General features: G+C 33.0%; 1 protein-coding gene across 1 annotated transcript; it reads right to left on the bottom strand.

Moving 5' to 3' along the window:
* Positions 1 to 66,824: 66,824 nt before the first annotated feature.
* On the bottom strand, positions 66,825 to 125,287 carry LOC116422413 (thrombospondin type-1 domain-containing protein 7B-like). The gene is made up of 3 exons (XM_031960025.1): positions 125,097 to 125,287; positions 119,778 to 120,041; positions 66,825 to 67,039 (listed from the first exon to the last, which is right to left on the bottom strand). The coding sequence occupies exons 1-3, from the start codon at positions 125,251 to 125,253 to the stop codon at positions 66,843 to 66,845; spliced, it is 618 nt and encodes a 205-aa protein (XP_031815885.1). The 5' UTR covers positions 125,254 to 125,287; the 3' UTR covers positions 66,825 to 66,842.
* Between the last annotated feature and the right edge of the window lie 18,892 nt (positions 125,288 to 144,179).

Here is a 144,179-nt window from a genome sequence, read left to right as displayed (position 1 = left end):
TTCAAAGTACTTTAAAATAATACTTCAAATCAAATTTTGACTCATCAGAGCCAAGAAAAAGCCAGAGTGAGGCATTTTATCAACCTACAATTTTGTTGGTTGATTTAGGAGGCTGAAGAAAGTTATGACAACAGTTTGGGGACCAGCTCATAGTATATACAGCAGAAGCACCATTGGTGGGCCTTATAGATGACTGGTAAAGTGTGAGCAGCAGCAGATTCAGAAACTCTCAGCCCAGAGATGCTAAGGAGGTTGGAATACTGATCAAAAATAGATTCCCTTGGTGGAGCTAGGTGAAGTTGGTGCTGACTGGAAACTCAATTGGTCATGATACAGTTCTGGGTAATTCAGAATGAAGAGAAGTGCTTATGATCAATCACAAGGGAGCAGGGATCCTAGTCAAATCCCAAGGCAGAGAGGAGTACTAATGCTTATACCTGAAGAGCATTAGGAGACTTTCCTGGAGGAATACCAGAGTACAGACAAGATCTCTACCCATATCACTTCACTTTGAAAACACTAAATTCTTCCAAACTCTGAGAACTAACCCTGAAACCAGCAGCACAAAAAAAATCATGAAGTGTGGGACAGTATCTTCCTAGCCCCAGGTGAGCAGAGACTAGCTTTAAAATAAAGTTAAAAGTCAAGAAAAAATATAGCAAACAACAAAAAATAGCATAAAAAGCTATCAAAATGATAGGGAAGACCAAGATATACAGACAACAGCAATGTGAAAACAACTTCAAGCAAATTCTTAAAATAGAGGCCTTGTCCAAAGTGAGTTGGACAAGAGCACAACAAGAATTCATGGAAAACTTAAAGAAAGAGATGAGTGGTAGAGGAAAAATTGAGAAAAAAATGAAATTAATGAAAGAAAATTATGAAAAGACAATGAATAATTTAGTAAAATAAGTTCAGAAATATAAAAAAACAGAATTGATCTAAGGGTAAATACACACACACAAACACAAATTCATTGAATTTTGCATTCACTCTCTTTAAAAAGCAGAATTGTATAAGTAGAAAAAGAGGTACAAAAACTCAAAATATAATTACTTAAAAATTGTAATTGGGCAAATGGCAGCTAATGCATCCATAATATATCAAGAAACAACTGATCTAGAAAAAAAGATGCAGGGAAGATAATTTTTAAATTATTGGACTATGTGAAAGCCATAGTCAACAAAAGAGCCTAGAAATTATCTTTCAAGAAAATATCCAAAAAAACCTTGCCCTGATATCTTGGATACAAAGAGCAAAATGATGTTTGAAAGAGATCCCAAAATGAATACTCCCAGGAATATTATAGTAAAATTCCAGAGCTCCCAGATACCCCCAGAGAATATGGGAGAAAGTCAATTATATTGGGATGATTTTTTTAAAAAATTGGATGAAAAAGAGGGATATATTGAAAGAAGGGGGAAGAGAGAGGTAGAATGGAAAATTTTCTCACATAAAAGGATGCACAAGGAAAAGCTTTTTAAGTAAAGAGGAAAATATAGGAGAGCAGCAGACAAAGCTTGAAACTCATCCTTATCTAAAAAAGTTTAAAGAGGGAAGAAGATACATATATAGTCAGGTCTAGAAACAAGATTTTTCCAACAGGAAAGCAGGAGGAAAGGGGATTAAAAAATAAAGTGGGGAGAATGATAAAAAGGAAGACAGATTAAAGAAAGAGAAGTGTAACATTCTCTCATAGCATTTACTATTACCATAGCATTTACAGAATACTAGGAATCTCTCCTGATTCCTAGGCCCTCAGAGTACCTCTGGCTACTGACCTTTACAGTGTCAACTAATTCTACCAACTCGCCTCCTCTGAGGCATTCAGAGGCCTCTAGCCATGATTTCTTGAATCATAGTATAATAACTGATAACGTGCTGAAGAACAGTCAGCCACGTGCAAACTTAACGCCTTCATTATACCTACTCACATAATGCCCTGACTTGTTAACTCCCTAGTGAACATCTTGTCCGAAGACCCCTGTGTTCACTATCAACCTCCTTACCTCTCTTGGCTATCCATCCACTCAGCTTGGCTACCCCAGAATAAAGAGAGCAACCTGCTGCCCACAGTGGGCTTATAGAGGGTCTGTGAGGTCACACACACAGTCAGAGAGAGAGCTTTCTCCCATTAAGAAGCTATCTCGACATGGACAGGATCCCACCCAAGGGGCAGTCCTATACCCACAGAGATTACTTCCAGGCCACCCATTTAAAGGACCCTTACAGAGAAGGATAAAGAAAAGATAATGGGATGGCAGGAAATGCAGAGCTAATCATAACAGTAAATGGGATGAGTTCTCTCATAAAAAAGGGAATGAATTAGAAAACTAGAATCCACCAATACATTATAAAAGATCCACTGGAAACAGAAAGACATTCATAGAATTAAAACAAGAGCCTGGAACAGAATATGTTATATTTCTGCTGAAGTAAAAAAAAAAAAAAAAAAAAAAAAAAAAGCAAGGGAAACAAAAATAATAAAAGTAAAAAAGATAATCAGAATAACTATAATTTGCTTCATCTGAGTAATACAGTAGATAGAATGCTAGACCTAGAGTCAGGAAGACATCCTTCTGAATACAAATCTGGTCTCAGACATTTACCAGCTGTGTGACCCTGAGCAAGTCACTTAACCTTATTTGCCTCAGTTTCCTCATCTGTAAAATCATCTGTAGAAAGAAATGGCAAATAACTCCCATATTCTTGCCAAGAAAACCCCACATGGGGTCACATTGAGTTAATCATGACTGAAAAGACAGAATATATGTGTGCGTAATATATATATATATGTATATATATACATATATATATATATATATATATATATATTACGCACACACACACAATATTGCTGTTATTATTCTGTATAATATTCTGGTCCTATTTACTTCACTAGACACCAGTACACCCAATTCTTTCCAGGCTTTTCTGAAAGCATCCTGCTAGTCGTTTCTCATAACACATTAATATTCGATTACAATCACATACCACTGTTTGTTTAGTCATTCCACAATTGATGTTTATCCATTTGATTTTCAATTTCTAGCTACAAAACAAAACAAAACAAAAAAACAAACAGCTGCTATAAATATTTTTATACAAGTAAGTCCTTTCCCCCTTTTTTTTGGATGTTTTGGGGATATATAACTAGCATTTATTTTTTTGCTGGATCAAACGATATGGACAGAAACTCAGATTTTCTACATTCCTACTCTAGAACACAATCACCCATTCTACTAATTTCCTTTAAGAAATAAAAGTATAAATCATCAGTCAATTTCTTATAACAGTGAGAAAGTTCTGGTTAGTAGAACAAAATAGAAAGAAATTTCTCCACTGAAATGCAGAGTATAGAATTTGGAGTCAGAAGTTCTTGGTTTGAATCTGGACTCTACAATTTAGTGCCTAGTAAGAACAAAAACTATATTCTACATAATAACAAGAACCAATATTTACAAAGTCTTTTGAAGTTTGCAGAGTACCATATAAACATTCTTGTCTTTGGTCTTCATGACTATCTTGGGAAAGGGTTATTAGTCCCAGTTTATAAATAAGGAAACTCATTTATTTAGATCCAGGATCACAAAGTTAGTAAATATGTAAAGTTAGATTTTAAGTTCTATCTTACTCTAAATCCAGTGTTCTATACATTGAATCATTTAGCTTCCTTTACCTTTCTATGCCTCTTTTGTAAATTAAGAAAATTAGACTGTCATGTCTATGATTACTTCAAGCTCTATATCTATGATACGATTTATTGATATGCTTGTCCAAGTCAATGGGTCCTCAGCACATAATAATTTATATATGTTTATATATATGTATATATATATGTAACATATATATGTTTATATATATTATATATATGTATATATGTATATATAACATATATATGTATATATAACACATATATATATATATATATGCCCTTAAAGCAGAAATTTATATATTTTTAGAAATTTGTAGCATCCTCCTTCAAGCAAATAAAAAAGTGAGGTTTATTCATGGGGGAAAAGGAAAACAGATATTCATTATGTATGGGAGGAGTTTCAGTCTGTTGGTTATTTAATATATTAAATGATAAATATTTAGAATATACTTTTTATTAGTACAGAATTATGCAAGGTGTTATGGAGAAGAAAATACAATCAAAAGCTTCAAGCAGATTATTATCTATGAAGGTTGTTAAAGCAAGTGAGCAAACAAACCTAAAATGTATGAAATAGAACAATTAAGTGTTGAAGTATGCAATACTAAACACATAAGACCAGGAAGATTTCAGAAACTAAAGCTATGACTGCGTGCTTCTTTATGGAATATGTCAATATCTCTGGAGGTTCTCTATTGTTTATTTATAGCTAACAAATAGTTTCTATCATCTGTATTTTACAGAAATATGCTTTTTTAAGTGATTATTTTTGTTAGTTTTAGTTTACCAATCACTTAGTGTGTGAATCCCTTAAGAACAGCTACAATTGTAAATTTCTTAATACCCAAGCTAACTTCCAGTATGGAAATCTGAACCCCAAAACATTGAATAAAAAGCTGAAATTCTAGAACAATTTATCTTATCTTAAACAAGCAATAATTTACTGTTGTTTTGGAGACTGCTATTTACTATGCAGCCATTAATGCCACAGCTAAGGGCACAAGGCATTCTAAAATTACAGGGACCCAAAACTGAAGTAAGACTGAAAGCAAAAGAAAAATGAACAGCTAATACTGACAAACAAGAAGACCACACACTTAGTTAGCCAAGCAGCTCCTTCCAGCAGCCTGTGGCAACGAGGGTCAAGAGGTAGTTCCACATGAGAAATTTTCTTATGAAATGGAAAATCTCTCCAAGACTCACTTCTACCCCTTCAAAAGTCTGACTGGATTTTTTTTTTTCAATGGCTTACTGAATACCTTAACAGTATCTCAGGGAATTTTTCTTTAAAAAAACAAAACAAAACAAAACAGGTTTTAATAAAGATTCTTTTGACATTTTGACAGACAAAAAACCCTCAAAACCTCAAAGCAGAATATTTTTTTCAGTGCAGTAAGCACACCCACAGTGCCACTGAATACTTTGTAAACAGAGTTAGACATTTAGAAATTGACTGCAGGTTTCCATTTTCTAATGGAACAAAACAGCTCATCAAAATGTTTTTTTCTTTTCTTTTTGCTGCATAGAACATATTGAATCTTTAATATATTGTTTGTTACTTAAGAACCATTTATTGAACATTTATGTAATGTTTTGTGAAGTGATTTCATTATAAGCATTTTGTGAAGTAGATAATGAAATATTGCTACCTTCATTTTGTAGAAGGAATATTCTAAATAATTTGCTCCTTTTTACAAAGCAAGCAAATGATGGTGCTATGTTTCAAATTCGGGTCTCCTAACTTAAAATTTCCAGGATGCTATCCATGCCTATTATATCATGATGTCTCTTTATCAATTTATTACTGTGGGACTGTGGAAAAATGCAAATAAAAAAAAAGTTCCTGACCTCTAGGAGCTTACAATATTTTCAGAACAACCACCATGAAATAACATGAAAACATTTACAAAACAATTTATCAAAAATGCAGATCAACTGGGGAACAAGACAGCTGAGTTCTTGTCTTCAGATTAAAGTTTTTAAGTATTGAGGGAATGTGACAGAATGAGGTAATGAACAGAATAGTAGCATCAACAACTACTCAGGATACCTTGCAAGTTGAAAGTGCATTTCTTCTTATGTGACTGAAATAGCAAATATTAGCAGAGAGGTTCATTAATAGTTTATAGTGGAAAGTGACATGAGAGAAGTAATGATACTCTTGGGTTTTAGGTTGTGCATTTATAACTTTGAAACTCCAGTCCTAACTGCAGACATTTTGAATACACATTGTAACAGAGTTTAAGTGGTTGTGAATGGACACAACAAAAATGACGGTCTAAATTATTTAGTGGGTGAGTTTTGTATTAACACATGCTATGAAATAGTTTGTTCTCTTGGGTTAAGGACAAATCTGGCCAAAAGGTTGCTTTCCTCTTATGCAGACTGCATAAATGTATGTTATACAACTTATCTCCATATCAAGCCAATTCCAGAATGACTTTGCAATGTCATTCATTCATTCATTCAGTGTCATGCACATATTAAATCCTTACTGTCTGTAGAACAACCAATCTATTGCCAAATTAAATGAATTATAGCTCTGACATTCAGAATTTAAACATATGAGCATTCATCATATAATGCAAAATATTATATTTGTCATTAAATTCTTGCTTACCATCATAATTTTCTGTGCTCTCGATCATCTTATCTCTATATTCCTCTTCACAACCATTACCTCAAGCATTCTCTTTTCAAAACAGATTAAAATGGACTAAAAAAATCCAATCCATATTAATGAAAAAATAATAAAAGAGAATGAGAAGGTATAGTTAGAAAGAATAGTTAGAAAAATGGAAAAACTAAAAGAGTAATGTCTTTGAAGCTAAGGGAAAAGAGAGCATTCAATAACAGAGTGTGGTGAATAGTATAAATATATTCTGAAAGTTCATATTAAAACTTGAATAAAAGACTACTGGGTACGATGTGTTGGAATTCACTGGTTATCTTACTTACATTGATTACCTCTTTCTTTACATTTTTTTAAAATAAAAATTATCTCTTTTTTTCTCTCTCCTCTCTTATCCTTTCCTACTGAGGTCATCACCTAACTCAGATATCCACATTTTAAAGGATATTTAGCAGTGAAGGGAAGAAGGTGATAGGAAGATAGCAAGAAGGACTAAAATGCATTTGGGGTGACCGGATTATGTCTGAAAAAATATGCAGAGGAGGCATTATTTAGTGTGAAATTGAATATACAGGGAATGTTGAAGCAATTTTCCAGAGGAGTAAACATAAAATGGAATTTAGGGCATATCAGAAAGAGATATCTTAATGAGAAATAGTATTGTATCTTCTGTGACAAAAAGGAAATAAGATGAAGTGGATAATAATGCTGAGAAATTTTAAGGGATAAAGTAATGGTAGGAAAAAAATTCATGACAGATGGGCTCCACCTTAATGAATTAGGAACCCATTTGCTCTAAGCATGGATATGGGTGTAGGGGCTAGACTGAAGCTGATAAAGAATTGAGAAGAGAATATTGGGTAAGTTTTGAAGGTTCTGGGAGAAATATAGAGAATCAACAAGGAAAGAACTAAAGGATTTTTGAACAATAATTAATTCAAAGGTATACAAGGTGCAATTCAATTCAAAAGGAATTTATAAAACACCTATTATATGTAGAGATTTATGATAATATGATGAATCACAGACTTTGACCTTATGTCAACCCCACCTTGAATTCAGGAAGCTTTTGAACAATTAGGTTAATTACAGCTCTTTTCCAAATAAGAGCATTGAAGTTTTGGTGTCCAGATTGGCTTTCTAGGCTTCCCTAAAAAAAGTGTTAAGTGGTCCCAAAGAATATGGGACTAACCTTAGAATAGATTTTCACTTTATCGAAGGATGTCAAGTGACTTGTATGTGACTTATAAGCACCAAACAAGTTATCAGATATGTTGACATATGGTACAGTGATTGTATTTCATCAGAGGTAGATATATCCCAGGGAGTGCCAAATTGTCAAGGAAGTCTTGAATGACAGTCAAGTGCCAGCATGTATATACCTGTGTCAAGCCTTATCTAAAAGCTCTAATAGTGCCAACTGGCATTCTCATCTCTGCCAACAGGACCCAAATTCTGACAGCTTTATTTCCTTGTATCAGTTCATGTCTGTCAGAGACAGATAAGATCGAAAGAAGAACAGAGGAAAGAATGAAAAAAAGGAAAAGAAAGAAAAAAATGGTAAATGATGTCTAGATCAAGGTACAGGAGGACAGGTGATAAACAGGATAAGAATATTCCACAAAAAAGATCAGGTAAAGTCCTTGTAGCTCTCCTTAAACATAAGCTACTAGGAACAGTATGCAAGGATAGTATTATATTGCATTCTTTTATTCAACTTAAAGCAACAAGTTGCTCCATATAACAAATTACTCTCCAGAATATCTGACCCTCAAGCAATGTAAGGTCACAAGGTCAAGAGAGAATGCTTCACTTTCAAAACAGGAGCAGGAAATTGGAATAGCCAACAATTTTCTCCTCTCAGACTACAGAGTGTCATAAATTCAGTGGTACCCATGGGTACAAGTATACATATTAGAAGCATTTTTAATGCAACTTTATGTCACAACGTTAAAATTTCCAAGTGTCACCAATTTAACGGTACTAATCATGATTCATCTTACATATTAAACCATCTCATACTCTTCTGGAGAAATTTTATTACCCTCTATCATTATGGAAGCAGTAATATTTAATTGATATTTAAAATAAAGCATTACCAGATTTATTAGTTTCCTCGTTTATATGCTGTTCCTCCATACTATATGCTACTCACTGAGATGAGAATTAGTGTGGAAAGAGAAGCTAGTTTTTCTTTTTTCTTTTGCCTAGTAAGATGCTTTGCCCAAGTAACTCCAGACTTTTGAAAAAGAAGCACTTAAAAGTTTGTTAGCCTAGTGAGCTGAGCACAAAGTTCAGAGCTGCCATTATGCTCCCCCTTTAGGTGCCCTAGGATAAGCAAAGTGACTGTAGCAAGTTATTTCTGTTAAGTGTTTGCCACAATAAAAATTACATCTAATAGATTAATTACTCTTTTGAAAAATTAGTCAACCTGGATTCAATGTCCATGGTGGTCATGGGAAAGTCCTTTTGCTATTTCCTCATCTGTAAAATAGTGATAATAATATACACTAATATATTAATAAATTCACCTAGATCATTTTATCTTTCTAAGAAAAGCATTTTGAAAACCTTAAAACATGTAAAGATGAATGTGTATTGTGATTATTAATAATAGAATCATCAATTCAGCAAGTCTTAGGTATCATTGTGTGTAACCTCTTTATTTTACAGATAGGGAAACTAAGGAGCAGAAAGATTAAATGATTAGATCAAGTCACAGCTGATTAATGACACATTAGACATTTAACCCAAGTCTCCTTCTCCAGAACACTGCCAGTTTTTAATATGGGGCATCTTATGCTTAAGAGGGGTGCTTAATGGCAGAGTGGATCTATGTTACTAACTTTTTCAGGCCAATAGAATAAAGTGAAATTTCATATATGGGCAGTCTTCATTTTTAACTGTTCTTTATATTATTTAGTCCCACTCCTTTGTCTTAGTCTCAATATCCAAGGTAGCAAAAAGGTTTGTTTTGGTTTGGTTTTGGCTCTGTCTGTTTCTGTTCTCTGTATCCCTTTTTTTCTGTATATTTCTGTCTCTCTCTTTTTCCTTATCTCTCTCTGTCTCTCTCTCTCTCTTTTTCTCTGTCTCTGTCTTTCTGTCTCTTTCTTTCTCCCTCCCTCTTTTCCTCTGTCTCTCTGTCTCTGTCTTTCTCTCTCTTCCTCCCTCCCTCCCTTTCTCTATCTCTTTCTCTCTTTGGCTTAACATCTCTCAGTGTCTATCTTTTCTCATTTCTACATCTTACTCCATCTGACTCTCCCTCTCCTTCTTTGACTCGGAACCTCTCCGTTCCTATCTCTATGTCTCCATTTGCCTCTGTCTCCTCTCTCTAATCTTTCAGTGAACATAAACAAAGCAGAAAAGGCATAATAAAAGAAAACCTCAGAAACAATGAGCAATCAAGAAGACACTTTATTTGCAATTGAATGAGATATGTTCTGGTACTTCTTTCTAAATGTCTCTATCATTAGAAAAAATGAAAATAACTTTGGATTGGGAGCCTTGAAGTCTTAGTTCAAGTCCAAGTTCTGGAAGTTATTACCATTCATGTGACCTTAGGCAACTTTAGGAATTGCCTCAGTTCTCTCTTCTATAAAACGAGAAGATTGGATGGGAAAGTCAAGTTTTGACTTTCTTTGATATAGCAAATGATTTCATGGCTTTCTGATGAAATGAGAAATTCTTTGATATCTTACTTGCTGTTCCCTGGTGAACTTTATTTGACCTGATAGTATACAAAGCTCAGAACAAATTGAAAGAGTGAAGAGAAGAAATTTGGGGTTAGCCTTTTAAAAAAAAAATCTTTTTTTTTTTTTTGAGAAAAATACCAACGCCATTATCAACAAGCATGTATTTTGCATTTCATATAATTGTCTGAAACTGATCATTGATGCCTTGGATGGTAATACAATGAATTCAGGTTAGATGCCAATATGATCATGCTCTAGGATCTTAAAATTTTTCAATAACTTTGACATAAATTATCTCATTTGACCTTCACAATAATCTAGTAGGTATTTTTTACAGATATGTTAACAAATATAGCAACATTTGCCTTATATTTTAATTAACAGTAGAGTTCAGTTAGAATACAGGCCACCTGCTACAATTGTCCATGCTCCATTGAAGTTATTTCTTATAACTAGGCTTCCTTCAAGACTTAATTCAAATCTTACCATTTACAAGAGGCTTTTCCCAGTCTCTTACTCTATTTCTTCCCCGATGCTCAATGCACACTATTACAGTATGAGATAGTTTTATTTTCATTGTACATATTTTGTAAATTTGTAGTTCTTTGCAATTTGTTTCCTCCATAAGAATGTGAACTCCTTGTTATCAGGGATAATGTTTTTGCTTTCCTTTGTATCCCCAATGCTTAGCCCAGTTCCTAGCACAGATAGTGTTTAATAAGTGCTTGTTGGTAGACTAGGTTTCAGAGATATGGAGATATATTATCTAGTCAGATAGAAGAATGTATTCTTCTTTGTCTCCTCCTTTTGAGGGAGGAGGAAGAGGGTGATGTGGCACCCAGATAGAGTGATTTCATCAATGTGGAAAAATTCTGGTAGGAAAACTCCTTCCTTTGAAGTGAATAAGCAATTGGTCTGTAATTTATGGATTCTGTTAGCTAGGGCCTTGACCAGACTTGGACATGGTCACATTGTATTTATCGGAAACAGGTTTTCTGCTGTTTCTGAATCCAAGGCAGATTCTGTCCATTATGCCATGCTACCTTCAAAACTTCTCAAGGGAGGCTTTTAACAAAGGAAAAGAATTCAGACAACAGCAATTTAAGGATGAGCAAGCCTAAGATTAAAAAGCTAGGTTACTCATAGACAGGCCCAGGTCCCTTGTTAAAATATAATTCTTTGGCTTATTGACATGGCTCTGTTTTCAACAGTCTATGCCTTGTTTTTAGGAACAGACCCATGAGGATAGGTTTTTAACAAAGGAGCAAGGCCCTTTTGCAATTTTACTCCCATTGCTAGATTTCATTGTGATTTAAAGGTTGACAGAGTTCCCAGAAGTATTACTATAGGCAATAGATTGCCAGATATTATGTATGAATAAGAATCCTCTAGTCCTAGGAGAGATTATATATTTTCCTTTCAAGGATATAATTATGTGCTGTGTTGCTCTCCCAAATATCTTGGAGCTCTCAGTATTTGCCAGCCAAGCTTGTATTGTGATACAAAAGTAAATACTATTTTGCTCAGAAAACACCAATTATATGACTGCTATTTTTTGCAAGCCATGGGAAATGAGTTCTATGGGTTACTCAAAGTTTACAGTGAAGGAAACCCTGTTGATTCGAGGTTTCTGGTTTGGAATATTAATTGCCTCCTGTTTTCTGGGGGCAGTCTAAGAATGCCTCAGACTGTACTTTGGGGTAAATGCTCCTGATCTGAAGAAGGATTACTAAGTATCAATCAATCAATCAATCAACTCTTTAATTATACTCTCTCAATCCTTCAACTCTTGCTCTATCTCACCACATTGAAACCTACTTTTCATTACTATTAATATGGTTCTGTTTTCAACAGTCTATGACATCATGAGCCACTTCATCCTTGTTCTCCTCCCTGAACTTGTCTTATCACCACTATTCTAGCTTCTCTTCCCCTTGTATCCCTTCCATCATTTCTATTCTTGGTTCCATTTTAAAAAGGCACTAGATTCTATTATTTAATTCATTGTCCTTGTCATTCTGCTGTATCTGTCATGATAGTCTTCAATTCTCTCATGTCTATTTTTTATTTGTTTTTTTGACATCTACTCATAAATTATTGGGTATTGATGGGGAAAATTATATAATTGCTAACTACCTCCATGATAATTTCATGGTATCTAACATCAACTGATTGCTTACTACTCCACAGTAAACCTTTCATTCATTTTTCATTAACTACAATTATACTTCCTGAAGTAGTTGTTTCAAGCTTTCTTGATTTCCCCATTTTTCCCTTTCTCTATAGATGACTCTAATACCCTTTTATTAATAAGATTTAATAATAATATTTAAGAAATCCTTAAAAATTTCCCTTTCTCCTTAAAAATTTTAGGGTCCTTAAAGGCAAATATTATCTCCTGTTAGCCTTGTAGGTCTAGGACCTTGTACAATAAATAAATTTTGAGTTGAATTTTCAATCCTCACCTAACATATACCACTGGTTCTACTTCCAGTGCAGTCCTCACAACCATTATCCAGGGTGGAAATACTTGTGGAGAAGGAATCAGTTGTCCCTACTAATCTTAACCATCTTAGACAGAATAGGCAGCCAGTCTAGCAGTAGCAATAAAACACTCTGAGGGGGAGATTGCACAGGTTAGGCAGAGCAGGGCACTACCACCCTGACGTCAACTCCTTTATGATTTTGATGAAAATATCTTAAATTTTTCACTTCAAACTACAAGATCCGATTCCAGCACAGTCTTCACAACCATATGAGGAAGCATTTCCCATAGAAAAGGGGACATTCATCCCCACCAACTGTATATCGCAGTGTAGGTAAGCCAGACTAATTGAAATAGCAAGGTGCCATGAGAAAGACATGAAATAGCAAGTGTCAGACAAATCAAATTATCACTACCACCATCCCTCCGTCTCTGCCTCTACTTTTTATTTGTTTTTGTCTCTTCTCTCCCTCTCCTTGTCCTTCTCTCCCTCCTTCCCTCTTACTCTCTCACTCTCTCTCTTTCCCTCCTTCCCTCTCTCTCTTTCCCTCCCCTCCCCATCTTTTCCCTTCTTCTTCTCTCTCTCCTCTCTCACTCTCTCTCTCTCTTTCTCTTCTTCTTCTTTTTCTTCTTCTTCTTCTCTCTCTCTCTTTCTCTCTCACCTTCTTTCGCTCTGTCTCTCTCCTATTTTAAGTATATATTTTGAGGTCAAGGGATATTGTTTTTACATCTTCATGTTCTTCAAATATAGCTCTGTTAATCACATATATACATAGGTATACACACATATATTATTAGGTAAGTAATGTAATATATCAATATTTGTTAAATCGGACCAAAAGTATGAGAGCTGTGTTAAAGACTATTGAATCTAATTAAGGCTTTAAGGCATTCTTGCTATCATAATCAGAAAATTAGAAAGAGATTTAAAAATATGGAAAGCTTTTGGAAAGAAAATGGGCTTCTGATTGAAACATCTGTCTTACCTCTACACAAGATCTCTCTCATCCTATTCCCTTACATACTGAATTGGAATAATATTTTAAATATACAAATGTGTAAATAAATATTTAAATAAAATATAAATTCACAGACCCAAATGAAAAACCTCTTTCTTAAACTCAGACTCCTTTAATTACAATACCCTTTATATATCATCATTTTCTCAAGTAATCAAAAGATAAGGCTTTTTAAAAAATAAAATGATGTTATCTTTTGTACAAATTTGAAAGTAATAACTGAAGCTCAAACATTGAATATGTCCATCTTAATAACTGGTAAACACATGATGATTATGTTCCAGATTGATATTCTGGGATTTTAGAAAAGGTAAATTCATCAAGTATTTTTATGATATGTTTGAACCTGGAGCCAGATGTTTGCCCAAGGATATCCAGGAATAGAGAAATCAAAAGCCTTTTCTCATCTTTCTGAACTTCTTTACCAAAATGCTAAGAAGCAGGAAAACATGGCTCTTTAAGCAACACCTATTTAGATGTGTCTTTTGTCTTCTCAAGTCACAGAATGGCAGCTGCATTCTGAGATATTCACTTAAATTCAAGGTTAAAAATTGGAAAGGTTGTATTCACCACATCTTTGAAGAAGTGGATGCTTAATTATTAAAAAACAACCCCACTTTTTAAATATTAGAATTTCTTTTGTTTTTCTTTCTTTCCTTTGAAACAGCATATATAAATATTAACATTTGAATATATATTCATGTTAATTAAGGATTTATGCTACACAGTCAACTATTAATATGACTTACTAAGATATAAGCTTAAATCCAAAATCATTATGAAGAAAGAACATTAATGTTGGAAGAATAATAAATCCAAAGCTCCAATCTACAAAGCACAGAAAAATTCTTGCTCTTAATCTTGCTTAATCTTTATTATATCATATCTTTTTAGACTTTGCTAAAAATTATTTTACTATAGATGATTTGTTGGCTTATGGATTTTTTGTAGTGAATGTTAGGGAGAACAGCCATGAAATCCAACACATTTAGCCTAAGGAGTGTTCATAAATAACTACGTAATCAATTTAGCTTAAATTACTCAATTCATTTGCAAAATTAGTCAAGGTAAGGCATCCTCTGTGTTATTCATGTATTGTCCATCATCGTTGGTCATTGGAGGAAGAGTTCTTATTAAATTTCCAAATCTAACCACACAATTCATTGCTACAAATGAATACTTGAAAGGACTGAACATACTTACTCTCTCTTGTGACTATGGAGATATTAATTTCCTCACTAAGTCACAATTAGATGTGTGAATCACAGGCAATTTTCTTGATGAAATTTTAAATTAAATACAAATTAACAGTGATTCCTATAGGTGCAATCTTTGATGGATAAGGTTTAATGATCTATTTGGAGGGGGTTGTGCACCCAGCAGTCATATGCTGCTATATGGTATATTTCCCACATCTGAATTCAACCAAATAGGTTTAAACTAAAATGAGTAATGAAAAATGGATAAGGCAATTTATCCATTTTCATAATTTTTTCATACAATAAGCCCTAATCAGAGGGGGAAAGGTTACATCTTTTGTCTTTATAAAAGCAAATCTTTTTTTTTTTTTCTCCAGCAGAAGCACTATTTATGAAGGTAGATAGTGATTCCCCAAGACGAATAAGCCTATTGTGATTCGGAAATTAAGTAGGAATGAATTGGTATTTTGAGGAAGAAGAAATATGAATGCAATATTAAGCAGTCATTTACAAAAGTCAGTCTTTTGTAAATTAGTGGTATTATTTAGATATATTTATATAACTTGTGAAGTTTTCATAGGATGCTAGATAATAGAGATGGAAGAGATTCAAAGATCATCTAGTCCAAAAATAGAAACCTAAGAAGTTGTGAAACTGACTTGCCCACATTCATATAAATAATAGCATAAGAGAGAGGATTTTAATTTAGACTTTCTCACTTCAAGATCAGAATTCTGTGTCAATTCTCAATCTTCATAACATATTTCAAGGCAGAAAATGGCATAAGGCAAGCTGTTAGACTCTGATTCCATGGAAATATCATCTAGGTGGGATAGTGAATAGAGGGCCAGGACTAGAGTTAGAAAGATCTTCAAATCTGGCCTAAGGTACTTATTAACTCTGTGACCCAAAGTCACTTAACTTTGTTTACCTCAGTTTCCTTATCTGTAAATTAAGCTGGACAAGGAAATGGCAAACCACTTCAGTGTTTTTGCCAAGAAAAACCCGAATGAAGTTGCAAAGAGTAAGACAGGACTGAAAAATGATTGAACAGCAACAACAAATCTGTTAGGTACCAGAGCAGACACTAGAGAGTCAGGAAAACCTCAGTTCAAATCAGGGCTCATTTACAACTTGTATAACCCTGGGCAAGTAATATAAGTCTATTTGCCTCAGTTTTCTCATGTAGAAAATGAGCTTAAGAAGGAAATGGCAAACCACTTCAGTATCTTTGTCGAGAAAACTCTAAATGGAGTCACAAAGAGTTGTACATAACTGAAACAACTCAAAAATAATAACAAAACATATATTAAATATTTTATTCTTTAATCATTTTTACTTCTGAATATATCTCTTTGCCCTGCTCATCCTGTGAATTATCACCTATAAGTGATAGGAAGAAAGAAAGAAAGAAAGAACATAAGAGAGAAAAGGGCCAAAAGAAAAAAAAAAATTCAATAAAACCAGCCAGTACTTCAATGGGGTATATGCAATGTTTCAGACCCACGGTCACCTGGAGGGACTGAAAAATTTTAAAGTACTTTTTTTCCATCTCAAAGTTAAATCTATGAGATAACTATCCAGGAAATTATGGTCACAAATAATTCTATCTATTAAAATAGCTACATTTGAAGATCATAGTAATACAATTTTCAAGCTAAAAGGAACCTGAAAAATATTTCCATCCAAAAGAGGCTTTTCTTAAACATATAGCTGACTGTTTTACGTGTTAATTTTATGTTATATGTTAACATGTAACATTACATTAATGTTATCTAATAATCAAAATCAAGATTTCTTAACTCACCAAAAGGAAAAGGAAAACCATTAATTTTGGGAAGACTTAAATTAGCATTACTTTTTCAGCTCTTAATTTAGATATTGTAAGTGTGGCTTTACAGTAGTTTTTAAATATTCAATTTTAAATTCTTAGCTGGTTGGCCAATATTCCTAAATTTCATAGAAGTCAGATACTTCTCCAAATAATCAGTAAAACTGATGTGTTTTTTGGCTGCTGGAATTCTAAAGTAAATCTGAAACTTAGAAATCAAGGAAATTATTATAGAAAAAAAAAATCAAAGTCAGCAACACCATTAGCCCAAATTTTCCTTATTAATCTGATAGAATTCAATGCTTTCTTTTGAGTTTCAGAGTTTCAATTCTCCCACCTCTCCTACCACAAACTTCTTACATATTTCTCCACACATAATAGATACTTAATATTTTTCAGCAAATAAAAGAATACCAGAAATTGAAGTGCTAGTTGGAAAATTGGGCTAAATGCTGACTGGGCTTAAAATAATGTTTACTTATTATCAAATCCAGTTTCAGGCACTTATTAGTTGTATGATCTTAGTTAAGTCATTTCATGAGTCCATTGACTTATGGACAAAATAAGAGTGCTGGATCTAATGACTATTAAATCTCCTTTCAACTTTAATTCAATAATTATGATTTGTATACTGATTTGCATATCCTCTCAAGGGTACCTGGCAAGGGATAAATTTAAAGAACCAGATGAGTGGTAATGTATGAAAAAAAAGTCATAAATGAATTAAGGAAAGATAAATTTGAAAAATGAATGAGAGAAAGTAAGTAGGATAAAATGGAATATATTTAGTGGAGATAAAGGAAATCTCCAAAACACTCCTACCAAAATGGAAATTATAGATGACTAACTTTGCCACACTAAACTTGTTCAATACAACAAAAACATAAACTTTTGTTGCTATAAAAACAAGAACAAAAAAGAGTTATTTAAAAAAGAAAAGAAAACAGACAAGCCAGGAATAAAAGGGAAGAATAAAGATTGTCTTAAAATAAAGGTGATTCAAAACATAAATTAGACTCAAATCAATTCCTATACCTACCCACTTAAAGATACCACTCTCCCTTTATAGTGTTTGCACAAAATGAATCAAGATGATTAAATGATAAGAGGGAATAATTCACTAGCATAATTACAAATCATTAAATTAAAATATCTGAAAAGATACAAGAAATTATTTTTGTTCCCTTATTAATAAAACACATTACTAGGAGAGTTTGTTTTCCTCAGATAATTCCAGTTTGGCTCATGCTGAAGTTTGTCCACTTGTGACACAATGAAATGATTTAGGCCTTTTAGTCTTTGCCATTGCAAGAGAGATACAATAATCTTGCATATGAACCTTCCATATTCCTGCCCTCCAAAATTTTTATGCAACCTTTGCCACTGGTGGGAAAATTTTTTTCTTTTAATCATTTGAGTTTAAAATTGCATTTTAGGAGGATATTGAATCACTATAGAAATCGAAATCATTCTAATGTTTTAAACATGTATTTATGAGATCATGAAAATAGAAATTTATAGAAAGAACTTTTGAAAACTGACTCATATTTTATGTGCCAGTTGGCACCAACCAGTTAGGATCTGCCAGTTAGAACCAAGCTGCATCCCTTTAGGGAGGTTAATAAATCAAACTTTGTTCCTGGCCTGTCAGTGGAAATCCTCCCATACTAGCACATCAAGGCAAAATACTTTTTTTTGCCATATTCCACCACTGCACATGTATGAAAAGTGGTGTATTTGTGATTGGATCTAGTCATGCTACAATACTTCGGAATTTGGCTGCCATTAGTGGCAAGGGAGAAGTCAATATGTGAATTCTGCAAGCATTTTGCTAAAAAGGAACCCCTTTGCTCTCCATAATCATAGAACAATTGAGTATCTAAAGAACACAATAGGTTACAGTTCTTCATTTGCTTCTGCTTATACATTCTATTGAATCCATAGTCCCAGGAGCTAACCAAATTGGTATAAGAATTAATCCAGATGTTTACTGGCATTAGCCCTATTATTGTTCAGAGTTCTGCAGCTCAAAAAATCCAGCCTTAGCCTTTCCATTTTACCTCACCATGGACAAAAAGGAAACATTTATATATGTATATATATATATATATATATATATATAATATATGTTAATAATCTCACTACTTTATATTGCTTTTTATTTCCACTAGAATGGGAAATATTTTTTAGTCAGAACAAAAAAATAAATTAAGGGAATTCAATGTGACCATCAATAGAGCTATAGATTTTTCTCTTGTGTTTATAGACATTTTCCCTGTGTATATATGCTCTAAAGAACCCTCAGTATATGATACGGTAAATTCCTAAAATGAGAAAAGTTTATCTTGGAAAATGACTTCTACACTATCTGATGGGAGAAGGATAGAATAATTCAACCTAAAGTTATGTTAATATAATTTTGTATAGTTTTAACAATTCTCTATCATTGAATGTTGCTGATCAAACAGGCACATTTTAATGATGAGTTTTGACCTTGATCCAAATTTACAAATCAAATATTCATGAAGAAAATACAATTAGATCTAAATCCTTCCTATCTTTTTGTATCTAAAAATGCTGCTGCTTACTGTGTATCACATTCAAAAAGGAATGTGGCATGAATACAATTCATTTTTTAAAAAGTAAATGTATGCTACTGACCCTCTTACCAATAATTCATGAATTTTGAATTACTGCTTCAAGAGTATACAGATGAAGTCAGTCAAATTTACCTATTGCTTGTGACCAACAAACCAACACAAACATTTCTAGAAAACACAGTTAAAAAAAAAAAAAAGTTCAGAGGAGAGCCATACAGATATAAAAGAAGAGGATCAAGGATTATTGTACAGGAAAAGATGACTACTGTAGTTGATTTCTAACTCCTTTAGGCAGAAAGAAATATCTTCATTTCCCTGTATCAGTGTCTTTGCACACATTACTTAGAATACCTTCAATATCTAGAAGGCAATCTATTCTTGTCTCTTCTTTATATGATGGTGAACTTTTTATAGGCTCAATTTATGGTACTTCTTATATGCCACTTATTATGAATCTTTCCACACAGCCCTGGATATTTGGATTTACTTCTCATATATGTAAACAACATACATATATGAAAAACAACATGGTACCATGGAGTGAGAACACTTTTGGAATTTGGAAAACCTGAGTTCAAATCCAGCCTCTAACAAACACTGGCTTTGTTATTGGCCCTAAGATGGTCACTTAACCACTTAGTAGTTCTCAGATTAGGCTACCTTTTAAGACTATGTTATTGGGAGGAGATCACCAATATTAGTAGACGGCATTTTCTCACATGGGAGTATGCTATACCAGTTAAATCATAAGTCTGATATCCATACCTCTATTTCATATTTGCTCATCTAATTTTGGTTTTGTTATTTTTGTTGTTTTCCCCCACTTTTAATAAAAGGTAGTAGAATTTAAGCTCCTTTGGGCAGCAGATATTTTGACTTTGTTTTTCTCTCCTAGATTCCCCTCATAGTACTTTTATGCTGAACAAAAAAAAAAAATAAGTGCCTATCAAATGAAAAATGCATTTGAGTTGAAATATGAACAATTTCACTTTTTCTAAGTTTTAGGTTTATAAGTCACGGAAAAAAGATGCAAGATATCATTTATTTAGAGAACTCTAATACCTCCAAAAATTACATATATGGAACAAATTAGATTTAGATTTAGAAGATCTGGATTTAAATCTAGAAAGGAGGAAAAATTAGTTTCTACACATGAGACAGTCAATTAAAAAGCAAAAAGTTGGAAGATGAAGAGAAGTTGTGTGTGAGGAACAGTCAGGAGGACAGTGGCAAAGATCAAAGTATATGGAGGAGAATGATGTATAAGAAAAGTAAAGAGTTAGGATGGATTCTGATTGTGAAGGGGTTTAGAAACAAAGGGGATTGTTTTGTATATAATAGTGGAGATAAAGGGTAACCCCTTTTGAATTATGGAGAAATTTGGTCAAAACTTTACTTTAGAAAGACCGCTTTGACAACTGAATGGAGTCTGGAGTGGGGAAAGAATAAAGGCAGGGAAACAATCAGGCATCTATTGCTCAGATGTGAGGTAAAGAGGGCCTGCAGCAGGGTAGAGGCTCTGTGATAGAAATAAAGGGATGTATCTGAGAGATATTATGAAATAAAGATGATAAGAATTAGCAACAGAATTGAGATGGTGAGTGGACATGACCCGGATGTTTTTCAAGGGTAAGACACTAAGAGGATGGTGATTCTGTGGGAAGTAATAGAAAGTCTGAGAGATGGGGAGATTTGGGGAAAAGATAAAATCTCTTTTGGATCCATTTAGTTCCAGATGCCTAAAAGACATCCATTTAGAGAAAAGACATCTGGTTTTGTGGGATTGGAACTCCTGGACAGTACTCAGCCTGAACATATAGGTTTGAGAATCTTCTGTATAGAATGATAACTGAACATATGGAAGCTTGACAAAATCGCCAAATGAAATTACGTAGAGGGAAAAGAAAAGAAGGCCTGGAACAAATTCTTTGGAGGCACTCAGATTTAGTGAATGTGACGTATATGAATATTCAACAAAGGAAAATGAAAAACAGGCTCACAGGAGAAAACAGCATTACAAATGTTAGTAAAACAAAATGTATCAGGTGATCAAAATTTCCAAAACTGCAGAGAGATCAAGCAGGAGGGGCAAGGGAAAAACAGATTTTTTTTGGTTTTTCTTCTGAGAGGCAATTGGGGTTAAGTGACTTGCCCAGGGTCACACAGCTAGGCCAGGTTAAGTGTTAAGTGTTTGAGGCCAAATTTGAACTCAATCCTCCTGCTCCATTCACTGCACCATCTAACTGCCCCATATTTGGCAATTAAGAGATCACTGGTCACTTTAGAGAGGACAATTTCAGTTAAATGATCAGGTTGAAACCCAAATGACAGTGGGTTAATAAGAAAGTAAAATGAGAGGAAGGAGATGCATCTAGCATAGACAGATTTCTCAAGGAATTTATCCAAACAGAAGAGGAGAAATATTGCATGATAGCTAGGGTGGATAGTAGGATCAAGTGTGGTACTTCCTGTTATTGTTTTCTTTTGAGGTAGAGGAGATAATATGTATATTTACAAGTAATTTGGAAGAACTGGGCTCAATGTCTTCTTTGATATCTCTATTCCTAGATCTAAGTAATCACATATAGCTTCATGTGCTAAATATTCATCTAGCTTTTGTTTAATGACTTCCCATGCCTTGGAATCTACTATAAGAGGTAATGCATCCTACATGCCTAATCCACTATATGAATTCATTCTTCATATTCCTTGTGTCAAGTCTAAGATCTCTTCTTTTCATTTTCTATTCATTATATATAATTCTATCCTCTTGTGTCAAATAGAACATGTCTAATTGCTATACTAGGTGATAAAGCTTTACATACTTGAAGATAGCTATCATGACTTTCCCAATTCATTATCTAAGCCTTTTCTTTATCAAGCTAAATATTCTCAGTTTTTAAAAATTGGTATCATATAATATATCATGTTTTCTTTTACTGTAGACACAGTGCATTGTACCTAGTAGGTGCTAAATGAATGCTTAATAAGTGTAATTAAATGAATATTCTCTTCAGAATCCAGACCCACATTTTGCTGTCTTGAATGAAAATAGTACAAAGGATCAAATGTTTCTTTTTAGGTTTTAAATTAGGCATTTGGGGAATAGAATCCAAGGTAAAAGTGATCATTATTTTTATCGACAAAACTCATGTACAAGAGGTGTTTCTACTAGTTTAAATGAAGAGATGGAATTTATACCTAAAAATCATTAGATTTCACTCCTGGAGGTTTCAGCTTTATCATTTGTAAAAGGGAGTTGTATTTGATAAAGACAGCACTGGATGAGAAATTAAGAAACTTAGGTCCTAGCCTCAGCTCAGTCTATCACTAGTCATGTGATTTTAGAACTAACATTTAAACTATTCAGGATGTTACATTTACAATATATAAAATGAGGAGTCAATTCAAGGAGAAAGCAACTGCCCCAATACACATGAGGAAATATTTGAAAAAGGAAATAGTACTGTAGCTTTTCTTCTCTACTATCTGTTCTCCATACAACTGCCAAAATTTATTGTCCTAAAGGACATATCTAAGTCACTTCACTAAAAGGCTTCCTTTTACTCTTGTTCTAGACTCAAATATAAGCCTCTCAGCATTTAAAGTCCTTACACATTTGGATCCAGCCTGCCTTTCCAGCCTTATTATACACAGCTTCATGTATTCCACATTCTAGTCAAATTGACCATACTTTTCTGCGCACAGACTTTTCCTCCACTTCCACACTTTTGCAGAGGGTTGCTCCTATACTTCTCCCTCTACTCTGTAGAATTCTTAACTAGCCCCAATTATCAACTCAAAGCAGTACCTTCATACACTCATGATTCCCCCAGCTTCTAGTGCCTTGCCACTTCCCATAGAAATTATCTTCCAATTATGTATTATTTTTCGTACTTGCAAAAGCATATGTTGTCTCCCATGATAGAGGCAACTTTTGTTATAATGGATAGAGTGCTGTATGTGGTCTCAGTTCAAATTCAGTCTCAGCTACTTTTCAATTATTGGCACATAATAGGTACCTAATAAATGTTTACTGAATTAATGAATGAATCTCATCATTCTGTGAAGCAATAACAATATTTTCCACATTTTACAGGTGAAGGATTAGGCTCAGAGAGATATAGTTACTAGCCAAATGCACATGGGTAATAAGTAGTGGATCTGAGATTAAATCTAAATCCAACACCACATTAGGTTTCCTTTCCATTGGCAAAATACCATGCAAACTAGACTTGTTACCTTACTCAGGGTCATTGCCTATCTTATCAAAATGACAGAATAGATTGCAATTCAATGGCAGGTGAGTTCACACTGATTTTCAGCATCCTTCCAATTAAACCACATATTGCTGATGGTGAGCAGATAGATGTTAGAAAACAAAACACAAAGCTTTTATCACTTTGTTCACCTTCTTTCTCATGATTAGAGGGTTATAGGGCATAGAAACTTCTCACTGTCTTGATTCACAGCTATGTGACTTTTTGCTTATTGCATCTCAGACTAATGCACCAAAGGGAACTCAGAAAGATGTGGTGACCTTTTGCACTAGCTGATTCTTCATTTGAAGATGAAAATGGAATTTCCTTTTTGTGGAAGTTGACAATCCTGAGTGCCCTCACTTGTCTTACTGCTCAAGTGTGTGAAGTGACTCTGGCAGCTGGGGATCAAAAAAACAGCAGCTTTTAGGGAAAGAGAAAGACCCAGTAGTATCAAGAGTTTATCAGCTTCAGAATGTTCTCCAATGGCATATAACAAAATTAAGATTTCCCCGACATTTATCCTAGCAAGGACATCTTGTTTAATGCTAAAAATAATGTGGTCGATTCTCTAACACATGACATAGAGAATAAGATCATGCAAATCAATGGAGTATAAAGTTTTGATCGCTGACTCTAACTATATATCATCTTCCTAGGCACCACGGAAAGGTATGGCTTAGAATGAAAGGTAAACAATGGGGATAAAGGTCTTTTCTATATAGGCAGATTTATATATGAGGGGAAACAATGAAGACCTTCAAGATTATCTCCCATGGGAAGCACTATAGTGTTATTCTACCATTAGATATTTAGTTCTTTAGATTAAGAAATGTCATCTTTTTATGTAAAAATACCACCTGGAAGATGAATAGCTGGACAAGGGACATTCATACCTTATAATTTCTTGAGATAAGCAGTTGTCTTTCTTGTAATAGCTAGTGAGATGAGAATACTGTGGAAGTTTTTATTTGGAAGGTTGAGGAGGGATAACTCTGGAAGATGGAATATTTCCTTGTGAGGATCTTTGTAAGTCTGTGGTCTATTTAAAATCAGGAGATATTTAAAGGGAAGATGAAAAAAAGAGTAAGAAAATGGGTGGAAAGAAAGTTCTAAAGATAATTTTTCCTTTACTTTTTCCCCTCTATGGGCCAACCCTATTATATTCAAATTAGACAACCTCAAGAAAAATCTGGGAGAAAAAAGGAGAAAATAGTATTAGGGTTAAACTGTATAAAGAATGTATAATCAGAAATTATATAAATTATATAAGATCCTTTATATTATCTCATATTTATTTAAAGATGTTAACTCAGATGAAACTTGAAAGAAAGAAATCCAAAACTTTTTTAGATTTATGGATGTAAAACCAATCACTGATTACTGAGTACAATCAGGTTAAAACTGATTTGTAAAATTCTGAGTAATACTTAATAGAGCAGTAGACTAATCTGACAGAAGCAGTTGAAATCAGACCCCTGCTTATGAAATGTGTCTAAATTGTCATCTTCAAAAATGTTTACCAGTCCATGAAGATCCTGTTTGTACTTTCTTTGCTTGCACAGAAAATAGTAAAAGAAGATATTTTAAAGCATTGTATTCCATATTAAAATATTATAATTGCATTTTGTGATAAGAATAGTAACAGAAAACAAACCATGTACCCATTGACTAAGGTATGACTAAAGAAACTGGATTATATAAATGAAAAGAACCATAAGAAAAAATGAATGTGAGGGATACAGAAAAAAAAAATAAAAAACATGAGAACACTAACATGAACTGATACAAAATGAAGAAAATATCAGCCAAAAAATCACCCAGTTTTTGTTTATAAATAATCAAATTTATAAATTTGTATTTATATTTATATAGTTCTATAAATTTATAACTAAAACCCCATTAAAATAGAAATAAAGAATTACTTCACTCCTTTCAATAGAAATATTGGGACATTCTAACTATTAAGCACTATATATTCTCCCAGATGCAATCACTTTGTTGATAGTTTTGTACAACTTCCCTTCCCCCATTATTTTGCCCCCCATCATCATTGGGGGAGGCAGAGAATGGATTTGATAGCAGAAAAGAGCATAATATTCCCAAAATGAATAAATTTATTAAAATATTAATTAAAATAATAAAATACTAATACAAAATTTAAATCATATGCAAAGGTTTTAATCAACAAATTATGAAAAAGGGTCTCTGTGGCAGTATAGAACAGCTTGGTTTAGCATAAAGAAGGATGAAAGCCTTTTGGCCCACCCTCACCTAAGGTCCAGTTCAAAATGGGGTTTAAGAAATGTACTTTGTATTGAGAAGACAATCTCCAATTTAGTAGTCAGAGGAGTTGTTAAGTCATATTTACAAAAAAATTACTTTCTAATGGGCAAACATAATTTTTGTCATTTTGAAATGAAGACACCTGCAAATGTGAAAGAAGTAGAAGAAGCCTTAAATAGTGATTATCTCCATAATAGGAAAAGTATTCTCTGTGGTTCTTTATGAGACAGCTTTTGCTTTCTGGGTCAAAGCAAACAAGCCCCTAAAAAAGATGTAAGAACATTATTTAAATATTTTAAAGAGCATGTATTTATTGCTGGGAGGAGGCATCAGAGTGGGGGAAGAATATATATAAATTTTTAAATTCTTAATCTAAGCTTTATGTTAGAAAACCAATATCCCTCAAAACCTAGATTTGGAAACATCTCTGATGAAATAATGTAGATTTCCTTAAAGTAATAAATAGCTGGTTTTTTTTTTTTTTAATCCTTTGAAGGCAATTTTAAATTTAAAAAATCATGAATGTGTTAAATATTTTACCTATTGCAAGCATTAACCAGAATTCATTTTTTCAACTGTATTCTTTGAAATGAAATTATAAAGGATTGAGGCTGATTTCCATAAGATATATAAGAAAATCAGTCTCATTATTGCAGTTACATTTTGTATCTTACATTGTTAATATATGGAATGCCAATTAGAGCCAATTAGAACTAATTGAAATGTCAACATTTTTAAAGAAGGTTATTGAACCAAATAGAGTTAAAGCTTCCCTTGATTTAAAAAAAAATAATGCAGATCCAAAACAATTGAAACCTTTATAGCAGTTTCCCAACCACCAACTTACAGCTTAATACCAGTTTTCATGGTAGATTTTTACCATTCACAAATTTTAATTTATATATTGACATTATATTTCAAAAGCTATGCTTGAAAAGCTTAATTAAGTACATCTCTATTATCCTTTTTTTTCCCTTTGCCTACATGCCTCTTTACCCACCAACCCTGCAAGTTCTTCCTACTCATTGACTTTCACTCTTCTTTTTGTCAGCTACCATGTTAAAATATTACTGCTTGGAAGTGTCCACAGTAGACATTTTAGATAATGTGAAAAATCTAAACTAGTATTAGTGTTTGTAAACATTTTTCTGAGAGTGCTTTTGAGAAATTCAGACTTTGAGATTGGGAATTTGAAGACTTTAAATCTCCTAAGTAAGACAAAAGGATTATTCATGCTTAGTTAGAGAATTATTAAATTTAGCACAAGCAAAAGCTAATAAAAGAATTTTCCCCTTCATGCTAAAAAAAAAGTTATTTAGAATTAGGCAGAGATCATTTTCATTTTGTCACATTTTCATATTGTCATATTATAAAAACATAAATGCTTACCAACATCATTTCAAATTAGTAGATAGACAGAATCATGATTTTTTCATAATATTATGAAAAAAATCATGATTCTGCCTATCTACTAATATATGGATATGATATAATATATAAATATTTGGTTTAATATTATTTTACTGTATCCCCAGTTCTTGCTAAAATAAACATTGTGTTGCAAAGTAATAAAAAATTTAATATAAATGATTAAATACTCTTGTATAGACTAACATCATTCTTGACATTATCTTCTTCAGGGTAGAGATCTTGTATTAATCTTGTAAATTTACCCCAAAATTCATGGGAAGGAATCACACCTACATATCAGAAATTCAGACTAGGATGTTTCAGAAAGTTCTAATCACAACAGAGTACTTGTACTATAAAAATTACATTCAAGAAATTGGGGGAGGCACTTAGTCTAGACACAAAATGCAAGACATCTTGGGGAAGTAAAATACCAAAATCATACAATATCTCACTATGCCAAATTGAAAAGATCAACATATCAGGAGAGACACATAAAGATTTATGCTTGTCAAAACTCTTGGTACTCCAAGCGATGTAACTCCATTCCTCCTGAACCCTGGAAATTTTCTACACGCAACTGAATCTTACACAATGCTTCATAGCAGGAACCAGATTTTTCTCCCTGGTAGCATTCTTCTTTCTTAAATCTTCCTGATGAATTTAGATATCATACCATCCAAATGGTGGACTAATGTAACTCTCCCTTATGAGTGTTATCACTATTCAAAAGAATCCTTTATTGTTTATTGTTTCATTGCTAGCTTTGGTCAAGGTACTGCTATTTGTTTTGTTCCTCTCTTTAAATCTCAAAGAACCTAGTATTCAATATACCAAATATCAAATATGTATTAAACAACAAAGAAGTAGTATAATCAAAGTCTAATAGGTATAGAGTAAAATTATTTTAGCTCCACAGAATTTAAAAAAGTATTCATAGTGTCATTTTTCCTTGCCTACCTGGTGAATACTCTGATCTGTAAAGAAAATTCTCATCTCTACTTTGTGAATCAAACCCAAATTACCATTGATTTCTCTGATGGATTTTTCTAATAAATATATATCACTCTACTAGTTCAAGTGTTTTCTCTATGAAAATGAAATCCAGACAATAAAATCCACAAGCTTCCCCTAACTTGACAATTAGTGATTAGTTACCAGTGAAAGCGAATTAGAGGAGGATAAATGGAATTTTAGGAATAACAGCAGAGAAAAAATACATAATAAGCTATACTGAGAGAAATCTTAAGATCTGAGCTTAATGGTTGTTGATTTTAATTTGGGTTAAGTCTAAAAAGATTTCATATTCACATTGCCATCAGCTTTAAAAAGAAGCATCATCTGATAATGGGCACTTGGATAGAAAGCTACAAAAGAAGGGACATCCAAAAGAATTATTTATTTTTTTACCACTATTCCTTTACTAGGTTTTATAAAAACTTTTTTTTTTTAATAAAAAAGATAAACTTAGCATTTTTCCCTTAGCACTCAACTTCTACAATTCAGGTCAAATCATTGATTAATTACTCTGACAGGTAAAAATATGTGGAAAGGACTTAGATGAGAAGATTTTTGTGTTTGCTGAAATAGCCTTGACAGTGTGAAAAAAATGAGTCATCAATAGTAGCATAGAACACACATTTCAAACTCAGCGTTATTGTTTGTAGATAGCAGACTTACTCCTTCTTAAAGTGAGCATAGGTTTCCCAGTAAGTTCATTCATTGAAATTTAGATAAAGGTCATGTGGTATGAAAGTAAGCATTCCTTGATTTTCCTTAGTCAATCTTTAGGTAGTGCACTTGGCTTTGGACTCCATAACATCTCACATATTCCAAAATGTTGAGAGAGAGAGAGGAAGGCAGACAGATTTTTTTCTTTGTGTGCTGAGATAATTGGGGTTAAGTTACTTGTCTAGGGTCACACAGGTAGAAAATATTAAAGTGTCTGAGACCAAATTTGAACTCAGGTTCTCCTAACTTCAGGGTTGGTGCTCTATCCATTGCATGACCTAGCTGCCCCAGGAGTCAATTTTGAATTCTAATTTGAACAGACTTGGAACAACAATCTTCTTTAGAATTCTGAATAATAACTCTTATTCTGAATAAACTAAGTTCCTTAACATTAGCAGGAGCTCAAAAGTTACATCTATCATTAGTTTTCATTATTTGTCTAAGACAGTTTATTACTAGAGGGCAGAAACCTGTCAATATTAGTAAAGTTGAAAGTAGCCATCAGAGGCATATATAGTAGAGCATTTCTTATGGTTTTTATTGACCATTATGACTCCTCATTGTTTATATATTTCTGCTGACAAGCTCTACTTTTGTGGGAGGGCTGAAGCTATTACAAGATTTCATTATTTTTTCACAGTCTTCATAATTATCAATATACTTCCCATTTCCAATTCTTAAAAATCTTTTCATCCCCTGAATAAGTCACTTGTAATGTTACTTTTTAAGTTATTTTGTGATAGCAATCTGAAAAATCTTTAATGGATCAGTTTTTTTTTTCATAACTAAATCTTCTTATCAAGTTCAATGCCCAGACAATTTAAGATTTGCTTTCTAATATTGGGATAGAAAATAAGCACAGATTGTCAACACAGAAATATCACCTCTAGTAGTCTATGTGAGTTTTAGTGATATGGCAATTAGATGGTATAGTGGACAGAACACCAAGACACTTATTAGATGTATGAACCTGGACAAGTCACTCTGGCTGCTTCTATTTCTTCATATGTAAAATGAGAATAAAATCCCTTTAGGATTATTTTAAGAATTAAAAGAGATTATATTGGCAAAGTCTTTTGAAAACTTTTAAATACTGGTATAAATGTTAATTAAATCAGCATCACATCAGCATCAAGATCTTCAAACAACCACCACATGAAGAAAATTCTTTTACTGTAATCAGGATAAATAAAAGTCATTTATAAATAATTTTGGGAATCAACAAATTAATGACTTCTGAAATGATTTTAACATTTCACAAACTTTAGTATCTTTCCTTAAAAAAACATACTAACCTCCTGATAAAATCCCTCATATGGTTTAAATTTCAATCTAGTTCATTTATTAATAAACTTAAATTTAGACTCTTCACAACACTAATGAAAATCCCTATTTGAATTATAATTAATTGGCGAGGTTTTGAAACATACAATTTTGTCTAATCAAAGTGAAAATTCTCATCTTTTCTCAATAAAGATAGAACTTCAACATAATTGCTTAGAATGTAGAGCACTCTACATTTAAATCTAATAACATCATCTCATAATTTTAGTTGACATTTTTGTTGGACTGAAGTGTAAATTCTGATAAGAGACCTACATGGGTACTGTAATGAATGATTTATGTTGATATACAAAAATAGTAAATCATAATGAATATTTATATTTCTGCAAAATTATTCAAATCAGAACCATGATTTTTAAATGATGGTACAACACATACATTCCAAACGCTCTTATTAATTGCAAGGGGCCAGTCTATTCTAATTCTGTTCTGAAAGTAAAACTGCATTTGAAAATGTGTTTTAAATGACTCATACCTGATAATGGATAAAATTATGACATCGTATGCATGAACATGAACAAGTCACTTAACCCTCTGATTTTTTTCTTTGTGTGGCAAGATAATATGACAATTGTCTAGACTTAGAATTGGTTGAATAGTCTTACTCCAAAAAGAGTTATTTGTGGTTCAAAAAATACTTCAAATGAGATCTACAGTGAAAATTATCAGTGAACTCTGTTTACATTGTACTGGTTAATTTTTTCTTAATTACTTGGATAAATTTTCGAATTACCTACCTCTCAAATTTTTAGAACACAAATCTAAACAGAACATCTAAACAGAATACTTTCAAAGACAAAAATAAAGGTGTTTTTATTTTATTCATTCATTCATTTAAGTTTTTGTTGTTGTTATTTATTTAATTTATTTGGATTTTCACTAGTCCAAAATGTTGGACTAATCTAAGAAGATGAAATGCAATGGGTATAAATAGATAATTTTATAATTCACTTCAAAAACTCAACTTAGATGATCAAAGTAGATGATCAAAAATTGGAGAAATATGGCTAGATAATAGTTAGTATGGGAAAGAATTAAGTTTTAGGTTTGGATTTTCTAGTTTCAAAATTGAATTATTCCTTGAAGATTCAGCATCATTAAAAAGTCAGACTTAGCATAGAGTTTGGAATGCAGAATGAGTACTGTTATCTCCAACACTGAATAGAATAAATGATCAGGATGAGTTGACTTGGACAAGTATGAAAATATTTGCATATGACTTTACTCAACTAGAAGTAGTGAGAAGGACTCAAAAATCCAATAAGAATTTTCAGGCAATTAGTGAAAAAACCAGCATAAATGTTCTTGTATTTATGGCAAATGCATCTAGCCAAGAATGTGTGTGTGTGTGTGTGTGTGTGTGTGTGTACACACACACACACACACATATATATATAGTTTTATTGATTGTTATTTATAACAGAGTTATGTCATATGAGAGTACATATGACTCTCCAGGATGATGTTTAGCATGCATGTGATCACTCTCTTTCACACACACACACATATACAAATTAAGCAAAATTGACAACCTAACAACATTGTCTACCTACAACCCCTTGCCTCTCCACAGATATGGAGCATATTCTATAAGGTTTTGTTATTTTACAAATATTTTTGGAGATGATTTGGAAGAAATTAATACATATAATACATTATTTTATCAATAGAACAATATTTCCTTTCCAAGGTGTTTTTCTATCTTTTATGGAAGTGTGTAAGGGAAATTATAATAAGAGATGATAAGGAATTGTGGATTTCTTGGTGGGGAAGAAGACAAAACAACTTAAGACATGATGCAAGATGCTGGAAGAGAAAGAGGCCCAGATTTTGAAAATTAAAGCTGAGGAAAAAGAAGAAGAGACCAAAATGGATGATCAAAAGATAAAGATTATAGACACATCATACTGATAGAGAGATATGAACAGGACCTCAAAGAGAAGGGAATATGTTTATGTTTTACCCCTGATCTTAGAAACATGATTGATTATATAATGACTATGCTGAGCAAAGGAGGCAGCCTTATAATAATGTTCAATATAAATAAGGCAAGCCTATTTTCTCAATACTACACAGCTCCCTTGCTTATTCTTTTCTTCCAGGACCTGTGTAGAGTGCTTAAAGACATTTAACAAAGTGTCCAATGTACAATTCATAAAACTAAGTGTCTTTTGCCTTCATATTTGATGCTCCATTCTCTATCTTTCTAGTGTTCATATTTCTGATTCTCACAGAACCTGGGGCAAAAGAACAAGCCCTTAACTGATTTGTCTTGTCTATGTTCCTAAGAGATCTCTGTTTTCTTACAGACCCCAGAAATACTTGCTAATCTCTTTAGATTGTCAAAGAAGACAGGCCAGTTAGTATATTAAGTTCAATGAGGCCAACTAAATCGGTGGATCAAAAGTAACATTTCTACTATATGTAACTTCTATCATCCAGAAAATTATTATGATTATATTTTATTCACATGAGCTGGGGAAACTGAGAAAAGCTCATAAACATTACTATATCTAATAAGTCTTAGTTTAGAGAAGAAAAAAAGACATCTTCTGTAAGTGCATTTCAGAGGTGACATAAAGCTTATACAGAGATAAAACAAGAAACAGTTGTCATCTTCCAGAGGCCAAACAGGGCATTAAGCATAATTGTGTTGTTTATGAATAGAGCATAGAGTGGTCGAGTTATTCAAAAGGGTTTCAACATGGGAGATGAGAATGTTGTGGAATGATCCAAAAACATGTGACAGAATGAGAATAGTACCTGAGAGTACTGTTAATACTTGAAACTTTGTATTATGGTGTCACTTGTGGTAGTAGTCCTATGATCCGGAACTTTAATCCCATTCAAATCTAATGGAGAAAAAAATGAAGTGTGCTTCCCAAATCCCCTTTTTATAAATAATTTATATACTGAAATCCTTCACTATGCAGATAAATGTAATTATCCACCCAAACTCTGTGTGTGGAGAGGGAAGCTGAAATGGATAAGATAGGACATAACAGTGAGAATAAGAAAAATCTGTTTTCTTTTAAAATTATGGCTTCAATCTGATGTCAAGAAATGGAGAGATTTCAGAGGAAATTATGATATGGGGTAGAAAAAGAAAACAGGTCAAGAGAAAAGCCTAAAAGAACTGAAAAGAGAAAGCTAAAAAGATAATTGGTAAAAACAAAAACAAAAATATAACAAAATCAAAACCCAACAATAAAAACAACAAACCACAAAAAAATTCCTTTATTAGGAAATGAATTATATAAATAGAAAAAAGCAACACTTACTTTAGAATTCTTTTTGATGAAGATTAGATAAAATAGAATAAGTTTAAGCTCCAAAAATAATGTATAGAATGCAGGAAAAATCTTTCAGAAAAATGTAGCATATCATTGAAAATCTTAACAAAGGAGATGGATGATTTTCCTCTTCTGAACATTTTGAAGAGCAGTTTAAATATAGTAGTAGATAGATATAGAAGGGATGCAAGGGATGAAAAGGGGAAGAAAGAAAATGAGGCAAGATGTTACTCCAGGATCAAAGAGACCTAAAATAATCTCTTTGTTTTTAATGAGGCTTATTTAAAAGAATTTTGCTTATAAAGAAATCATCCCAACTCCTTTGCTTCTCCAACTAAAATGAACTTTAATGATCTAAATTATTTTCTCAGTTCATGAGTTTGAAAATCAATCAGTCTTTGTTTTTTTAATTTTCTGATTATTTCCTCATCCTCTAAAAACTGTTTATTTAATTTCCTAATAGTCTGTATTTTCTAATAAAAATCTATGTTTGGGTGGGACCAAAGTGAATTTTGAGGCTACACTAACAGTCTTTGAGATAACAAACCTCTTTGAGATATATAGAAAAACCAGATTTAGGATTCACCATAGTGAATAGGATAGGGATAGACTAGACCTGTGATTTCATTATTATTGTGAACTGCCATAAGGAGGTTCCTTTACCAATAAACTTGTGCACCTTCTCCATAATTGTTAGAGTTACCTAAAATATCAGGATGTTAAATATTGCCTCCAGGCTCACAAAGTGAGTCTGTTTCAAATGTGAAAATCTGAAACTAGAGCTGTGCTTTACTTCTCTATCATTTTGAATATTCTCTTATAACAACACTACAACTTTTTAAATCAAAAAATCATTCTATGGATAAAAACATTATTTTTTACTCTCTGTATCTATTTTTGTAACTTTAGTTATTATCTTGATGTTAAAGAGTAACTAATTTATATCTCCAATCTTGTTTTCTTATAAAACTTCAAATCTTTAAGTGCCTACAGACCATTTCTGCTTGAATGTGCTTTAGAACTCAAAATAATGACAAACTCATTATCCTTCTGTAAAATTCTAATCTCCCTAACCCATTTTTATCCTTTTAATACTGCAAAATTTGTGTCAATGATGCCTCCATTCACTCAGTCAGAGGTGTGAAACTTTGGAATAATCTTATAACCATACCTCTTCTTCATTATTTTTAACCAACTAGTCATTAAGTCCGAATGCTTTTCTGTCTTCTCTGGTGATATACTTTCTCTCCAATGTTGTGAATTTCACTTCAGTTGGTGTATGAACACATGCTAAATGTTTCTACAATCTAAGAGTGTTTCAGACACAGACCATAGGTAAATGAGCATAAAGAAAAGCAATGTTTCACTCACTTATTTATGCTTTACAATACACCTAGGATGGTGTATTATACATGATAGGTGTTTTTAAAGTGTCTTTTAATGAATGAATAAGTGATTTAAGTCCCTTATAAATATACTCTAAGGTATCAGTATCAGTAGTTTCAGTCATGTCAGTTCTATATTAAAAAGTGATATCCTAACTTTCAATACTTTATCCATTCAAAAAATTCTATTGATCACAATTTGTGAATAGCACAAAGTATTCACAAAAGACTTTTGTGAATTGAATGCTACAAATATAAAAAATGCGAAAACATTAATGTATATAAATACAAAGAATGTAAGATCCTTGAGGGGAGAGATTATTTAGCGTTTGTGTTTTTAATTTAAATTAAATTAAATTTAATAAATGATTCTCATTCATTCATTTGACAACCATGTGATGGAGGTAGTACAAAGTACTATTATCCCAAATTTATAGCTGAGCAAAACTAAATTTCTAGTTGCAGGGACAATGATACATTATATTATTTTAAAAAACTATGATTGTTGTCGAAATCTAAACTTATATAAGATTTGTCAAATTATTGACTGGCCCATTAACTCTTCAGAATTATCAGAGATGGCTACGAGGAAAGTGCAATTTCCTCCAAGTGCTTTATTTCCTTAAAGTGTTCTTCTTTTCAGTCCTCATACCCAGGCCTTGTTTTGGGTTCAACTAAGATTTTGTTTTAGATTGCCTTTTGTTTTGGTCTCACCCAAATGTTATTGTATATTTACATTTATTCATATCCATCTCAATCTACCTTGATTTCAAGGCCCTCTTAAGAAAATTGCTTAAGTGTGTATGTATAATTTATATGAAGGCATACTTATTTAAATCCTATAAAATGTAAATTTTTCAGAACCTTAATGGGAAGACAACACACCATTTTTCCACTTAATATTCCTTTACCAAATGACCTAATAAATGTCTTTTTAAAACTAACTCTTATTTTGTGATTTTATCTCACAAATGTAAGACAATCATTAAATAACTTGGACAGTTTTGGTAATAGTATCTAACCCACAACTTCTGGATCTAAATGTAGTATAATTCCCACTATTTCAGTGAGTTATGCAATCAATTCAGCAATGTTATACATTGAAAGTGTGGGAGAAGAGAGGTATTAGACTGATTACCAAACTGAAGGTCTACTGAGCCACTGTGCTGATGTCATTGTTGTATGCCTTAAAACCTGGACAGTCTACTAGCACCATGCCAAGAAACTGAATCACTTCCATTTGAATTGTCTTAGGAAGATTCTGAAGATTACCTGTCAGAACACAATACTAGACATTGGAGTCCATTCTTGAACTAAACTACCAAGCATTCAAACTCTTACAGAGAGCACAGTTCTGTTGGGTTGGCCACATTGTTTGAATGCCAAATGTATACTTGCAAAAATATTATTTTATGAAGAACTCACATGGGGCAAGTCTCAAAGGGTGGTCAGAAAAAAGCAGTACAAGAACACTCTCAAGATCTCTCTTAACTATAAAATCGATTATATGACATGGGAGACACTGGCATAGGACCATCCAGCATGGCCTACCCCCTCTCTTCCCCCATAGAAAGTGCTATGTTCTATGAGCAAAGCAAAACAAAATTAGCTCACATTTAGCGACTGATAAAGTTGTGGGTATGGTTGATAGAGAAAGAATGAATTATTGATAGAATTGTTCCCTGGGACAGGGTACTAATGCAAATCAGTTTAACCTTCTGATCTCACGCTTTGTGGAGGTTGCCCATTCACAAATCCAAATTATGTCAAACCAATGAGATCTACCTTTGTGGAAGTCCTGGGCAGTTCTACCTTGCTGTGTCCAGCCAAAAAATCTCAGTCATGTCCCTAAGGTTAAATCCTCCCTACAAATCTGCTTATGGCCCATGCCATCTTTGTTAAGGGCAGCAGCTAAGGTATGTCCCAACCATGAGGTGTTTCCTGTATCCCAGATAATTGTAAGTTCCACTAAGGAACTTGCTGTGTGCTCACCCAACTTTATTTACCATTCCTGGTATCTATTGTATTTCTTCATTGTGTCTGTAACATCTTCTACTGCCACCTTTTGACAAAGAGAATGGCCATTGTGAATTCTTCACCTAATCAAACTCCAACATTTGCTGCCTATATCAACCATATCAGGGACTATTTGTTAACAACCTGTGGCAGAGCATTACAAGTTCATATTGGTCTGATCAGCTACAGTCAGACACACTGACTTGACTTTAACATACTTGATGTTATTTTGGTCCTCTTTGAGAATGAAGGACAACAATCACCACCATCATAAATAGACTTAATCACCAAATGTTCATTGCCTCAGACAAACTGAAAAGAACTTCCCTCAAATTTCCTTCATTGTAGTTGGGGCTATCTCAAGTCATCCTGATCTATATCATGCCACTGGATAGACCCAGATAGCTCTGGAAGAGAGAATGAGGCTAGTAACTTTGCACAGCCCTATCTCATTTAAACCCAATTTACTTGCAAGTCATGATATCACCTTCCTGATGTCCTTAGTCTTTTTCAAGAATGAAGGACATTTTAACACTTATTAACTGTGTGATCCTGGGCAAGTCACTTAACCCCAATTGCCTCTCAAAAAAAAAAAAAAAAGAATGAAAGACAAAGAATAACATTTATTAAGTGCAACTATGTGCTGTGTACAGTGTTAAGCTCTGCCACAATAGCTCATAGATATAACAAAACAGTACTGAAATGCTAGAAAAGACCTTAAAATGTTTTGAGACTGGTCTCTTCAGACAACAAGTAGCAGAATATTCAAGGACTTCTGGTCTTCTGTCTTCAATCCATTAATTCATTCTAGTAATCAACATGGAATAGAAAAAAAGGGGTGCAGCTACTTACAGCCTAATATCAATAAGGGATGGGTTTCAGTGTTTTTTACATTAGTGAAAATAGGTTGACTTTGATCTATCCATAATCTTTCACTCTGATTCTTTTGTTAAATCACCATAACACTTTTCTAATGTAACTAGATGTTTTTTCTAATGTAACTAATGTAATTCAATACAGTGAGTTGGCCTTGGTCTAACCAAATAAACAAATTACCACCATGTCTCTTTTAATGTTGCTTCCACATTCATGATTCCTCAAATGTATTCTGATCAATTGGGAATTTAAATTCACTTGGACAATATGGGTACTGAATATGTAGATACATTGCTTATTCTCCAATAAAATGCCATCTAATGATTATAATTTCTTTTATCATCATTCTAGAACCTTAACACTGTAATGTAAATTAGTTGTAATTCCCCTCCTAATCTAATAATAATCTACATGTGTGTATATATATATATATATAATATTCATACACATATATTTCACAATTTGATATATGTTTATATTTCTATCTATCTATGCTTCATCTACTCTAATGGCAACAATTTTAGTAAGTTGTTAAAATTGTTCTGCTGTTCTTTAACAGTTCAGTGGATTCAACTAATGTGTCAGCATCAGCACATCTATTCAACACTCATCAAAGAAGCAAATAAAAATTCTCTTTGGTTTATTATGAAATAAAGAAGAGTAAAATAAGTTCATTTGCCTGCTGCTAACTACACAGTGACACAGTTAACTCAGCTGGCTTTCCTCACAAGAGAAAGTTAGTCAATTTTTAGAATCAAGGATATTAACTACCATATAATGAATTTTCTCACTATGTTTTGCTCTTTTATATATTAACTTTCAACATCTGGGATGGTGTCTTCTATAGCAATTGCTGAAGGATAGAAAGGATTCAGAGATATTTTACTTTAATGCATCTATCCTCTTTTCTTTTTTTTTTTTGATAGTGAAAAACAACACAATCATGGGAAATGCCTAACTCAAACCTTATAAATAAAAAGAAGATTTTTTAAGCTTACAATTTATTTTTAATTAAGCAATAAGCCAAGAAATATATTTTACCTTGTTTTGGATAATATAGAATTCAGTTGAAAGATAATAAAAAGGAACATACATTAAACTGAAAATGTAAGTATTTTAATTTCGATTTTTAAAGTTACCTTTGTCTGATTTCTGTTTCATATTGAGTGCTAGGCACAGTGATTTGCACAAAGTAGAGGCACAATAAATATCTATTTAAATTGGCTTTAGAGGTATGTAAAATAAATATTTGGCATGATTTATTTTATACTATCAATTCCCAGCTCCACCATCCAGTTGAGTAATGTCATTAGATTGTCATTTGGTTTCCTTGTCACATACACCTGACCTTATCTTGTAATATGGTCTTTAAAGACAAGCCCGTATTTCAAGTTATGTTTTATGCCTATTTCATAGTATTTGTCTGCTTAAATATTACATAAGTTATTATGTAACTTAATGGAACAACCAGATTTTTGACAATTTCTCACTGAAATCTAGCAGTCATTGTGACTAAATAATTTTAGTCAATAGTAATTTAACTTTAATTGTCTATAACAACAGTTTACTTTGCCTTCAACAACATTCAGAATGGTTGCTGTAATAATAGCTAACCAATAATAGAAAATGTTTTCAAGTATAGGAATCCTTTATAGTGTCAAAAACACCCTTAGAAGCCTCCATGATTTAGAAATACCTCCATTCAAGCTTCATATGACAAACTTATAAACCATGGAGACTATTAACAAATTAACCACTCTGAGCCTCACTTTTCTTACCTGAAAAATGGAAGCAATAACATAATTTAAAATTTAAAAATGTTGGTATCAAAGGAGATAATGTATGTAAAACATTTTACAAATTTTAAAATGATATATAAAGGCTAGCTGTTATTTGTGACTTACTCAGTTAACAAGCATTTATTAATCACTTCCAATATGCCAGGCACTATGATGAATCTTGGAATATAAAGAAATGTTATCTCAGAGAAAAGGCCCTAAAATGAAAAGTTAGGAGAGGAGCTCTGGAGAAGGTAAACAAGCAGCAGTAGCAACAGTCCACATCCCGGAGGGACTGAATTGAGGCTTAAGGGCCCAAAGCAATCTACCAATTTGGAGATAAACCAATGGTTCCAGACTAGCAGCAGATCAAAGCCCCATCCTAAATGCAGGCCACCAGCATGATCTTGTTGCCACTGATGACAAATTAGTGAGGGCCTGATCCAGAGCCAGAAGCAAAAAGAAACTGTTCCCACAGCTGTTCAGCCATGATCTCCACTCTATTGAAAACCAGCATCTGCCCCTAGGGCAGATTAGCTATAAGATCCTCACCCCCAGCACAAGCCAGCAAGGGATATTCTTCCTTCTATGCAAGCTTGCAACTAAGCCCTGAGCTTTATCACAAAAAGCTTGTGACAATGCAAGAACACAACTGAACTTTCACATAAAAATGATAAGTCACAAAACAAATAGAGAAATGAACAAAACTAACCAAAAAAGTAATCTGACTATAGAAAGTTATGATAGTGACAGGATTGGGGCACAAGTTTAGAAGAGGACAACAGTATCAAAATGTCTTCATACAAAGCCTCAAAGAAAAATGTAAAGATATTAGACCTAAAAATAACTACTGGAAGAGATCATTTTAAAAAGCAAAAAAGAAAAGCAGAAGAAAAATGAAGAAAATAAATTAGAGGAATGCAAGAGAATCATGAAAGAAGAGTCAATAGGTTGATAAGAGAAAGCAAAAAAAAAAAAAAAAAAAATGGAGGGGAGATAGAAAAAAAAATCACCAAGAAAAATAACTCCTTAAAAATAGAAATGGCCAAATGGAAAAGAAGGTACAGAAACTCATTGAAGAAAATAATTCCTTAAAAATTAGAATTAGACAAATGAAAGCTAATGATTTTATATCAAGAAAACATTCAAAAAAAGTAAAGTAAAAAGTAAAATTTTTCACCAAAGATACAACTGACCTAGAAAATAGATCCAGGAGAGATAACTTAAGAATTGTTGGACCACCTAAATGTAATGATAAAAAAAAAGCGTAGACATCATAATTCAAGAAATTATCAAGAAAAATTACTTTGGTATCCTAAAACCAGAGCAAAATAGAGATTGAAAAAAATCCAATCTTCTCCACCTGAGAAATATCCCCAAATGAAAACTCCTGGGAATATCATGACCGAATTCCAGAGCTCCCAGGTCAAGGAGAAAATCATGAAAGCAACTAGAAAGAAATCATTCAACTGAACCCAGATTGTGAACCCTATTGATTCAAAGATTGTGCAATAATCAGCTATGACTGACTTGGTTCTTCTCAGCGGTTCAATGATTAAAGACAGTCCCAATAAACTATGGATGGAAAATGCTCTCTGCATTCAGAGAGAGAACTATGGAGACTAAATGTAAAACAACACATTTACTTTTTTTCCCCTTTTTATTCTGGTTTTTTTTCCACTGTCATATTTTTCCCTTCTGTTCTGATTTTTCTCTCCTAACAAGATTCATAAAGGAATATGTATTAAATTAATACATAAATATATATATATATATACATAACTAGAAAATAATAAAACAATAAAAAGGAGAGATCCAAAAGATAATTTGTGATATAAGGCTGAAACCTAAGATTTTAAGACTTGGGGTATAAAACATATACATACGTATACATATACATGCAAACACACATAGATCATCTGCATAGGAAACTAACGGAATTACCAAGTCATAATAGTATGAAAAGTGATCAAGACCCAGGACAAGCATTTGGAGGACACCAATAATTATTAGGGTAGACATGGAAGCATATCCATCAGAGGCACTAAAGATTGGTTAAATAAGTGTAAAGAATAATAGGAGGCAGTGGTATCATGAAAGTCTAGAAATAGTGCTAATTGTCAAACAGATAAGAAAAATAATAGCAAAGTAGCATCATAAAGATCTAGAGAGGAAAAAGGATGATTGACAGTGTCAACAATATTGAAGGAAGATCAAGTAGTATAAGGATTGAGAACAAGCTATTTTATTTAAAAAATAGGAGACTATTGGTAATTTTTATAAAGCAGTTTCAATTTAATGATAAGATCAAAACTCAGACATCAGAGAAGATGGGTAGTAAATGCAAAAGAGTTCCAATTTCTTTTTTGAAGAATAAGAGAAGAGAAGGAGAGATATGGAACAATTATTATCAGGGACAGCATGGTCCCATGAGATATTTGTTTCTAAGGTTTAAAAAGACATTGGCATGTTCACAGGTACCAAGGAAGAAGTCAGACAATTAGATAGCAGAGATGATAGAGAAGTAAATTTGCTAGAAAAGAAAAAATGAGATGTGATCAAAGATGCACACAAATGGGCTTACTTTGGTAAAAAGTACCCATTGCTTTATATGAGTCAGTAGAAAAGGAAAGAATAGTGAAAAGAGACAGATGACTGCTATGAGATGAGGAAGAGGGAAGTCTTTCTTGACTTCAATTTTTGAATAATCTCATTTTTTTTTTGGTGGCTCATGAAGATGAGGCTTTCTGATTCCAAGTCCAGTGCTCCATACTTATTACTGTTGTCTTTCTATAGTAAAGACTCAATTGAGATTGTGCAACAAATTTCTATTGAAATCAGTTGGGAGTAATTCAAAGTTGAATTTTGGGAAGGCATGATCAGTATTAGGACAAAGAACATGGGTTTCAAACATAGAAGATAGAGGGGAAAATGAGCTAATTTATGAGGGGCTGAACAGGGAAGTGAGGAAGGCATAGCCAGTGCAAGGATGACTACATGGGGAAATGATGTGCAGCACAGGAATTAGACCTTATAGTTCTAAGAAACAAGAATCTAATCAAGAACTCTACTGATTGGCTGGATGCCAACACAGGATTTTTATTAATGATCTTGTAAGACTGGGTTTCTGGAAGCAGAAACATCTTAAAATCATCAGAAAATGCCTTTTTATACTTGAGATATAAACTGTCCCTGAAACATAAGGCCCTCCCCTGAATCCCAACTGATTGGATACTAAAAAAGGTCACAGTCTATACACAATGCCTAATATGTGAGTATCCATCCCTGATTACACAATGTCATGTTTTCTTATTTTAATTCATGACTTCCCTCTATAAATTTTGTTTCCTTTATTCCACATCAGCTTAATCTTTAGGTTTTATTTCTCTGCATTTCTCTAATTTAAGTTTTATAACTGTATGGAAACTAAATCCTCATCCATTTCTCACAATAGTGAAGACAAAGACCAAGATTGTAGGTTTTAAGATAAGGGAAAAAATGAAATGATACAATATTTGGAATAGTTAAATGAATTTCAGAATTTGTAATTGTGGATATGAAATGTTTGTGTGTGATTGAAAGGGAAAAAATGTATGACTATCTCTATCTTTAGAGGAGGTTATATGGAGGAATAGATCCTGAGGAAAAAAGATTTTTTGATGGGGTGTTAAAAATGAATAATGAAATATTTCCACCTAAGGACAGTGATTATAGTTGAAAGAAATACTGTGAGAAGGCACTGAATTCACTGAAAGAAAATATCAGGAGTCAGTATTTGATAGTTACCAAATTTCAATTAGTTGACACATTTGGATTGGATTGTCCTTAAAAGAGAAGTTACTGAAGGAAGGTAGTGAGTGGAAGTGGAAATGGAAAGCAAGAAATAAATTAAGGTACTATAACCAAAGAGATAAAATAACTTTAATGCAAATCAGGATATGAAAAATGAAATGCAAATGTTGTAAAAACTGAGTAAATGGCTGAGTAAATATTATATAAATCTAAGTAGCCTATATCCTTTCTCTAGGCCCCACTATTTACTCAGAGCCCAGAGAAGTAGAACGTCCAAAAATATTTTCAATTTCAAAAATTCTATGTACAAAAATATTCATTCCCCTGAAAAGATGTTGTCTTATTCACACTGAATACATTAAAGGCAGAAATGTATATATATATATATATATATATATATATATATATATATGTAGTGTTATTAAAATTGGAATATCTAGTGTTATTAAGTACCTTGTGCAAAATACTATGAAATGATTAAATGAATAGATCCTATGGGATCCCTGTCTTTTAAGAACTGGTGATCAATGAAAGAAACAGGATAACTACATGCAAAAGATCATAAGGCCACTATCAAGGAAACATATCATTAAATACAAATTAAAATAGTGGCAAGTACTTGGCACTAAGTGCTTGTTGACTCATTGACCTGTATTTATAATTCCTCAGGCTCTTCTTCAGGACATTCTTCTATATTAGTTTTCTAAAGCTACAGCTACCACTGGGATTTCTATTTCATAAATATGAGCTTAGATTTCACTTGAATGGAGATGATATGCTGATCTACTTATTGCCACCATCTGGTATTGTTACTCACATTACCAAATGCTGCTATAAAGTTAACTAGTCTATTGGAGGCCCATTTCTAAAGCCAATCCAAAGAACACATTAAATTTGATTTGTAGCCTTAGGTCTTTTCAGTCCTTTGCAATATTTGTGCCATTTAAGTAACATCTAAATCCACACATGGGTTTATCTAGCTACAAATTGAATTTAACAAATATTTATTAAACAGTTACTAAGCCAAAGCACTCTACTAGCGACTGAGCATATTAAAGCAAAAATGAAAAATAAATAGTAGATGCTAGTGAGTACAAAGCAATTGTTTAAAAAAAAAAAGGAGTGTGTGCTAATAACAGAGAGGGAATCCAATACCTCAGAGAGGAAATGGAAACTGGGATATTATTTGAAAGAAGTTCCTTATTTTTTAAAGTGGAGGAAATACATTCCTGATGTGATAAAAGGCAAAACATGTTATGTCTAACAGTTAGAAGGCTAATGTGGAAGCACATTAAAAACTTTCTGAGTTATATAAGAAATATTAAGAAATAATTTTTTCTATTAAATATTCTGAGATTTCTTTAGACAAGTCAGCTTAGTTCAAGAACAAAAATGTTTTCTTTTGGAAATGATTGAATAGAAACAAAGTTCTGAACAAAGAATTGCTCTTATCTTGCAAAGTTTGGATTAACTATCTCCACTGCATCTCTCCTTCTGGATTAATTTATATATATATATATATTTAATAGCCTTTTATTTACAGGTTATATGTATGGGTAACTTTACCACATTGACAACTGCCAAACCTCTTGTTCCAATTTTTACCCTCCTTTCCCTCACCCCCTCCCCCAGATGGCAGGATGAACAGTAGATGTTAAATATATTAAAATATAAATTAGATACACAATAAGTATACATCGTCAAACCGTTATTTTGCTGTACAAAAAGAATTGGACTCTGAAATATTGTATAATTAGCCTGTGAAGGAAATCCAAAATTTAGGTGGACAAAAATATAGGGATTGGGAATTCAATGTAATGGTTTTTAGTCATCTCCCAGAGTTCTTTCGTTGGGCGTAGCTGGTTCAGTTCATTACTGCTCCATTGGAACTGATTTGGTTCATCTCATTGCTGAAGATGGCCAGGTCCATCAGAATTGGTCATCACACAGTGTTGTTGTTGAAGTATATAATGATCTCTTGGCCCTGCTCGTTTTACTCAGCATCAGTTCGTGTAAGTCTCTCCAGGCCTTTCTGAAATCATCCTGTTGGTCATTTCTTACAGAACAATATTATTCTATAATATTCATATACTGCAATTTATTCAGCCATTCTCCAATTGATGGACATCCACTCAGTTTCCAGTTTCTAGATACTACAAAGAGGGCTGCCACAAACATTTGTGCACATAGAGGTCCCTTGGAAAGGATAATATTAATATTAACTACAGAGAGAAGACCCTTTTCAATCCTTGTTGGGCTTCATCAAGGAAGGATCCAGATAATTACTATTGTTAGGCAATTATTCTAAAATGTTAACCTATCATTGTATTTCAACATAGCATAATTTTTATTTTTCAAGATTCCTGCTCTCCCAAATCTTTTCTAAGGAGAGAAGGATGTGTATGTCCCAGGGCATGCTGAGACTATGCAATTTGGACATTTCCATGTTAAAGTAGAAATATCTTGTGTATTATTTTGATATTAATAAAAATTTCTTCTAGCAAGGTGTCTAAAATGCATAATATAGTATTGCTATTTTCTTTTTCTTTGACTTCAGTTTGATTGCCAAGGAGGATATTCAAAAAGAAGTAATAGGAAATGATACTGAAAAGGCAGTTACAATCACACTATAAAAATCATACTATACAACAGAGGATTTGTTGACTCTAGACCTATCTGCCTCACTGTGCCACCTAGCAGGCACATAATAGGATCATCATTTTGGCAGTTATGAGAATTGAAAGGAGAAGGAAGAAACTATAAGAAGGGAGACCAAGTAGAAAGCTATTGCAATAGCTCAAGCTCCAAATGTGATTGGCAATTGAACTAATAAAAGACTAAGTGAATAAAGAGAAGGTTGGAATAGGAAATATGTGGAGAAAGAGTTATAAAGACTTACTGGTTGAATAGCAGCAGTAAAGAAAAGGGAAGAAATAAGGATGACTGTCAATTAGTCAATACAATATATTAAGTGGTTACTACTATGTGCCAGGATATGCCTAAGTACTGAGGGTAAAAAAGACAGGAGCCATATCATCTCTGCCCTCAAAAAGTTCATATTCTAATTGGAGATGGGGAGAAAAAATACAAAAAAGAAACTGAAAAGGCCAGGGATGATATCTAGATGGCATAATGGAACTACAGAATGAAGAAGTGAATCTGGATGGGAAATGATGAGATATATAATCAAACTTAGGTGATTATTAGAATGATAGTACTGTCAACAGAAGTGGAAAAGTTTGTAGGAAGGATAAATTTGGGGGCAGGAGAATAATGAATGTTGCTTTGAATATAACAAAAACTACTACCACAATATTATCTAGTATTTGCATAGCACCCATTATGTGACAGGCATTGTGCTAAGCACCTTAAAAATCTTATATCATTTTATCTTCACAATAAACCAGAAAGGCAGATGCTATTTTTTACAGTTGAGTAAACTGAGACAGAGATTAAGTAATTTGCTGAAGGTCACCAAGCTAGTGAATATCCTATAAGTTGATTCCATTTAAAGAAAACACTGGCACTGAAACTATTTTGATGCATTTTTAAACATATTATTTTTATGTTGTTAGTTATTTTGAAGATACCAGTTCCAATCAATCAAAAAAAAAGCATTTATTAAATGCTCAATATATATCAAGTACTATTCCATGTTGGGACTATATATTTAAAAAAGTCCCTAACCTTAAGTAGTTTCCAATGTAATGAATGAGACATCAGAAAAGATATTAACCTGCAGGGTAGTTAGAGAAAGATCTCCATTAAGGATAAGAAAGGTTACTTTGGCAAAAGAGGAAACATAACCTTTACAATAATTAGGATGAAAGCAACACTAGACCAGATGTCAAGAATCTAACATAAGTCCTTCCTAACCATGAAATGGCAGCTTGGTAGCACAATGGAGAGAGCAACTGGCCTGGAGTCAGGAAAACCAGAGTTCAAATGTGGCCTCAGACACTCACTAGCTGTGTGACCCATTTTATTATGTTTACCTTCTGTTAGTAAAATGAACCTAAAAAAGGAAATGGCAATTTTCTTTAATATTTTTTGCCAAGATAAGCCCATATAGGGTCACAAAGATGCAGACATTACTGAAACGACTGAACAACAACTGATCAAGAAATATCATGTTTAAGATGCTTTTGTGATTCCCCACAAAAAGTTCCTGGCACTCAAAACCTTCTATAACGTTGTCCCAACATGAATTTTCACACACTTTTATCCAACAAAAATCCTTTGCAGCAGTCAGGATGGTCTCTTTAGGTTGTGAATAGTAATATAGTTTAGGGAAAGGAGCACTATATTCAGAAGGCCTGGAATAAGTAACAATTCATTTCAAATCTAATGCTATTAAGAAATGACCAACAGGATGATTTCAGAAAGGCCTGGAGAGACTTACATGAACTGATGCTGAGTGAAATGAGCAGGACCAGGAGATCATTATATACTTCAACAACAATACTATATGATGACCAGTTCTGATGGACCAGGCCATCCTCAGCAACGAGATCAACCAAATCATTTTCAATGGAGCAGTAATGAACTGAACCAGCTATGCCCAGAAAAAGAACTCTGGGAGATGACTAAAAAACATTACATTGAATTCCCAATTCCTATATTTATGCACACCTGCATTTTTGATTTCCTTCACAAGCTAATTGTACAATATTTCAGAGTCTGATTCTTTTTGTACAGCAAAATAACATTTTGGTCATGTATACTTATTGTGTATCTAATTTATATTTTAATATATTTAATATCTACTGATCATCCTGCCATCTAGGGGAGGGGGTGGGGGGGTAAGAGGTAAAAAATTGGAACAAGAGGTTTGGCAATTGTTAATGCTGTAAAGTTACCCATGCATATATCCTGTAAATAAAAGGCTATTAAATAAAAAAAAATTAAAAAAAAAAACAAATCTAATGCTATTAAATTGTTTTGTGTTTAGGTTTTATATGTAAAATGATGTTGACGAACTAGATGATCTCTGAAGGAACAAACGTACTAGAGTAGAAGAATTCTAGAATTATAGTCACTACCATGTACTTTTTGTCTGTCCTTGACCAAGGCAAGACCCTCAGTAGACCTGAAATTTCTCCTCTATAAAACGAAGAATTTGGACTCAATGGCCTTCAATGTTCCTTCCAGTTCAGAAAAATCTAGAATGTTGTAATCCATTTAAGCTATATATTATTTAAGATCTTTTAATTTCTTGGGGAAAGAAAATTCCTAGTGTCTTCAGGAACTAGATTTTTCTTTTTTCTTAGCCATCCTATTTGTCCACTTCATATAAAAGTTCCCAGAACTGGAAATTCCCAACCAAGACCAGTATAGATTCAAGGCACTGATATGACTACATAGAAAAATCAAGGGATTTATAGAGCCTTAAAGGATCTCAGAGATTACCTCATTAAAATTTATGTTGACAGATGAGGAGATAGGCTCAAAAAAGCTGTGTTTCTTGCCCAAAGTTACAGAAGGACTAAGTAGAATATCAGGGACTTGAATCAAGTCATTTGACTCTAAGTACAAAGCTCCTTCTACTATATCATTTTGAAGGCAGGATGGTTCTAGAACTGTTTTCTTTTTTTTAAAAAAAATTCAATTGGTTTTTTTGTCATTCTCTGTCTTGGATATTTTTCAGTTGTGTCAAACTCCTCATGACCCCATTTGGAGTTTTCTTGGCAAAGATACTAGTGTGATTTGTCATTTTCTTCCTCAATTCATTTTACAGGTGAGGAAAGTGAGAACAGGAAGGTTAAATGATTTATCCAGAATCAAACATTTGATAAATTCCAAGGCCCAATGTAAATTCAAAAAGAAGAATCTTCTTGACTCCAGGCCCAGAAATTTATCCACTGGACCACCAAGCTCTCCATTTTGAATATTATTAAGAGTGTTTTTGATAAATTGTTGGGCCAAAGTTTACTTTATTGTTCTGACTTATTTTCACTGATTGTTTTACCTCAGTTTCCCTGAATTGTTCTGCCTCAGTCCCTCTGGTTGCAATCCTCCCCTCTCCTGACTATTAGGACTGATATAACATAGGGCCAGCTACTCCAGGATCATAAACTGTAAATGTTTAATCTCAGATAAGGGGGAGATCTTCTATTTCAGACATCCAACTCCTAAGTCCTCCTAAGTTATCAAGAATATTTATGATTCCCATCTCCCAACCTGTCAAAACTGGATTTATGGTCTGTTCCTGGAAACTTCCACTCACCATTGCTCACGCTACTCCCTCTCCCTTCACCTTTGTGTCCCCTAATCACTAGAGCCCTATAAAAATCTTTGGAATGTCATGTTTGATGCTGAATTCTTTGAGACAAAACTCCAATTCAGCCCTGGGAGCAAAATGGATTGTGCTCTGCCCCTAGACAATTTCTCCCTTTCAGAAATTCAAATAAAATATAAAAGATTCTCTAATCCCTGTCTTGCCTTATTTTCTCCACCATTACAAAATCATAGCTCTGACTCACTTAAATCCAATTCATCTGCAAGTTAATAAATCACTCTCCTAATGTCATTGGTCCTCTTTGAGAATGAAGGATGAGCAACAAAGGACACTACATGCACATTTTCATTTTCTTATTAAAGAAATGGAATGTGTATCATATTACCTTTGGATCCTTTAACCTGAATCCTCTGAACTGAATACCATGAACTGCTATGAATATGGTAGGCAGTAAATATTTATTGAATAAAATGATTATGGAAAAGAAACTACATTCTGCAAATTATATCAAAACCAATCAGGCAAAGCCATTTTTTATATTTTTCTCTTTTTTCCTGAGATGGAGACAATAGCTAGCAGGTAAGTCGCTGGCCCCCATGTGGCACAGGCAGATGCTGAGAAATGCCAGGGTAGTTTGATCTTGTTCCAAAGGAGGTTGTTTGATCTTAGGACTGAGAATATCAAACTCTGCAATTAGAAGCAATCTGGAGACTGAGCTTCTTGGGGGCAGCTCTGGAATCTGCCTAACTGGTTCCTTATGCTAAAGGAAAGGTAGAATAAAAAGGAAAGGAAAATCTAAAACAGATATTCTCATTTGTTTTTTGTTCACTTTAATTGACATTGTGTCCACAATGGACAAAAACAATATGGTATTATGGGAAGAATATCAGACTGTCACTGAGTATCCCAGTTCTGTTACTAATTATCCACATAGCCATATAATTTCATGTCTAAAATCTTTATCTTTCTCTGGTAAAGTAAAGGTATATGGGGAGGATGGATTAAATGAATTTAAGATTCCTTCTAGATTTAACATTCTATACTTCAACTGAATTTGCAATAAGAAAAGTGTTAAATTTAGTGTGCATTCAGTCTTACATTTAAATTCTAACTCTCACTTATTGTCCATATCAACTTTTGGAAGTTAGGCTTTCATCAACTTCCACCTAGTATTTTCTGGCTGCTTCTCTGCTTCAGTTCTCTCCCTACTCCAGTTCATGTTGCTGTCACTTTGGAAGTAAGTGAACTCTTTAAAAAGCAAGTCTGACCATGTCACCTTGCTTCTCCCTTCTTTCCCACTCAATAAACTACCATTATTATTTAAGTATAATTGTTACTTATATTAACAATTGTTAATATCTTCTTACCAGGATAAAATATAGAATTACATTTGACTTTTAATCCCTGTGCAACCTGTTTTTTTTTTTTTTTTACTTTGCTAGCTTTATTACACTTTCATTTTTGTATACTTTATAATCCACTGATACCAACCTATTTGCTGTTCCTCACACACTATATACTCACTCATTCCATCTCCTGACTGTTCCTTTTCATTGACTGAACTCTTTCCTCATCTCAACCTCCTCATTTCTCTGGAGTCTTTCAAGACCCAAATAAAATCTTACTTCTGAGGGAGGACTTCTTGGTTCCACTCCCATCTTCTACTATCATGCTTCTGAGATTATATTCTATCATATATATATATGTGTGTGTGTGTGTGTGTGTGTGTGTGTGTGTATGTGTGTGCAGATACATAGTTTATTGAATATTGTCTCTCCCATTAGAATATGACCTGCTTGAAAGCAGAGACTGGACCTAAATTCAAGGGGTATGACTTTGTATTCTCAGTAAAAGTACTGAGTAAACAATAAGTGCTAATTGACTAAATGAGTTAACCTCTCTGAACTTCATTTTCCTTTGTTGTAAAATGAAAGTCTTAGACTAGATCTAGAGTAGTTTCCAGCCTGAAGTCTTTAATCTTAATTAAAATTTCTAAGTGCCATAGAACACAGGGCATGTAACACATTTATTAAATCTCACTAGAAATGCATAATACCTGGATTTGACAGATTGTACTACTCTTCTATCTCCATCTATCATTTTGAAGCTATAGCCATCTCTATATAAGTAATATTTGTAAAAGTATAATCCTTTAAGGATGGCAAAGAACTTTCCTGTGATCCAATGACATTCTTGGCTGTTTCTTAAATAAGACATTCCATATCAAGCATTTTCACCTTCCTTCCTCCAAGCCTGAAAAGCACTCCCTTTTCTTCCTTGCCTCCTAATTTCCCTGAATTCCTTCAGATTCCAACCGAAGAGCATGTCTTAGAAAGGATTTTCACAGGATTTTTCACAATTTAGGGTCTGCCTTCTATTGGTTATCTCCAATTTATCCTGTACATAGCTTATTTTAACTTAGTAGTCTTCATGTATTCACCTTCATTAAACTTTGAACTCCTTGAGATCAGGAGCTGGCTTTTACTTTACTTTTTGTGTATCCCTAGCTCTTAGCACACTGACCGCCACTTCATAAAGTTATTAGATGACTGACTTTCTTGAAAAGAACCCTATAGAGTAAATTATGCAGATAGCATCATCACTATTTTATGAATGAGGAAATCAATACTGTTTAGTGACACTGCTTATTTCATAGAATTATAGATAGAAAACTAGAAGAAACTTCAGAGGAAATTTAGACCAATCTCTCTATTTCATAAGTTAGGAAACAAAGACCTAGAGATGGTGGCTTACCCTAGCTCACATAGGTACTAAGTATCAGAGGCAGGATACAATTTCAGGAGTTATCATTTTAGAGAAAAGGCTCTTTCTCTATAGCAAGGTTCAATAACATCTCCAAGGTCACAAAGCCAGTAATTGTCTTAAACAAAACTTACACCTAGGTCTCTACACTCTAGTTCAATGTTGTATCCACCATGCCACCATGCATCTAAATGAGCCATGACTGCTTCATCACTATCATTTAGCAAAACATCATAATGATATATTATAAGACCTGAGCAACATGGCACAGGTGCATTTCATTAGCTCCGCCTATTTTCAATTTCATGAAAATCAGTGTCCTAACAAAAATGAAAATAAGAGAGAGAAGGGAAATATAATTTGGTCACAAATGTTGAAGGGGGATCTTAATTAGTATGTGCTTATAATTTTCTAGATTTAAAATGCACTAGAAAATCTTCACCATGAACTTATAGCCTTCTAATTCACCATTATTTTGCATGTGTAAAAGGTCCCTCTGCCACTCTTGTTCCACATGGCTGAATTCTTTCTGAATTAAGCCTTCTGTGTCTGACCCTTGAGGCAGCCTATTTAAATACATTGTTTACATTTTACTCTCACTAAACACACAAAGATTCCTTATTCCACATAAAGGCCAAGGGCATTAAGGAGACATAATCTCTTTGTATTTAGAGGGTTATTTAAAAGTCGACTACTTTTTTTCCAGGGTAAATTTAATAGACCTCTAAAGGTTCATCAGATAGCTTAGTTTCCCATCAAATACATAGTCTGTATCTTCTGCCAAATTAGTTTAACCAGGAAGAGGTTTAGAGAGCTTTGTGTGTTTGCTCATAAAACAGAATAAAGATATTGTTATAAATTCAAGCATGTGTTGTGAGATTGTAGTGAAAGTGGACAAATAGAAAGTAAAAAAAAAAATCCAAAATAGAGAAGGATGGTGAAGGGGAAAAAAAACTGATTTTTCCACTTCCCCAAATCAAGGCAAATATATATTATTGGCATTCAGAGGACATAAAATCTGAATTTATTTGGGCACATATGAGTAGCCCAAGGATTTGTCAAGCTTTCAGAGTTTCTTGCCAAGTCTCCATCTATATACTCTGTTACAAAGAGAAGTGAAAATCATGATTTTCCTTCAGTGCTGAATTTAGGACTGGCAGGTGACAGAAGGTACTAGGTACTCTATTCTCACCCCAATTTTCTACTCTAAGTAGTGACTTATTTACAATCAATTCTCAATTTTGAAAAATGGCATGACAGTAAATAACAACAAAAACCAAACAAACCAGCAAAGAAAAACCTCAAAAAACCTTCATTGAACCTATGGGAAATATGGGGTTAGGTTCCCAAAATCTTCTAAAACTGTAATCTTTATTAAAAATTAATAAAAATAACACTTTTTGCCTATATTTCTTTCTTATAAAACATTAATTTTAATAACATGAATTTTCTAATATAGTAATCATGAAATAATGCATAAAATGCAATAGACAAAATAAAATTGATAACATGCAAAATAGTTTTTCTTGATAGTAATTCCCTAGAATAGTGTAAACTTTTATACTAACATCTCCATTAAAAATAACAATAATAATTGGATTCAAACAATATTCACTTTTCATAACATGAAATTTATAGTGTGGTGATGTACAAGAAATACAAATTTTAAAACTAAAACAGTTTTAACCTGAATTTTACATTCCAATGTGTTAAATGGCAGTTCGAGAAGACTGACGCTTTAAGAATATTGGTTTGGCAGCTAAATGAATGGACTGGAGTGGGGAAAGATAAAATCTTAGTTTTATAAAATAAGTGATTAAAATTCTGAAAGAACCTTATATGTCATCTAGTCTAGTTCCCTTATTTTACAAATGAGAAAACTAATATGCAAATAAGTTAAATAACTTGTCAAGGTCATAAGCAGATCTGGGATTCAAACCCTGGTCTTTAAAAATCAGTACTTTCATTTTCTTTGTAATTCCCTTTATAATGCCTCCTTTAACTTCCACCAAAAAATAAAATAAAATAAGCAAACAAAAATTTGTGGTATTTTAACTCAGAACTCAGTGTAATATAATGAAACAGTGCTGTAATGGAAGATGGAAGAATGAGATGCTAATATAATATACCCTCTATTATTACCCATACTAGCTATGTAATCATAGACAAATAAAGTTGTCTTTTGAAAATTGGGAATGACTATATCCTACCTTCCCAAATTCAGGATTCTGATCTGTAAGAATTCGTGATATCCCTTTCAACTTTAGGAACTTTTTTTGTCAGTTCAGTTCTGTTTTTGAGATTTTTTTGGCAATAAGACCAATGACATGTTTGATTATGTTGGTCATTTAATAAAGGTACACCACCCAGAAAAGGGAAAAATATGTGACTTGATAAGTACAAATCCATATTCACTATGAGAAAATTCAAATTATATGTGTATTTGACCACTTAATATTAATAAATTGGCAGAACACAAAACTTTGAAATAAATAATTCATATTCCCCATCTGTGAATAACTATTCTACGACCTTGCAGACATATAGTATGACATATTTAGAATTACAAAGAAATTGAAAGCCAAATTTGCCCATTTATTTTGCCTAGATAAAAAGTGAGGACCAAAGAAGTCAATAAGGTACCGTAGATCACAGAGATAGTAAAAAATAAGAAGATTTGAATTAAAATCATCTGATTGAACATTAAGCTCTCTGTCTACCATATCATCTTGTCTTCCATTATCTACCAACCAAAAGCTCTCTCTAAAATCAGCCAAACAAGAATAATGATACTCTATTCGATTTTCCCCTGTTCTAAGCATGCATTCTATTTGAGATGTTATCTGCTGCTGTTTTTCCTCAGACCACAGCAGAAAGTTTTCATGCAGTATTCACATTACCCATACAGAAAGAATAAGGTATAAACAATCTAATCCAGAGCATTTTAATTTTTGTTCATAGCCAAATTATTATTTCTAATTATCTTTAATGGCAGTCACAGGAATCTGTGTATATTCTGGGAACTCTAAAATGGAAAATAATCTAACCCTATTGTAGGTTCTTCTTTAAATATGAAAGGCCATTTGAAATATACACAATTGAGATTAGGGATTTAAGGGAGGAGACCTTGAAGCCACCATCAAGGAGTAACGAAGGCATCAATTCTATTATGCTCTTTCTCCAAAAAACAAAGACAAGCAACATGCAATTCAATATATGAATTAGCTGGTGTCATTTTGATTTATGACATGGACTCTCAGCTAGGCTGCCTATATAAAACATATAGCACACTAGAAATTTGGTCAAATCTAAATTCCTTGTCTCTATTATTACTCCTAAACTAATTTAACTTTAGCTGTAGAGTTAACATGATAATTCTAGATGAAGAAATGAAGATAAGCTTTGTAAAGTTCCTTTTCTCATGGGAGTATTGTTGCAGACATAAGAATGATCGAAACAATTCTGTGCTTTTCTATATTGATGCTAATAAGCAGCAGTATTTCCTACTCTGTATTACTGGTTGAATATCATTTATTTTCATAAAAGAAACAAAGGACTCATCAATCTTGACCATTCTGTATTTTAATGAGGATTACCTTTTTCCATGTTAAGGAAATAATATAATAAAGCATATTGAAAAAAACATTAATTTCATCATTGTCATAAAAATCATGGAATTTTAAAAAGAGAATATATCACCTAAATACTATCATTTTACTGACAAGGAAATTGAGATTAAGACTTATGACTTGTCAATATTATGTGACTAAAAATGTTGATAACCTGGTACTCAACTCTTGGGTCCACTGCTCTTTTCACCGTTATCAACTGCAGAAAACAACACAGGAAATATGGGGAAAAGGACGAGTAAAGCATATGAAAATCAATGAATTAAAGTAATACCTAGAATCTGAAACTCTTCATTCATAAAGAATAGCTCCAGAAAGACTGACCTAAATCAAATGTAAATTATCATCTTTGGTGAATACAAAAAAAAAATCTACTAAGTCTAAAATATATAACCCAGAATATAAAGACTTTAAAATGTTTTATAGCAATATTTTGGAAGTACCAGAATGAATTACAAAGGTTGGACTTATACTGTTACTTTCTTATATGATTATACCTAGTCTTCACAGTAGTTTAATGATTAAAAGAACAAAAAAACCTTTTTTTTTTGTTTTTATTTTTGTTTTATGTGTAAAGATAAAGATTTATAACTGTCGAGTGATGTAAAATATTGCCAGTGTTATAGATGATATCTAAAAAGAATAGGATCAAAACCTTAAAAGAAAGTGCTAATACTTACATAGAAAAAACATACAGTTTTCATACAGGATTTGAACAATTTTGGATAAGAAATAGTGGCATAAGTATGAAGGCTAAAACAATCTTGTGAACAATGTAGAATGATGCTTCACTTGTGTGTTTATTAGTTGAAATTTTAAAGAAACAAAGACTATAGTTTATAACAAACTAGGAAAATATGGTGTTCAAAGAACTTGCATGATATTGGACACCTTAAAGTTTTGGACTTCATTTTACCTCAGATCATATATTTATAACTGTTTGATGACTAAGAAGGGACAAAATGAAAAAGTGAGAAATTACAAAAGCATTGGGGAATGAGATATGATTTTAAATGTACTATTGATTTCATTTAAAAAATGGTATAGCTATGGCTATTTAAGCAATGGTTAGGTCAAAGTAATTCAAACAATCATTTTTTTTTTGTGTGTGTGCTCCATTCTGATCGGATAAATAACATTGAGATAAATAAAGAACTGATTGAGCTAGATTGTGAGTCCCAAAGATAGACAAGTTGTTGAGTTTTGTAGTTCTCTGCCTTAAAAAGAAGGAGAAGAAATTTAACTTCATCAAAACTTTGAGTAGTTGCTTTTCTAAATCATGTTAAATAATCTGGTTGACAACATCACTATATACAAATACAGATTTGCTCTTCACATTGACTCTTCTTTTAGGAGCCTTTAAAAAAGACAAAGGGTAGAATGTTAAATTGTAATCACCAAAAAATTTTTCCATAGTAGAACTGAGATAATACCATCCAAGTACATTCCTTTATAATGAACCAACTTGCTATCAGGATAGAGCTCAGAAAGCATAGATGAATAGAGAGTTAATATGTCCATTATATGGGCTTTCTAAAATAGCAGTTATCTTATGTAAGATTTTGGCAGGTCCTGTATCACTGTCTATGCATCACTGATTCTATGCAGTTCTATGTTGTAGGTTAATGACTTAGCCCCACACTTTAAATACTAGAAACAAGGTGGACAAAACTGCTATTCTGTTTTGGAAGATTAACTGATAGACATTATGGACCAAACAGAATGCCATCCATTTTAGCAGGTACAGCAGGGGTGGTCATAGCTAGACAATTTCTTTTATTATAGCTTTAAATCTTTCTGATAAATAATAGCAATAATCCATTTACTTGAATTGACTCTAAATTTCAGGAAAACATTTTATTGTCTTGATAATAGCATAAGTAGGAGTAGTTGAAACTTTTTGAATGTGCATACACAGAGTAATCATGGATGGCCTGATGTTGACTTAAAATGGGGTCTCCAATAGAGTTCTCTTACAATCTGGGTTTAGAACCCTGTGCTATTTAGAATTTTATAAATCACTTGGATAAAGAAATCCTTTGCCAATGAGGCAAAGCTGAGAGGATACAACACTCACCTGAATCTATTAAGATAAAAATAAAAGAGTAGACAAGTTCATAAGTAAAAAATGGGGAAGCATGATAAGAATGCATATTATCTGAAAAGGATCTAGGGGCATTAGTGGTGATGAGCTAAAAAATGAATCAACAGTATTATGTGATAAATAAAAATGGTAAACATGATCTTAGGCTGCATCAAATGAGACATAGCAATCAGGAATAAGGAAGTGATAGTTTGTACTCTGTTGAAATCATACACAGAGATAAGTGTTCAATACCAGTTCTGAGAAAAAAAAATAATAATCTAAAAAGTATTCAAAATGAAACCAAAATGTTGAAGAGCATGTATTATATAAAAATAATTATAGCCGTACACATTTTGTAGCATTTACTATGTATCATGTGCTAAGCACGTTTAAAATTATGTTTTCATTTGACCCTCCTAATAATCTTAGGAGGTGTTATATGAGCTCTGTTTTATAGAGGAGAAAATGGAGGCAATACTGCCCAAGTTTTTACAGCTAGTAGATTGTCTGAAGCTTTATTTGAATTAGGGTTTTCTAATTGCAGGACTGGTACTCAAAATATTTCACAACCTAACTTTCAGGAACACTGGTTGAAGGAACTTGAATTGTTTAATCTGAACAGGAATTATGCATTTAAAGTTGTGGCTAGGCAAACATGATAGTTATATTCAATATTTTAGAGACTTTCATACTGAGAAAAAAATTGCTTCACTCTACCTTGATGGAGAGAATAAAAAACAAATAATTAGTAGAATCTGAAAAGAAGCAAATGAAGTTAAGAATATCTTTCTAATAATTGAATATAACTTAAAATGGAATGAGCTGCTTTGGATTTCCCCAACTTGATCTCATTAAATAAAGACTGGTTAATGTTAGGTATATTTTATTATCTATCCTTTCCCCTCCCTCAGCTTCAGGATACATTGGATTGTCTTTGGTCTCATTCAATTTTTGAGATTCTACAACCCAAAACTTTCAATAATAATTAGGAGTAGTTAAAATTTGGTTAATATCTTGTGATTTATATTTCTCACAGTAATCCTGTGAGACTAATAATTCAGCTATTATTATCCTCACTTTATATATAAGCAAAATATATAACAGAGTGGAGTTACATATTGTTGAAGAAACTATTACCCTGAAATGTCCATCATTATCTAATAATTGGAAGACTGGAAGTTTATTAACCATACATCATTTGTGATGTTATACTTAACAGAAGTGAAGTGAGGCAGAAGAATTTAGACTGTGCAAGTAGGAGTTGAAAATTAACTTTGTATTACTTTATAATTTTGTGTAGGGCAAATCTTTTAGATCAATTAAGAATTATTTCCCAATGTAGCTTGTGACCAAGCATGAAAAGAATTTTCTTTGTCAGTTTGTGTCAATATTGTATAATTTAAGTGTTATATAATGAATACCATGGTAGAATATCGGGATGTATCTGACAAGATATTAGGTAATTTTCTGCAGAGTATTGAGGACTTTGGTATAAGCATAAGATAAAGCAAATTAGGGCTGAAGACAAACTATTTCTAACATGTGGCTCAGGCAGAGCTCAAGAGAAATGAATGACTTCTCGTGTGCCTAATCAAAGACATTAATTCAGTGACCACAAATTAGGATGTACATGACTGCAATTAAATAAAACACCTCATGCTAAGAGGCAGAAGGTTTTATAAGTTAAGGTTCCTCATATCCCCTCCATAATGTGGAGCACAATTGGATTTTTGTTTTGTATTATCCCCTCCCCCCTCACAAAACAAACAAACAAACAAACAAACAAAAAAAAAAAAACAACTCAGCAACAAATCTGTCCCAAGGACTTCAATGGAGAGGCTTAGTTTTCCTGTAGTCTTTGGTCATATTGATATGGCTTCCTGATCATTTAAGGCCCAATTACCAAGGATTGGAGAACTTCATATTTGGCAGATGTTCCAAGAATAAATGAATTAATGCACTCTGCCCTGTTGACCACATATTCTCCCTATGTGGAATACATTAATATTGTATTTTTATGTTAATATGCTTCTTTTTTAGGGGTAAGTTTGCCTTTTTACAACTGTTCAATGATTAACAAGTCACTCATTTTGCATTTTCCATCAATGTTAAACCAGAACTTAAAACATATCAGTCCTGAACTAATAGGATCCTATCTAGTGGGTTCCATCTATTTTTGATGAAATAAGGACAAGAAAAAAAAAAGGAAACTACTTCTGTATTTTTGATTGAACTTAGCTTAACTAATGGTCTAACTCAAACTGAAAGCAAGGTTTGGATCAACAATTTAGAATAAGGAACACAAAAGATACACAAACTTTTTATTACAAGGCAGAAGAGTTGAGGTGATAATATGAAATCTAGCATGTTATTTTTGTCAAAATAGTCTAAAAGCTGTAATAGCTCTTCTGTATGAGATAAGCACACAAAATCATATGGAAATATATCTGGCATGACCAAAACATTATTATAAAATCCCTCTCCTACCTTTCATATCCTGACTGCTTCCTCCTCAAAATGGGTGGTACAAAATCATTCTAGTTGGGGGAGGGGAGGTTTTCTTGAAACTTTCACCATTTTTATGCAAAGGCTTAGCTAAATTCAGTTAGTTATGCATCAATGTGAACTGTCTTCCACTTTATCAGTTTGGGGAGAAAACATGACTTTTTTCTTCCATTATGATCTGCCTCTCTGGCCAAAACACAGGCCAGTGTCAACAGATAACATGCCAAAAATCTTTTGGCCTATAGTGAGGACAGTGGGAATCTGCCTAAATCAAGTTAAACTGATTAGGCGCAAGAGAAGAATGAAGGCCAAAATTGTTTTATTTTAATGGAGCCATTTTAATGTAACTAACAGAATATTCAATCATCTTAAAAATTATATATCTCTTTTATCTATGTATTAACATATCAGTAAAATGTCATTAAAACATATTTCTGGAATTTCTGGAGGGAAGGTAGAATTTCTTTTATTTATTTTCTTTTGTTCAGCTGGAAATCTGATTCTACATACTTTATATTTAAACTTGCATTTGCAATAAATTTCAATATGTGGTTTCCATTAAAGCAAAAAATAATGTCATCGATTCTCACTGATCAATGAAAAGATGAGCTTCAAAAATCACTCTTCTTTTAGATATGTGAAGGAACCATAAAGAGATATGCAACCCAAAAGGAGTTTTAATATCCTCATATTTAATCTCCTAATAGACAGAATTTCATATGAAGTAACATTGCAGCAATAGGGAGTGTAAGTGCATTTAAAATGAGTGAACACATTATAGATGGTAAAAAGTACTATTAAATATATTATCTTTTTATATGCACAACACAGAAAAGAGCATCAGTCAACTGACCTGATAATCCAATAAGCTGTTTAGCAGAAATTTTACTCTTAGATAAAAGCTATGTCCATGCAGCAAACTCTAACCACTTAGCATCAAAAATGGAGTTAGCTAAAAGCTCCTCAACTATTGCTATCACTTAGTAACCTTTTCTGAAGAGAGATATCATGTTGATAGGTTTGGGTTTAAAAGGGAGACTTTTTTATGATAGATTATAAATATTGATTTCACTAGCAGATTCAGAATGGTTTATTGGCTTGTGTATATAATATCCCAACCTTCTCATTTTTATGGCAGAGTAAGATCTCACAGGGAATCTGGGGGAAAAGAAACACTTTAAAGGCAAGGAACTTTGCTCAGAAATCTGTAATTTACAAACTCATATATTTCTCTTTTAGGTGGGCTTTTGTTTTAGAGAACTGGAAAGCAAATTTGTGGGAAAGAAATTAAATGTTTAAGAAACATGTATTTCTAGGGCAATTCCCATCCATGACTTTAGGGATGATATACTTTTACAAATAAGTGATAGATAATAGGATAATAGACTGAATTGGAAAGAACTTTAGAGCCTACTTTGTCTCTAATGTGTCTTTATCCTGTGGCTGATCATAAATTATAGAACTAGAAAGGACCTATATATAGGTATATATAGAGAGATATGTCTCCTATATATATAAATATATAAAAATTGTCTTTAAAATGGGGTGAATTGCTCTATATTACATAGCTAGTAAATCAATATTCATTTGCTGAAGTCAATATAAAGTATTAGACTAAATATTGGGAGGAAGTTAAAATAAACAACAAGAATTATTCTTTGCCCTAAAAATAGCTCCCATTTGAAGAAAGAGAAAGAATTAGGTCCTAGGATCCAGAGTAAAAAGATATTTTAATTTCCATCTCCTCCAACCCCCTTATTTTATACTTGAGGAAACGTAGAACCAGAGAAATAAAATGACTTTCCCATGGTGACACAGTTAAGTATCACAGTCAGAATTTTTAACTCAGTTTCTCTTATTCCAAACTAGTTTTATGTCCATGATGCCATACCTAATTGAGGGTACATAATTCCTATTTAAATATGATAAATATGTTTCAAATTTTTATTATAATTCATTATGTTTATAGTATTGTGGAATTATTCCCATTCCCACTAAATGATCACCAACACCTTTTTTGCATTAGTATACATTATCAAGGAAGAAATGAATTACTGAACTGTGCAACTCTATTGTATCTGTAAGTTGTATTAACAATGAATAGTTTTTGTTGAGCTTTTATTTACGCGTCAGTGAAGGGAAAAGAAAAGGACAAAGAAGCAAGCTAGTTCAAAAGAAAATAACCTGAGAGCTAAGTGCAAAGAAGACTTACAACAAATAACTTGAGGCCAATGGTACAATTGAACTTTCCAAAGGAGCCCCACTGGGTGAGGCTCTAACTGTATTACAGTTTCAGTTTAGAGAAACAAACAGCAGGTTTCTAGAGCTGGAGAAATGGAGTCATAAATAAGCAGCTGGGGAGCATTTCCAAAATAATGAAAATCTCTGACAACCCAATTTATCGGCCAGTGAATTAAGACATGAATTTCAAATAACACTTGATCTTAGATACCATAACTCCCTAAGAATAGGGACTCTTGTAAAATTTAAAAATGAATTGTACTACAGCACCTATAAATGTCTACTCACATATTTACACACCAGTACCTATTTATAGAGATAATTGTGCTTACTTTAAAAAGAAAACATGTTATAGGGAATTTACTTTAAATTTTAGGATTTCCAAAAAGGTAATTTCCATTATAATTCGTAGGTTTACATTGAAACTAAGAAAATCACTTTTTTTCCTACTGTGGGCACAGATTCATGTTTATGAGTGAAGCTATAGTTTAGGATTGATGGCTCTGGTTATACATATAACTGTGCCGCAGAGACAGTAGGTAACTTATTTGTGTCCTGATAAAGGTCAGATCCTCACATCAACACAAGTACAATTTAACCCAGGTTTACACCTCTCATATTGGCAAGCTCCCTGTTATACTTTCTTTCTCTATTTGTATGTAAACTACTTGAGAAGAAGGAAATCAATTTTCTTTTTTTTATATTTAAATATAGAGAACTTATCCCAGTGCCTACCATATACTAACTGCTTTCTTAATAAGTAATAATTCTTTATCTATCTATCTATCTATATCCATCTATCGATCAATCATTCTGTCAATATCACTTCGACAAAGGTCTGGGGAAAGAGCAGTTTTACTCCATAATGTCAAAACTGAGTTATGTCCCCTCCTGTTCTAAGCATCTCTAACCTCAGTGAATAATGTGTTACATGATTTTTGACTGAACTCCCTTTTAGCTTTAGAACTACTATCTTTTTAAAACCTATTTTTGTTTGAAACTGGTGACATTACTAACGGTAACAGGATTACCCTTCAGATAAACAGGTTTTTAAAGGATTTTATTAATTTGACTTATAAATATTTTTATTTCATTACAGGGGTCCTCAAACTTTTTAAATAGGGGGTCAGTTCACTGTCCCTCAGACTGTTGGAGGGCCAGACTATAGTAAAAACAAAACCTTTGTTTTGTGGGCCTTTAAATAAAGAAACTTCATAGCCCTGGGTGAGGGATTTAATCATCCTCAGCTGTGGCATCTGGCCCGCGGGCCATAATTTGAGGACCCCTGCAGTATATCAGAATATTCCCTGCTATTACAGCATTTTGATAGCAGGTACATGAAATAAAACTATCTTCTTGCTATCCATACTTTTACTTATTCAGAATTGTTCTACTTCCCTAATAGATTTTTCCCAACTAAAAATGTTTTATGTTTGTGCTGAAGCAATTGGGGCCTCAGCCCAAGATCACACAGCTAGGAAGTGCTAACTGTCTGAGACCAAATTTGAAGGCAGGTCCCTCTTGGCTTGAGGGCTGGTGCTCTATCCACTATGCCACCTAGCTGGCCTCAAACTGTTGAGTTTTTAAAGTGATTCCTCACTTTCTGTTCCTTTGATGATTTTTTTCTTTAAATTTAAGGTCGTTAAAATTAATGTTTTCAGTCTTAACTTCAGAAGCTTGTTGTAAGAATTAACAAGACTGTCCATACATTATTCCTAAGTATACATGCTTAATCATTATTATTCATTTATGTGTCTAAAAAGTCCCAGTAAAGGCAAATGCTGTGTTGAGCTATCAATCATGTAGAAAATCTTTTGTTGTAGTAAAGAATTAGAAACAAAGGGCATGTTCATCAATTAAGTAAATGGCAGAACAAATTATGGTATATCAATGTAAGAGAATATCATTGAGCCAAAAAATATCATACAAAACAGGCAAAATTGGAGAAATTGAATTAAGTGATATGTAAACAACTGACAGAACTAGAAGAATAATTAATTCAATGACTACAATTCTCTAAAGGAAAATCACAGATATAAGATTTATGAAAATACAATGATCAATTGGAATTTCAGAAGACCATGATGAATCATGTCCTCATCAGTGATGTGGTGATGGACTATGTGGGCAAAATTCAAAAACCTTATTAAATACAGCCAACTTTGGGGATGTTCCATGATTCTACTTACTTGTTTCAAGGAAAGACTTTTAGATTTTGTTAGGAGGAACAAAAACAAAAGTGGAGAATGAGGAAGCAGTGATACTGATAAAAAGAATTAAGAAAATAAAGATCTAATTTAACATTAAAAAATACAGATGAGAAAAGGAAAAAAAAAGTTCAGAAGGGAATAGAGAAAAGCAGGATCATTGTTACTACAATATTTTATTTAATATATACCCAAGAAATAAGCTATGTATGTTGAGTGTCACTTAAAATCTTCTTTTTTGGTATACTAAAAAAGGTGATTGTTCCTTCTTATTAAATTTATATATTTAAAAAATCTCTCCTTTCAATGCCAAATATCTTTTTTTTTCTTTTCAAAGCAAAAAATGCCCTCTTTTCTTGTTTTATATCAATGAATCCTTTTATTCTCCATTTTAGTTTATTCTAGAGACATCCTGTTTTGATCATTCTTTGGATCCTATATGTCAGCAAATTAGTTCCTTAAGGGTAGAAACTGTCAAAACTTCTACAGAAAACTTTATATTACTATGTACTATTTACCTTTCTAGTAATTTGTAAATTTGTCAACTTGAGTAAAGAAAAAAACAATGAAAGTTATGAGTCATTACTTTCTGATTAGATTAAAAACAAAAACATTTTTTAAAAAAATGTTAAAAATAGTACTAGATTTTTTCATAATTATAAATTAGAAAATGACAACTTTCTCTTTCCTTTAAATAGCTATGGGCTGTTATGTAAGGATAGTTCTTTTTTAATTCCAAAAACAAATTCATATTAGAAAAACATTTTAAGTATTTATGAATTGAGAACAACATGCCAACTACTCTATTCTTGCAAATTAAAACTGTAGTTTTTATTACCGTAAGGCAACGAATCATTATAGAATCAGTGGTAAACTTTGAGTAAATTTTCAAACAACTTTTCTTATTTTTGTTGTTATTGTTGTTTTAACACATAACTACATTTTTTAACATAAACATTGCTTTAAATACATATCTATTCTAATTATATCGCATATAAAAGAAAGACTAAAAAAAAAAGTTAGACTCAAAATTCTGATGTCCTAGGATTTATAGCAGACTCTTTTCAGCTATTATGAAAAGGGAATAATATACAAAGCATTAAAGTCAGAGTTTCAATTAGAATTATCTATAAACTTCAAGATTAAGATTTGGGAAACATTCAAAAGGAAGGAAGGGAATGAGGGAACAAGGTAGAGGATTAGGGAGTAAGCAAGCAAAAAAGGCAGGAATGAAGAATTGAAGGTGGGAGGAAGGAAGGAAGGAACGAATGAAGGGGGAAGAAATCTTAGTTAAGTGACTACTATTTGCAAAAATACTGCTATATGCATTAACTTTATAAGTATTACTTCATGTTGATCCTTACAACAACCCTGAGCAGTAGGTATGAAGAATGCTGCTGACTCTGGCAAATTTGATAGAAAGGAGATCAGTGAGATTAAGAGAAAATAGTGAAAACAACTTGTCCAAAAAATGATAGGGGAAAAATGTATCAACTAGAAATTTTCTTCAAAAACATTTTTCTTAACTTTTTGCCTTAGCAATTTTTTTTCTTAAACTGGGAGAGAATTACTTGGTATAGTTTACCAATTTCTGTAATTTCCAGTATTTATTTGAATTATTTGCTAGCCCACTTCATTTTTATTAGTTTGTATTAATTAATCCTTATCAAACCCATTTAGCATTCTTTGTGATATCTTTATATTATATTAAGGAAGGGCAAATAGTCTGTCCTCCAATATCCTAAATTATTTTACTTGTATTCTGCTCTTCAAATCTTTCATTGGGAAAAAAAATGATTAGCCTTATTCATGCACTTTATTAAATTAGAGGAATAAAATTTGATTTCTCCTGGAAATATCACATGGGGATAATTTTAATTATTTCACTGATTACTTGATAACCTCTACCTGATTCTTGAGATCCAATTTGGGACATGGACGGCCTCCATTGTAAGGTTTTTCTTTTAGCCATTTGGAACGAATTCTCACTCCAATCCCACAGGATGAACTACAAGATCCCCAGTTAGACCAGTCACTTAATTTGCAATCAAATGGACAAGGAATGATGCATTCTTCTTCAATGTAACCTGAAAGGAGAAAAATGGGAGAAAGGGAAAAAAAGAGACAAAAAATTATCATATTATAATACATCATAGGATTAGAGCATAGAGAGGGAAGGGAAAAGAAAGCAAAGGGAAAGAAGCAAACACTTATTAAGCATCTATTATGAACCAGATATTATGCTAAGCACTTTAAATAATATTATCTCATTCGATTGTCACAACAACTTCAGGGGGTATAATATTATTTTGTTGTTGAGGAAACTAAAGGAAACAACAGAAAGGATCACATAAGTAGTAAATGTTTGAGGTTTGAAATCAGATTTGAAGTTGAGGCCTTAGAGGACCTTAGAGAACATGTACTCCAATTACCTTATTTTATAGATGAGATGTGGAGGCTCAGAGAAGTTAATTGACTTGTCCCAGGTCACACAGATAGTAAGTAGCAGAGATGAAATTACAATTTTTTTGACACTAAAATTTGTGTTATTTCTATTGTATCTCTGATTAGAATAATTAGGACTCAGGAAACATTTGGCATTTCTATGAATATTGTTCATATTCACCAACAACATAAAATGAAATGGCATGCAAAATTATCTCTACTTATCTGACCAGATAAATAAACATAGATAGTAAAATATAATAAACAAAGAAGGCTTTTACCTCCATTCTAGTTAGCACTTGTCAAATGGCCTGTAGTTATATTTTATACCAAAGCCAATTCAGGGAATGAAGAGGAGGTAGAGCAAAGAGATGACTGGTGATAAACTAGGTGACTGGTGTGTGTGTGTGTGTGTGTGTGTGTGTTACAGAGAGATAGACAGAGAGAGACAGAGACACACACAGACAGAAAGAGAGAGAGAGAGAGAGAGATACAGAGAGAGGAAGAGAGAGGGAGAGGGAGAGAAGGAAGAAGGGAGGAAGAGAGAGAAAGAGAGTAGGGGAGGGAGAGACAGAGAAGATAAGGAGAGACAGAGACAGAGAGAGAGAGACAGAAACAGAGAGAGAAGGAAAAGGAGAGAGAGAAAGGGAGGGAAAGGGAAAGAGGGGGAGAGGGAAAGAAAGAGAGAGGGAGATGAAAACAGAGAGAGACAGAGATAGAGAAATAAAGAAAAGAACTGAAATAGATAAATTCTATGATCATGGGATCATAGAATCATTGATAAAAAGAACCTTAGAAACCATCAAACCCATCTTCCCCCTATTAAAGGTGAGAAAACTGACACAGAAAGAAGTAAAGTGATTTGTTCAGCATCCTGTATTTGAGGTAGAATTTGTTCTTAGGTATCCCTGATGCCAAGTACAATGCACTATGCAGTCAGCAAAGCTTTGTCTCAATCATCTTTCACAAAAATTTGGTTATTAACAACAACAACAACAACACACATATACATGGCATTTTAAAGTTCACAAAACACTTAAATCCAAAAACTCTGTAAAGTATATAATGTAAGCATCATCAGCTCAATTTTTATAGATTAGGAAGCCAGGGCTCAAAGAAGTGGTGTGGCATGGCAGTGGTCATATCATTATGATGTGCCTGAACCAGTATTTCAATGTAGGTCTTCTGACTCTTTCTACTTCATCTTACAAATTCTTCATGCTTTGCTTGAGCTGGGAGGTCTCAGCAGTAATATGACATATTTATTGAGTTTCTACAATTTTTATCACTTTCATTTAGAATAAGCCTTACTTTTTTCAATTTCAAGGTAAAACCAGAGGATTAGAAAGAGATCAGTTTGATGATTGCCATAAAAAGACATCAGAAAATTGCAATTAGGAGAGGAAGAGGACACTGCATGAAGACTCATGCGGAAATCCAACTCTTTATTCAATAACTATCTATTTTATAGAAAATTAGAATTGTAAAAAATTGTAGATAGAAGATTTAATTGAATTTCCCATAATATTTTTACCACGGGACTCCTTAGAACATGAAAATAATAAACAAAAAACAAAGTTATTATTTGAGAGTAAAAGTAGTAAACAGGGGAGGCCTTTCTGTGGCAATTTGGAATTCTACCAGGATAAAAGGGATTTGGAATTCTACCAGGATAAAAGGGATTCCAAAAATGGAAACCTATTTCATGCCTGTCCATCTTTGGGTCGGACATCATAAGTATTTTTGATACAAATTTCCTTTTTAATATTTCAAGAGGAAAGTATCACTAACATTATCATTGTTTTTGGAATTCTTATATTTATATAATATATAGTACCTTTGCTCCAAAAATATAGACAATGCTCTAATCCAGTTCCATGATTTGTACAAATGAATAAGATGAGGCCCAAATAGGAAAAAAATATTTGCCTAAATTCATACAGAGCAGTGGGATTGGTATATTTGAATGCAAGGCTTTTGATTCCTAGTTTAATGGCCTTTCTGTTATGCAATCCTTTGAAAAGGATACATACATGAGCCAGCATCCCTACTTAGTAATGATTCAAAATAATCATGATGCTACAAACTATTTAAGAGGAAAAAGAAGATAAGTTTTTTTTGAAAAAGCATGTCAACCTAATTTTCCTGCAAAATAGGATATTGTTTATACCCAGAAGTGATTTTTCTATTACTTATTGTCTCATTATATTCAAATTACTGTCAGAACCATATAGTACCTTTCTTTATTGAAAACGAAATATGCAAAAATATGATAAAATATACCTTTATAGTATGAATGCTTTAATTCTCCACATTTAACAATAAAACACTAAACCCCCTGCAATACTTTTAAACCCACTCAAAGGGCATATTTTTGTTTTTAACATCTATATCAAATCCAACAAACAATATTTTTTATTACTGAAAGGTAAATGCTCACAATATGTTTGGAACTATACACAGGACAAAAAAAAAAAAATGACTGCTCTTCATTAGTTTCAGTCATTAATACACACCAGATCTCTTGAATATGGCTACTTTCTCTTCTTTATTTTTCTGAATGGAGACTAGGATATGTTTAGTTAACCTGATACATAAGTAATAAAATTACTCATAACAACTTTTGTGATTCATAGAATGAAAAATGTTAATTGTACACTAAATTCTCTAACCTTTTATAGTACATTAAAGGATTTAGGACCTAAGAACATACATTTTCAATTTTCATTTAGGCCAGAATCATTTACCAGATTATACAAAAAGCTACAGAATGATACATGAGTTCACATCACCTAGAAGTTTAGGAAAATCCCATTTTTTTTTTTCCATCTGTTAAGAGGCAACAAAGGGACAGATAATACTAGGCATTGATATTGTGTGAATTCAATTCATTCAATTCAATTCATTCATTTTTGTCACTGAGCTATAAATGGTCTACCTTTATAGAGATTGTGAATCAGAAGACATCAAAGAAAAAATAGTGCTGGGTGCTAAAGAGACTCTAAATTTCATTTTCCATGTTTTTCCTTGTAATTGAGACATGATTCTGGACTCATTCTCTAATGGCTTTATGATTTGTTTTATCAGGACCAATGCTTCCAAGAGTTAAGATTGCCATGCCATGCCATTACCATTTTCTAAATTTTCCTATAAACTAGAAAATTAATTAAATAATGTAATCTTCCTGATCATCTCTTTCTTCATGTGTAATATGAAAGGATATGTATTATCAGGAAAATATCCTAATGTCCTTGATATCTCTTTCAGCATTAAATTTGTAAACTTATTACTCCATTTCATAGGAAACAAAAATGCAGTGAGTTATCTGAAATGAAAGGCAGGACAAGAAATAAGTTTCTTGGAACACTAAACTTGGAGTCAGGAGAACTAGAATTCTGGTCTTGCAATTGATATTTTAAAAACTCTGTGGCCAAGGGCAAATCACAATTTCACTAACATTAGTTTTTTACATTGCATCTCTTTGAGAAAGTTGTTATGAGACAAAAATGCCACAATGGCATGAATTTCATTAAATTAAATTGGGCAACACATTATTAAATACATACATACATACATATATATATATTTATGCAAGTCACTGAACTTGCTGATGAGTTTGGAAAGACAAAAATTAAACAGTCTTTGAGATTGTGGAGTTTATAATTTACTAGGGACTGTGATAAATATAGACTTTAAAAAATTTGATGCTATTGTTTAATGTTATGTTTTGATGTTATGGTTATAATTTTATGTCATATTAGAATGAAATGACTTCAATATGAAGTCTGTGTTCTTCATGTCCATAGAAGGATAAAAGCAAACTAGTTGGTACTTTTCTATTATTGATTCTGTGTCGGATGGATAAGGCTTCTAGCTTTTTGATTGGGTGAATTCTTGACCATCTGCAGTGGCCTTGAACCATTTTCCTTCTGCCTAAGCCAGATCCTTCCACCAGTTTGTGGTCATAATAAATAAATTCCACTTACCTGAACTTCACCCAAGACCACCTAGTAACACTAAAGGATCACATGGACTTTTCTATAAAGTCAGTTATAATTAAGAAGCCCTGTCCTATATCTAGCAATATTACTAATTCTTAAACAAGTCCATTCTTGAATATATACTCTGGCCATTTGTCTCCACTTTTGATCATGTTTTTTACTCAACACATTTTCTTTTTCATCCCCGAGGTTGAGGTGAGTTCCTTTTATCATGGAGACAAAGCTCTTTATATATATATATATATATATATATATATATATATATATACACACACACACACATATACACACTCTATTTTGCTGTTTGCTATACCCTATAACAATAAAATTAGTGATTCCATCATTTCCCTGAGTATCAATTAAACAGCAATTCTTGAACCCAAGTATTTGTTTTAATATAATCCATGAGGTCAAATAAATCAAGGCATAGAACTCTTATTATGCTATTTTTACTTAACAAACAAGCAGTTATTAAGTATTTAATGTTTCTAGATTTCTCTTTAAAAATTGATTTTTTGTTTTTTTACATAGCCTACATTTCTAAAATTTGATGCTGCCTTCTTGTTTCCTTCCAATTCCCAGAAGACCATCTTTTATAACACAGAATAAAAGCATATTTAAAACAGTCAAGGCAACTAGCAATACTTTAACCAAGTTTGATATTATATTCTATTTTCCACACCAGTAGTCCTCTGCTCCTGCAAAAATGATAGTGAGTTCATTTTCCTATTTCTTTTGTAGTGCCAAGATTAGTTATTATAATTCCACAGCATTCAATATTGATTGTTTTGTTGTTGTTCTTTCCAATTACACTGTTGTAATCATTATGCGTATTATTTTTCTGGTTCTGCTTGCTTTATTTTGCATAAGTTCATGTAAGTATTTTCCCATGCCTGTATTTATCACTTCATGGCTTCTTAAAATGAAGTAATATCCCATTACGTTCTTATATCACCATTTAGCCATTTCCTCAGTCAATTAGGATCTACTTTGCTTTCAATTTTTTTTTGAAACCACGAAAATATCTCTGATACATATTTCAGTAAATGTGAAACCTTTATTTTTTATCACCAATCTCTTTGGAATATATACTTGGGAAATGAATCTTTGCTTCAAAGATTTGGACATTTCAGTCATTTTCATGATACAATTCCAAGATAGCTTTACAACTCAACCAATAGTAAGTACATATGCCCATCTTTTGAACACCCCTTCTTTTTTTTTACCATTGTTGCCAATTTCCTGAGTGTGAGATGAAACCTCAAGTATATTTTGATTTGCACTTGTCTTATTGGTAGTTATTTGGAATAATTACTTTTATGATTATTGGGGTTTCAAATTCTTCTGAGAGGTGTTATGTTGTTGTTGGGGAGGGGAGTGTCCTTATCTTTCAAGAAGCTTACAGACCACAGCAGTCATTCACATAACCACAATAAATGCTTGGTTAGGAGAGAATTGAAACAAGTTAGGGACAGCCAAAGACAATGATCTTCATAAGCTACTAGAACATGCAGGGGGGAAAAAAAGTGACTTAGAATGTCCTGAGGTTTCCAGATATGATTATTTTTAAATTTATTTTCTTATTTGTTGTAAAGGGACTTTATAGTCAAACAACCACCTTTGGTCTGCTACAGATTTACAGACCACAACAGTTGGTCAATAGCATGCCCCTGGAAGCTTGTCAAAAAGAGGAAACAGGAACTGAAATAAAATTGAGAGAGTCAGCTGGAACATTCAGGACAGAAGACTTCTAGGAGCTAAAAGAGCAAAGTAAACAGTAAATCACTCTAACTCTTCTATATCTATGTCCAAACAATCATAAAATAGAATCCCAAGACAAACACTAAAACAGCAGAACTAGCAAAAAGGCAGGGTGAAACAATCTTTGAGCCCAAGAAATTGGAAGACCAGCAGGAAAGGTTGGTCCCACCTGGACAAAAGGGAGAGCTTTCTCAGGACAGGAAGCATTCCAACAAGCCAGAAGCAAATCTCAGTAGTAGATTCTGAGATCCAGTGTGGTGGAGCAAGCAAGGGCCATCAAAACTCACCCTACCCCATACCTAAGAAGGGCAAAGGGACTGGCAGATTTTAACTTTAAGAACTGCCACATGCTTTAGAGCAGCCCTAAGCAAACAGGCAGCTTCCAGTAGCTAAACACCCAGAGCTTCAATGTAACCCTGGGCAAATCAGCAGCTTCCAGCTGCCAGACAGCTGGATGCCTAGAATGCCTAGTGAAACACAGAAACATCACACCAGACTCAGCACACACTAAACATCATCATCCCAGTTTAGCACTAGCTAAACTGCCATACCTCTCCAGCAGTGTCAACCACCAACAACTTATCCCCTTTGCACAGTATCAGACAGGAGTGCCCCTCATGAGCTTCAAGAGTACATCAGTGCCACACTAGGAAAATATTCAAGATCTTCAGCCCTCCTGGCACAAAAAAAGTTTTTAGACTATAGGAAGTTACTATGGTGACAAGGAAGATCAAAACATCCCAAGCCTCCAAGAAAAATAAAAATTGGTCTCAGACCATGGAAGAGCTCAAAAGAGACTTTGAAAATCAAGTAAGAGAGATAGAGGAAAAAATAGGGAAAGAATTAAGAGAGATGCAAAAGGAAATACAAAAAGCTAATGAGAAGAAGAATGCCTTAAAAAGCAAAATAGGAAAGGAGGTACACAATCTCACTGAGGAAAATAATCCCTTAAAAGTAGAATTGAGGAAATTAAGGGAATGTCCATCAATTGGGAATGGCTGGACAAGTTGTGGTTGTGAATGTAACGGAATACTATTTTTCAAAAAGAAATGATGAACAGGAAGATTTCAGAAAAACATCCTAGAATGGCTTTTATGAAATGATGCAATGTGAAATGAGCAGAACCAGGAAAATATTGTACACAGTATCAGCTACATTGTGTGATGACCACCTAGGAATGATTCAGCTCTTCTCAGCAACACAATGGTCCAAGACAAGTGCCAAGGACTCATGAAGGAAAATATTATTCATATCCAGATAAAGAACTAATGGACCCTAAATAAAAATTGAAGTATTTTTTTCAGTTATTTTATTGTTTTGTGATTTTTTTCTACTTTTGATGTTTCTTTCACAACTACGACTAATAAGGAAATGTGTTTTGCATAATGGCACATTTATAACATATTGAATTGCATATCATCTTTGGAAGAGGGGGAGGGAGAAAAGAAAATATGGAACCCAAAATTTTGTAAAAATGGATGCTAAAAATTGTTGATTCGATTTGGGGAAAATGTTATTTTAAATGGGAAAAAAGATTGGAAATAACAAAAATAAAATAAAAAAGATGGCATCACATTTAGGATAGAAATTAAGAAAGTACTGAAGCTGCAGTATTTTTTTCAGATTTGAGCTTCTGATAGAAAAAGGACATTGTAATGGAGCAACCATCATTGATTTATGCAACAAGGAGATTTCTAATAGGAATAATATCAGGCTTCACATACTACCTATACATACCAGGGCAGGGATGAGCAAGACAATGACTAAAATGGCTAAGAAAGACACAAAGTGAAATGGATGATGCAGTAGAAAATATTTCACAAAAATCAAATGAAGCAACCAAAAAAACCAGTTAAATTTTGATAAAAGCCTGGATAGTTATAAAATGTACAGATGACCCCAAGAAAGCAATATTAGATAACACATTAGTTCAAAGAGTTAGGACCAAAAAGATTTTGGACTGGCTTGAATATTAGACAGAACCTAATAATGTGAAATTCAAAAAGCATGAATGTAAAGTCTTGAACATAGGTTCAAAAAATTTGAGTCAGCATAATATTATCTAATTTCACTTTAATATGCTATACCTTTGTATTTCTCAGCCAAATAGCTTGAATTTATATTCATCACTCCTCTGGTTTGCTTTTCAAACCCTTAAAAATTGGCAATTGATTATATCACTCAAATAAAACTAGAATAAAATGTGAAAGTTTTGGCTTTTAAAGTCCTACAAAAACTTGGTTCCAATTTTCCTTTCTTGCTTCATTGGATAGTTCTCCTCTTTCACACCTTAAGATCAAGTCAAATTGTCATTCTCTGTGTTCATATGTGACATTCTATCTGCATTATACCTTTGCACTTGATGTCTCCCATCCACAGAATGTATGACCTCCTATTTCCAATTTGTATTCCTTTATGATGTACCTCAAGCACTATCATCTAAATGAAGTTTTTTCCTTATATCCCAAACTACTAACTCTTTAATAATAAACACAATAATAATACCCACTTTGTTATATAATTGCCAACAACTGAGATTATCATAGTGCTTCCTGGTTTGGAAAGCATTTAACATACATTTTTCATTTGATCTTCATAATAGTCCTGTGACATGAATTGTGTGACCTCCATTTTTGATTAAAGAAACTGAGGCTGATATGAAAACATGCTCCAAGTCATTATTAATCAGAGAAATGCAATTTAAGACAACTCTGAGATACCACTATACATCTGTCAGATTGACTAGAATTACAGGGAAAGATAATGAGGAATGCTGGAGGGGATGTGGGAAAAATGGGACACTGATACATTATTGGTGGAATTGTGAATACATCCAGCCATTCTAGACGGCAATTTGGAACTATGCTCAAAAATATATTAAACTGTGCATACCCTTTGGTCCAGCAGTGTTACTATTGGGCTTACATCCCAAAAAGATCTTAAAGAAGGGAAAGGGACCTGTATGTGCAAGAATGTTTGTGGCAGTCCTCTTTGTAGTGGTCAGAAACTGGAAACTGAGTAGATGCCCATCTATTGGAGAATAGCTGAATAAATTGAGATATATGAATGCTATGGAATATTATTGTTCTGTAAGAAATGACCAGCAGGATGATTTCAGAAAGGCCTGGAGAGACTTATGTGAAGTGATGCTGAGTGAAATGAACAGGACCAGGAGATCATTACATACTTCACAAACAATACTATATGATGATCAATTCTGATGGATGTGGCTCTCTTCAACAAAGAGATGAACAAAATCAGTTTCAATAGAGCAGTAATGAATTGAACCAGCTACACCCAGCAAAAGAACTCTGAGAAATGAGTATGAACCACTACATAGAATTCCCAATCCCTCTATTTTTGTTCGCCTGCATTTTTGATTTCCATCACAGGCTAATTGTACACTATTTCAAAGTCCGATTCCTTTTGTAGAGCAAAATAATTGTATGGACATGTACACATATATTGTATGTAACATATACTTTAACATATTTAACATGTATTGGTCAACCTGCCTTTTAGGGCAGGGGGTGGGAGGGAAGGAGGGGAAAAATTGGAACAAAAGGTTTTGCGATTGTCAATGCTGAAAAATTACCCATGCATATATCTTGTAAATAAAACGCTATAATAATAATAATAAAAAGAAACAGGCTGATAGAAGTTAAGTTACTTGCCTAGATTCACTTAATCAGTGAGAAGAAGGATTTAAAATTAGGTCCTGATTAAATGTCCCTTAAGTTCATGCCATTTAAAAATCAGTTGATGGAAGAAGGAATGTTTATTCCCAATTGATTCAATAACTGTGTTCAAGTATCTCTCTGAAAGGCTACCTTGTGGAAGAAGTATCAGAGTGCTTCAAGAAAAGACATGCTTCAAGAAAAGACATGATGATGTAGTGGAGAAACATTTTCAGGTATGGCTTGAACTAGATTGGCCTCCATTTTGCATTTGCTGTTTACTTGATTACAACTCCAAGCAACAAAATAATTCTTTCTCAGTACCTTCTGTATCCCCTTATTACCTGTTTTCTTATCTCTTTTCATGTATTGTTTCCTCCTTTAGATTTTAAACTTTAAAGAGAGGGCAGAGGATCTCTTTCTTTTTATTAATTGTATTATCAGTGTTTAGCATAATACTTGGCACACAGAAGCTATTTAATAAAGGTTAATTTAAAATTTATTTATTTTTTTATTATAATAACTTTTTATTGACATATTTTGAAAATAAAAAGTTTTAATTAAAAAAGTGGGACCAAGAATATAAACAGATAGAAGTAAAAAAAAAGACCTATAAAGTCATTAAATTGTGTATCTTTTGCCCCAGAAATGTCAATTTTATCTCTATATTCCAAGACCACAACAATAGCAAGAGTAATAATAATAGTAATAAAGCTAACATAGATAACATTTCAAATTTTGCAAAATACTACATCTCTGGGCTCAGTTGTTCCTCACAGCAATTCTGTGATATAGAGGATATAATTCTTCTTCTTTTTTATATATGAGAAAACAGAGGTGCACAGAGATTAAATGACTTGCCCAGAGTCACAGAACCAATAAGTGTTTCAGATAGGATTTAAACCCAGGTCTTCCTGATTCCAAGTATAGTACCTTGCTACACTACAGAGTTCCCTTCAAGTGAGAGGAAAAGAACCAGGGGTATGTTAATAAATTTCCATCTAATTTTTTTTAATGTGTATATAACATTCTCTTAATTTAATCTGTATTTTAAAATATTTTCATCACTTCAAGTTTTACATAAAATCCTGCCTTCTACTAGAAGGCTTTCTCAATCCCCTTAATGCTAATGCCTTTAATCTGTGGATAAATTCCAGTTTTTTCTGCAACTGAACTTAAGTGTTTCTAAATTTTCTTTTGCTTTTTACTTTGCCAACATATGGATTTGTTTTTTTTGACTATTGTTTATTTGGCTTAAGCTGCTACTGGTGGTGGTGGTTTTTGTTGTCCTTTTTCCTTCTCCTCCTTCATCTCCTCCTCCTCCTTTTTCTTCTCCTCTTACTTCTCCTTTCTTTTTCCTCTCCTCCTCCTTCTGTATGATAGTTACTTTCTTCTTTTTCATTTTTTCTTTTGATATATTTATTTTTTCATAACTGTGACTAATTTGAAAAAAACAAGTTTTACCTACTAGCATATGCACATCCTATATCAAAGTGTCTAATGTTTTCAGAAAAGGGGAAGGGGGAAAGGAACTTAAAATCTTATAAAATGAATGCTAAAAATAGTCTTGACATGTAATTGGGGGAAAATAAAACTATTACAAATAAAGAACTATGTGAAGTATACAAAGGATCATTTATTGCTTCTATCTGAATGTTTATGAAGTCTTTCATATGTTAATTACATAATTGTTAAATATAGACATATTGATTTGTTTTGTTAAAAATGGAAATAGGATTATACTGATCCATTCTCTTTTTTACCCCCTCTCCCTCTCATAATCAAGAGCATTTTGAAAATGTCTTATATAAAGGGCTGAAACTCTGAGTTGATGCACTGAGGTCTGACAACTGAGCACTTAAGGCTAATTACCAATTGGACAATACTCTATTAGCATATGCTTGGAAAATGGCCCTTCCCACTATTGTGGTTGGTTCAATCTTTTAGTGTATACAGGGAATTGTGGGAAGGATTAGGGGGTGGAGTAAGACAAGCCAGGGTGGCTTTGGCAGTAGAGGAAGGGAAGGAAGGTTCTGTGTCCATCCTGTTCACTTCTACCCCTAACAACCAAGAATAAAGACCAAGGACTTTTGCTTATCCTGACTCCAGCTGATTCTAAGGTATCCAGAGTGCTAACTTGGTCTTCACATTTGATGCCCAACGTATGGACCAAGGACCCTAATTTCACTGAAGAAATCCCCAGTGACCAGGAAATAGGGTGAGTATTTTAATAGACAAACAGGGAACTTATTTTGTTAAGGGCTAAACTAGTAACCTTTCTAGCTGAAATTGGGCAGATATTAGGAAAAGATTCCCCCCCATTCCCAGCCCCATCCCCACCCCTACTCTGAGGGGCCACTATAGAAAGCATACTTAAGTTGATCAAGGGACAAGGCTTAATTATAACTTGGTTGCAGGTTGCTAGACTCTTGGGTACAATAGAACACATGTCCCCTTGGTTCTTAAAGGAAGAAGATATATGGAAACTAGTAGGAGATCAACTATGTGAACACTACAATGATAAAGGTCCTGGTTCAATTTCCAAGGAAACATTCTATATATGCAACATAATACAATTGGCCTTTCTTTAAGGCCTTAAAGAATCCTGCAAGTTATAGAAAAAAGAAAAGTTTTAAGAACTGCCAGGAAGTATGGAAGGAAAGGAGGAAGTATGAGGAAAAAGAGGAAGACAAATAACAGATTAATAGCAATATCATCAAAGGGCATGAGGAATTAAGTGAGGATGAAGGGTGTGGTGAAGGGCATGGTGAAGGGTGTAGTGATTCTTGCTCTCACAAGGGAGCTTCAACCCCACCTACGGAGCAGATTATTGACATGCCCCCATCAACTTCACCTTCAGGGATGGAGGGAGGAGGAGTAGTGGGAAGGGCAGTGATACCACCAGCATCTCCCCTGCAGTAATCACCCTCTCCTATGACTAGATTACAAAAGGCACTATTTAAAGCCACAGAAGAAGGGCAGGATATATCTGATTTGAAAATAGGTACTGTGATTTAATAGTTTAACTCTTTGCACATTTTTGTGCAAGATTTTACACACCACTGGCATATCTATTAATCCTCAAGGACAGGCCATAGTAGAGAGGAGAAAGAGAGACATTAAGACACTCCTCCAAAAACAAATGAAAGAGGGAGCCACGGGTAACCCTAGAGAACTTCTAAATCTAGTTCTTCATACTATTAACTTCTTGATTTTTGACAAAGATTCACTGGCTCAGGCAGACAGGTTTTATAACCCACTGGAAGGGCAGTGCCCAGTGTGAGCAGCTCCACTATCTTTAGATAATCGCCAGGTATGTAGAGAGACCCAGAAAGTGGTGAATGGAAGGACAAGTTAGATTAACTGCTTGGGGAGAGGGTTTGCTTGTATCTCTACAGGTGGAGAAGGAATCAGATGGGTGCCAACGAGCCGTATTTGCCTTGTCCATCAGAGAGAGACGGAGCAGACTCTTGCAACAAAGGAGAAGACCCAAGAAACATCAGATGGTTCCATTGCTGACTGTGCCCACCACTGAAAAAGCATGGCAGTTATAGTGTTTGACTCATGGACATCAAAAATTGTTAGACTTCAAAACCCTCGGGAATCATTGGAATCCCTGAGACATAAAAAGATTGCTGTACAACTTCAAAACCCTCAGGAATCACTGGATTCTCTGAGACATAAAAAGACTGTTGTAGGACTTCAAAAACTTGTGGGGATCATTGGGTTCCCTGACACATGAAGCAATGGACAATAGATTGGTTTTGGAATATTTCTTGGCTGCTGAAGAAGGCATATGTGTGACTGTTGTTCACATACCCTTCTTCTAGAACTTCTGGAAATCTTTTACAATACCATGTTGATTTATATTGTTTGTTATATCACTACTTGCATGTACAATTCATGGTTGTTACACCACATTGAGCCTGCCCTGACTGTGGGGAAAGTCATCACTAATAGCCTGTGCATTATTGCTATGTGCTTGTGTATTATCTCTCATGCTGATGGGTTTGTGCATACCTGTTTCTAATAAGATCCTTCAGCCCAGAAACCTGCTAGCAATCCCCACTTCTCTTTGGTGCTTTTCATCTCCCTTCCTGAGATGTCAGGAAGGGCATGATCATCTCTTTTTTGGTGCTTTCACCTCCCTTTCTGAGAAGTCAGGGGGCACATGATCACCTCCTTTTTAGTATTTTCACCTCCTTTCCTGAGAAGTCAGGAAGGGCATGATCACCTCCTTTTGGGGGTTCGCACCTCCCTGAGAGATCAGGGATGGCATGACCATGTGTGTTCTAAAACAAAAGAAAGTAGGAGATGTAAAGGGCTGAAACTCTGAGTTGATGCACTGAGGTCGGACAACTGAGTACTTAAGGCTAACTACAGATTGGACAATACTCTATTAGCATATGCTTGGAAATGGCCATTCCCACTATTCTGTGCTGGTTCATTCTTTTGGTGTCTACAGAGAATTGTGGGAAGGATTAGGGGGTGAAGTAAGACAAGCCAGGGTCACTTTGGTGGTAGAGGAAGGGAAGAAAAGTCCTGCATTCATCCTGTTCACTTTTACTCCTAAAGACCAAGAATAAAAACCAAGGACTTTTGCTTATCATGACTCCAGCTGATTCTAAGGTATCCAGGGTGCTAACTCGGTCTTCACAGTCTTATTTCATTCAGAGTTCAGCTTTTGGCCATGCAGTAAAGGGAAAAAAAAAAACAAAACAAAACAACTCATGGTAAGGATTCCAAAATTATCATTAGTTCAGTGCTTTGAGTAGCTGAACTAGACAAGGATGCAGTGTATGGAGGTATCAACAAACATTAGTGGGTGTAGCAGTGACACTGTTGAATCAGAATTCCTGATTATTATCTGGAATATATTTACTTTACTTTGTGATATTACTTGAAGAAGCAAGAGTATACTAAAATTTTCAGATGACCATATTTGAATCCAAACACAAATACATACTGTGTTCATCTGGACAAGTCACTTAACTTCTCTGTGTCTTAAGTAAATGATTTAGACCAAAAGTGTCATAGAAGTAGTAATATGTAATAGTTGGAGCTCTGGACTTAGAGTAAAGGAGCCCTGGGTTCAAATATGCCTCAGATATTCACTGTATGACCCTGGGCAAACCACATAATTTCATCCATAAATGAGAAATTTCATCTCTAAAGTCTCTTTTAGTTCAAAAATCTATAATCCTGTGATCTGAGATTTATGTTCTCCTGGTACAGAGCTTAGTTTCAATGTCTGTAGGAATGTCTTAGTTGGGAGCTTCATATATCAAAGAAATCACAGGTCTGATCATGTATATCAATAGTGAAATGATCAGATCCAATGGAAAAAGAGGTCTTGGGATTCAAAGATTTAAGTTTGACTCCTGGCTTTACCATTTATCAGCTTTACTTCTTGTCTGAAAAATGTGAATAATAATACCTGTATTGTATAGCTACACTGGTGCTCAAGAACATAATAATGGTCTATCTCCCATTTCCAATCCTTTGTTCTACTATCTCTAATGCCTAGAATCCCCTTCTTCCTCATCTCTGCTTTTTACTTTCCCTGATTTCTTTCAATATTTGGTTCAAATACTACCTTTTGAAGGAGATCTTTCCCAGGTTCCTCTGAATCCCTCAAATGCTGCTGCTATATCTTCTGAAATTATTTATATCTACTTTTTTATATATTTAATATAACATAATATTTACATGTTATCTTCCCCATTCCTTAAGCTTCCTGAGAGCGGGGACTCTTTTTGCCTTTCCTGGCATTCGTGGTGCTTATCTCTGTGAAAGGCACATAAATTTAGCAGTGTTCTCATAACTGATAAACATTGAATGATATTAAAAACAGGTTCACTGAAAAAAATGTATCTACAACAGACTTTCAAATTTAATTCATCATTATTTAGATTTTTTTCATCACTTTCTTCTATCTAGAAAATCATTAAAATGATAAATCAATCCTTAAATCATGGGTGTTCCTCCATTAAATTGTGTGCTTTTGTTTTTTTGCCTTTCTTTGTATTCTCTACCCTAGTAGCATAGTGCCTAGAATGCAGTAAGCAGTTAATAAGTGTTTATTGATTTGCTTTATTGACTGAGTAATTCTGGATTATGAATGCTCCCACTGAAAAATTTAACAATGGTCTGTGATGCTAGAATGTGCTTGCATTCTAGTATGCTAGAGTTATATATCTAGTAAGAGCTTAATAAATGCTTTTTGACTATTTAAATACAAAGATGTGAAGAAAGCATTTTATAAACCTTAAGATGCTATGGAAATGTAAATTATGAAATGCTAGATTTTCTACCATTGTCTGAGGTTAAAAGATGAAAGAAAAATAAATCCCTAAGATGTGAGGTCTGAAGCTCCTTTGAAAGAACACACACACACACACACACACACACACACACACACACACCTACAGACATATTCAATTATATGAAGAAATGGGAGAAAAACATTTGAATATTCCCTGTTCATTTTTAAACATTGCTTGAAAGAAAAATAAAAACAAGGTACTAAAAAGAAAGCCAAACATTTTAATTTTAAATATTTCATTGCAACTTTAAAATCAAGAAGTGGGAAAAACATATTATTTTATCCTTCAACTTTTGCTTTCTTTAGATCCTATAATTTTAAGTTTGAAGTTTACATGTTGGTACTTGCAATTTAAAAATTAAATAATAAAGATATAATTTTGGCACTTGCAGTTTATAAGTTAGATAATAAAGATATAGATATGTGTATAGACAATTAGAAAATAAAAGCTAATAATAATTATGACTGGGTTGTTTCAAATATCTGTTAGGGAAATCAAAGGGAAAAGATGGAAAGCTTTATTTTTTCTGTATGAAACTGATAACTTTTAAGGAAGAATAATTTTAAAATTTAGAACAATATGTTTCAATTGTAATCAAGAGATTGAAAGTATTTAAAATCTTTATCCATTAATGCTATATATATATATATATATATATATATATATATACCTTGGAAATTTTTTTACAAACAGGAGATGGATGGGGTTGCAGAAGCTCCCCGCCCCAGTTTACCTCTCTATGGGACATGGCAATGAGATGATTGAAAGCAAAGAGGGATTAGGAAAGAAATAGTAGATTCCAGTATCTATCTTATGGTGAGATCACTAATATCACAATATATTTCTTTTTTATATAAAATAAGGCATGAAAATGCTCACATACTCATTAATATTACTGACATTTGATGAACATATTTTATATATTACCACAATCACTATGATACCTATCATTTTAGAAACCTTCAACAAACTTATTCATTACAAATTGATGATCTTATGACCAAAATCTAATCCAATCTAAACTTAACTCACTTTTTTTTTTTATAATATATAGCCTTTTATTTACAAGTTATATGTATGGGTAACTTTACAGCATTAACAATTGCCAAACCTCTCGTTCCAATTTTTCACCTCTTACCCCCCCACCCCCTCCCCCAGATGGCAGGATGACCAGTAGATGTTAAATATATTAGAATATAAATTAGATACACAATAAGTATACATGACCAAAACGTTATTTTGCTGTAGAAAAAGAATCAGACTCTGAAATATTGTACAATTAGCTTGTGAAGGAAATCAAAAATGCAGGTGGGCAAAAATATAGGGATTGGGAATTCAATGTAATGGTTTTTAGTCATCACCCAGAGTTCTTTCTCTGGGCATAGCTGGTTCAGTTCATTACTGCTCCATTGGAAATGATTTGGTTGATCTCATTGCTGAGGATGGCCAGGTCCATCAGAACTGGTCATCATATAGTATTGTTGTTGAAGTATATAATGATCTCCCTGGTCCTGCTCATTTCACTCAGCATCAGTTCATGTAAGTCTCTCCAGGCCTTTCTGAAATTATCCTGTTGGTCATTTCTTACAGAACAGTAATATTCCATAATATTCATATACCACAATTTATTCAGCCATTCTCCAACTGATGGACATCCATTCAGTTTCCAGTTTCTAGCCACTACAAAAAGGGCTGCCACAAACATTCGTGCACATGCAGGTCCCTTTCCCTTCTTTATGATCTCTTTGGGATATAAGCCCAGTAGTAACACTGCTGGATCAAAGGGTATGCACAGTTTGATAACTTTTTGAGCATAGTTCCAAACTACTCTCCAGAATGGTTGGTTGCATTCACAACTCCACCAACAATGCATCAAACTCCCATAAACTTAACTCATTCTTATAGGGCAAACTGATTTGGAAATCAATAAATATTACTGTGGTCACAATAAAGGAGAAAAATCTTGATAGTTTATTATACTGGAGCAAAAATTATGTACCAGAATGTACCATGTACATGTACATGTACATGTTCCAGAATGATATAAACAATTTGTTTAGGAGAATGCAGATCAGTTCAATAAAAACTTATAAATGCTTATCATATTCAAGTCACTGTGCTGGTTACCAGATAATCAAAGCTGACATAGTTCCTGACCTCAAAACATATACAATTTAAAATAGGGAAAAGGAGGAGAGACTTCTGACAAAAAAACAAAAAATAAACAAAACTAGATTACAAATCAAAATGAGAAAGATTCATTCAAAGGAGAAGGGAAAGACCTGGAAAGAAAGAAATCTCTTTTAAGATTTGTGGCAGAGCAAAAGTAAGCATCAGAAAAGGAAAAAAAAAAAAAGAACTATTCTTCTGTTCTGAAGATTTGCCATTATTATGGTGGAGGAAGGGAAAATTAATTTAATCATTCTGGTGGTTTAAAAGGATTAGTGAAATTATAATTTTCTCAGGGTTCTAAGAAGAATCATAATTCAAGTCTACATATATTTTTTGGAGGCCTATTTTATCACCAACTCAATTTTAGATTGGGAATGGGGAGGGAAAGAGAGATGAGTGGAAGAGAAAGGTATAAAAAATATAATACACAATTTAGGAAAAGAAAACAGTCAATGAGTGATTGCTCTGATTTGAGTATAAGTCCAAATACATTTCCTTTGAATCACCCCTTTATCACAAAGCTTATAGTTGATAAAGATCACAGACTAATTGTTATCTTGCCATTCTGTAGGTGGAGCAGGATTAAATGATTTAGCTATCAATAGTATTCAAGTCAGTTCTTTAAATTGAAACCCATGTTTTGAATAGCCAGAGCAGAAAGAAGGAAAAGAATTTGAAGCAGTCAACTAGTAATTCATAGTAAACACAAGTACATCCACATGAACCCTCTTCCAATAGTCAGTAATTGAGACAAAGGGAAGACATTGGCTTGAAATGTGAATAATTACTTCAATTCTCCACAGCCACTGAAGGGAAGATACTTTATTGTGCACAGAAAGGACACATTACTTGAGCATCAAATGTCACAGAATGTTTTGAAAGAAAGTTGGACATAAATTAGGAGAGAAAAATGTACGAATCAATTCCTGGTCTTGAATTGCAAGAGAAAACTAGAAAGAAGTTAGGGGTTTCAGTGTTGCTTCTTTTACTGACCAGCTGTGTAACTGAGAGGCTGGGTCAAGTCATTAGCTGGGTCAATTCGAATCATTGAATATTTATCAGGCATTAAAATGTGACCAGCATTATAGATGATACTGGAATATTGAACAAAAGTGGTGTCTACCCTTGAGGGTCTTAATTTAATATTGAAGAATTAGCTTATATACATGAAATAAGAAATAGAATAATAGAACAAAGCTTTCTACCTATCTCAGCATTGTGGGGAAAACTCTTTATAATTCTGAAGAAGTTGTATGAATTTGAATTATTGTTATAATCAAGGGCTAAATTGTGTGATGTCAATAATTAGTGCAAATTATATGGCTAATTGAGCTAGCAAAAATTGACTTTGGCCTCAATTTTCTATCATAGGTGAATTCATTTGTCCTAAATTATCTGGATAATTTGTGGTTATGGATATGCCCTATGCCTTCTTGCACAACCAGTTAAACAACTGTAACTGAAGTGATCAGTAACTGGACCACCAATCAAATCAGTTTAATCTCTTGCATTCTTCAACAGAACTATCCATTTGTGTACACTCATTCCCCAACTATTAGCATATTCAAATACTCTCAACATCTTTCTATCCCAGTGATACTGAATCTTCAGTGACTAAAGATCAAGACTCCATTTTCCTTCTTCATTTACACTCTACCTTCTATAATTCCAACTCTTTGTGATTTTTAATTTAATTTCAAATTTTATTTCATTTTAAACTCCTTCCATCCTTATGTCATCTCTATTGAATTTTATTCCATTCCACTGAGATTTGTTTCCTTCCAGAAATTATATGCCAGATAATATTATATCCTTTCTAGTACTATTTGGAATTTTGCCCCATTGTCCATCATCCCCAAACTCATTACTCCTGGTGCAGCATATATTCTTTTCCATTACTTTCATACTTAACATTTATTTTCCATTCCTGATCCTACTAACTATTACCTAATCACTCCCAAGACATTGTCCTTTCTTTTTCAATTAGTTTAGTGTCTACTTCACTATCTCTTTCTTCACTCCCACTTCTGACCTCATCATAAAGAAATCAATAAACATTTCTTTACTGCCTAATATGTTCCAGGCAATGTATCAAGTTCTGGGGATATAAAAGGAAGCAAAAGATAGTCCCTTCCTTCAAAAAAAAAACCAAAAAAAAAACCTTATAATCTAATGGCAGAGAGAATTACACTCACACACATACACACACACAGACACACACACACACACACACACACAAGTTATATATAGAATAAATAGGAAATAACAGAGGGAAGGGATTAGAGTTAAGAGCAGTTGGACAAGGCTTCTAGCACTAGAGGATTTCTATATAAATGTTGAGAATATTTCATATACCTTAACATCTCATTTCTTCAATCTACTCAAATCCCATGAATCATTTTTCTTTCCTCAGCAACACACAAAAATGGATATAACCTTTGTCTTGTTATTACTAATCATTGTTCCTATGTTCAGGAATTCAGGGATTGCCATATGAAAATAAAGCACAAGCTTTTATCCATCCATCTTTCCCAGTATTTTGTGACTCATCATCCTGGTCTTCACAGGATGTCCTATTATTTCTCCATCTTTAATTGTCTTCATAGGTCATTAACAATGATATGGTTATATTGTCCTCCCAACCCCCAACTCTTTAAAAATTAAAATCATTTACAAAGATCTCTATCTTCCCTTCTCCTCCTCATCTTAAAGAAGTTAGACATCTCCATCCTGTTATTTCCTCTATCATGGTCATATATGAAGAACTGATCCTTCTCTTTGACAAGAAAGTCCCTCAACCTATATCTCTCCACTCTTCTTCAGAAAATTGTTCCTCTCATTATTCTCCAGTCTTTACACTTAAGTCTTTCCTTCTCTACTTATTTCTTCCCTGCTACATACAATCAAGTTCATGTCTGTCTCATTCTAGAAATCAAACCAAAAAATCCTCAAACAAATAAAAAGTCCCCATTTGATCTATTTGCAGTTAGGTCTTATTTTTTTTTTTTTTACATTTAAAAATTTTATTTATTTATTTTTATTAAAGCTTTGTGTTTTCAAAATTTATGCATGGATAATTTTCAACATAAATTTCAACATTTTGAACACAAAAAATTTTGCATTCCAAATTCTCTTCCCTCCCTTTGCCCCCTCTCTCCCCTAGAGAGCAAGTAATTCAATATATGTTAAACGTGCAATTCATAATATCCTATCTTAAATCTCTTGTTTTCTTCTTGGTTAAATTTGAGATATTTGTCTTTACAAGACACCTCACTTTTCTTTCCTCTCACTCTCTTGTTAACTTTCTTCAATCTGACTTTCAACCTCTTTATTCAACAGAAAATATACTCTCCAAAGCTATCAATATTCTTTTGAGTGCTAACTCTAATGGCATTTTCTTGAGAACCATTGTTTTCTGGAACTCTCTGAATCTTTGGACACCATTGTTCAATGTTTCCTACTAGATAATTTCTCTTCCCTAGGAGCTCATGACATTAATTTCACCAAGTCCTATTTCTAATTTTCTGATAATTCCTCTTATTCTCTTTTGCTGGATACATGAACATATACATCCCATCTTCCCCACATCCTCTTTCCATCATCTCAGTTGAAAAGCTAGTCCCATGGTTCATTTAAAAAATTTTATATCATTCAATGAGAGTACTATCTTTTTTTTTATTTATTACACATCCTTCTAAGATATCTCCCAATATCTTCCTTTAATACAAACTTATTTTTATTAAAGCTTTTTATCTTCAAAATACATGCAAAGATAATTTTCAACATTCGCCCCTGAAAAACCTTGTGTTCCAATTTTTCACTACTTCACCCCAGCCCTTACCTAGATGGCAAGTAATTTGATATATGTTACACATGTGCATCCCTTCTGTACATATTTCCACAAATATCATTCTGCACAAGAAAAATCAGATCAGAAAAGAAAAAAAAAGAAAACAAAATGCAAGCAAACAACAACAAAAAAGTGAAAATATTATGATGTGATCCACACTAAGTCCCTACAGTCTTTTCTCTGGCTGTAGATAGCTCTCTCCTTTAGCGTAAACTATCGAATAAGGAATTTTTCTCCTTGTCAAGAACAAAACCTTACCATTAACTCCATTCCTTCTCACCTTCTCTTGCAGATTGATTCTATTATCATTCTTTTCCTTTAATTTCCAATCTGTTCCTATATTTAGTGAATGTTCCTTCCCCGCTCCTAATAATATCCTGTCTTTCCATCATAAAAATACCTCACTAGACCTTAGCACTCCTACTAGCTATCCCCCCCTTGTTTCTCCTTCCTTTCATAGTTGAATTCTAAAATGTTATATGAGCTTGATGCCTCCACTTCCCCATGCCTTACTCTCTGCTAAACATCATACAACCAGTCTTGTTATAGAAAGACCTCATCATGATGAGCATCTGACTCTATGATTGACTTGCTCACATAGATAGCAAATTGAGATCACATTTGAATATTTGTTGGAGTTTTTCAAGGCTCCAAGCCAAAGCTTACTTTTCTTTAAGCTCTGTATTATTATTTTTTATTTTTAATTATATCATCAGATCCTAGCACAAATCAAAGTATTTAATAACTTTGTGTAAGTGATTAAATTAAATAATTTGATTAATCTTCTGGAAAAAGAATTGGCCAGTCAATATAGTCAGTTTTCTTATTAGTTATTAGATACAGATCTAGTATCCATTTCTCTGTCTCAGTTGCTTCCCTATTGATTCTTTGATTGATTCCATATTGATACTTTGATTTTGTATCTATATAATTTGATACTTTGTTTTTGTATCTATATAAGGACATTGTGGAGAATAGGAATATTAATCTAAATTTTTCATATTTCCTCCACACAGCTATAAGATATTTGAAGGTAAAAGAAACCATAGGAAAAAAAAAAAAAAAAACAAGAAAGAAAAAAAAAAAAGAAAGACAAAAGAAAAGAAAAATCTTATTTTGCTGGTGAGAAAATTAAAGGCCCAAAAGTTTTAAATAAATTGACTCAAATATTATAGGTGGTAACAGAGCTGAAATTTGAATCCACATCTGTAATGTCTAGGCTAGCTTTCTGGAGGTCCTCCAGATGGGCCTTGGTTTCAGCAGGATCATCACCACAAGGATTGTCAGGAATAGAGTCTAAAGTCTTTATTGTCTCCTCCACAGTCTGTTCACTCTGACTGACTGACTGTCTGACTCCCCAGTTCTCTCAGACCTTAAATACCCCATTACAATTACATCATTACAGCATACCAAGTATAAGCCAATATAAACTGATTATATCATTATATCATACTAGATATTTGTGAACTAGAGAATCATTATCTCATCGATTACACTGAGTTAACACCTTGTTGTAAGTATCCTTGTTTCAAGTATACTTTTCCAGAGTTCCAGCCCTCTACACACATCCTCTCACTTTAATTTCAGTATGGCTCTAGATATAGGATCAGTAAAATTAATGCACTGATAATGAAACTGTGAATTGCTACACTTTCTGGAAGGAATTTGGAACTATGTCTCCAAAGTAATTAAATTGAACATCCTTTGACTGAGTGATGTCACTATTATAGTATATATCAAAAAGATGAAAGGAAGAAGAAAAGGACCTATATGTATTCTCATTCTCTCTCTTTCTTTCTTTCTGTATACATAGACATATATATATATATATATATATGCATATACACATGTGTGTGTATTTTTTTAAAATGGAAACTAATGGGAAAATATAATATATGAATGCAATAGGATGTTTTAATAAATGATGGAAAAGATAGTTTCTTAGAAAACTGGGGAAAATTTTATGAACTAATGCCAAGTAAAAATGAACAGAACGCAGAGATCAAATAAAATAGCAATAAGAGCATTGTAAAGAAAAAAAATTAATTATTTAAGAATTCTGATCAATACAGTGACTATCTATAATTCCAAAAGACCATTGATAAAACATGTTACTAAACTCCTGAATGAAATAATGGATACGGAATAAGACATATTTTTGGCATGATCAATGTGGACTTTTGTTTTCTTTACTACATTTGTTATATTTTTGACTATATTTGTTAAACTTTTTTTCTTTTCAAATTTTACTGAGAGTATTGAGAGGGAGAGAAATTAATATTTCTTAAACAGATGCCCTGGATTTGGAGTCAAGAGGACTTCTCTTCATATGTTCAAATCTAGCCTCAGACACTTAGTAGCTGTCTGATCCTGGGTAAGTACCTTATCTCTGCCTCAGTTTTCTCATCTGAAACATGAACTAAAGAAGGAAATGACAAGTGATTTCAATATCTTTCCCCCAAAAACAAAACACAAATGGGATCAGAAAGTGTTGGACATGACTCAAAAACAACAAAAAATAAAGTGAAATGTAAAACAAAACAAAAAAACCCTCTGTTCCCTTAACAAAATTCTACTGTTTCTCAATAGCAAGGCAATCACAAACAATGTTATTAAACACAAAATCTTCTAATATTTTATTTACTGGCTTGTGCTTTTCAAATGTTAGAAAAAATACTCAATCACTATAAGACTACTTAATAATTTTTAGAATTATAACTGAAAGGGACTGTAAGACATCTTCTAGTGATATTCCCCAAACTGTAGACAGCACTGCACTTAAATCACATTAGAAAGATTATCTAGATTTTTCTTTAAAATTTCCAGTGAAGATGTTTGAACAGCTTTTTCTGGTAATGCATTTATCTAACCATCAGAAAATTCATTTTTATATCTGCCAAAGAAAGTAGGAAAAAATTACAGACCAAATATTTAGAGTATACTTATAGTCCTGAGAAAATGGGATTAAACTACATCCCAAGAGTATTTAGCAAATGTCTGATGGTTTTCTACCACCAATTGAGAAAGCCCAGTTCTTCTATCACCTAGAATTATGAACTCACAATCCATTCAGGTTTTAAATTCTTTGTCTATGGAAGAGGTCTCAGGAACATCTATATACTCTTTAGCTTTTATGGGGATTAAATGAGATAATAACTGGGAAATAATTTTGAAAAAATAAGTCATATATAATTATTCAAAAATCTTCCCTCTGCCAATTTATCCCTTCTATGTCTTTGTATATAGGCTTTATTTCTGACTCTGGGTAACAAAATTCTGCTGCTGCTGCTCAGCCTAGAGGTGCCAATCTTCTTCAAACTTGAGGTTATTGATTTGAGAATAGGATTTTGTTTCTGCTGTTCCAAATGATGAAAATAAATCAGAACATGCAACTTATAGCAATACTATTAGCTCATCAGGAAATTTGCATAGCTATCATACTTTTGTGGCAATCTAATATCGATATTAATTCACTAGCTACTTTCAGTCCTTTGTTAACATTCCAGAGGTCACACGACAGACACGTACCCCTTGCAAGTAGAGCAGTGAATACTTTTCCAGTTTGACAAGATGAGCACTAGTACTTCATTGCTATTTATTTCCACAATCCATGGTTGCTTCCATGCCAAAAAAGTCATCAAAGAAGTGGAGGATTATAGATTATTTTATCAGGGAATTTTTAATTTGGCACATATTAGATTGTCAATAAATACTTGTTGACTGACTGATACTGCCAATAACCGAAGCAAAATTAAAATAATAATTATTGCTAGTTAACTACTGATTTGCAAAGTGCTTTGTCTATATTATCTTATTTGAACATCACAACAACACTGTGAGACAATTATTCCAAGTATTATTTTTCCCATTCCCAGATGAGTAACCTGAGGCTTTCTTCACTTAAGTAACTAAAACATGATCATATAGCTAGAAAGTGTCAGAGGCAGGAAAGGGGTCCTAGATCCACACTTCTATTCAGAATATCATTCTGCCTCTTGTCCTATTTTTGCTTATCAGACAAACTGAATGCCATGTAAATGTTAAGCAGAAAATTTGGTAGAAATTATCAAATTCAGATATGATTTCATACCATATATAATTTTATATAGTCTGAAGGCCAGGACTACATGCCAAAGTGAAGGGCTTTGGATTGTGGCCATAAATCAATTGGCCCATTATCCAGCCAGATAATTGTCTTAATTTTCCACTTCACCATCCTAATGTAGGCATAGCTTTTGTGTAAAAATATAACATTATCCATGTGTACAATTTGTTTCCTAACAACTCTATCTAATATATAGTCTCATATAGTCATGCATTAAGAACTTTATAGCTAGAATGAATGCCATCCCTTTCTGACACTTTAAAGAAAATAAGCCAAAAAATGATAATTCCTTTTTAAAAACTCTTTCCATTTCTCTTTTATCTCTTTCAAATCCTGATTAAAACTCATCTCTTTTGATATCTCTTCCCTAATTACTAGTATCCTCCTCTAATCCTTTTTTTGATGTCTCATTATCATTCATACATCTAATATTCTCAAACAAATATTTATCAAACAACACTGTTGACAAATTTTAAAAATTATTTTCCTCATACTGAGACCTGTATCTTTTGTCTGTACAATTGGATCATAAGCTTTTCACAATAAAAAAACATATATTGATTGCCTACTATATACCCAGCAATATGCACCATGGGGAATACAAATTTAGCTGGAGATGCTGGACTTAAAAATAATTCAAACACTTCTTAAAAAATGCAGGCATCACATAATTAAGTGCTATTTTTTTTCCCACTGAGACCATAAATGCTGTAGGAATCCAGAGAAAAGGAAATAAGTAACATTTAGAAGTGAGAATTGAAATAAAACTTGAAGGAGTAATAGTTTTTAGATAGTTGAAAAATGAATAGTTATCTATGGATTATTTCAGATAGAGAATATTTGGGAAAGGAAAAAAAAACATGACCAATATAAAAAAGATGGAAATGAACATGTTTTTATTGGACACTGAAAAGAACACTGTAAAGAATTGTTCATCACAGAACATCTGTTTTTAACAGTACACGGAAATTAGGAAGTAAAATTGGAGAGAAAATGGGAATAATTTCTTAAGAATCTTAAAATAAGTGCAACAATTCAGAGTATATCATAGCAAATAGGTAGCCATTATTAGTTTTAGACCAGAGAAATTAAATAGCCAAAGGTATATGCGTGAAAAGCTATGTAGGATAGAACAGAAAGTGAAGCGTATAGAACCAAAGTCATCTTTGTGGCTGCTATAATTTTTTTTACTGATGTTTTAACATTGTTTAAATTCTGAGTTCCAAATTGTCCTTCTACTTTTAGACCTTCTTCCACCCACTGAGAGGATAGGTAATTTGATAAATATTATGCATGTGAAATAATACAAAATATTTCTGTATTAATGATTTTAATAAAAGCATGAAAAAATTTAAAAATAAGTAAAGTGTACTTCAATAGTTTTTAATGAATTAGATCATGCTAAGATAGATTGAATTTGTGAGAGAAACTATAAGTGTGAAGTGAGGTAGATAAGAAAGGTAAAGGCACATGTATAAAGAAATCTTAACTCCACTGTATTCTTTCCTAATCAGAGTGTGTGTGTGTATGTATGTATATATGTATGTATGTATGTATGTATGTATATATGAACTAGTTTAAGAAACTGGAGGTATTTCATCTGAAGAAGGGATAGAGCTTGTGGGGGGCATGTTAGGAATCTTTAATCTTGTTCTGTCTGACTCCAGAGAGCACAGCCAGAAGCAAAAAGGAAGGTGCATAGAGGCAGCTGAAGCTTAATTTCAGGAAAAGACAATTTCCTCCAAGTAGAGCTTGTGTCTGTAAGTGGAAAGTTTTCCCCTCCTGAGGGCATTCCAGAAGCACTTAGATGGTCACTTCACAAGAATGCTATAGTGGGAATTGCTGTTAAAATGCCTTTTAATTCTCAAATTCTGAGATTCTATAAAAGAGAATAAGAAGGGAAAATCTATAGTAGTTCTTGATTATGAGATAAAAGAGGAGCATGATAATGCAAAATTAAAATAAAAACACTTAATTCTCTCATTTCTATTTGAGTAGGAACATGGTTATATCATGTAGTATAGAAAGGAGATCCTGTTTGAAGTAGAAAAATTCTATCTGGGGTACATCTATTTGTTTAGAATTTCTACATAGTTCCTGGAGTTGGCATTGTAGGGAGGATGTACTAAGAGGGCTAGTTATCTAACTAAAACTCTGATCATTTTAAGTTCATTTTTGAAAAAACAACATGAAAATAGTCCGAAGACTGATTTTTCTCCTAAAAAGTAACTTTCAACTTCAATATCTTTATCAGTATCTTTCACTCTGCATTTTTAATAAGTTGCAATGTCTATTGATTCTATATCCACATTTTTTGCAGAGGTATACATGCACTGGACAGAACCTAAATTCCATGCATGTTGTTAATTTCTTGTGACTATCTCAACTTCTCCACTACCATCCTGAATCAAATCCTTGTCATCTCACATTCCAACTATGGCCTTAGCTTCCTAACTGATCTCCTTGCTTCTAGTCTTTCTTCTCTTTTTCAATTCATCCTTCACATAATTAGTAAAATTATATTACTAAAGAACAGATTTTATTTTGCTGATCATTGTGTCACTAAGCTCATTAGTACCTTTTATCATATAACAAATCCTTCTATTTGGTATTTAAAGTTTTTTAAAACCTGGCATCAACCTACCTATCTGGGTTTTTTATATTTGACTTATTCAAACATATCATGGTCTATCCAATCTAGCTGTATTATTGTTTCCTCACACATGACCTATCTTCTGTTGCTGTGTCTTTGTACAGGCTGACCCCAGAGGTCTGCAATATAGTTTTTACTCACTTCTTAAAATGCTCAGTTTCTCTCAGTGCTTCCTCTTATATGGGGGGTTCCTTTACTGAACTCCCTAGGAGCTTGTGCCTCCTCCTCCAAATTTGCCTTGAATATATTTTGTAAGTGATGAATTATGCATATGTAATCTTCCCTGATAGAACATAAACTCCTTTAGGAAAGACTATTTTTAGTATTTGTCCTTTTTACCCTATGACCTACACATGATATTTTATTATTACTATTTACTATTACATGATATTTTAATATTTATTATATTATTATATTATGTGTAACATATAACACATATAATAATGTATTATATTATATGTGATATGTCTATTATATTATTATATTAATATTAAATATATTAATATTTATAGATTGATCAGTTAGGCATGGTAAAATATTTCAAGTAAATATTTAAGAAATCTCCTGATAAAGTAAAATAAAATAAAATTGCAAATATGTGTGTAAGGATGTCTGTATTTGCATGCATATGAGTATATGTATATATATGTACATTCATATATTTGTGTGTTTTAATTATACATATATCATATACACAGAGAAGAGAAGGGAGGGGGAGGAGTGGGAGAGAAAGAGAGAGAGGAAAGGAAAAAGGGAGGGAGGGAAGGGGGAGAGACTGATAGACAGAGACAGTGAGACAGAGAGAGAGAGAGATAGAGAGACAGAGAATGAGAATTATTTTTTGGCTAAACTCATGTATATGTGTGTGTGACCATTAAAAAGGTCATTAAATCCAATTAAAATATTGTGTGTGTTGCTAGCAAAAAACCCCACAAACTAATGAATATGGATAAAATGTTATTTATAATTAGCTTTCAGTAGTATGCACAGCAAGAGTTGACTACATTGACTAAATGGAATTGACTATGCTTTTAAAAATGACCAATTAGTTTGTTTTTTAAATAACCATTTGGTTTTCTGAGGATTGAGACAGTGATAATAGTTCATTCTAACAATAAAGAGAAGCCTCTTCAAGCTCTTACTTAGACATTGCACTTGACCTACTCTCTCAGTAAAAGATAACGCCTGCTCCCTGAGCAAAGTAGCACGTTAATAAGCCGCCCTGTCTTTCTGTGCTCCCTGCATGAAATGTAATATGATCTGCTTGAAGAAACAAGATCCTTCCTGCCACCTATGACCTCTATAATCACCCAGCTCAAGAAGTGTAGCAACATACTTATAAAATGGTCATGAAAAATATCACCAAACCAAAAATACCATTTGGATGTCACAGAAAATTTTTGAAAAGTTTGTTTTCCTATGTGTTGGGTCATCTAATAATAGATAAAATAATTTGGGCTCATGAACAACAGAGAACGTGCCATCAAGAATTTTAAATTATACATTGTATTCAAGAAAATTTACCTCCAAAAGTTTGCTTTGGCCAAAGTAGTGTATCTTTCACTGAGCTAATGCAGAAATCAATGTACTGGAATGTATTCACACTACATTAACTTCTTACAAGTTACTGTAAGGCAGCAAGAAACCTTTGAATTATCGCCAAGGTATAAAATTAAGTATGATTTCCAGTTCTGATTTATACAGCATGCTGGTAAATGGCTAATTTGTTTCACTTACCAATAAATTTATTTTCTAATGGTGTGAGCACACTCTAATTCAGAAAACTATGTATAAGCATTTCTTCTTTTACAGAGGTACAAAAAATTCATATGTAGAATATCCAAAATAATTTAGTGCAGTTTGAAGCTACTATCTTGTATAGTTTTACTTAAAGTTGCAAGTAAAGCGATTAAATGGGAATTGGTCTAGCCTTAGATGTTGGGATTTAATCTCTGCCTCTGACATTTTTTAGATGTCTTGCTGTGAGCTCTTAGATCCTTCATAGAGTTCCAAGTAACTCTCTAAGACTGCAATTTGGTTGATGAGTTACCAAGTTGCATTGCTAGAGGAAATTTTCATACCAGGGATTCCTGAAATCATTGAATAATAAATATGCATATACACAAGTGTGTACACATACTTTGAGACTATCAACAATTTGCATATGTGTATGTATACTACATATACATATATTCACACATATCTATATATGATATATTCATACTGCTGGGTTCTATGTATGTATAATTCTATGTGTATATGCACATAGGTGTGTGTATATATATATATATATATATATATATATATATATATATACATACATAAGATATATAAACATATAAGGATAGGGACCAGACTTAAGTATTTATATGTGCATGTATACACATACACATTTAATATAACAATGTATCTTTCTGGCCTAATTGGACATAACTCCCCTTTCACACTACTTTCAAGTCAAATAGGCCTTCTCTCTATTATACACACAAAATATTCCATCTCTTTCTTTCTTGGTGCCTTTGCATTGGTGATTCTCCAAACTTGAAAGATACTTCCTCTTCAGCTCTACCTCTAAGACTTCATCCTTTTCTTTAATATTCAGTACAATCACTGCACTCTACATTTATCCTTTTCAGAACCTTTTTACTATAAGTACCCTCTCTCCTAAATTATCTTGTATTTGCCTTTATTATTTATTTACTTAATTTTTATATTTTATAATTTATATTTTGTTTTATTTTTATAAATAAGAGTATAATTTATTATATTTTATATTTTTATTTATTTTTCCTTTTCTAGTTATTAAATTTGAAATTATACTATTTGCATTTTCCCATGTATTTTTATTTCTCCCATAAATTCTAATGGGATTAATTTATTTATTCTAATAATAATATAGTTATAATAATAATTATCATTCAAATGGATTCTATTATAAGTTTATCATAAACATGAATTGTTTTATTCTTTCTTATTATGTCCTTTACATAACACAAAATGTCAGCAGAGTATTGGGCACATAGGTAACAGTTTAATAAGTGCTTGTTGATAGAGTTATCTCAGATCACTAAAAGATTGTGTGATTTAGCTCCCTATGCCAGTGATATCCCAATCTAATCAAAATTCCTGAAAAATGCATATAAGCACACCCACACACATATATATGTTTTGTGTACTTGTACTTATATATGTATATGCATATGTGTATGAACAGCTGTATATATTCATTGTATGTCTGTAAATACATGTGTGCATGAGTACATGCATACGTGACTTACTTAAACCTATTCTTTGATGAAATCTAGGTCTTAGCAGCTCTGTCCTCACTAAGTGTAATAATTATCTATAAGATTATTGAAGAAATGACAGCCTCTATTTGTATTTTTTGTTCCATTCCTTTTGTTTATAGTGGGACCAGAGCAGGTTCAAATCTGTCTTAAAGAATGTTTTCAAACTTAGGATTTCAAGGAAAATATTTTAAGTACTAACATTCAGACCTCTAAACCTCTTGATTTAAGATGTCCTGCTCACAAAGTACTAAAGATTGGGATTGCAAAATATTAGATTTCTGAGCTAGTTTTCTCCCCAACCCACATTTCAAGATGCCCACTCCTGTTCTTCTTCTGGCACTGGCCTAAACTAAGCAGGCACAATGAGTTAGTTCATTCCTTCCCTACTCTGTACTATTAAGTTGGACAGGGAGGCTTCTCCTGGAGAGAGATTTAGGCTTTTTAGTTCTATAGTGTGTGTGTGGGAAGCATAAATGTACCCGAGTACATTACTCTGTCTGTCTCTAGACAGACTCAAATTTGTATGATCCTTTCAGCCATTATTATAAGCAACACATCTCACATTGCCTTCCTCATGTTAGACATGTTTAACTCCTTAAACTCTGTCTCAGGATCCCTTTTTTTAAAAAAATATATGTGGCCATATTCACACTTAGAAAGCCTAGGAAGAAAAGGGATGTGCATGTAAGGTTTTACTGACATCTAAAAAAATATATTGTTTTATCTAACATTTGTTTTGACAGTAACAGTATATTGCCTTAGAAGGAATGTGCTTGAATCTGCTTTATACCTTGTTTTCATTTTCTCAACAATGAAAAACATCTTCAAATTGGAAAATTAGAATAAATAGTTGAGAGATAAATTAGAAAACAATTGAATAGGTAGTAAGAGATGAGAGGAGGTAAAGTATGGATCCAATAGGGTACTAGTAAAATTTTAACAATAATATACTTTTAATTATAACCTGAATTATAAATAAGTTCTTTTTTGTTTTTTTTTTAAATCTAGACAACAAAAGATTAATCAAGCTCCAATTTGTAACAATTAATGATTTCCAATATGTTAATATTCACACTAAAATTTTAACAATACATTCTCTAGAAAGTTGATAAGAGCTGTTTGAACCTATACAGAATTCCTCATAAGAAAACTATACCAAGGAAGGATTTGCAGAATCTCTCTTTCTACCCACCTCTCTCCAGAGATATGGAAGGGGGTCACTAATAGATAAAGTGGAGTCATATCTAGGATGGTTTAGAGGCAATATTTGAAACCTAGTCTTCTGTTCTTTAAATCTAGTTCTACCTCCCTCTACTTTCTCTTTAGAGCAACGAGTCTCTTTAAATATAAAATATGAACATGCAAAATATTTTGTAAAATGATGTGGTGTTAGAAAGGGAGCTGGAAACAAGAGATGGATAAATATGAGAATTCTGAGAAATATGAAAAATTTATTCCAGATATATCATCTAAACTTATTAAGAGGCAGTAAAGAGGAGTAAGTAGGCTACCAGTCAGCAAGAACTTCCTCTTCTGTGACACTGGACAAGCCATGTAACCTAGACAACTCTATAAATTACATAAGTAGTCCAATCTACATTGTGACAACAGAGATGGCTTACATTTAAATAACTTTCTTCTTTAAACTGAGTTATTTCAATCAATTCTCACAATAATCCTGAAAAGAAAAGAACTATCACTTTCCCTAGTCATAAATGAAAAAAAAAAATGAGGATTAGAGAAGTAAGGCCACAAAGTTAGGATATATCTCAAATTAATTTGAAATTTTAGTGAGCTAAAAATTATATTACCATAAGTTTTCTCATTGAGAGTCCCAATAGCAATGAAATAACCAGTTGGGTGTTTAAAAAATCATTACTGATTGAGAGAGAAAAGAAAATGTTGAACATTTTATTGAACAGATGGACTGCACTTAGAAGACAGAGTTGTGTTTGAAATTAGTCAGAGTTCATTAAGAGCCATTGATATTGAGATATTGAACCTTATTCCTTTTTTTTTTTTTTTTTTTTGGTCAAGGGTTATCAGAAAGAAAAGATATAAAAGGCAATGTAGTACATTAGGAAGGGGGTATGGATTCTGGAATTAGAATATCTGAGTTCAGATATTCTACCTCTTATACTCATAGGTTTTGTGACCCTATATATGTTACAACCTCCTTAAACCTTAATTTCTTCATGTGTAAAATGGAAGGCTTGTATTTGTAGGTTTCTAAGGTTTCTTCCAGATCTAATCCTGTGACAACATTTCCTATGAGTATCTTGGACTGAATTTAAATTTCATTGAAGCATCTGACAAAGGCCCTTCCTTAAAACATCCTTCTAGGGGAAACAGGAAATTGTTAGATGGATGAAAACAATTTTTTTTGGAATTTTAGGAAATCCCTGATTAACTTCATTGAAAATAAGATAGAAGTTTAATAAACATCACAGAAAAATATGACCAATATCAGACTGAATGAAGGTGTCAAGAGATATATGATAAATTTCTGTATTTTCTTCAAATACAACATTTCATCAATCACTAGGATGAATTTTAAGAATACTAATCAAATTTATGGATAAAATGAAACTAGGTGTGATAATTAGCATATCTAATTATAAAATTAAGATTTCTAAAAATCCAGCCATGCCAGATTGATAGATCAAAACTAACAAGATGAAATTTTAAAAGGATGAATATAGTCTTGCACTTAGATTTAAAAAATCACAACTTTTTTCACATTTTTAAATATGATTACTCCTTGGAGTTTCATATTTTAAAAAATGAGATCCAAGGATAGTATGGTCACATAGTTAGTGGGAAAATCTCAAACTAAAGCCAAAGTATCTCAATTTCAAGTTGAGTTCACTTTCAGTTATAAGACTGGTAAGATCTGCCTTAACAGAAATTCATGTGAAAATAATATATTTACAGATGATTCCAGGATGCATATAAACCAATATTTATGACAAAGAAATCTTCAGTTTCATTGAAAGAAATAAAGCAACTAGAAAAAGTGACTGTCATGTTATTTTACACAGTTAAAATTATATCTAGAATATTGTTTTGGATGTCATCATTTAAGAGAAACACTGGCAGTTTGAGAAAGACACTGCATTCAGAGAAGGGAGACAGAACAGAACAGTAGAAATAACATTACATTATCCTACTCCCTAGCAAAGATAAGAACTGCTACCAGTATATAATACTGCATATAAAATCAGATATTTAAAGACCTCATTTCTAAAGTATATAGAAAATTGACTGAAATTTATAAGAATTCAAGACATTCTCCAATTGATAAATAATCAAAGGATGTGAACAGATAATTTTCAGATGAAGAAATTAAAACCACTTCTAGTCATATGAAAAATCTCTAACTCAGTATTGATCAGAGAAATGAATATTAAGACAATTCTGAGATACCACCATATACCTCTTGGATTGGCTAAGATGACAGGAAAAGATAATGATTAATGCTGGAAGGGATATGGGAAAACTGGGACACTAATACATTGTTGGTGGAACTGTGAAAGGATCCAACCATTCTGGTGAGCAATTTAGAACTATGCACATTATCAAACTGTGCATACTCTTTGATCCAGCAGTGTTACTACTGGGCTTATATCCCAAAGAGATCTTAAAGAAGGGAAAGGGACTCATATGTGCAAAAATGTTTGTGGCAGTCTTTTTGTAGTAGCTAGAAACTGGAAACTGAATGAATGCCCATCAGTTGGAGAATGTATATGTTATGGTATATGAATGTTATAGAATATTATTGTGCTATAAGAAACGACCAGCAGGATGATTTTAGAGAGGACTGGAGAGACTTACATGAACTGATGCTGAGTGAAATGAGCAGAACCAGGAGATCATTGTACACAGCAACAAGTTATATAATGATCAATTCTAATGGTCGTGGCCTTTCCATCAATGAGATGATTGAGGCCAGTTAAAATGATCTTGTGATGAAGAGAACCATCTACACCCTGAGAGAGGCCTATGGGAACTGAGCATGGATCACAACAAAGCATTTTCACTCTTGTTCGTTACTTGCATTTTGTTTTCTTTCTCATTGTTTTCCCATTTTGATCTGATTTTTCTTGTGCAGCAAAATAATTGTATAAATATGTATACACATATTCAATTTAACATATATATTAGTATGTTTGACTTATATTGGATTACTTGCCATCTAGGGAAAGGAAGGGGGAAGGAAGGGAAAATTTGGAACACAAGGTGATGCAAGGTCAATGTTGAAAAATTATCCATCCAATTATTTTGAAAATAAAAAGCTTTAATAAAAAATAAATAAAATCAGATATTTTTCAATGTATTGATTAGTTTATTTGCATTTTATTCTTTTCTTTGTCTTTTTTTCTTTTATTTAAAATATATTTTTATTATTTGGCCCTGAGAGGGGTGAAATGTAGGTAGAATCAAAAAATATAAAAAAAGTTAATAAATCATTTAAAGGGGTTTTATCCACAGGGAAAAAGTAAATGGATTGAAAGGCCAATTCTGAGGGAAATGAATGGTAATTTCCCAAAAGCTTTCAACTCTTTATTTGGCAAATCCTCTCAGTTAAATTTTACATTGTGAAAGCAAATTTTTGTTAAATACACAATTCTTTAATTTTTATCATCCCCTAAAAAAGAAAAGAAAAATTTTCCAGGCATACTTTTATTTTTTAATAAGCCTTTAATAATTTAAATCGAAACAATATTGAATTAGTATACAATCGTTTTTTTTTTTAAAAAAAAATTATCTGCCCTGGGAATAAATGGGAGAGGGAGGGAAAATAAATGTTTATCAGAACCTGTTTTTCCCCCCATAAACTTCCTAACCTGGTTTTAATGTTTTTTGGAATTCTCTTCAAAACTTTTGGTATTAAAGGGAACACTTTTTGTTTTTTGTTGTTTTTTTTTTTTTTGTCTTTTTTTTAAAAATTATAAAAGAAAAACTAAAATTTTTTTAACAAATAAAAGTACTTTTTAAGTTTCTTTAAAATTTTTTAATTTATTTGGTTGGGCTTTGTCCCCTGAACCATTATATATTCAGTCATTTGAGGTTTATCTGAAATAAGTTAATTTAATAAACACTAAAAATCAATTGAAATTCAATGGTTCAGTTATAATCCGAGCATAATCTATTAAATGTCATATTAGTAATAGATTTAATTTTTAATAGCTTTATTAACAGGTTATATGTATGGGTAACTATACAGCATTAACAATTGCTAAACCTCTTGTTCAATTTTCCCTCTTACCCTCCACCCCTCCCCAGATGGCAGGATGACCAGTAGATTTAAATATATTAAAATATAAATTAGATACACAATAAGTATACATAAAACTGTTATTTTGCTTACAAAAAGAATCAGACTCTAAATATTGTACAATAAGCTTGGGAAGGAAATCAAAATCGGTTGCATGAATATAGGGTTGGGAATTCAATGTAATGGTTTTAGTCATCTCCACAGAGTTCTTTCTCTGGGCAGAGCTGTTCAGTGCATTACTGCTCCATTGGAAATGATTTGTTGATCTCCTTGTGAGGATCCAGGTCCATCAGAACTGGTCATCATATAGTATTTTGTTGAAGTATAAATGATCCCTTTCTCATTTCCTCAGCATCAGTTTTTAAGTCTCTCCAGGCCTTTCTGAAATCATCCTGTTGGTCATTTCTTACAGAACAATAATATTCCATAATATTCTATACCCAAATTTATTCAGCCATTCTCCAACTGATGGGCATCCACTCATTTCAGTTTCTAGCCAACAAAGAGGGCTGCCAAAAATATTCATGCACATGGGTCCCTTTCCCTTCTTTAGATCTCTTTGGGATATAAGCCAGTAGTAACCTGCTGGATCAAAGGGTATACAGTTTGTAACTTTTTGAGCATAGTTCCAAACTACTCCCAGAATGGTTGGATGCGTACCAACTGCCAATGTCCCGTTTTCCCCATCCTCCAACAACTCATTTTTTTTTCCTGTCATCTTAGCCAATACAGGTGTGTAGTGGTATCTTAGAGTTGTCTTAATTATGACTTGGAGCATCTTTTCTTGCTAAAAAGCAATTTCTTCATCTGAAATTGTCTGTTCATATCCTTTTAAATTTTCAATTGGAGAATGGCTTGATTTTTTATAAATTAGGTTTTCTCTATATATTTTGGAAATAAGGCCTTTATCGAACCTTTGACTGTAAAATATTTTTTAGTTTATTGCTTCCCCTTCTAATCTTTTCTGCATTGTTTTGTTTCACACAAACTTTTCAGTTTGGTATAGTTGAAATTTTCTATTTTTTGATCAGTAATGATTTCTGTTCTTCTTTGGTCTAAAGTCCTTCCCTTCCCATCTGAGGGTAAACTATACTGTGTTCCTCTAATTTATTAATAATTTCATTCTTTATCCCCTGGGTCATGAACCCATTTGACCTTATCTTGGTGTATTTTTTTGTGGATCAATCCTAGTTTCCCATATTAGTTTCTAATTTTCTCAGCAATTTTTGTCAAACAGTAAGTTCTTGTCCAAAAGATGGGGTCTTTGGGTTTTTCAAAGACTAGGTTGCTATAGTTTTGACTGTTTTGTCCCTTGAACCTAACCTATTCCACCATCAATAATCTATTCCTTAGCGAATACCAAATGGTTTTGGTAACTGCTGCTCTTTATAGTTTTAGATCTTAAGCTAAAACCTTCATTTGATTTTTTTTCATTAATTCCCTTAAATTCTTGACCTTTGAATGAATTTTTTTTTTTTTTGATCATTAAAATAGTTTTTTGTGGGGTCTGATTGGTATATAAATAAATAGATTATTTAGGTAATATTTCATCTTTATTATATTGCTCCCTATCAAGGCATTTAATATTTTCCAATTGGTTGATCAGACTTAATTTTTGAAAAGTGGTCTTAATTTTCTCATAAAGTTTCAATTTTCCCTTGGCAGATAGATTCCTAAATATTTTATATTATCATAAATTACTTTAAATGGAATTTCTCTTTGTAACTCTGACTGTTGGATTTTTTGGTATATAAGAATGCTGATGACTTATGTGGGTTTTATTTTTAAACAACTTTGCAAAGTTGTGGATTATTTCTAATAACGTGAATCTCGGGGTTCTCTAAATACCATCATTAGTCGGCAAAGAAGTGTAATTTGGTTTCCTCATTCTATTCTTATTCCTTATTCTAAACTAGCATTTCTAATACAATATTAAATAGTAACGGTGATATGGGCAACCTTTTTTCAGATCTTATTGGGAATGGTTGCGTTTTCCCATTACGTATGATCTTCGTGGTTTTAAATAGATGCTTGATTATTTTAAGGAAAAATCCATTTATTCCTATACTATCAAGTGTTTTTTAATAGGAATGGATGTTGGATTTTGTCAAATGCTTTCTGCATCTATTGAGATGATAATATGGTTTTGTTAATTTGGTTATTAATATGGAATTATTTGATAGTTTTCCAATATTGAACCAGCCCTGCATTCCTGGGTATAAATCCTACTTGATTAGTGTATTATCCTGGGGTTTTTCTTAGTCTTTTTGCTAATATCTTATTTAAGATTTTTAGCATCAATTTCATTAGGGAGATTGGTCTATAATTTTCTTTCTTTTTTCAACCTACCTGGTTTAGGTATCTGTACCATGTCTGTGTCATAGAAGAATTTGGTAGGACTCCTTCATTCCCTGTTTATCAAATAATTTATATAGCATTGGGGGCCAATTGTTCTTTAAATTTTGGTAAATTCAGTAAATCCATCTGGTCCTGGGGATTTTTCCTTGGGAGTTGTTTAATTGCCTGTTCTATTTCTTTGTCGAAATGGGACTTTCAAACAATTCTTCCTCCTCTTTAGTCTGGGAAGTCTATTTTTTGGGGTAGTCATCCATTTCATAGGTTTCTTTTGGCATAAAGTTGAAAAATATCTCCTTATTGTTTCTCAATTTCCTTTTTGTGGAAAGTTCTCCCTTTTTCATTTTTTAAGACTACTAATTTTTTTTCCCTCCTTTTTCTAATAGATTTACCAAAGGCTTATCTATTTTAGTGGCTTTTTCACAGAACCAACTCTTAGTTTTATTAATTAGTTCAATAGTTCTTTTTACTTTCAATATTTTTAATTTCTCCTTTTAATTTTAGAATTTCAAATTTGATTGGGGGTTTTTAATTTGGTCTTTTTTTAGTTTTTTTAGTTGCAAGCCCAATTCATTAATCTTTTCTTTCTCTGTTTTATTCAAGTAAGTCTCTAAGGATATAAAATTCCCTCTTATTACAGCTTTGACTGCATCCCACAAATTTTGGTATGACGTCTCATCGTTGTCATTATCTTGATTGAAATTATTAATTGTATCTATAATTTGCTGCTTCACCCAATCATTCTTTAAGATGAGATTGTTTAGTTTCCAATTACTTTTTGTTCCATTTACCCCTAACTTTTTTGTTGAATGTAGTTTTTATTGCATCATGATCTGAAAAGAAAGCATTTACTATTTCTGCTTTCTTGCATTTAATTTTGAGGTCCTTATGTCCTAATATATGGTCAGTTTTTGAATAGGTTCCATGAACTGCTGAGAAGAAAGTATATTCTTTTCTATCTCTATTCAATTTTCTCCAAAGATCTAACATACCTAATTTTTCTAATATTCTATTTACTTCTTTAATTTCTTTCTTATTTGTTTTGTGGTTTGATTTGTCTAATTCTGAGAGTGCAAGGTTGAGATCTCCCACTATTATTGGGGGTTTTGTTGTCTTTCTTCTGCAACTCCTCTTAACTTCTCCTTTAGGAGTTGGATGCCATACCATGGTGTATATATGTTTAATATTGATATCCACGTTGTTTATGCTACCCTTTAGCAGGATGTAGTTTCCTTCCTTATCTCTTTTAATTAGATCAATTTTTGCTTTTGCTTGATCTGAGATAAGGATGGGTAACCCTGCTTTTTTGACTTCACCTGAAGCATAATAGATTTTGCTCCAGCCTTTTACCTTTACTCTATATGTATCTCCCTGCTTTAAATGGGTGTTTCTTGTAAACAACATATTGTAGTTCTGACTTTTGATCCAGTCTGCTATCTGCCTCCTCTTCATGGGGGAGTTCATCCAACTCACATTTACGCGGTTAGAATTACTAAATCTGTATTTCCTGCCATCCTAATAACCCCAGATTGTGCTTTACTTATTCTTGCCTCCCCCAACCCTCTTTCCCCCTTTTAAACTTATGTACCCCTCTTGTATCACGATACTTATCCTCTTTATAATCCCTCCCTCCCCCCCTTTGAGTCTTTCCCCCTTCCTTCCCTTATTACTCTTTTTCTTTTCCCTTTTCCTCTCCCCCGTTTTTAATGAGGCGAGAGAGAATTTTCTCTAAAACAAATGTCAATTATTTTTTCTTTGAGCCAACTCTGATGAGAGTAAGATTCACACAATGTTCCTCCCCCTCTCTAAATTCCCTCAGATATGATAAGTTTCCTTAGCCTCTTTGTGGGATGTGGTTTCCCTCTTTTTATCCCTCCTTCCCACCTTATTCTGCCATCATCCCTTTTCCATATCTACTTCCCTTTTTTATGTTATATCAGTACAATCAAATTATACATGTATTCTTTTTGTATATCCACAACAGAAATACAATTCTCAAGAGTTATTTTTACCTTTTCTGCATCTCTTGAGTTCTATTCTTGGAGATCAAATTTTTTGTTTAGTTCTGGTTTTTTCTTCAGAAACAAATGGAATTCATTTGTTTCATTAAATGTCCATCTTCTTCCCTGGAAGAAAATGCTCAGCTTAGCTGGGTAGTTTATTCTTGGCTGCATCCCAAGTTCTTTTGCCTTTCAGAATATCAGATTCCAGGCCCTTTGATCCTTGAATGTGGAGGCAGCCAGATCTTGGGTGATCCTTATTGTGGCACCTCGGTATTTAAATTGTTGTTTTTTTTTTTTTTTTGGCTGCTTGTAAAAATTTTTCCTTAATCTGATAGTTCTGAAATTTGGCCACAATATTCCTTGGGGTTTTTATTTTAGGGTCTCTTTCAGAAGGTTTTCGATGAATTCTTTCAATCCCTATTTTACTTTCTGATTCTTTTACATCTGGGCAGTTCTCTTTCATAATTTCTTGTAAAATAGTATTTAGGCTCTTTTTTTCATCATAATTTTCTGAACGTCCAATAATCCTCAGATTATCTCTCCTAGATCTATTTTCCAAGCTGTCGTTTTTGCAAGTAGATAATTCATGGTTTTTTCCAGTTTGTCATTTTTTTGGTTTTGCTTGACTGATTCTTGCTGTCTCAATAAATCATTAGATTCTATTTGTTCAGTTCTAATTTTTAAAGAATTATTTTCTTCATTAGCTTTTTTTACTTCTTTCTGTATATGTCCAATTGACTTTTTAAATGTATTGTTTTGCTCTGTGTAATTTTTTTCCATTTCACTATTTTTTTTTTTAGTGAATTATTTTCTTTTTCCCATTCACAGATCCTACTTTCTTGGGAGTTCTTTGTCTTTTCCAATTCACAAATCCTACTTTCTAGTGAATTCTTTATTTTTTCCAATTCACAATTCTTACTTTCCTGAGATCTTTTTACTTTTTCCATTTCACAAATTTTGTTTCCCTGCACTTCCTGGGAATTTTTTATCTTTTCCAATTCGTATTTCAGGAAGTTGTTGCTCTCTTATAAAGCTTCTCTTTCCTTTCCCCATTTATCTTCTAACTCTCTTTTGAGACTTTTAATGGTTTCTTCTATGAGAGCATCATGTAAAAGGGGACAGGTAACATTCCCCTTTGTGGTATTATCTGGTGCCTGTTTGCTATTAGACTCTTCAGGTTTGCTGACCTGCTCTTTTTCTGCATAGAAGCTGTCGATTATTCTTTTCATCTTTTTATTCATGTTTTAAACCCTTTAGGGTATGTCTCCTAGGCAAGGAGGTTACCAGCTTCCTCTGCAGAACAGGAGAGATGTAAATCAGTTTCTGGCTCCGAGGTATGGGAGTGCTCTGAGTGAGAGTTTTCCCTTCCCCCAATAGGAAGTGGATTCAGCACTGCCCAAGCTATCAAAGTGCCTAGTTGGGCTGTGTGGGTTAGCGATTGCCCTAGGCTAGAGACTAAGGGATGAAAGTGTCACTGCCCCAGGCCGGAGCCTCTTATGGGGCTGTGGGTATTAGGAGCTGACTGCAAACCCACTGATTCTACAGGAAGCCTGCAATCTCTGCCCCAATGTCTCTGCCCGATGCAAATCGGCCCTGTGAAAGCTCTATGGCCCCAAGCCGAGCCCCACACTGTGCAGATTAGAGGCTAACCTGGGCTGTGCCCTCCTGCTGTGCAGGTTTGCAACTGCCCCAAGGAAAAGCCTTGTACTGCAGGTTGGGGCTGCGAGCTTGTGCTGAGATCTGTGCTCTCACTTTCAGTTTGTGGCTCTTCTCGGAAACTAATTTCTCTCTCAGTCTGCACTGATCTCCCCCCCCCCCCCCCCCCCCCCCCCCCCCCCCCCCCCCCCCCCCCCCCGCCCCCCTGGCCCCGGAACAAACCTTTTTTGGCGAGACTGCAGATTTTCTTCTGCTGGTGAGTTGTTATACTTTTTATCTTTATGAATTGTAGCTGTCAAGACTATTTTTGAGGCTCGATATAATATTGATAAAGAGGGTAACAGAAGAGCTTAGAAAGTCTTGTGTGCCTTCTCCACCATCTTGGCTCCGCCCCCCTAGATTTAATTTTTTAATGCAATCTTGGGATATGCCCATCTATCCTTGACCTTTCTTTGGATTGCAAAATAACCATAACTTCTCAGTTCAAGTGATGCTTATTTGTGTCTTTCTATATATTTATGGTAAAGTATTGATTCATCAAGCACATTATTTCCTTATTGTTATTTTTACTATTTTGGTGATCACAATGAAGTACTGAGCCTAGTTTTATTTTTACTACCAGCCCCAAATAATTGATGAAGTGGAATCTATATGGCAAGGTAGTTACAGAAATGGACTTGGAGTTTAGAAAACCTGGGTTCAAATGCAGATTCAGACCATTACTAGCTGCATAATCCTGGGCATATCACAACCTCTGTCTGCCTCAGTTTCGACATCTATAAAATGGAGATAATAATAGCACCTTCTAGGTCTGGTGTGAAATACAAATGAAATGATATTTGTAAAGTGTTCCAATAACTACAATAATGGTGATGGTAAAGTAGCAGCAGCAGCAGCAGTGTAGTAGATGATATGAAGTCAGAAGGTCCAAGTTCAAATCCTAAGTCAAATCCTTGTTTCTTACTCTCTGTGTAACCTTTGGCTTCTTCATCTCTAAAATGAAAATGTTAGACTAGATAATATTTATGGTCACAAATTTCCTTTTGTACCACTTCATAAAGAGGTCTTAACACTGGTTATTTGCAGAAGCCAATTTATAGTCACTAACCTTCTCTGAATTGTCTTCTGGTTCATCTAAAATTTTGGTTCTTCTGAGATTGTGGTTTTCTTTGAATTTCATCCTATAAAACCCCATGGAGGATGTCAAATATTATATAGAAAAATAAAGATACTTTAATCCCCCCTTCCTATTTTATTCTTTTACTGCTTTGAGTCATGTTTTTATTGCAGACTATTTTTCTTTTTTTTAACGTTTTAATTTACAGTTTTTAAAGTGTTACTCTCTCCTCTCTGCGTTATGCTAAAATCCATTTGTATGACTTACTTGGAAAAAAATATTTAAAAGATATTGCAGTAATAACTTATTAGGAATCATGCTTACTCACTGAAAGCACAATCTCCTCCTATTAAATTTTGAGCCCAAATAATAATTATTATAATTCCTTGTCCATAATATATCAATTGACAAATTCAATGGTAATGCATGCAACTACATGTGATAAACTAATCTGTGTGAAATTTTCTACTGTATTTTATTTGTTCACTATGGTTGGCAAAAATCAGTACATTTTGAGAGACCACAGACCTTAGATTGAGAAATACTTGTGATAATCCAAGGCTTGAGACAACAAGTCTCAAGTTAGATTTAAGCAAGAACTGGAAGATCTCACCAGCAACAGGAAATCTATCTTCTCTTTGGAGATTGTACTGCTTCAACCTCCATGATAATGACAAGGAACTTTGATGAGTATACATATATAGTTTTTTTTTTTTCTCCCTCCTTTGATGTTAATACTCAGCAAACCATTGAGCAAAGTAAATTCTGTGGTTGCATTTTTCCTAGCAGCTTTTATGAGTTTTACACTTTTTTGGGAAGCATTTCTATGAGAGCATTTAAGATCACATTTTATTCTCTAAAGACTATTTTTGGGGGTGGGGAGAGTCTTCTATAAGCTATGGATGTAGTTTTACGTTACTTTCTTTCAACCTTTTAGTGTTGCGATTGCCAAGACATGATCTGCTGTATAAACTCATATATTTATCATTGATATGATCTTGATAAATGTGTGCGTAGACCATTCCCATTAAAACTTTATATAGATAAGACAATATAGTAGAGTCAAGTGAGACTGAGATACAATTAGTGACACTTATGGCATTATTTTTAAGTTGTTCAAAAGAAGATAATAATACTCTAACAGAAAGAAAACAGTTATGGGAGGAACTACTACCATTACACTTTCATCTGCCCCCAAAAAGAGAGGAGTGAAAAACTATCAACACATCAAGTCTTGATTCATATACATAATTTCTAGTTCACAGAATGTTAATTGGAACAGGAAAGGATTTCAGAAATCATCTAGGCCAAGTAGGACAGTATTATTGTACCCTAAAGGTGACTAGAAAAAACATCAAAACTTCAACTACTGATCCATGTCTAATTTTTAAAGTTCAAATGTTAGACTAGTAAAGATTTTTAGAGCTCATCTAATACAATTAGAATGATACAATTATCATCCCAAAAATACACATCTATTAAAGTGACTGAAAAGACATCAAAAAGCCAACTACTGAACCATATGCCTAATTTCTATTTCATAGGATAATGAATTTACAACTGGAATGGATCTATAGAGGCCGCAGTTCTCAGTTTCCATAATTATCCTGATCCAGGCCTGACTCAGTTTCCCTGCTTCTCAGTCCTGCAAAACCTCCCCTCCCTCTTTATCAGAATACTTGATAAAAGATAAAAGATCTTATGTTTTAGAATAGCAGAATGCCTCTCCCCATCCCAAGCTATTAGAATGTCAGATACCGTCTTACCAAGATGCTTTTCCCCATCTCCAGGGTACATCCCCATGATTATGTTATCTCATCTCCTGAGGCTCACCCCACCCTGTCAGAGTCTCATTTGCACTCTCAACACCCTGACTCTGCCTCTGCCTCTGCCTCAGTCCACTCCCTGAGTCTGAGCCATGTGTGTATATATAGGTCATTGAGAACTCTCAGTTTGCTGGATTCTTGAAGATGACAGTCTCATTCAGCCCTGGGACCAAACTGTGGATCCATTTGGTCCCATTATATCTCTCCCATTTAATAAATTATTAAAAGTTCTCTAATCTCTATTTTGCTCAGTTTTTCCAGCATTACAACCTACCAGAAAAACTTATTTTACAGATGTGGAAATTTAAGGTCAGAAAAGTTCAGCGAGTTTCCTAAGTCTTATAAGAATGTTAATTTCCTGGAGACAAGGGTTATTTCTTTTTTATCTTTGTATCCTTAGCATCCAGCATAAAGGAGACTGAATGTAAATCAACACATACTATGTTCACTTCTTTTTTCTGTTTATTTTTTCCTCCCCCATGGTTTTTCCTTTTTGTTCTGATTTTTCTCTCCCAACATGATTCATAAAACAATGTGTATTAAAAATAAATAAACAGTACAATTTCAAAAAAAGGAAAATAAAATAGAAAAAATAAAGAACCTGGAATAGTAATATCGTACATAATCTTAATTCATCTCTTGACAGCAAATCTCTTCCCACACTAATCTACTGTCCTACTTTTAGAAGGATTTCCCAAAAATATAAGTTTGACCATGACATTCTCCCATTCAATAAAATTCCGTGACTCTCTATAATTTCTAAGATCAAATATAAATTCTCCCATTTAGTTTTAAAGGCTTCACTTCTTAACTCTACTCTAAGATTATCCCCATTTTATAAAGCTTATATATCTCCTTTGTTCATGTTCTTTGCCCATTGATTATAAAATCTTTGAGGGCAGGGACTGGTTTTGCTTTTTCTTTATAGCCCTAGCAGATAGCACAGTACTTAGAGAATGCTTTTGTTGTTCTCCACTTGTTTCAGTTGTATTCAATTTTTCAGGTCCCCATTCAGGGTTTTGTTTTTTTTGTTGTTGTTGTTGTTTTGTTTTCTGGCAAAGATACTGTAATGATTTGTCATTTCCTTCTCCAGCTCCTTTTATAGGCAAACAGGATTAAGTGACTTGTCCAGGATCATACAACTAGTAAGTGTCTGACACTAGATTTTAACTCATCTTCTTGACTTCAAGAATAGCACTCTATCTAATAATGAGCCACCCTATGTATTTGAGTTTCCTGAAATATGACAATGTATAATAATAGTATCTACCTTACAGTTATGAGGATCAAATAAGATAATATTAATAAATCATTTGCCACAGATTTTGGAGCATAGTAGATAATTATTGTTTGTTTTCTCTTTCCTTTGCCTCATGAAGATCCAGCCTAACTGGCTTTCATTTTCTACATATCTAATACTCCATCTCCAATCCCCATGCTTTCACATTATATTCCCTGTTTAAAATGGACTAGCTCTTAATATCTGATTTATTTCTATCAAAATTCAGCTATATCCCACCTTCTTCTTAAATTCTTTTCCCCAGCTAATTCTCTTACTTCCACTACCTTGCATTAATTTTGCATGTATATATATATGTAGAGGGCCACAGATAGTGGGGGAACTTTGGTAAGTTACCTTTAGCACAGAGGAAACCCTCTGACAATATCTAGTTTGGCTCCCCATTTCCCTTGGTGTTCACACCTTTTCCTAAGAAATCAAGGAGGGTATGACCACCTGTGCTCTAATTGAGGCAAGGGATAGTTACAGCAGGGTGTTTACTCAGTGTGATTGATGAGATAATGGTTCTCTAGTTCACACATACTGTTTGCTGTAATGATGTAATTAAACCAAGGTATTTAAGGGCTGAGGGGACTTGAAATAAAGACACTCCATCATTGACCATCCTCCCGAGTCATGAGTCTTCTGTCTACTTCACTCCTCCACTAAGACCAAGGATGGTTCTGAGATCCTCCAGAGAGCTAGTCCAGACATTACATACATATACATATACATGCATACATATACATATGTATATGTATGCATGTATATATATATATGTCAAATTACATGTGGGCAGAGACTATATTTTGTCTTTATAACCCCAGTGACTGGAAAATAGTAGGTGTTGATTAATAGATAGTAAGTACTTTCATAAGTGCTTGTTGAGTTGAATTGAATAGGATTTCAACTACAGGGACCTGGAAGGAGGAACCTTATAACGGAAGACATTTTTCATATCTCTGAAATTCATGATTGGAAACAGTGCAAATATTCTCAGCCACTTAGTTAAACATACACACACACACACATTATATGTGTATATGTATATATATATATATATATATATATGTTCTTATCTAGTAAGCTTTTTCAAAATGAGTTTATCTTTAATACATATTTTTATATTTAAAATTTGTCTTAAGAAACCTAAAATAAACAGGAACTTCTTAATTTCACAATAAATACAATATTTTCCAGATATGCTTATGAATGAAATGAATTTTTTCCTTCATGTTCAAGAAATGTTACAAAGATTGTTGTTTCACTAATATTATACTAGTTTTTTATACAAGTTATTAATACATATTCAATGTCATTAAGCTCCAAATCTCATGACAATTCTGGTTGTGATAACATTAAAGAAAGCAACTCATCATTTATCAAAGTTTAACTCTAATTTAACTGGAACCAGCTAGATTTTAGATTTTTTTTTTTAATGTAAGGCATAGAATTAGGACTTATTTGTATGGAAATATTTTGATCGCACAGAAAGCTCCTTCTCTGCCCCCTTTCATTCTTCCAAAAGCAATATCTGAGCTCTTCTAGAAGTCAAATTTCATTCCTATCTTTTATCTCAAATTGGAAATATAAGCATAGTATGTGGAGTATAATGATACTAATAACAATTTGGATTTTCTAATATCTCTCTGATCTTAGACTTTCCCTTTTGCTTTTCCAGGACTGTGTTGAAAACCATAAGCAGGTTTTTAAACCACCAGGAGAGTAAGTAATTCAACTTTAAGAAAATTTGCATAGGCACAAATATTTTGACAAAATTTCTTAACCCAAGTCCATGAATATTTTTTCAAAAACCAATAACAATATTTCAACATAATTAATTTTCTTTGTAATCCTGTAATTTTTGCTGAAAAGGGATCCATAAGCTTTCCCAAATTGCCTGCTGACACTTAAATAGTTAAGAGACCCTGATATAGAGAACATGTAGACATAGTCTCATTAAAAAAAAAAAAATCCAACTTTTTCTGAATGACTTGATGTTCAAAATGGTAAAAATTTCTGCATAAGAGGACTTATTTTTGTATTAATCCTTAAGCTATAAGTAATAGTCATTTATTTATTCTGTTAATTAGACCATATTCCCCTTGTTTCTCTGATTCTATATGTTCAGAGAATGAAGAATAAGTATAATAATAGTATAAGAAATATATAATTAATGTTTCTAAAAGGAAAACTGAGGATGGCTAGATGGTATAGCTTTTAGAATCTCAGCAGGGAATAGGAAGACTCCTCTTCCTGATTTGAAATCTAGCCGCAGAAACATATTAGTTTTTTGACTAGAGACAAATTAGTCAATCCTGTTTGTTTCATTTTCATCTGTAAAATGAACGGATCTGGAGAAGGAAATTAATCCTCCAAAAGGAGTTATGAAGAATCAGACATCACTGAAAAAAAAAAAAAAACTAAAAAACTAAACCACAACAAAATGGATAATTATTTCTGTTCCCATTTCTACCCAACCTTATCACCCAATCTTATCCTTTCTTATACAACCTCTCTTGCTCTTGAGTTTGAATATTGAAAGTGTTTATGTTTGTGAATGATTACTGGCTTCAAAACAAAATTTAATTTAAAAAATGCATCTTAAGTGCAAATTGGAATTAGTATTGAATCATATTTTGTTATCAATTAGCAGCACTCCTTAAAAACTGATTGCAATTCTGCTTCAGATGTTGATAAAGACCACTGGAGAATATAATAACCCATATCACCTAAGCAACAATTCTAAAGAATGATGCAGAAGGAAAGTCACCTCTCCTTTATTCCTAGGGAACTATATTCATCTCCGTTTTTGTATTTAAAATTGAAATTTTGTGTTTAAAAATTGAAGAATAATTGATTGTATTGAATGATCATGCTTCATCACTGATCTTCCCTTAATTAAGAGTCTTGTTCATCTTGACTCATTGTATCTTGGGGAGCCTTAGGTAAGCTTCCTTTATTCCCAGCTCAATTCATATCCAGACTGTTATACCTCCTCACCATGCTTACTATCTCACCCACCTATCCATCCCATCTTCCAGGTCCCATATGTCAGAATCTTGAAAATGTCAGCATCTTATTTTCAGATATTTATATCTCCAGTGTTTAACATATTAATATACAAATAGTTAAATGCTTAACAAAAACTCCTACTATCTCTTTTTTTGATCCTTTTGTTCCCCATATAAATTTAGAATAAAGATGAAAAAGAAGCTATTTGGGGCTTGTACTTGATAATGTCTTCACAGTTAACTTTTTTAAAGTAAAAACACTATCCTTGACCTTTCCATTCTTTTAGAATCTTAATTTCTGAGATACACTGAAAAATAGCTTTCTAAATGCCTTTAAAAATATCATGCCTCTAACACAGATTTTTCCTATGTATATTTGTACAGCATTCCTTCTGAAACTTACATTCCCACTTCCACTTTCCAGTTTCCACTCCCACAGATTGAGTCTTATAAAAAGTGGCTTCAATCTTTCAATCTTTCCTTTCAAAATAATCTGAGGATCTGGGTTTGTAATATTGTTAATTCATAAACACTCAACAGTGTTCTTAACAATCATACATACATAATACATATATATATATATATATATATATATATATATATATATATAATCAATTAGCTTTTAGAAAAGCCTTTCATTGAAATATTCAAGTACATTGGGTATAAAACCTTTTCCTCAGAAAATTAGTGAATATTCACCTACTCATATGGAATACATGGGGAGAGTTAGCATGAACTTAAAGGATAAGAGTGGGGAAGGATAGAAATAATAGACAATAGATGGAAAGAGAGAGAGAGACAGAGAGACAGTGATAGAGACAAAGAGATACAGAGACAGAGAGACATATAGACAGAGTAATTGAGAGAGATAGACAGAGACAGAGAGAAGAGCAAAGTAAAGCAGAGGCAAAGAAATAAGACTCCATCTCTGGAACTGGATTCCTCTAAACCAGAAGTCTTCCATCACTAGACTGACAAATTTCAAAATGACTTACTAATTAGAATAATATAAGCACACCTTTACATTTGGATGAGATCAAGAGGCTTTCTTCCTGACTTCTTATATCCCTTTGCCAGAGCATTTTAGTATTGAAGTAGTAGACAAAACATATAGAATTGTAGTTGTAGTTTTGTTATCTTCACCACTGACAATCAAGCAATAGAAAATCTATTCCATTTTGCATCTGCTTGATCTTTTCCTTCCAGCTGAATTCGAATTTCCCTTGCCTGTCACATATTATATATGATGAGAATATCATGTCCCCTACCCTAGGTTATTTCAGACTACTCATTATTGGTTAAACTTTCCTAAAAATAAATGGTATCATGGTCTATGTCTTTATTCTTGTCAATTTATTTTTCCCCTGAGCAATTCATTTAAATATGTCATACTGCTTTCATCTTATTTTCATACTTTCTTCTAATTTGATATTTTCTTAGCTTTTAACTATAATTTTTTATGAATTAATTTTTAAGTTTCAAATAACACAATCACTTGTTGATTAAGCCTTGTTTGACAAATGAATTAGAAAAATGTTTTATTACAAGATAACAGTTTATTCTCCACTCTAAACTCCTATTCTGATAACTCTCTGGCAATCAACATGCAGCAAAATGAATGAAGACTAAGCCTAATAATGAGGAGAAAACACAGGAAGAATCTGAACAATCTACAAACTAAATAACTATCAAAAGCTTGAAGCTAGTACTCCGTTTACAATTATCTTATGAAAGAAAAAATAGTACAATAGGAAAAAATATGAGACTAGCCATTAGCACATATGAACACTAATGCCAAGTTTGTGGCTGACCATTTGACAATTTTAACAAATCACAGAAGCTGTCTGTGTTTCCATTTTCTCATGTGGATAATGGGGATAATAACATCTATCCTTTTTCCCCCTTCATGATGGTCTTGAAGACCAAGTTAACGTCTATAATAGTACTAGGCTATAGCATTGTGTGTGATATAGACCAAAATCTCAAAAGCATTAATTTCATTCATTCATCCCCTTACCAGAGCTGCTGCAATAAGATGGGTCAACAAGCCGTCCATTTTTATCAGAACAAATTATGGCTTGTAGGCGCACTCCTTTTCCACAGGCTTTTGTATCTCCATGCAATCTTATGCCCTGTTGAGACTCCTTTTTTCCCTCTGGAAGAATGCACTCAGACCAATTTCCATTGGGTTGGGCTGTGAATACATCACAGGGGCAGGCCTCCATTTCAACTAGAGGATAAATTTCAACATTCTGGCATTTTTCTTTCTTTCTGTTCTTCCCTGTTTCAACAAGAAACATTGTGTTAATGTTACATCTGATGTTTTTGATAAAAACTGGTCACATTTATATTTAATGGCTTTTAGTGAGTTAAAACTTAAATAACCTGAAGTGTAAATACATATATATATATATTTTTTTTTCTCTCTCAAAAGTCTGTTCCCTTCCCACAACCACCCTGCTTTCTCCCTGTTTCTAAAGTATGTTACAAAGGAAGCATATCACAAGGCAAGTAAAGTACTTAAGAGAATTTAGAAAGTTGTTTTATATTGGATAGACACTAAAACCCTTGAAACAATCTTGCTACAATATTTGTATAGATAAGAAATTCTTGGTAACATTATATAATATCATTATCCCCATAATTAGCTCATGAAAGAAAATTGATTACTTTGTCTCTATTCCTCTTGCAATTAATGGTTGCCAGGGCGATCCACAAAAATGGTCAAATAAACAGTAGCCCTTTTCTTAGAAATGACTTTGCAAAGCAGACTTAACCAGATATTCTTCACATATGCAATAGATATTAAAATTATCATATTTAACTGTGTAGTGCTGATTATGATTAAAAGCAATACCTTATATTTTGAGGGATTGTGTTAACTTTAGATTAAAATGATATGTTTTTTTTTTTCCTCCTATTATTTTTTTTTTCTCACCCCAAATACTAGTGAATTCCTTTAAAGCTGGAATCCATTATACTGGCAGATTCAATCATCTTGGCCATAAAGAGAGACAAACTTGATGTTGTTCAGTAAACTTCAGAGTGGAATGGCTATCGATGACATTTTGATGGCAACAATCTACTTACCAGAGTTGAAAATAAATCTTAGCTTTCTTGAGTGTTTCTCTTACTCACTGGCTACATTAATAGAAATCGAGGAATGTTTTCTTGCATATGGCAAGAGAAAGTGTTTGGATTGTTTTCAAGGTTTTCTTTGGGTGAGAATGATAAATCAGTTCACCATTTTTTGTCAGTTGATAGCACAATATCTATCTACTTCTCTGTGATATTGTGGAGGCAGCAAGGTGCTGAGTACAAAGCATAGAATGACAATCACTAAGTAGACTCTGTAAGTAGATGTCACAGCTCTCTAGGCTTCAGTTGCCTTCTCTGTTAAGTTTTGTAAGCATTTAAGAAGGTATAGAAAGCATGAAGTTTTGTAGTTCATCTCTGTCATGATTGACTCTTCATGATTCCATTTGAAATTTTCTTGGCAAAAATACTGGAACAGTTTGCCATTTTCTGCTCCAGTTCATTTTACAAATAAGTAAACTGAAGTAAGTAGGGTTAAGTAATTAGTTCAAGATTGCATAATTACTATGTGTCTAAAATTAGGTTTGGACTCAGAAAGATGCTCTGACTTTAGGCCCAATACTCTATGCATTGTCATTTAGATAATAACCAATTAAATTAGGGTTTTTATCTGCTTATTGGTAGGAGAATATGTACATTTGATGAATTTTAAAGTCCTTTAAGCTTTCAATTTTTATGCTTCTCTGTATTTGTAAAATATCATCTTATATGTATTCCCATTGAAAAACTCATTGTTCTATGTAATATTTATGGAATTGATGACTTCATGGAATGTGATGATCCTTATGGTCACTGGAGTCAACTAAAAATCTAAGAGCAAAGTCTATGCCTCCACCGAAATAAATCTTCAAACATGGCTTTGCAGAAACAATGAATCCAATTAGACCTATTATTATATTTTTCTTTCTTCTAGTGTCATGTGAATATATTCAAACAGGACTATTAACTCTAGTATAACTGGTCAAAGTATTATAGGATAACTTTAAAGAATATTCAAAATAAAATGTTCCATTATCAATGGAATTCAGCAAATGGAGTGGATAGATTTTGATACAATTCTTTTCATTTCTATTTGAAAAACCTAAAAATAATTTTACATTTACCGCATTTTAGCCAAAAGCCATTTGAAGATTGGGCAGTTATATGGGTCAACCACAAGAATGTCTGCTACTTAGAATTATGAATTGTTTAATGAGTAATTGAACCTAGGTTCTATTTGATTTAATGTGAATAGCAGATGGATGTTCAGCGCCAATTTAAACAACTACTATATTATGACTTGCAATTACATGACAGCAAATAATAGGAAGAAGAAGAACTGGCAACTAATAGACATATTCACAATGTTTGAAAATTCCCTTTATATGTTTTATCAAATTATTCTGAAGTTTGATTTTTTTTTTTTTAGCCAAAATGATTGAATCTTCCATTATACTGTATTTTAATTTTAATGAGCTTCATTATTGTTGGGGGCAGGAGTTTCACAAAAAAGAAATAATTTTCACATTAAGAAATTAACATACAGGCTTATATACACTGATTAAGTTCTAGTCAAAGGCTCTATTAGTTTTCATTAAATGGCTGATTCAAGCAACATAATCAATTCCTGGCTTTCAATTGAATGATTGATAGTGTTTTCTTATATATTTGTTGAAGTGTCTATCTATCTGTCTAACTATGTTTCACTTTTCAATTAGTATCACAAGAAAAATACTAATTGAAAAGTGAAACATGATTAGACAGATGGTAATTTTAAATGTTTTAATAGCTTTATTAAAAAAAAACTTGAATTATTTTCCACCCAGTTTTATTAATTATTTGAATATTTGAATGCTTATTGGCATGGCCCATTAAATACTTTTCAGAGTCCAAAATTTTATTAATAAATGAATGATTCACAACTGTGCAAACTCAAATAATGATTTGGTCTAAAAACTACTATGACAGAATATTCCATCTAGTACTATTATCATTTATGCCAACTTTTAGGCAATTAGAGAATTCAAGTTTGTGCATGTGTGTATGTATATATAAATTTGTGTGTATGTGCATATGTGTATATATGTATGCATTTATTTATACATGTATATATGTATGTACATATATATACATATACATGTGAGAAATAATTCATTTGGACCCCTACACTATTCCAATCAGTAGTAGTCAATCTGAAATGATTCCATAGTGTTTATAAGTGTCATACCTACAGATTCTAATGACCTACAGATTCTAATACTTGCTTAATCATAGGAAGTTAACTAGAGGCCCACGTTGTTATTCCTTGTCACTGTGACCAAGCCCAGTATGCCAGATATGACTCAATTACTTGGAAAGTTCTTCAATATTGTTTTTGTTATTTCTGGATCATTTTTTCCTGTTCAACATGATCAGGAGACTATCTTATGACCACTTAGTGAGATGTCCCATGTTTCACTCAATCTGTGATAGCTTATAACATCTCCTCCTGTCTAACCCAAGGAAAAGGCCATTCATATGACCACTTAGTCAGTGCAGATGCCCCATGCTTCATCTAAATTGTAATCCTCCTGACATATTATTTTGGTTATTTTCAATACATATCAATTGATAGAATTATTATTTATTCTGTATAACTACTTTTCCTCTTTCCCATCACCATACACACATATGATTTGACCAGTTATTCTCACATATTACAAACAAAGCCATAAAAATATAAAATAATTTTCTATAAATCTACAAGCTAATAATTTGAAAATATAAGAATCTTTTAGACTGAGCAATACATATTTTAAATGGTGCTTAAAATGAACAACTTCAATATTTATATAAAAAGCACATTGCATAATTCATTAAAGTTTTAGAAATCCAACTATTCACTGTTTTCTGTATTAAGAATTCTAACAATTTTTTTCCACTTTCAGGGTTTAGATGCAAAATGGAGATCATCATGAGAAATTAACTAATTGCTAATTAATATGAATTCCTCACTTTAAAGAAAACGTCCTCTAATATCAAAAGGTGCTGGAGGATGTGTTGTTTAAACTTTAATAACATTTATTTAACATCTGCTAATTAATTATGTGTTATTTGATGTGTGCAGTGAACAAATATTTTAGCATGTCCAATACCTTCTTAATACTTATGTACTCCAAGTCCTATCAATTAATTTAGTAGTATTTTACTATAATGGAGTGAAACTGAGTTAATGCACTGAGATCTGAGCACTTAAGGCTAACTACTAATTGGACAATACTCTATTAGTATATTCTTGGAGAAAGAATGACCCTGCCCACCACTCTGCAGGCTTAACCTGTTGTATAGGAGATTGGATGGAGGATTTGGAGGGTGGAGTGAAAAAGCCAGAGTCACTCCTGGCCAGATTTGTGTCATGATTCCACTCACTTCCTATTGCCATTCCGTTCACCTCCACAAAGAATAAAGATCAAGAACTTTTGCTGATCCTGACTCTGGCTGATTCTAAAGTATCCAGGGTGCTAATGTGGTCATCACATTTTACTTTCAAAAGAAATTAGACTAGTTGTGAAAACATATGGAATGGTGAAAAATCAGTGAAAATACTGTTCTATAGAATAACAGAAATAATGGTGATTTTTATTCAATAAATATAAATAATTCTTACATTGTACCATATTATATTATATATCATGTAATACCATAGCCTATATTATATCATTTTTCATACCATATCGATTTAGAGCTAAAATATAATCTGGCTTAATGTTCTCATATTAAAATGAGAAAATAAGCGTCTCATAAGAGTCAAAATTCCCAAAACACTTAATAGAAAGCTATACAACAATATGTTTCTCAAAATTCTTTAATAATTTAAATGTGGGCAATTATCAAGATTTAACTTCATGATACGCTTTGAAATTGTGTATATGGAGAAAAGTTTTCCCAAATCAAAGCAACTGGCATTACAAAGCACAATATTGTTGAATGATCATATATTGCTTAAATCTTCAGGTTGTGTATTTTATTTTATTCTTCATTTATTATTTATTATCATTGTAATTATCAAATTAAGATTCTCCTTAATAATTCAAATACAAAGCAACAACCAAAACAAATCTTAGTACAAGAAAAATATTAGAATGAAATCTATTTTTAACTTGATAGACTTCTGAAATAACTTTCTAACCATGTGCTAAAATAAATCAGACATTTCATAGTGGTATAGAATTTCTTCAGAAACAACTATTATTTGAACCAAAATATAAGAATCAGATCCTACCTGTCAATTGTCGGCGGCGGGTCCTCACTGTGTCACAATCTGTTGAGCATGGGGTAAATTTTGACCAAGGAGTGAACATACAGTCATCTCGGCAGGGGATGTAACACTCTTGCACAAGGGGAGGCATGTCCCCTGCCCACTTAAGGCAGTCAACCATTTCTGCAGACTGATTATTATCAGACAGACATGTGACAGCTAAAATACAAAACAAAGTTTCAAATTACCAATTCAGTTTAAATCCATAGATATTTATTAGTAGTATGACTTAAATGTAGGTAGTACAGTCAATAATATCTACATGCAAACACTATTTTTTGAATAGTTTACTTCTTTGTAGCTTTAACTAGGTTATTCAATGCCCTAAAACCTCAGTTTTCCATCTGTAAAATGAGGCTAAATATAAAAGCTCTGGTATGTATCTAACAGGTTTATGAGGGTCAGATAAGATAATACATGTAAAAATACTTTTCAAACCTAAAAGAGTGGCTAAATATATCAGTTAGGGAATGAAACCATTCTCCAGCTCAAGATAGATGGGGAAAAACTTCAAGAAAGGTAAGTCTCACTAAAGTGAAAATGAGTGTTCAGCCCAATTCAAATACACTCTGTGAAAGCCATGAGAGGATATTAATCACAACAAATCATCCTGGCTCAGTACAGCAGCAGCTTCCAATCCCAGTTCAGAAGGTAAACTATGGGAAACCAGGCTGTTTCCTGCAAAGAGCAGGCAAAGCTACCCTCTGTAAACACTATACTCAAAGCAAGGCTCAAAGATGCACAGGAAGCTTGGCACAGTGCCCCATTTATCCCAATAGCAGAACTCAACCATAAAAGCAAAAAAACAAGAAAATACCAAAAGAAAATGAGCAAGAAACAGAAAAGAATCTTGACTATAGAAAGCTACTATGGTGACAGGACAGAACAAAAAGAACAAAACACTAACTCAGATGAGGACAAAATGTCCACAGAGTAAATCTCAAAAAGTGATATGAAATGAGCTCAAATCCAAAGAGGCAGCTTGGAAGTGCTCATAAAAGATTTTAAAAGTCAAATAGAGAGAGAGAAGAAAAAATGAGAAAGGAAATATGAAGTATACATGAAAGTCAAAAGCTTAGAAAAGGAAGGAAAGAAATTGAAGAAAACAATTCCTTAAAAAGTAGAATTTGCCAAATGGAAAAAGAGGTACAAAAGCTAATTAAAATTTAAAACAGGACAAATGGAAGCTAATGACTCTGTGAGACAGAAAAAATTAGTCAAACAAACTAAAAAGAATGAAAAAAATTGGAAAAACAATTAACCAGGAAAATAGATCCAGAAGAAACAATTTAAAAATTAGTGGCATACATAAAGGCCATATAAAAAAAAATAATAATAAAAAGAAGAAGAATAAGAAGAGGAACCTGCATAGCATTCTTCAAGAGATTATTAAGGAAAACAGCTGCAACAGGGGGGAAATATTCATTGAAAGAATCCACCCTCACCTCTGGAAAGAGAAACCACAAGGAAAACCCCAGGGAACATTTCTGTGAAACTCCAGAACTAAATCTCAAAGACAAAAAAAAAAAAAAAAAAAAAATACTGCAAGCTGACAAACAACAATGCAAATATCAAGAAGCAACAGTCAGGATTATCCAGGATCTGGCAATAAAGGGTCTACAATTCTGCTACAAAAAGGATCAGAGGGCCTGGATATCTTAATCTAGGAGATAAAGGACTTAAGGTTACAACCAAAAATTAACTATTCAGTAAGTCTTAGGATCATCTTTCAGGGGAGTTGACTGGTCTTCAATGAAGTAAGAGACTTTCAATAATTTCTATTGGAAAAAAAAAAACAGAACTAAACAGAAAAGTATCATCACTTATGTGATTGTCCTATAGTTTTGAAACCCCAAAATTTTATTGTAGAGAGAACATTACTCTCATTACTAACACTAATCAGTGACAACAATAAAGAAATAACAAGATTTGTTGGATTTTTGTTTTACCTGAAATCCACCACAAACATATAAATATATATGAGAAAGAGGGAATCACTTTAGTTCCTAATATGTTCCATATAATGTCCTAAACACCTCACAAATATTGAACATGAAAATGAGATGACAGTCAAAAGCTTGGAATGAGAATATAATAACAATATATAACTCATATCTGTATTTTCCAGTTTACAAATCATTTTCCCTATGATATTCCACTGTAATATTATTGTTATTACCATATTACATTCAAATGTATTGGGAGCATATTTGGGGCAATATTTTTATTTGAGTATAATATTTACAACTCTGAAATACAAATGTATCCTGAGAATAATTGAGTAGCTGTGATATGAATCTATTTCCAATTATCCGAAGAGATAAAGTAATCTAAAGTCTTTATACTTTTCCTTGGCACCAAAACATTAATGAAGATAACATAATAGATAAAAATGCAATACATTTTCAGTTTGAACATATGTTTCTTGACACATTAACTCTTTTTTGTTAACCTCTTTTCTCTCTAGATACTTAAGACACTGCCCAATGAAAAAATGGATGCTCATAGCAACTGTGTATGATGTATTTTTTATTACTTTAATTATTATACTTTACTACAAAAAGGCAAAGTCTTTGATCTCCAGTTGCTTTCAAAAGAATACTGTTTTAATTGCAAGCTTAGATAATCAATCTTAAGTCAATCTGGAGAATTATTATGGAAAATAAACCTTTCCACAATAACACTGTGAAGGATGCCAAACAGGTAGATTTTTAATTAAAATTCTAATTAAATTCATAATTGAAAAATCTTTAGAAAAATAAATTTTTTTGCTAGCAGCGCTCAAAGATTAGAAAATATTTTCTTGATATTTGTTTCCTACATCTTTTCTAGAACAAATCTAGCAATTAGATGCTGGATAATAAACTTAAGAAACTCAATGAATGATTTACCACATTGTGAAGATATACCAACTATTAACAGCATAATTAATAGGAACATGGTAGTTTTGTTTAGGACTGTGGAGTAATGTTCTGTTTATTTGCAGTAATGGAGAAAAGTGAAACAATAGGTTATTTGGAAACAAAGGATAACCAATCATCATTATCTTTGTTTTGGAATGTAGTTTGGCAGTGGGGCACATAGACACACATGTATGTCCTTCAGGTCATATCTAAACATTATGGCTGTTGTAAGTGTCCAGAGTAATGCTAGAAGGAGAAATGATTGTCTTCATAATACCCAGAGAACCATATTTAGTATCAAACCTTAATTCAAAGAGCTATATGAATGCTGTATATCCTACATTGTTCTTATTTCACTTCCTGAATTTACTCTACTACTCCTACTTGATTATTTTATTATAGTAGCTTTTTATTTTTTCAAAATACATGCAAAGATAGTTTTCAACACTCACCCTTGCAAGATCTTGTATTCCAAATTTTTCTCCCTCCCTCCCCTTCTTTTCCAGACAGCAAGTAATCCAATGTAAGTTAAGCGTGCAATTCATTTACATATATTTCCACATTTATCATGCTACATAAGAAAAATCAGATCAAAAGGGAAAAATTCCAAGTTTCTAATTAGGTGTTGAATCATTTTTCTGTCCCTGTACATTGGGTGTGCTTGGTGCTCCCAACACAGCAGCTGACTGATTTTTTGATAGATTTTTTTGTGATCATTTTAAAGGAGAAGTTTTTTGAGGGTAGTTTGATAGTTCACAAAGAGTCACACTCTTTGCTCCATCATCTTTACTTAGTTCTCTTATATTGCATACCATAAAAGCACATTATCAAAGACTCTTAGAAATAAAAGTTATAATAATCTCCAGTGCTATGCCCTGAGACAATGTACCCATTCTTCCTAAGTCGACAAGCAACTACTATAGGTAAGTTACTATAATGTAGGGGATTAAGTAAAACTTGATTAGAATTGAACTCTTGCTATGCAATTATAGATTTCATCTAATAAATATCATATTCAGATTTCTTAAAGTTCAAAGATGCTAACTTCTTTTTTTCTTTATTAAAGCTTTTTATTTTTCAAAACATATGCATAGACAATTCTTCAACATTAGCCCTTGCAAAACCTTGTGTTCCAATTTTCCCCCATTTCTCCCACTCTCTCCCCTAGATGCAAGTACTCCAATATATGTTAAACATGGTAGAAATATATGTTAAATTCAATATATGCATACATATTTGTACAATTATTGTGCTACACAAAAAAAAATCAAATTAAACCAGAAACAATGAGAAAAAAATAAAATGCAAGCAAATAACAATGAAAAGAGTGAAAATGCTATGTGGTGAACCACACTCAGTTTCTGCTGTCCTCTCTATGGGTGTAGATGGCTCTCTTTATCACTAAACCATTGGAACTGGACTGAATTATCCCATTGTTGAAGAGAGCCATGTCCATCAGAATTGATCATCATATAATCTTGTTATTGAAGTGTATAATGATCTCCTGATTCTGCTCATTTCACTTAGCATCACTTCATGTAAGTCTCTCCAGGCCTCTCTGAATACAGAGAATATATCCTGCTGGTCATTTCATACAGAACAATAGCATTCCATAGTATTCACATACCATAACTTATTCAGCCATTAACTGATGGGCATCCACTCAGTCTGCAGTTTCTAGCCACTAACAAAAGGGCTGCCACAGACATTTTTGCACATGTGGGTCCCTTTCCCTCCTTTAAGATCTCTTTGGGATATAAGCCTAGTAAAACACTGCTGGATCAAAGGGTATGCACAGTTTGATAACTTTTAGGGCTTAATTCCAAATTAAGATGCCAACTTCTTGATACAAAATCAAGTTATTACGGTTAACATGAAATAATTACCAAAAATAAACTTTAAATATTTTCTATTACATGAGTTATTTAACTAAGTACTTATTGAAATCTGTTAGTTTGGGGCAGCTATGTGGTGCAGTAGATAGAGCACTAGCCCTGAAGTCAGGAGGACCTGAGTTTAAATGTGGCCTCTTAACACTTAACACTTCCTAGCTGTGTGACCCTAGGCAAGTCACTTAACCCTAATTGCTTTAGCAAAAAAAAAAAAAAAAAAAAAAAAAAGAAATCTGCTAGTTCCTTTGTTTTCAGTTTAAAACTATCTAAGAAACAATAACAATATATAGATATTAAACACGAAGAGAGCACATGCAGAATAGGTGGCATGAACTAATGAGTACAGCTCAACCCAATTTAAAGGACCCTACCACTGCCTACAATCTTGCAGTCAAATTATATTTCAAAATAATGGAGTTTTATGCTATAATAGATAGCAGATTCTTGTCAGCTCTTGTTAAAAAGCTAGCCCCTGTTTAAAATTGGAAATTCCTTGGAGGCCAAATCCATCTTTTCTGAGGTTTAACCCAAGAACAAGGAAAAGAGATAGAAGAAGCTAGAGAAAGTATGATCCAGTAACTAGTGAAGAAGTTTCTGAAGAAGTCCAACAATATGGTGATCCTCCCTGCCCCCTTTTTTTCCTGTGGATCATCCAAAAGACATTAAATTATTGTCTACTATGAGTTTTTCCTCCATAAGGTTTTGGGGATATTACAAAAGATAAATACAAATAAAAGGTGTAAAGGCACTGTTGATATTCTTGAAAAATTTATAGTTTTGTAGCAAGAAACATAAAGTATAGCTAGAATCTTTCTAGTAGGTTATAATCTTAGCACTTTTCTTAGGACTTAGGGTATCTATGTGCCAACATTTTCTCACATCATGCTTTTCTTTCTGTACTGCCATGCATAAAAAGAGTCATTTTGGTCCAATAGAAATTTTGAGGCTTGTCTTAGGCAGTAAGACAATGGACAGAGTTCTGGGCCTAGAGTCAAAAAACTCTTGAGCTCATATCTAGTATCAGACACATAAGAGCTTTGTGACTGACTAAGTGAATTAACAAAACAGCATCTACCTTTAAGGAGCATTTTAAGGATCAAATGAGATAACATTCATAAAGTGCTTAATTTGTTGCCTAGTACACAGTAGGCACTTGATAAATGCTTATTTCCTTCTAAGGGATGGATCTCTTTCCCTTTGGAACTCTTCAAGTTTTGCTCTTTTAATTCCTCTCCCCCTCTCTAGAAATACCAGGGATTCCTGCATACAGAGTAAGGTTTAGACTAAAGAATGCATGGGTTCAAAGCACATCTCAAACACTAGCTGTGTTATTTTGGGCAAAACACAATCTCTTTGTGCTTTTTTCCTTTTCTCTAAAATTAGGGTATTGGAATCAATGGCCCTTAAGGTCTCTTCAAGATATAAAATCTTTCCTTCATCTTTTTCCTTCTGTTCCTGTTCTCTAAGTCCTTCTAAAAATTAACTCTGGCTCTTCTGCTAATTTTACCTTTCCTTAGGTTCTCCCAAAACTCTCCTTCCAGAATAAAGCTCAGGCCATTTTCAACAATTCCAGAATCTCTTAGCAAATTTTCTTCTTCAGTTAAAGTCTTTCTCCCACAGATATGCCAATAAATAAAGCGTATCTTCAATTAACTAATCAATAAAGATTGATTAAGCACTTATATTATATCAGGCCCTAAGTCTGGCATTGAAAATATAGGTACAATCAGGATGAATACAGAGAGGCTTGGAGAGACTTACATGAACTGATGCTAAGTGAAATAAGCAGAACCAGGAGATCATTATACACTTCAACAACAATGCTGTATGAGGATGTATTCTGATGGAAGTGGATTTCTTCGACAAAGAGAAAATCTAACTCAGTTTCAATTGATCAATGATGGACAGAAGCAGCTACACCCAAAGAAACAACACTGGGAAATGAATGTAAACTGTTTGCATTTTGGTTTTTCTTCCTGGGTTATTTTGACTTTCTGAATCCAATTCTTCCTGTACAACAAGAGAACTGTTTGGTTCTGCACACATATTTTATATCTAAGATATACTATGACATATTTAACATGTATAAGACTGCTTGCCATCTAAGGGAGGGGGTGAAGGGAGGAAGGGGAAAAGTTGGAATAGAAGTGAGTGCAAGGGATAATGTAAAAAATTACCCAGGTATGGGTTCTGTTGATAAAAAGTTATACTTATTAAAAAGGTAGGTACAAAGGTAGGTACAAAAAAGGTATAGGTACAAAGAATAAAACAATCTCTACTCTAAAGGAGCTTATATTCTAAAGAAAGAAAAAAATGAAAACATAAGTATATACAACCTAAATATAAAGACATGCAAAGTAATTGGATATGAGGGTAGTTTGAGAGGGAGGGAAGTAGCAGTTAGGAAAATTAAGAATGTAGAAAATGAAGATTAATTGCATTGTAAATGAAGAGAGTATCTTTTAATGGTGGACCTAAAGCAGAAATTCATCCCAAGCATAGATGATGGCTGGGGTAAAAGAATGGAGACAGAAAATGGAACATGCTAAAATCAACTCCCAATATCCCATCCCTGTTCCCCAACATACACACACCAGGTATTAGAATGTTTTTTCCTTATAATGTGTTGAGACACTACTCATAAGACTAAAAACTCAGACTGGATATCATTCCCTCATCATCTGAGTTAAAAGCTACTTTGAGGAGCTCCAAGGGCTCTCTGATGTTTGACTGATTGTTAACAATGGGTAATTTAAGCCAGGATTTTGCCAAGCTAAATCAATTTGAGGTATCTGCCCTGATTATATCTCTTACTACAGATAAGTAAATCTTTTTTTGGTAACTATTGAATCACTTACTAGAGTCTCATTTTGTTCCAAAGGCCTAAATTGGGTTAATCCAGAACAAGCACTGTCTGTGAACATCAGATCTAGTTTGGCTGGAGCATAGCATGGAGAATGTCATGGCCAGGATAAAAAGTTCTGTAAATGTTACACACAGTTTACTTTTGATTTGAGAGGCACTAAAAAGTCAATGGAGTTTTCAAGGAATGACATAATCTGGTTTAAAAAAAAATGCTTTGACTACAGGGTGTGTTGAATAGTTTAAGACTTAAGGAAGAGAAAACAATTGGAATGTCATTGTAATAAAGTAAATGAAAGGTGATGATGACCTGAACTAAGTAGGTCTCTATGTGGGTGCAGAGAATGGGACAGATGTAAAAAATGTGGAAGCATAATGGCTAAGATTTGGCCTTTGATCTGAAATATCATATGAGGGTGATTAAGGAATTTTATCATTATGAGAGCTGTTTGAAAAATTCTACAAGACAGAGAGTATAGGAATGAATTGACTATATTGGCATGAAGTGAAAAAAATAGAGTAGCATATCAACAGAACAGATTCAGTATACAAAAATTAACAGTCAATGACTATAGTATTCACTGTTTGGTAAACCCAAAGACTCAGGCTTCTATATTATGGCAGAAACTTACTTGGATTTAAAATGCTAGACTAATATCTATATCCTATACCAAGAAATGTTACAAATGGGTTCATGATTTAGTCATAAAGTTAATACTATAAGGACATTAGGAGAACAAGGCATAGTTTACTTGTCAGATCTTTGGAGAAGGGAAAAATTTATGACCAAAAAGACTAGTGAATATTGTGAAATACAAAATGGATGATTTTGATTACATTAAATTAAAAAGGTTTTATTCAAACAAAATCAATACAGACAAGATTGGAAAGGAAACAGAAATCTGGAAAACAATTTTTGCAGCCAGCATTTCTGATAAAGACCTCATTTCTAAAATATATAAAGAACCGAGTCAAATTTATAAGAATGCGAGTTATTTCTCAATTGTTATATGATTAAAAGACATGAACAGACAATTTTTTAAATGAAGAAATTAAAGCCATCTATAGTCATATGAAAATATATTTTAAATAATTATTGATTAAATAAATGCAAATTAAAACAACTTGAGGTATGACCTCACAGAAAGGAAATTGGCTATGATGAGAGGAAAAGACAATGAGAAATGTTGGAGAGGATATGGGAAAATGGTAACACTAATGAGTTGTTGGTGAAGTTATAAACTCATCCATCCATTCTGGAGGACAATTTATAACTATGCACAAAATGCTATAAAAATATCCATACAAAGGTATGGTAATGGACCATTTGATACTGGGTCTGTATCCCAAAGAGATCATAGAAAAGGGGAAAGGACCCACATATGTAAAAATGTTTATAATAGTTCTTTATGTCGTGGAAGGAATTGAAAATTGAGCCCACCAACTGGGGAATGTCTAAATAAATTATAATATATGAATGCAATAGAGTACTATTCTATAAGAAATGAAAGACAGACTGATTTCAGAAAAGCCTGGAAAAAGTTACATGAACTGATGCTGAGTGAAGTGAGCAGAACCAAAAAAAAAAAATTACACTTAGTAACATCAAAATTGTATGATTTGGGGGATGGGAATGGAACGGAGCCAAGATGGTGGAGAGCAGACACGATTTTCTGTGACTTCCTCTGACCATTTTTAAAAGCAATAGCAGAGTAAGTCTGTAAACTGATTTTGGAGTCAAAGAACCCACAAATATTTGGAGTACAATACATTTCCAGAAGAAGATATCTTGGAAGAACTTCAGAACAGGTCTGTTTCAAACTGGAAGGGAGATAGTCAACTGAGCCCAGACTGCAACACAAGGAGACCAGGGCAAGAAGCCAGGACAGGGAGTCAAAGTGTTGCAGCCTATACACATCTGGAAATCTTCTGTGAGGCTCTTAAGCTACTCTGTCCTGGTTGCAAGCATGCGGTTTGGCAGATTTGCTATAAAAGGCAAATTGTAAACCACTGAGCCCTGGAAGAATGTGGGACATAGCCATGATTACCCAGCACCAGAAGTTAATCAGCAGAATTGCCCCAGGACAAAGTAAGGCAGCTATCACTCCTTTCTATTAAGAGCAGACGTCAGCCCTTAAAAAAAAAAAATGATGAACAAAAACTCAAAAAGAACTTCCACCATAGAGAGCTTTTATGGACAGAGAGAGAACAGACTTCAAATTCTGAGGTTCCTAAAGGCAAATCAACTCCAGATGAAGCCCCAAAGGGATGTATGAGCTAGTCCCCATTTCACAAGGCTTTCATGGAAGATTGCATAAAGGATCTTAAAAGAGAATTAGAAGAAAAATGGGGAAAGGAAATGAAATCATTGCAAGAAGGAATAGAAAAAGCATATAATGCCCTATGAAATAGATATGAAAAAGATACCAATTCACTGAAAAACAAAATGTGTGAAATGGGAAAAAATGCAATGAACATAACAATTCAAGTGTCGAAATACAAAAGGATCTTAAAAAGGTAACTGAAGAAAATAATACATTAGAAATTAGAATTTAACAAATGAAAGTGAATGACTCAAGAGACTTTAAGAATCAGACAAACAAAAACATAAAAATGAAAAAATAGAAGAAAATATGAATACCTCCTAGGAAAAACAACTGATTTGGAAAATAGATATAGGAGAAAATAGATCTAAGGATTATTGGACTTCCTGAAAAAACATGATGAAAAAAAAAGAACCTAGACATCATCTTACAGGAAATCATAAAGGAAAACTGCCCACTATCTCAGAATCAGAAGGTAAAATAGCTATTGAAAGAATTCACCAATCACTCCCTGAAAGAGAGCTCAAAATTAAATCCCCAGGAGTATAGAGGCAAAATTTCATAATTATCATTCCAAGAAAAAGATATTGCAAGCAGCCAGAAATAAACAATTTAAATAATGAGGAGCAACAATTAGGATTACCCAGGACCTAGCTGCTTCCACATTAAAGAATCAAAGGATCTGGAATCTGATATTTTGAAAGGCAAAAGAACTTGGATTACAGCCAAGGATAAGCTATTCAGCTAAAATGAGCATTACCTTTTAGGTAAGAAGATGGACATTCAATAATATAAGTGAATTTCACCTATTTCTAACAAAAAGACAAAAACTGCACACACACAAAAAATGATCTCCAAACACAGAACTCAAGAAAAAGGTAAGAAAAGGAAAGAACTTTTGGGAACAGTATTCTGTTATGGGTATACTTACAGAGTACAGGTATAATTTGATTTTATTATGATAATATGAATAAGAAACTAGAGTTAGAAAGAGGGTTGTACTGGAAAAAGAAGGAAAAGGGGGTAAAATAAGGGAAATTGCATCTCACAAAGAGGCAAAAGAGACCTATTATAATTGAGGGAAAGAAGGGAGGGTAATGAGCATTGTGTAAATCTTACTACCATTTTAGACATAAAGAGTGATATTCTAAGCAAATTACAAGAAACTAGAAACTGAATGGATGCCCATCAGTTGGAGAATGGTTGAATAAGTTATGGTATATGAATATTATGGAATATTATTGTTCTGTAGAGAAATGATCAGGAGGATAATTTTAGAGAGGCCTGGAGAGACTTACAAGAACTGATGCTAAGTGAAATGAGCAGAACCAGTAGATCACTGTACACAACAACAATATTATACAACGATCAATTCTGATGAATGTGACTCCGACAATGAGATAACTGATGCCAGTTCCAATGATCTTATGACAAAGAGAACCATCTCCACCCAGAGAGAGGACTATGGGAAATGACTATGGATCACAACAAAACATTCTCACTCTTTTTGTTATTGTTTGCTTACATTTTGTTATCTTACTTATTTACCTTTTTTTTTTTTTTGATCTGATTTTTCTTGTGCAGCAAGAGAATTGTATAAATATGTTTAACATATTGAACATATATTGGGATGCTTGTTATCTAGGGGATGGGGTGGGGGGGAAGGAGGAGAAAATATGAAACACAAGTCTATGAAAGAAATAATTTTGTCAAATTATCTGTGCATATGTTTTGAAACTAAAAAGTTTTAAAAATTAAAAAAAAAAGACCAATCCCTTCATTTTACAAATAAGGAAACTATGGCAATAAGCTCAGGGACTTGATCAATGTTATATGTCTAATAATATAAAGAGTGAGATTTGATTCTAAGTATATAATGCTCTATCTATTGCTCTGTGTTGTCTTTTAAAGATGATGAAAAACAACAACAGCAACCATTTACATTTATATGGCATTTTGAAATTGATCTCAGAAGTGAAATGATTTGGGACAGGGGAAAGCACAATATTTTTGTAGCCTATAAACCTTTTGAGCAGTCACATAGTATTATGCATACTATTCACAGAATCCTTGATTGAGATTTGGAAGCTACCTTAGTTATTATTTAGTTTTTTTCCCCCCTTTTGCATATAAAGAAACTAAAGTCCACTATACATGTCTGAGATTATATAAAATGACAGAAAAAGATAATGATAAATGTTGGAAAGGATGTGAGAAAATTTTAACACTAATACATTGTTATTGGAGTTGTGAACTGATTCAATCAATCTGGAGAGCAATTTGAAACTATGACCAAAGGGCTATCAAACCCTTTGATACAGCAGTGACTTGACTGGGTCTGTATTCTAAAGAGATCATTAAAAAGGGGAAAGAACTCCCATGTGCATAAATGTTTGTAGCAGCCCTTGTTGTAGTGTCAAAAAACTGGAAACTGAGTGGATGTCTATCAGTTGGGGGATGGCTGAATAAGTTATAAATGTAAATGGGATGGGATATAAATGTAATGGGATATTTTTGTTCTATAAGTAACAAACTGCAGGATGATTTCAGAAAGGCTTGGAGAGACTTAAATTAACCAATGCTAAGTGAAATGATTAAAAGCAAGAGAACATTTTATACAACAACAACAAGATTACGTGATGATCAACTGTGATGGACTTGGCTCTTTTCAACAATGAGAAGTGATTCAGACCAATTCCAATAGTCTTGTGATGGAGTATACAATCTATATCCAGAGAGAAGACTGTGGGAACTGAATGTGGATCACAACATAATATTTTGACTTTTTTGTTGTTTGTTTGCTTTTGGTTCTTTCTCATTTTTTCCCTTTTTGATCGGATTGTTCTTGTGCAGCTAGGTAATTGTATAAATATGTGTACATATATTGGATTCAACATATATTTTAGCATGTTTAACATATATTAGATTACTAGCCATTTGGGTAGGGGTGGGAGCAAGGGAAGGGGTAAATTTGGAAGATTTGGAAGGGTCAATGTTGAAAAATTATCCATGCATATGTTTTGAAAATACAAAGTTTTAATGAAAAAAAAATTAAATAAAAAAAAAACTACATTGTCAATAGTTATTAGAATTCCCACATAGGTCTTAGTGACAAATAATCCCCACATATATTCTTCCCTCACTGCTATGTCTAAATTCTGGTTCTAGCAATTCCCTACCTCACAACCTCTTCCCACATGTTCCTTAAAACTTTTCTTCCCTTTTTTTTTCTGTATTTGTGTTCATGCCAGTGTTCCTCAGGTTTATATTCATATCCACTTTTCTTACACTGCTACATTAACTACCTTTATTTGAATTAATTGTTTCCTGTGGTGGACTAGAAAAAGTAAACACAATGGGAGCATATAATTTTTGTTTATTAAAGGATGCAAATTCATAGTATAATTAAACCACAGGTAGCTTTGTTTGGAGGACCTACCATGTATGCTGGTTGATATCTCCTAGCACTACATTCTAAATTAAAATTAAGTAGACAATTGCAGTTGTTATTCTCTAAAAAGTTTAGCAGAGTAAAACAGAAAATAGAGAGAACTCTAATTTAAGAATGTTGGAGGAATTTTAATTAGGTAAAAAAGGAGAATATATACTTTGCGAAATCCTACACAAAAGGTAGTACAGTTTCTCATGGTGACAGGGACGTATATTTGAGTTCTTAGAAACTGAACTAGTAGCTCAATATTGATAGTAGTTTCTCCTCTCCTAGAAGGAGTTTGAATATAATAGTATTAGTAAGAGATTGTATCTGTTTTTCAAGCACTAACCTAAGTACACTAGTACAAGTCTCATTTCTAATAAACTGGTTACTTTGTGAAGATTTCTCTAACTCATAAAACTAAGAAAAACTATAATATGAGTCATTGTTCTGAGAAGTCTCCTTTTGTTTTCAGTAGTTAGATGACATAGAATTGGAGTATTCTGCATAGACCATACTATATATATGAACAAATTATGGCATATGAATGTAATGGAATACTATTGTTCACTAAGAAATGATGAACAGACAGATATCAGAAAAGCCTAAAAAGATTTACATGAACTGATGTTGAGTAAGGTGAGTAGAACCAAGACAGCATTGTACTTAGTAACAACAAGATTATGGAATGATCAACTATGTTAGACTTAACTCTCCTTAGCAATGTGGTGGTCCAAGACAATTCCAATAAATTTTGGATAGAAAATGCTATCTGTGTTCAGAGAAAGAACTACAGAGACTGAGTGTGGATGAAAGCTTACCATTTTCATTTCTTATTGATTTTAGGTCTAAGAATCTAAGAATCATAGTTTTTGTACCATCTGCAAACATTACTTCAAATAAAGGTGTCAGAAAGGCCTACTGATCAATGAATGGAAATACTCTTAAAGGAATTGAAGTACATAAATTTTGATGCTCTCACTCAAAACAAAACAAACTCCCCAAAAATGCTGAGGTAGTTGCAACTAAAGGGAGGAAGGTCTTACAGGTTCATCTTAGACTGACAAATAAAAGAATTAATGAAGTTGATTTTATTTTATTATGCATTTGAAATCAATGAGAACCATTTCAGAGACATTTTTGTAATGTTATTCATTCTAATTATTTGCAAGAAGACCTTTATGAAAATAATTGCAGCTCGCACACCAACGTCTATTGTGAAAAATAATGTTGAGAATCCTACTAATGATATGATATGAAAATTAGGTAAACATGTAATTTAATATTTTATGTCTTCAATATAAGATATAAGTAATGGTGGCAATATATTGAGATATATAGTTTATAAGAATGAAAGAAATTAAAGATTTTTAGCCTTCAAAAAACCGCATCTGTATGTCAAAAATGCACACATTTCTGAGGAAAAATCAGTCAAGCATGTTAAACACAAAATAATGTCACAGGAAATGGAATTGATTTTACATTTAAGAGACAAGATACAAAAGATTATTGGTGTGAATTACACTGTCTTTTGTAGTCAGACTAACAGTTTTTTAGAGGAACAATCAAAATTAATACAAACATAGATAAATGAATTTTTAAAAATAAAAATGGTTTACTAATAAAAAAAAAAAAACCTCCAACTTGACCAAGTAAAAGCAATTATTGGTGCTCAATAATAGGAAACAAATGAAAAAAACAAATGAAGAAAATGATATCAAAAGCAATTATAAAAAAATGTCCTATGAAAATTAATTACCATAATGAAAAGAACAAGGATAAGAGACGGCCTTGAGCTCAGTATCATCCACAAGAACTTCACTTGGATTATGAAGAATTCTGAAATTTATCCATATGATCATAACTTATCATTCTGTCTCCCCCTATTATCTATTCTAGGTTCTATTATAGGTTCTCAACCTTAGCTCTAGTCTCTCATCAATAAATATTGACTGAAGTTATTATTCTCTTTCTCACTTTGTTTTCTACCCATTTGGCATGTAACCCTATAATTTAAAAGTTCAGCTTTATATTGTCCATTGTCCCTCCTCACCCATGTTCTATTGCTGCTTACAATTTGAAAATATCCCATTCCTGAATTATCCCAACTGTATTATTCCTCCAGGCATACACTAAATCTGCTGATCACTGTTAGGATCCTTAAAAATATATATAATAACTAATTGAAAGTATATCCCCTGCCTTTTCTCTTCCTTAATTAGTTCTGTAGAATATTTCATACAGGTGCTCTTTTCTCATTACTAAAAATTGGAAAGAGAGAAACTGGGAAAAAAATCCATATTACCCCTTCATACTCTTTCAGCAGAATACACTATACTTTGCAAAAAGAAAAACATTTAAATACATTTTCTTCCCTACTCTACATCTCAAAATCCCTATATTCTTTCCTCCTTTCCTGAAAACTGGGATGAGGAGGCTGCTTTTAAATGAGGAGGCATTTCCAAATCTTTCTTGGGGCTATGGCCTCTATCTCTCCATTCTCTTTTATTTGAGTATCCAAAATCAAACCAGCTTTTTATAATCATCAGTGTTTCTTTTTTTGACAATTTTCTTCCCAGAAGTCAAGAATGGTGCCTATGTTTCACTCATCCTTCAAAAATAAATAAATAAAGATACATTGGCTCTCCCTGTAGTGTTCAGACTAGCTCTCTAAAGAATCTAAGTACCAGCCTGAGTCCTTGATCTTGGGAGAGGAGTGAAGGGGCAGGTCCCACATGGATGGTCAAACATAGAGTCTGTTTATTTCACGTTCTCACATCCTTATATAATCCTAGTACAATTACATCACTACAGCACACTGCACATGTGCTAACTATACTGGGCAGGCCCCAATTATAGAAAGCTTCGCATATAGGGCCACATAAGCACCTTGCTATTTTTATGTAGATGTCTCCTTCTGCAAGTATCTCTGTTTCAAATAAAACACAGGTTTCCACAACCCCTGCCCTCACCTCTCCCCCACAACTTCTCAGGGAGGCTGAGATGCCCCCAAGGGGAGATGAGAGCTGAACCAGACATTGTCATCAGGTTCCCTCTGTGCTGAAGGGTCTTATACCTCACCCAGAATTTCCCCACCATCTGTGGCCCTTTATACCTCCCTTTCTTTCAAATGATTCAATGCTATTTTCTTTTACAGCTTGCTCCTAGGGGAGAAAAAAAATCTTTCTATACTTGTTAGCTCTGCTTCTCTTCTTCTCGTATCTCAACTCCTTGATATTCAACTGCACCACTCAATTGAAATTTCTTTCTATAAATTTACCACATTTCTTTACCTCTCTTAAGAGGTAAGCTTCATTGTGTGATGATCAACTGTTAGAATTAGCTCTTCTGAGAAATGTGGTGGTCCAAGACAATTCAAATAAATTTTGGATGGAAAATGCTCTCTGTATTCAGAGAAAGAACTATAGAAACTAACTGTGAATCAAAACTTACAAGTTTCCTTTTTAATTAACTGATAATTTCTTAATTGACAATCTAATGATTACTCATCCTCATCCTTGATCTCCCGGAAGTATTTGAACTGTTTACAACTCCCTTTCCTGAATACATTTCCTCCCTTAGCTTTGAAGACTTTTCTTTGTCAATTCTTGTCCTGCATACCTGGTTACTACTAAGAGTGATTGTTTCTCCATATATACTCTATCTGGCATATCCCAAGCCTCTGTGATGGGCTATATTCTAAGTCTGGTCTCCTTTCTCTATTGCACACTCTTTCTCTGATTTCATCAGCTCCTACAATTTCAAGTGTCTTCTCTATGCATATGACTCCCAGATCTATATATTAAGTCCTTGCTTTTTTCTACCTCCACTCCTGTATCATTAACTATCTATTGAACATTTATATTTATGAAAATCTTTACTAATTCAGAGTGGCATCTTCTAGATAAATCAGGGATAATGACTATTACTAAATGATTGCTTTCTTTTGATGTAAACTATTGTATACTAAAGTTTTGAATGCTGTGGATACATTCTCTTATCTTGGCAATATACTTTCCAGGGACTTCCACATTGATAATGAGATTGACACAAGCATTGTCAGAGCTAGTTCAGGGTTTTAGAGGCTTCAAAGGAAAGTGTGGAAGAGGAAAGATATTAGACTGACTACCAAACTTTATATCTACAGAGCCATTGTTCTGACTTCATTGTTATATCCCTATGAAACCTGGACAGTATATCAGTGACATGCCAGGAAAATGAATTGTTTCTATTTGAATTGTCTTAGTAAGATTCTAAAAATTACTTGGCAGGATAAGATACCAGGCACTGATGTCCTTTCTTAAATGAAACTGCCAAGCATTCCAACTCTACAGTAGAGAGCCCAACTCCATTGGACTGGCCTCATTGTCCAAATGCCAAATGTACACTTGCCAAAAAATATATATATTTTATAGAGAATTCACACAGGGTAAATCCTCACAAGTTGGTCAGAAAAAAAAAAAAAACTATACAAAGACACTTTCAAAGTTTTTCTCTTAAGAACTCTAGAATTGATTTATGATATGGAAGACACTGACACAGGACTGCCCAGCATGGTGTATACTCATCAGACAAGTTACTGTGCTCTATGAGCAAAGCAGAAGTAAATGGCCCCAAAAGAAATGCAAAATGTACAAAATTAGAGAATACATCCCAAATGGATTATATGTGTCTGACCCTGTGTCAAGACACTCTGAGCTTATATTGGTCTGATCAACCATAATCAGACACACTATAATTCTACTCTAACATAGAGAGTTTTTGGTCCTCTTTGACAATGAAGGACAACAACCAATCAACCAATTATGATAATTATTTCTTCATTTTATTTATGACATAAAAAAGTAGAGGTTAATACAACTTTTGAGTTTTTGAAATGCAAATTTTAATAGCACCATAGAACCATTCCATTCAAATCTAAAGCAGTGTTAAAGATAATTTAAACAACTATATCTATTTTTTTTAAAGATAAGAAATCAAGGGCAGAAAGGGAGAAATTGTCTGTCCAAGTTCATGTAAAATTTTGTATTCAAGCCAGGCCTAGAACTTGCTTCCAGTATAGTAGATCAATACTTTTATTTTTATACCACTTTTAGAAAGATGAAATAAATAGTAAATCATTCTTTTCAATAAATTTCTGTTATCAGTATCAACACCATACCAAATTATTTCCATCAAGGTGACTTTGCATATGGCTCAATCATATTAGAAGTTAAAAAAAAAATGAAAACAATTTCTCTAAGAATACCACAATTGCTATAATGGGGTTGTGATAAAAGGTAGGATTTCAAACTAGTGAAATATAAATGAAAAAAAATGTAGATGAGAAATGTAGTTTTATTTTCTAGAAATGATTGAATGTTTCATTCCAGGTATATACAATTTTAATATAGGTCCCAGGGTTTGAAGACCAGGAAGGTTAATATCTACTCTTCTAAGAAACTTCCTTGCTTAATATCTGAAAATTGCCATCTGAAGTGAGTTAAGGCAATAGGATCGATCTGAGAGCATTTAAAAGCAAGAAACATGTCTCCCTCTGCCAACTCCTTCCCCTTGTCTGACAATCTTTTTTATAAAGAATCTGTCCTTTGTTGTCCATCCTCAGCTATCATAACTATACATTCCATAGGTGG

Source organism: Sarcophilus harrisii, chromosome 3 (genome assembly GCF_902635505.1).
Source record: "Sarcophilus harrisii chromosome 3, mSarHar1.11, whole genome shotgun sequence".
Taxonomy (NCBI): domain Eukaryota; kingdom Metazoa; phylum Chordata; class Mammalia; order Dasyuromorphia; family Dasyuridae; genus Sarcophilus; species Sarcophilus harrisii.
This window is presented reverse-complemented; position numbering and strand designations above follow the sequence as displayed.

Excerpts from the sequence above, each read along its gene's own strand:
- LOC116422413 (XM_031960025.1), bottom strand. The coding sequence starts at position 125,253 with ATGGTTGACTGCCTTAAGTGGGCAGGGGACATGCCTCCCCTTGTGCAA. Across the intron at positions 120,042-125,096 it reads CCGCCGCCGACAATTGACAG|GGAAGAACAGAAAGAAAGAA; the intron begins GTAGGATCTGAT and ends TTGTTGAAACAG. Across the intron at positions 67,040-119,777 it reads ATCTTATTGCAGCAGCTCTG|GTTACATTGAAGAAGAATGC; the intron begins GTAAGGGGATGA and ends TTCTCCTTTCAG.